At 41.3% G+C, this 144179-nt stretch overlaps 1 protein-coding gene across 1 annotated transcript; it reads right to left on the reverse strand.

Annotated features, from left to right (window-relative positions):
* Nucleotides 1–10772: 10772 nt before the first annotated feature.
* Nucleotides 10773–114334, reverse strand: CFAP95 (cilia and flagella associated protein 95). Its single transcript, XM_056118780.1, has 6 exons — nt 114198–114334; nt 81630–81735; nt 65157–65275; nt 63015–63083; nt 30240–30297; nt 10773–10955 (listed from the first exon to the last, which is right to left on the reverse strand). Exons 1-6 carry the CDS (start codon nt 114332–114334, stop codon nt 10773–10775), a joined length of 672 nt encoding a protein of 223 aa, XP_055974755.1.
* Between the last annotated feature and the right edge of the window lie 29845 nt (nt 114335–144179).

Raw genomic sequence — 144179 nt, forward strand, 5'->3', positions numbered from 1 at the left:
CCGTGCACGCTGCCAACATGGCCGACCCAAGTTCGATTCCTCCTCCCCTCTCGAAGAACCCAGCAAGCTACCGAGAGTATCTCGCCCGCACGGCAGAGCCTGGCAAGCTCCCCATGATGTATTCGATATGCCAAACACAGTAACAACAAAAGTCTCCAATGGAGATGTTACTGAGCCCGCTCGAGCAAATTGATGAACAACTGGAGGACAGTGACAGTGACAGAGTAGCTAAGAAAGCTATTCAGCTGACATTAATGCCAAATAGCCTGGTCAGATCCTGAATTGATCATGATAAGATGCTGGTGAGGATGCCAGTTGGCAGGAACTACAAGAATTAAAGAAAAGCAGTTCATGAGAGGTGTGAATTTATCAGTGGTTGAAGAATGGACTACACAATAACAAAAGACTAAATATCTAAAATTCTACCTGTTGCATAAAAGTCAAAGAAACTGCAAGCCAATTCGTCTTTTTTTTTTTTTTGCTTTTTTTTTGGGGGGGGGGTTCACATCCGGTGATGCTCAGGCGTTACTCCTGGTTCATGCACTCAGGAACTACTCCTGGCCGTGCTCAGGGGACCATATGGGATGCTGGGGATCGAACCAGGGTCGGGCTGCATGCAAGGCAAACACACTACCCACTGTGCTATCACTCCAGCCCCAAGCCAATTAGTCTTTTATCCATTGTGAGCAGCTTGGAAAACAGGATTCTAATTTAAGCTGGGCTAGATTTTTGGGCTGTATTGAAGAAGTGACATGAAACATTTGATTAAGGCTCATCTGAGTTTTAAAAGCTCAATGTCTGCAAAACCTCTAGTCATTTGCAATGGTCACATTTACATCTATGGTGATGAAAATAAGGTGTTGCCAAGCCTTAGACTGATTTTGCACTCTGGAAAGTATTTCATACTGTCTCAGTTCTTCAGAGGAGCTTACAGAAGCTCTTGTTTTTACTTGGTAAATATTAACATGGACGGGTTGAAGGCACTATTTCGTTTGCAGTCAGAAACTACCACCAAAGTTTTCACAGAAGTGCCTGTGCTTCCTAAAGATTTTTAGAAGCAAAGAATTAGCATATGTTCAAATACATATGTACTACTTGACTTTGTACTCCAGGGTTTTTCAAAAATCATTTTCATGATCTTTTATGTGTTCTAAGTTGGATATATGGAAAGAGCAAAGGATGAACATTTAGTTCATTGACTTAAAACTGTGATTTCTCACTCCGGTGTCTGTGTTAGTTGAAGAAGTTCACACTCTCCTTACATCTGCATGAACAGAGATGGTAATAAGTGGTATTCAGTGAAACATACTTTAGGTTCTTCCTTAGAATTTATAAATACAATGTTAATTATTCTTTTACAGATAAAGAAAGCAATAATAGTACAAGCAAACACAGCTCCATGCTAACTTTGTACCAGATCTGTTTTAATGGCTTCACGTGTTCATGCAATTCTCATTCCAATGTAAAGGTGAGGTGTGCAGATGTTAAGTAATTTGTCTAAGGTGACACAGCTGGCAAATGGCAGAGTCAGGGTTTGAAGATCTGGCAATCACTGTAATATACACCACCCCCCCATGAGTAATAATAGCATTCATGGAGGGTCTGAAGAATAAGTGGTCAGTGGAGTGGTCTAAACAGTAAGAATGTATTTGGGATTCCATGCTCTCTCTGTTTCTTTTAGTCAACTCTTTTTTTTAAATTTTATTTTCCCCTCATATCACATATAATAAGGTATGGTTTACACTGTGGCTTACAAAGTTGTCCATAACAATTTTTTATAGATGTTCAATATACCAACACAAATCTCATGACCATTGCACCTTTCCACAACTATTATCTTCAATTTTCCCAACCACCCCTTAGGCCTGCCCCTTAACTGGCCCTCAATAATTTATTTTATATTGCTGCTCATAATTTGCTAAAAGAATGATCAAAAGAGTTTTCCTCAGAAGAATGTTAGTGAAGATTGTGTATTTCACCATGGCGTTTATTAATCCCTTGAATAAGAGATTTCTAAAATGCTGTTACAGATTAAGACTTCTGTGTTGATATTTTGTTAATAGAGATTGGATGTCTTCTACATTACATCCCATCCAATCTGGTGTGCTATTCCTGGTTATCAGTGTTGTAGCACTGCAGCACTGTCCTCCCGTTATTCATCGATTTGTTCGAGCGGGCCCAGTAACGCCTCCATTGTGAGACTTGTTTCTGTGTTTGGATGTCAAATACATCACAGGTAGCTTGCCAGGCTTTGCTGTGTGGACGAGATACTCTCGGTAGCTTTCCAGGCTCTCCAAGAGTGGTGGAGGAATCAAACTTGGGTCAGTGGGCCGGACACGTGCAAGACAAACGCCCTACCACTGTGCTATCGGTCTACCTATCAGTGGTGTACGAAGTCCAATATTTTAACAAAATGATACAGTTGGAGTTTTAAATGGGTCACATTTGCGGGTATGTACAAGACTACCAGGATTTCTGGAAGTACAGGGAGGTGGGGAGAGGTAACCCATCCCCAGCGCTGTGAAAGCCTGGAGATTTTAGTCACAAAACTCACATACCTGAGATTTTCAATAGTTTAATTTCTAGATGATGCTCATCCTGAGTAGTGGAATCCGACTGGGAGCATGGTGGCAATTATGGAGTGTGGAGGTTTTGGGACAGGTGCTGGGGTCACCTGCTTCCTGTGTGCACTGAACAACTCCGCCTTGTGTGGGGTTTAAAGGAATCTCTGCATCTTGTTGCTCTCTCTGGAGATTTATTTATGAGTCTCTGGACCAGGGCTGGTAAAAGGGCTTACATAGTGCTGGAGGCCTCTTTTAGTCCACTTTTTTAGTGAGGATCAGTTTATGCCTGGAGGTTTGCAGAAAATTTGTTACTATAATCGATGGACAAGTTCCAGTGAGCAGATGAGAATAATATATTGGACCCATTATGAAAGACTTGCGTGGAGATCTTAGCTCCATGCTAAGATCAAAATAGCTTAAGAGTAAGAGCTGAACCAATAGAACTAGATATGTACACAGCTATGCACATAGAACCAAATACGTGTTCCGTGGAATCAGTACATTTATGGAGACTCTAGTATTTTCAGTCAAAAGCAACTTCTAGGTCAGTCAGTAGGATAATCTGGAGTTATTTTCTACATTAACAACATAATAAAAAAAAATTGTGAACCTACTCCATTGCAAGTATCATTCTTCCTATCAAAATCACTCATATCCAATTCAGAAAGCCAGGCAATCCCCAAATTAGCTGTGTAAGAGCTTGAACCTAATCAAAGAGATTAACATGCTACACAAGGAATTTATCAATCATCTGTGAAGAAGTGGTATTTCTTTCTTAAGAAAGACTAATTTGTGGGACTGGAGCGATAGCACAGTGGGTAGGGCGTTTGCCTTGCATGCGGCCGACCCGGGTTTGAATCCCAGCATCCCATATGGTCCACTGAGCACTGCCAGGAGTCATTGCTGAGTGTAGAGCCAGGAGTGATCCCTGAGCATCGTCAGGTGTGACCCAAGAAGAAAAAAGGAAGGAAGGAAGGAAGGAAGAAAGAAAGAAAGAAAGAAAGAAAGAAAGAAAGAAAGAAAGAAAGAAAGAAAGAAAGAAAGAAAGACTAATTTGTGACCATTTGGAGTACAGGCCTGGAGTCTATTTCTAACCTGGAATATTTTCCCATGCAATTTAGCTAACCATTAGTTTTCTGAAGAAAAAGAATTGTCATAATTCATGTCATTGTATACCTCATGTGTCTGGCACAAGCAAGCTACTAAGAAACATTTGCTAAAATGATTTAACTCACTAGTCATGGACAAACATTCATATAATTCACATTCATCTGATGTGATTGATATATATGTATGCTGAAATTCTCCTGGCTGCATGATTTGGGGAATTCATTTCCTCTTTAAGCATCCTACAATAAAAACAAAGAGTTAGATTATAGGGCCTCTTGTGTTCCAGCAGGCTCTGTTCCAACAAAAGGAAGAATGAGTATCAGGGTCATGCTCTTAATTGTGTTAAGGGTCAAGTTAAATGCTAGCTCACTTTGAAGTAGAAAATGGGGGTTATCTAACAGCTAATTGTGGCTATTTACAATGTTTTTTTTCCCATCAAAAATCAGAAGATGGTCAGTGTTTATATAAATGCCCCTTGGACATGGTGTTAAGGTTATGATGCTCTATCAGCATTTTAGTAATCTCTTATGCAAGCGCTTAATAACTCTGAGGTGAAATACACAATCTTCACTAACTTTCCTCTGAGGAAACATGGTTATAACAATGAGAGAGAGAGAATCATAAGGTCCAGGTGGGGGAGCTACATTTTAAATGTTATCCAGACTGTAATTTATTCCATGAAAATGTTTGCCTCCTCTAAAAAGATAATATTTTGAAACTAAACTCTTATATCTGTATATTGAATGATATAGTGAAAATGTATCAAAAAGATCAACAAGAATGCTCCAAAAGGCAAAGATTTTTCTAACAAATAAATAACTGCTGCTCTAATTTTTTAAAAATTTTCAATCAATTTCATTCAGGGTCACAGGAGTTTTGCAAACGTTTACTCAATTTCTAGCCATATGAGTTTAAGTTCAGAATTTAAAAAAAACCTATGAAGATTTTATTAAAATTTATTTTTATTTCTTCAAGTGTAGACTTTTTGTTTATAAGAGAAAAGTTTTATTTGTCATTAAAATATAATGAACACAAAAAGCATTAGTTTTAGGTCTAAAACATAATAGTTGGACAGAAGTACATGTTGCAAAATCATTGCCACAGTAATCACACATCCATCACATGGTTACAATTTTTATCTTGGTGTGGAAACTTTTAAGATCTTAACAACTTTCAAATATACAATGCAGTATTGTTAACAGTATTGTTACAATCATACTGTATATTATATCTTTAGACCTTATCTATAACTAGAAATGTGTACCTTTATTTTTTTATTTATTTGTTTATTTTTGCTTTTTGGGTCACACCTGGCGATTCACAGGAGTTACTCCTGGCTCATGCACTCAGGAATTACTCCTGGTGGAGCTCAGGGGACCATATGGGATGCTGGGCATAGAACCCGGTTCGGCCTCGTCCAAGGCAAACACCCTATCTGCTGTGCTATCACTCCAGCCCTAAGAAATGTGTACCTTTTGACTATGTTTGCTCATTTCTTGCAACCACCAAAGTATTTTATGTATTTCTGCAATTAAGATTTTTTAGATTTCACATATAATTCATAGTGTGTATCACAGTAAATCGATGGATAGACAGGTAATACACACGCAGCATTTTATGTTGTCCAAGATTTGGCTATTAAAAATAGTGCTGCATTAAGCGAAATGACTCAGAAAGAAAGGGATAGACATAGAAAGATTGCATTCATCTGGGGAACATAAAGTAACAAAATAGGAGACTAATACTCAAGAATGACCGAGATTAGTACCAGGAATTTTACTCCATGACTTGGAGGCCAACCACACATACTAGGGGAAAAGGGAGCTCAGATAGAGAAGGGAACACCAAATAAAAGTGCTGGGAGGATCCTCCCAGGATGGAAGAAGCATGCTGAAAGTAGACCAAACATGATTGCCACTCAGTGTTTCTTTTGCAAACCACAACACCCAAAAGGAGAGAGAGAACAGAGGGGAATGCCCTGCCACAGAGACAGGGTGGGATGGGGGGGATGAGGGGTGGGAGGGATACTGGGATCCATGGTGGTGGGAAATGGGCACTGGTGGAGGGATGGGTATTTATATATATATATAAATTTATATATTTATATATTATATATATTTATATATATTATTATATATATTATTATATATATATATAATTATACAATGGGATCTTTGTATAATTGAAACCCAAGCACAAAAATGTGTAAGTCTGCAACTGTACCTCATGATGTCTCACTATTAAAAAAATTTTTAATAAAAAAAAGAATAAAAAAATAAAATAAAATAAGGCTTCTCTCTCCCCTCCCCCCCAAAAATAGTGCTGCAATAGATACAGGAGCACAGAGAGCTTTTCAAGGTCACATTTCATTTGGACAAAAACACAGAAATGGAGATAACTGCATCACAAGGTCGATTTAGTAGAGTGTTTTTTTCTCTTTAAAGAAACTCCATCTATTTTCTATGACAGTGACATCAATTTATATTCCCCTACTCACATCTTCACCCACATTTGTTATCTGATGTCCATTTTATGCCAACCCTTCTAAAAGGTGTGGGTTTGGATGATTTGAAGATGATCCTTTGTCCTCTCTCCCGTATGTAGCAGGTACCATTTTGGGTACTCATTCAGATAATGTTTTCCTGCTGGGAACTATAAACTGCAAATACCATTAAACCTTAAAAATATTTAAGGCCAAATTTTTAATCGGGTGTGATAGTTCCTAAATTGCTCCTCCTAATCATTTTCTGTCTTTTTTGGCTCAGTTTGGTGAAATAAGAGCATAGCAGCTAATTATAAAACTTAGCACAGCGGTAGGGCGTTGGCCTTGCACACAGCCAACATGGTCGACCCGAGTTCGATTCCTCCGCCCCTCTCGGAGAGCCCGGCAAGCTACCGACAGTATTCGATATGCCAGACACAGTAACAACAAAGTCTCCAATGGAGATGTTACTGGGCCCCCTCGAGCAAATCGATGATCAATGGGAGGGCCTTTACTTTTTTTTTTTACTTAGAGTAACTTTTGAGTTGTCTCTATGGTTACTAAAGTGTTTCGATTGATATTTTTTAACTACTTTAACTTTTTTAAATAAAAATCTTTGGGACCACTATTATTACAGTAAGCTCTGGGTAAGGACTGAAAGTACATGGCAGGGTTATAGCAACCCTACTGGTTGTTAGTACACGTACGGGTGCATTCTTAAGACTTTATGGGGAAGAAATAATTTTTATAATGCTGTAGATTTAGTTGGATTTATTTGGCTCTGTTCTTGTCAGATACATAGAATAGATATTTCCACATGTGGGGTGGGGGAGGAATACTTTATATTTTATTTTTCTATGTTTAAAATTACCTCCTGTGGTTAAATGAAAAAATAAAAGGTGTGAGTTTTGACTTGCAATGTCCCTGATGATTAGCAGTATTGCCTTTTTTCATCTATCTATCAGTAAATTTATGTTCTTTGAAAGACTTATAAATGGCTCCTATGCCAATTTTGAAATCAGATATTTGGTGGGATGGCTGTTTGGTTTTTGATTTTTTTCCTGTTGAGTCATATAAGTTCTTGCTATGTTTTGGATATTAACTACCCTTTATCAGATATATGCTTTGGAAATATTTCATTTCATTCTGTAGAGTTCCCCTTTATTTTTCTGGTAGTTTCCTTCATGTAAGAGGATTTTTTTAGTTTGATACAATCCCACTCGCTTATGTTTGCTTTTGTTTTCTTTGTTTCTGCTGTCAAATAAAAAACAACCATGCCAAAATCAAAGTCAAAGAGTTTTCCCTTAGATTTTCTCCTAGGAGTTTTGTGGTTTCATGATTTTACAATTTGATCTTAATCAATTTTGTGTTGACTTTGATATACACAGCAAGATAGGAGTCCTGTTTTGTTATTTTAAAATGTGGTTTCCCAGATTTCTCAAAATTATTTGTTGGCGAGACTACCATTGTCCCATTGTGTGTTCTTGGGTTAAAAGTCTTAGTTAAGAATAGTATTTTAATTTGATCCTGACAAAGCAGCTGTGGACTACAGCCTTCATTTATCTGTATAAGGAAAAAGCACCCATTTTGAAAAAGCAAGGACTCCTTTCTTGAGAGGTGTGATGAGTTGAACTGTATCCCCCGCAAGCTTCTAGATTCATATATTACATTTCTAATTCCTACTATGTCAGACTAGGGTCACTCCAAATATACTTTGAGAAGATCATACAAACAGAGGAAATTGGGTCCTTAAGCCATGTATGTATGTATGTATGTATGCATGGATGTATGTATGTAGTATGACTAGTCCTTATTAAAGGGAAATTTGGACAGAGACATTCACACACTTTGTGAACATAAAGACAGAGACATCAGGGGAAAGCAGGAAATTTACCAGAGACTAAGAGAAGGGCATAAAGCACATCCTCCTCACAACTGTCAGAAGGGCCAGCCCTGCCAGCACCTTTATTTCAGCCTCTATCTTCCTGTAGGATGTGGCAATATATTTCTGTCATCTTAGTCCCCAGTTTTGGGGATTTTGTTGCAGCAACCTTAGAAAAACTAATATAGGAAGTTATCTCATCCTCTTAAGTTAAGATTAAATTAATTCTTTTGGAAAATCATCTATTGCTTCTTTTTAATTTTTAGAGAAAAGAGGGCCTGGAGAGATAGCACAGCGGGTAGGGCGTTTGCCTTGCACGCAGCCGACCTAGGTTCAATTCCCAGCAACCCATATGGTCCCCTGAGCACCGCCGGGGTAATTCCTGAGTGCAGAGCCAGGAGTAACCACCCCTGTGCATCACCAGGTGTCACCCAAAAAGCAAAATAAATAAATAAATAAATAAAAAGTTAAAAAATAAGAGAAAAGAAATAAATACCTATTTACCTTGTATGCAATAACCTGGGTTTGCCTGCCTGAAGTGAACCCTGAGCACAAAGCTAGGAGTAGGTCCCTGAGCACTGCTGAGTGTGTCCCCAGAACAAACAAAGATCTTGTTTGGGGATGCTCAGCATTTTTAGAACAGGAGCTGATTTTCTATAGTGTACAACACCCCCTACCATACTATGAAGTGCAATTTGCTTTACTCAAAGTCCACCAGTCTTAACAATTTTAATGTAAATCTCAATCAAAAACACCTCACAGTGGGGTTCGAGTGATAGTACAATGGGGAGGGCGTTTGCCTTGCACGCAGCCAATCCAGATTCTAGCTCTGGCATCCCATATGCCCCCCCCCCCAGCACCACCAGGAGTAATTCCCTCCTGAGCCTTTCCAAGTGTGGCCCTGTGCCACCAAAAAAAAAAAATCACCCTTTACAGAAACTCCAGAGTATTTTTTAACCTACCCAACTGACATAAAACAGTGTTTTTCACACCTATTGTTTTATTTTCTAATCATCTCTTTGGCGATTTTACTATATTTAAGCCAGTGTTTAGCGCATCTATTGTTTTATTTCCTAACCAACTCCTTGCCGATCTTACTATATTTCTGGGCAAATGGAAGATTTTCTCTCATGTAAGTCATGGTAAATGAAAAAATGTCTTCACAATTTTACATAAGGTGGTAAATCCAATGCAATTTAGAATACAAGGTAAAGGCAACCTTTGGTGAGCAACTGAACATTAGAGCAAAGGAAAGGAAAACAAGCCAGTGAGAAGGCAGTGTGAGAGGGAGAGAAATGCATCTGCGTTTACAGAGAGAAAGAATCTCAGGCCAACATTGCCAATGCTGTCAGAAATGGGCATCAGGGTCCAATTTTGAGACACGTTCATCTGGGTGGACACCCAGAATAGAAAGAGAGCAAGCTCCATGTGAGCTAATTGAGAAGCACTTAATAAAAACAACAGCTTCATTGAGATATGATTTATGTACTATACACAATCATAATATGATATCATAATCAATAATATGATATTGGAGTTACAAGCGTCAATGTGTACCTGGGTTCCATAAGGGCAAAGAGTGTGGATGTTTGAAAACTATTTTCCTTCCTAGGTTCAAAAACACTTGAGAAAGAGGAGAGTCCAAAAAACAAAGGTCAAAATGCACTGGAACTGGGGCTGGAGCGATGGCACAGTGGGTAGGGCGTCTGCCTTGCACGCAGCCAACATGGCCGACACAGGTTCGATTCCCAGCATCCCATATGGTCCCCTGAGCACCGCCAGGAGCAATTCCTGAGTGCATGAGCCAAGAGTAACTCCTGAGCATCGCCGGGTGTGACCCAAAAAGCCAAAAAAAAAAAATGCACTGGAACTAAGACCTATCAAGGAATACAACCAGCTTGTGGATCAATCCAACTCATACATGCACGTGGTAACAAAGCCAAAATAAATAACCCAGTATTCACCAACTCATGAGTGGATATACTGTACACAGAAAAGAACATTATTTATTCCCTTACAAAAAATAAACAAAATAAGCAAATCTACAGAGACAGAAAGTAGGCTCGTGGTTCCTTACGAATGAGAGCCTGGAATGTAATGGGGAATATTAGTTAATGAATTAGTTAATTAGTTATTTAGTTAATATTAGTTAATATTCTTATAGGAATCATAAAATGCTCCAAAAATTGTCGTGGTGCTAGCTTAACTTTGTAAATGTACTTAACATCATTGAATCGCTTTAAAATATGATTGTGTATAGTACATAAATCATATCTCAATAAAGCAGTTGTTTTTTTTCAGCTTATAATTTTAACATTTGGAACTGTAATTTATTGTGTGAAATCTTGTCGGGGTTTCCACTTTGATTTATAACGCCCCTGGTGCTTGCTCCAGCACAGTTATCTGTGGTGGTTTCTAGCTACTGGCAACATGCCTTGTTGCTGTCTCTGAAATCAACTTAGCTCTTGGACAGTGCAAAGTTGAAGAACTTTTTTGCTACATGATTCTTGACAAGACCTGGAAAAATAAGACTATTTTATATTTAAAAAAACAAACAACCACCCCCCCCCTCCAAAACAGGAGACAAACATTAGTCCACAATGCAAGATTTTTTTTGAAAGAAACCTGTTTTAGTAATATTTCTGTTTCTTTTATTAGAATAGAAAGTCATCAACCCATCACATTTGTTATATTTTTCTTTCATTAGTTACAGGATCTAACTCCATATATTATTTTACATGGGAACAATAGGATTCTGGGTTAATGAGTAGAGTTCTTCTTTCATATGTGAATTACCGTAAATCCCACTTTCATCCTGCCAAGTGTTGATGCCAAATCTTTTGGAACCATTTAGATCTGTGAACTGAGAACGGCATTTTCTGTGGACCATCGAATACTCACACGGAGGAGAATAATCCTACAAAAGGAAATGAGAAAAAAATATTAAATGACTGAAATAAGTAGAAAGCACACTCAGTAGTGCTCAGGGCTTACAACTGTCTCTGTGCTCAGGGATCACTCCAGGTGGTGCTCAGCGGAGAATATGTGGTGCCAAGTATTGAACCTGGTCAGCTGCATACAAGGCAAGGGCCCTCCCTATGTACTATCTCTCAGTCAGCTCTCCGCCCTTACAGTATCTGTAAGAAAATATCAGGAAGAGAGAATTTAAACATTGCCAAAATTAACTGACTCCTCCAGGCCTACAAACACACTGTTTATCCCATTTTCCTTCCAGGAATTTCATGAAAGTCTTTTAAAAATTTTGGGTGGGTTGTTTTTGTTTTAGGGCCATACCTGGCAATGCTCAGGGGTTACTCCTGACTCCTCACTTAAGAATTATTTCTAACGATATTTGGGGACCATATGGAAAGCTAGGGATTAAACCTGGGACAGTCACACACAAGGCAAATGCCCTACCTGCCATGTTGTCTCTCCAGCCTGTCACAAAACTCTTAATAAGAAACAATACAAAATCTGATAACAAAGTCACAAAGCCTTATAATATTTGTGTGACTTTATATAAAAGAGAGATGTCATTGGGGCCTTTTGGGGGTTTCTTTCTTCTTCTTCTTCTTCTTCTTCTTCTTCTTCTTCTTCTTCTTCTTCTTCTTCTTCTTCTTCTTCTTCTTCTTCTTCCTCTTCTTCTTCTTCTTCCTCTTCCTCCTCCTCCTCCTCTTCCTCCTCCTCTCTTCCTCTTCCTCTTCTTCTTCTTCTACTTCCTTCTCCTTCTCCTCCTCCTCCTCCCCCTCCTCCACCTCCTCCTCCTCCTCATCCTCCTCCTCCGCCTCTTCTTCTTCTTCTTCTTCTTCTTCTTCTTCTTCTTCTTCTTCTTCTTCTTCTTCTTCTTCTTCTTCTTCTTCCTCCTTCTCCTCCTCCTCTTCCTCCTCCTCCTCCTCCTCCTCTTCTTCTTCTTTTTTATCAGATTAGGATCTGTTTCAGAGATTTGAGCATCACCTACTCAGAGGGAGCAGGACCTGCTCGTTTCTACTCCAGCTGTGTCCCAGTGAGAGATCTGGAGAGCTTCAAACACCTGCTCCGTGAGTTCCTAGCATCTTTTATGCACAGAGAAGGATTTATGTAGATGAGCTCACTGACATAATTGACTGTGACCTTTCAGGAAAAGGATTCTGGGAGCAGAAAGTACTGAAGACCAGAGGTGGAAATAAATGAATTCCAGTACTGTGAGGAGAATGGGAATCTCAACAAATCATCCTCTGAAAGACAGATGAACAAAATGTAGCCTGTCCACACACTGAGACCTGACTTGGCAAAGAAATGTCAGATGCTATAATTTTGGAAACCTTTTAAAATTTTATTTGATGCACTGACTTACAATACCTTTAGCGATCGGATTTCATGCAGACAACGTTTTAACACCACAACTCCCTCCAGAGCATCACCTTCCTTCCACCCTGATTTTAGTGTCCCCTCCCCGGCCCCTCCCCCACTGGGTTGTGCTCAGTTCTGTAGACCAGTTCTCATTTTCTGTTACCTTTGGTCATTTGTTTCCTTGCTGTAATTCTAAATATCCCACATATGAAACCCTTTTACTTTCTCTTTTTGGGTCACACCTGTCAATGCACAGGGTGTACTCCTGGCTTTGCACTCAGGAATTACTCCTGGCGGTGCTCAGAGAATCCTATGGGATGCTGGGAATTGAACCTGGGCCGGCCACGTGCAAGGCAAATGCCCCTGCTGTGCTATTGCTTCAGCCCCCCACGTATAAAACCTTTATGCTAAGTGAAAGACCCTATACCAAAAAGCCACACTTAGAGTTCTGAAACGAAATGTCCAAATTAAGGAAGTGCACAGAGACAGAAGGTGATTTAGTCAGGAGACAGGTGGGGGGTGGGGGTGGGATGATGACTGTCAGTGGGTAGAATTGCTGATTTTAGGTGTAAATTGGTTGGATTGTGGGGAATACTGGCATTTGGCTAAGCGTTTCTAACTTGGTCTGTGAGGCTTTTCAAGATGAAATGAGCATTAAATTGGTGGGTTTAGTAAAGCAGTTTGCCCTCCCTAATGTGGTAGGCATTGTTTGAAACACTGAGAACCTGAGCAGAAGGAAATGATAGAGGATGTCAGAATTTGTCCCCTTTTGGCCTGACTATTGGGCTGAGACATTAATCTTTAGGGGACTGGAGGAGAAAGGGTCATACTCCGTGGGGCTCAGGATCCAGTTCTGTGTCCAGTTCTGGCTCTGTGCTCAGAAGGGAGCCCTGGTGGTGCTTGGGGGACCAGGGATTCAAATGAAGGGAGAGCGGGGGGTGTGGGATGCAGGATTATCTCTCTGGCCCTGAGATATTAATCTTTGTATTCCACTCGTCGGTACTCTTCATTCGGTACTCTTGTCTAAGTCTTCAAACTTAGACAAAATCATATCTCCAGCTTCCTGGGTTTCCAGCTTGCAGGCAGCAGATCATAAACTCGTCCTCCATAAGGTATGAGGCAATTCCTTAGAATTATAAGCCAACCCCTCACAATCAATTAAATATGTGTATAAGGATATAGACATGGGTTTCTTTGGGAATGATGAACTTCTGAAATTTATTGTGGTAATGATTTCTGACTCTGTGGATGTATAAAAAAATGGCAATTTGGATGCTTTAAAGGGATGGCTCTATGATACATGGATTATATCTCAGGAATGCTGTTGTATTTTTTTAAGTGGTAAGTAGCAGCGAGAGACATTCCTTGCTGGTACCCAACAGGGGTTCAATTTCCAGAATCACAGGGCCTCCAGTACATTGTAAAGTGTTCCATAAAGGTCCCTGAGCATTGCTAGAGTGATGCTAGTGGCCCCTGACATCCCAGGGCTGAACCAGCATCACATTCCCAGGCACCAGCACTGAACTGCAAGCTCAGTTGGCTAAGTATTGGCAAGAGTAGCCTCTGGGGCCCCTGGAAAATGCTTAGGAGAACCCTTTCATGCAAAAAAACCCCCCCAAAAAACAAAAAAAAAACCCAAAAAACCTAAAACACATATAGCATGAAGTTGAACAGAAAAAAATCAGGCCCAGCACCTTTAATTCTGACTGCTTAGACCGAAGGCCAAATTATGATGAGGGTATCCTAGAAAATCAATTACCACTGAATTGTCTAATTATATTTAGGGAGGTGCTCAGATGCTCCTTGCAATATTTGATTCTGCTTTGCTCTGTTGCCCATGCCTATTGGTGCTTGGAGACTACCAAGAATAAAGGCCCTCCCGTTGATCGTCGATTTGCTCGAGCGGGCCCAGTAACGTCTCCATTGGAGACTTTGTTGTTACTGTGTCTGGCATATCGAATACTCTCGGTAGCTTGCCGGGCTCAGGATGGCCGAGTGGTCTAAGGCGCCAGACCAAGAATACAACTTGTATTTTTTTTTTTTTTTGCTTTTTGGGTCACACCCATGTTGCACAGGGGTTACTCCTGGCTCCTGCACTCAGGAATTGCTCCTGGCAGTGCTCGAGGGACCATACAGGATGTTGGGAAATGAACCCAGGTCAACCACATAAGGCAAATGCCATACCCACTGTGCTATCACTCGCTCCAACCCCAACTGGTAGTATTTCAGGGACCATGTGATGCCAGGGGTCTAACTTGGAACTTCTGCATATAATGAATTCACTTCCTCCCCAAGCCCAAGCCATTACTTTTATGGATCGTCTAAACCAAGTATGCAGGAATCAGTCAATTCAGAATCACTAGTAGTTTGGCCTCTTTTGATGTATATAACTGTCTCTTAGTCCTAGGATACATTAAATCTTTTCCCAGAAAAAAAAGGCAAACTACGAGCAGAAAAATGTCAAACTAAGAGCAACCTAGAAGCTTCTCATGTGCAAAATGGGAGTTTTGCAACAAGATCATAATCTTGCCATGAAGCTCACGGTTATAAGGACTTTAGAATACCAATGATAAAACACAGGTCATTTGGATCACAGAGTTCTACATTAGATAATACTTTTTAAATGTTTGCCATGAAGAATGAATTAAATGCAATTTGAAGTGAAAGAAAAACGCAAAGAGAGTCTGGAGAACTGTAGGTAGGAAAGAAAAAACATGGAAAAGGAAAGCATGAGAGTGCAAAGAGCCAATGATTTCCCAATTTCTCTGCTGCTGGATTTGAATCTGTCAGAGTTCCTTTGACCTGAATAGGGAGAACTTTAGAGAAATGAGATCCATGGGAGAGGTTGTCAGTCCTGAGTCACTTTGGTTTCCTACATCCCAGAAAAGATTCTGAAATAGCTGCAAGTCTGCAAAAGAGATTCTGCTTTCAGCTACACTCCAAGCCTTGAGCTGAGACAAAACAGGAGTCTTCAAGTCTTTGGTGGGGTCAACAGTATCAACAGAGCAGAAATAAGCCTGAATCATCCCAAATGTGTCCCCTGGGCTCTAAATAAAATCATCATTCAAGTATGTAAGGGGTGGGATTCACAGCATGCTCCTCTGAGTAAGCACAGGCTGACTGTTAAATACAATGAGAATGTTCTTGGGATCAAAGGAAATGTTCTTGGAGCTTGCCTTGCACATAGATGACCTGGGTTCAATCCCCAGCACCCCATATGTTCTGCCAAGTCTGCCAGGAGTAATCAATGAGAACGGAGTCAGGGGTAAGCCCTGAGCACAGCTTGGAGTGGCCCCAAAACAAACCAAAAACACCTCAAATAAATAAATAGTTAAAATAAATAAAAACATTGAGAATGTTCTGTGTTTCTTGACTTTTCTTCTAGATACCATTCTTTTTCAGAGAAAACCATAGATAGAAAGTACAAAGAATAACTCAATCATGAACAACTTTGTGTACCTCACGATGATTCTATAAAAATAAAGAAAAGAAAAGAAAAAAAAGAAGGAAAGAAGGAAAGAAAAAGAAAGAAGGAAGGAAGGAAGGAAGGAAGGAAGGAAGGAAGGAAGAAAGAAAGAAAAAAGAAAGAAAGAAAGAAAGAAAGAAAGAAAGAAAGAAAGAAAGAAAGAAAGAGCTTTAATGTCCACAGGCTTTAGTTTTTGTTTTTGTTGAAAAGGTGGAAAGTCGGGCCATATTCAGCTATGCTCAGGTATTACTCCTGACTCTGTGCTCCGGGATCACTCCATATGCAGTGCTGACTGAAGTCACAAATTGAAGTCATCTTTGTGGAAGACAAGAACCTTAACTTCTGTACTATATGTGTCCACAAGCCTTGGTAACTAATGCCAAAATGGAAAAGCCTTATCAGGTGTACTAGGCACACCACACTAGAAACCAGAATGTGCAGAAAATACACACACACCTGTTCTTCCCTCTGGCGTGAGAATGCTAAGTCTGAACCTCCTCTCTCTCTCTCTCTCTATATATATATATATGTATATCACTGTCACTGTCCTCCCGTTTTTCATCGATTTGCTCAAGCAGGCCCAGTAACAACGTCTCCATTGTGAGACTTGTTACTGTGTTTGGCATATCGAATGTGTGTGTGTATATATATATATATATATATACATATATATGGCTCTGATTTATTACAACATATATATATGAAAGCAGTAGCACTTGCTACTGTTGGTTAAAACAGCCAGCCCTTGCAAAGCAGTGGAAAATCATTTTCATTGCTGGATTCTTTGGCTTCGGAATTGGTGGAAATAGCAAAGACAATATTTCCCTGCTCCATAATGTCTTAGTCTCAGCTGGGAAGACAAAAATCTGGGGATAATGGAAGTGTTGGGGCTGGTGACAGCTCTCATTCTAATTGGCAGTTAATGCTGGCTGGCTGTGGGGATCTCACCTGAGGCTGCTGCTGAGCCAGCCACACTGACAGGTCGTTCCATGTATCTGCATGGGTTTCTTCACAGCATGGCAGCAGGGTTCTGAGAATGAGGATGGATGGTGCAGGGACTACCAGGAGGAAGCTGCTCTGCTTTGCATTCCATAGTCTCAGAAACCACAGCTTGAGGCAAGGAGGAGGAGGAGGAGGAGGAGGAGGAGGAGGAGGAGGAGGAGGAGGAGGAGGAGGAGGAGGAGGAGGAGGAGGAGGAGGAGAATTCTGTGTAGAATTGGATGTGTGGCTCTGATTTATTACAACAGAAGGACGCCAAGCAAAATCAGCAAAGAGAAAGAGAAGGCTCATGAGCTCCATATAAAACCAGGTGCACATTGCTTACTGAGTGTCCTTTCCCAGTGAGTTGCACAGCGGACACTTCAATCCCCCTAGCAACAAGTTGGAAAATGCAACCTACTGGGAAAGCTCATTACTCAGTACACAAGGGCAGGTCACATCAGTGTGGTGTGCTCAGCTTATACCAAAATGCTAGAATCCCAGAATGAAAGCAGGTGTCCAACATAAACAAAAATCTTAGGTATAGCGAGCCACTCATTAGGAAAGAGCTATCTCCAAAAGTGAAGTTTTAGACACCAACATTGCAAGTGTGTTGTCTGCAATGGACAGAGAACAGTCTCAGTTCTGCTCTGTGAATTGGTCTGCAAACCGAGCATGGAGAGAGAGAATTTCTGAGAAACTAACATTTTTTTCCCAAGGGAAATTTCTTCCTATCGAAAATATTTAAATTTTAAAATCAGGTGAAACTTTAGCTAGATCGAAGAATTAAGTGTTTTTCACTGAGGGTGTGCTCAGAAAGAAGGCCAATGATGGGTTAGATACATTTTCTCTGCGTACACAACTCATAGAATTATGATTTCAATGTCCTAACATAATATTGAAATGCTCATTCAATATCTATTTAGTGGGAGTGGGGGAAAATTGTTTGGAAATTATGTATATAAACATATTTGTGAATGACCACACTGTGTTGCCAGCAGGTCTACTGTTCTAGTGCTACACAGACAGAAGTTCTAACAAACACTTATTCAGTGCAATGACTTCTGAGTCCTTTAGGTACAGGATACACAGCAAGAATTTGATATGTCAAATATGTGGGAATCAGTGACTTAAGCAGAGTCAGAGTGAAACTCACATTCCGTGGAAGAACTTTAGGAATGTGCCTGGCTAACAAGAAATAAATAACCAAAGATGATCCACAGTTTTAAAGCTGGATCACAGGGAATGTTATAACCAACATAAAGTCATGGAACAGACATGATTGTGGGAAGACATTCTTGAGGAGTTGGGATAATGAGTCACATTGTAGACATTTTTTATTGGAGATGACATCAGTGCAAAATGTTTATTTGGAAGGTGATGCTATAGGACAGATGGCCTGACAAGAGATCAGTGCCCTGTGCACAGCAGTCATCACAGGTTGGGGAAAAAATAGCTATTGGGACTGTGTATGGTATTTGAAAATGGGTGTGAGGAAGATGACATAATCTCACTATAAATTTTCCTCACGTTGAAAAATGTAAAAGATTAGACATCAACATTGCAAGTGTGTTAGAAAACACCCCTTGAACTATGTAGCAATAAAGAAGCATTATATCTCCAAGCTGTTCTCAAATGGTAAAAAATAAATTGATAACTCTAGGTTATAAAACCCAGCTTCCGGAAGAGAACAGCGCAGTCTCCTGTCCCTGCACCTGGCTGTCCTCGCCGGGGCCCCTTGGAGGGGAGCGGGTTGAGTTTTCCTCCCCGCTCTGACCAGGGCTCCGGCAGCCGAAGACCTCCAGAACCAGCCACCACCATGCTGAGACCACTCTCTCTGCACACATGAAGGTACCGGCAGAGAAACGAGGGCACGCGGATCCCGGGGCTGAGATCTCCAAGCCTACTCGGATAGGGGCTGAGCATCCTCCACCCAGATCCTCCAAATTCCAGTAGGCGGGGTCACACCCACCAACTGGCCTCCTGGTGCCGTGTAATCCCATCAACGGCCAAGACTCAGAGACTATAAAACCCAGCTCCCGGAAGTGTGCGGCCGCATTTGCGGTCCCGCGACATCTTATCATCTCATTCCTACTTTGGACAAACTGGAAGGCTACCGAATATAACCTGCCCACACGGCAAAGTCTGGCAAACTCCCCATGGCGTACCCAATATGCCAAATACCAGTAACAATGAAGGGTCTTGTTCTCCTAACTCTGAAAGAGCCTTGAATATGGCACTTTTAAAAAAAAAATCTCAGGGCTAGGACGAAGAGACGTTACTGGGGCCTGCTCGAGGCAATCGACTAATAACAGGATGGTCGTGATTGTGATTGTGAACTCTAGGTAAAGATTACTTGGGAAGGGATGGAGAGATAGTACAGCAGGTAAGGGACTTGCCTTGTGTGAGGCAAGCCTAGGTCCTATCCTTGGCATCCCATATGGACCCTAGAAACCACCAGGAGTAATTTAATTCCTGAGTACAGAGCAGAAGAATCCCTAAGCCTTGTCAGTTTTGCCCAAAAATGAGAGAGGGAAGGAGAGAAAGAGAGAGACGGAGAGACAGATTACTAGATTACTTGAGAGGTCCTTGTACTATTTTTGTAGATTTCTTTAAGTTTGAAATCATATAAAAATAAATTAAACCTCATGAATGATGGTTAGGAAGTCATGATAATAGATAAATTCTCTGAGATCATGTAAAATGAGAGGGATAAGTTTCTAGGACATAAATTTTATGATTTCTCATTGTCCATCAGGAAGCCATGAAGAACAGAAAGAGATACAGAGCACTGGTATGTCCTAGATTCTGTCTGAAAGGAAAGGAAAGTTGCACCATTGTTCAATTACAAAAAAGAACCATTAAGACCTAGACCTTGAAAAAGGCCCTAAGTTGAGCCAGAAATCACTGAAGATGCAAAATAATCACTATAGAGAAAAGTTTGCCTTGAAACTAAACTTTTCGGGGCCAGAGTGATAGCACAGTGGGGAGGGCATTTGCCTTGCATGCAGCTGACCAGTGTTCAATTCCAGCATCCCTATATGGTACTCCTGAGCACCACCAGGAGTAATTCCTGAGTGCAGAGCCAAGAGTAACCCCAGAGCATTACTGGGTGTGACATGTAGCACTGTAGCACTGTCCTCCCGTTGTTCAAAGATTTGCTCGAGCGGGCCCAGTCCATCATGAGACTTGGTGTTACTGTGTATGGCATATCGAATACGTCATGGATAGCTTGCCAGGCTTTGCCATGCGGGCGAGATACGCTCGGTAGCTTGTCAGGCTCCTCGAGAGGGGCAGAGGAATCGGGTTGGCTGCATCGGCTGTGTGCAAGGCAAACGCCCTACCTGCTGTGCTTCAGCCCACAGGGGGAAAAAAAAACCCACTAAGATTTCTATTGTTTCTTCTTATCTGTAACAGATGACAAAAAGACAGGTTAGACTGTTTCAGGAGTGCCCTTGTGGTGAGTTGCTTCCTCAATAAATCTGTACTCATGAAAGACTAAAAGTGATTGTCTGCCAAGATACTAACAGCATCAGTGTCCCCCTAAGCAACAGGAATCCGATATAAATCCCAGCCACTTCCGTTTCACCCTTCACCTCACTGTCCTTAGGTCCTCTGCTTCTACAATAGCTCAATCAGTACCACCACTTAATCCTTTTCACCTATTTTTTTTTTGATCTTCCAATCTACTTTTTTTTTAAAAAATTTTTTCAGTAGTGAGACATCATGAGGTACAGTTACAGACTTACACATTTTTGTGTTTGGGTTTCAATTATACAATGATCAAACACTCATCCCTCCACCAGTGCCCATTTCCCACCACCACGGATCCCAGTATCCCTCCCACCCCCCTATCCCCCCCATACCACCTTGTCTCTGTGGCAGGGCATTCCCCTCTGTTCTCTCCTTTTGGGTGTTGTGGTTTGCAAAAGAAACATCGAGTGGCAATCATGTTTGGTCTATAGTCTACTTTCAGCATGCTTCTCCCATCCTGGGAGGATCCTCCCAACACCTTTATTTGGTGTTCCCCTCTTTATCTGAGGGGAACCCATGATCCTCCGCCACCATCCCTGTGTTACATCTAGTCCACCTCTTTATTCCATTACTCCCCTCAAGTTTATTTTACTTTTTTAACAAAACAGTAGGTCATGACTATTATGTAACACTTGAAAAAGACATTACTGCTGTGACTTAAAAAAATTGTGTAGGAAATACCATTATCCATTATCTCCTAAAACTACTGTTCGGAGTAAAATATCATTTCTATGTCTTAGTCAACTGTATACCCATTCCCTACTTGATTTTTCCCAATCTTCCAAGTCAGTGGTCTTCAACCACCAGTCCTTGGCCCAGTACTGGTACACAAGTTTAGAAATGTTGAAAACTACTGGTCAACCTGGTCTACCACCTTGTTTATAACTGCTGATCCAGGCACATGGATACAGGCCAGTTGGCAGATGTAAAAAGGATGAAGATGGCTGTTCCAAGGGATTCTTGTGTGCTTATGTTTATTTGATTGAATTCTTTCTCTTTAGGATCTTTTTTATACTTTTACTTTTCAAGGTTATTTTCCATTTTAGGCCTGCCTTCTGGAACATGAGTTGACTCTACCTAATTTAATATTAAAATACAATTTAAAAGCATCATCACAATTCCTTCATCCAGATCTTCCATAAAAACGCATAATGTTTGCTGACCAGATCATTCATAGCAAACTAACCTTGTGTTCCATCATTACAGACAGTCATTAACCACCTGGTGTTCAACCAGCACTGATCATTCTTATCTCGTGGGCCTGTAAGCAAACTCATCTGGAGTATTCCATTTACTCTTTTAAAAAATGTTTCTGTACCCATCCCTCCACCAGCGCCCATCCTCCACCACCACGGGTCCTAGCATCCCTCCCACCCCCCATCCCCCCATCCCACCCTGCCTCTGTGGCAGGTCATTCCCTTTTGTTCTCTCCCTCTCGCCTTTGGGGTTCTGTGGTTTGCAAGAGAGGCACTGAGTGGCAATCATGTTTGATCTGTGCACAAAAATTTGTAAGTCTATAACTGTATCTCGTGGTGTTTCACTAATAAAAAATAAATAAATAAATAAGTAAATTTAAATTAAATTAAATTTAAAAAATAATGATCATTGTATAACTGAAACCCAAGCACAAAATTTGTAAACCTATAACTGTACCTCATGGTGTTTCACTAATAAAAAAAGAAAAAATTTAAAAAAAAATTTAAAAAAATAAATAAATAAATGAAAACATGTATAAACTTAAAAAAATGTTTCTGGCAGCAAGTTTGTTTAAGTGAATGGAATGTCACACTGGATGGAATAAAAGTAGATTACTGTGATACTTTATTATTTGCAGTATGCATCATGTACAGAAGTCCTTAGCACTTTATATACCTCACTGAAGTCCCACCTCCTTTTGCAAGGTTGTCTTTCAGGCACACACTCAAAATGTTATGGGGAAGAAAATAAAAAAATCCTCTGATAGGCAGGCCTTATGAATCAACCCTGTAGTCACAGGAGAGAAGAAGATTCCTCCACTTATTCATTTTATTACATATAAAATGATTTTACTTCTTCTATTGGAGATGGCCCATACCAGGTGACACTCAGGGCTACCTTGGCTCTTAGTTCAGGAGTGACCTCTGGCAATGGTTAGGGGACAATATGCAGTGCCAGGGATCTAGCCACATTAGCTGCATGCAAGGCAAGTGTCTTAACCCTGCACTGTCTCACTCATAAAATTATTTTATTTCCACTTAATTTTTTTCTCCCAATGTCTCCATTATGTAAGAGTAACGGGAAAGTGTATTATGAAATTATAAAAGTAACAATAAATGTTACTTAATTACTCTTCCTTTTCTTTAGTTATTCCTTCTTTTCCTTACTGGTTTGAGCTATTTGAACTACTTGAGCCATCGCAGCAACCCTGATGCCAGTGCTGAGGCCTTTCAATAAACAGAACCCAACTTGGATAATGCTTGTCTTTAAACTAACACACTTGTAAAGGTACATTGTTTTGCTTTTGTTTTTTTTTTGTTTTTGTTTCTTAAATGAAAGCGATCACTGAGGCATAAACATTTAGATTCAGGAAAGGTAATGCAAATCTGGATCTAGGGAGCGTAGGGGACACGCTAAGGATGGCTGGATCCTAGGGGGACTCAGGACACAGCTGATTTTCAATCAACACAGACAGAACAATACTTGAACAATGCTACATCCATACATACATGAGAGTCCTAGTGATAGGACAGGCCACTCTTGTTGGTAATAATTGCTAAATAGATCTCGTTGCTTTCCTACTATGAAATGCAACACAGGTTCCCTGTGACCAATTTGAAATGCCCTGTTAACTTTGAAACGTAGTTCTACACTGTTTCCTTGCAGGCATCCAACCCCAGTTCAATGCCAAGCACCACAACTGGTTCCTGGAGCAATTCCAGGAGTCATTCCTGAGGACAGAATCAGGAATAGTCCCTGAGCACCTCCAGGTTAGGCCCATACATCTTTCTTCTCTCTCCAAACTGAGTTTCCTTAGCTTTCTATTCCTAGATGAGAAAGCTAACACATTTTGGTTTAAAGATAGCTTCTGTATCTGGAAAGATCATCCCATACTAAGCTCTAGTGAGAAAAACAAAATGGTACTTCACACTTGCTATTCACCCACTAAGTTTTCCCATCTACTATTGCACGACTGGAAAGACCATTAATCCCCAGTGGGCTTATGTTACCGGGCCGGCTCGAGCAAATCAATGAACAACGGGAGGACAGTGACAGTGACAGTGCTTCCTGAACGATAGCACAGAGGGTAGGGCATTTGCCTGGCATGCAGCCAATATGGCCTACCCTAGTTCGATTCCTCTGCCCCTCTCGGAGAGGCCGGCAAGCTACCGAGAGCATCTCACCTGCACAGCAAAGCCTGGCAAGCTCCCCATGACATATTCGATATGCCAAACACAGTAACAAGTCTCACAATGTTACTGGACCCACTCGAGAAAATCGATGAACAACGGGAGAACAGTGACAGTGATAGTGCTTCCTGAAGTTATTGCTATCATACATACTGATTTCCAAAACCCAAATATAGAATCTGCCAACACCCTGGCTTACCACTTTTCCACCTTCTCAAGGCAATGGTTTTGAATCCACACTGGAAACTCATTCCATTTCCCTGGTTTCCCATAATTGTTCTCCCCCTGAAATGCCAATAACTTCTAATGCATCCCTTTTGTTGGTTACCTCCAATTTCCACTGTCTCACATCTTCACCGTGGCCTTACCTGTTGACATCTTCTACATCTTTATTTTTCCGATCTTCCAAACAGAGAATTTGCTCATTCCCTGCACAATATTTTTCTTAACTCACCCTGACTACATTCGGTAGACTCTTCAACATTGCGTCAGCTCATTTATGCTCAATTCTAAAGGTTTATGTCTCCTACAAATAGTCAGCTTTGGGACAATCTTCTACTATACCAACTCTGGATTCTCTTTTCCTTTCCTTTCCTTCCTCGGGAGAAGGGTTTGATGAAAACCTTCACTGAAATTGGGATGAACAGTTTAAGAGATGACATTAGAAAAAAAGTAGCTTCCAATTCCCTCTTTCTGTCCTCTGAAATTATTTCCTAATTTGCTTAGAGTTTTCCAAAGTGAGTGATACCTCTCCCCGCCCCTACTTTAGGGATTGCTGGAATAATTCAGGGTGGGCTAGTGGCCCCCAGTCCAATTGATGGGAACCCTTCATTTGCTGCTTAAACAAGGTAGATTTCCAGGCATGGAGGTAGGTTGAGTGGGAGTAAGGATGAGGTGCTGAGTGATATAAATTTGGGAGCCAATGAAATCTACAACTAAGAGGTGATCATCCCTTTTAGAATTCCTCTCAATGCTGCCCATTTAAGCAAATGTAAGGTAAATTAAAATTAATAGCATCGATTCCAGAGAAAAATTTCAAATATGAATCTAAATATTTTAAGGTATGTTCAAGGAAGGCTGGGAAAATAATATAGTCGAAAAATAATACTGGGAAAATAATATAGCAAGTAGGGTTCTTGCCTTGAACACAGCTGGCCTGTGTTCAATTCCTGGCATACCATATATTCCTCTCAGCCCCACTAGGAGTGATTCCTGAGCACAGAACAAGGAACAAGCCATGAGTACCACCGGTTTTTGTTTTCACTGTTCTATATTTATTTATTATTTATGTATTTTAATAAAAAATTTATTTTTGGACTGGAGCTATAGCACAGCAGGTAGGGCGTTGGCCTTACAAGTGGCCAACATGGCCAACCTGAGTTTGATTCCTCTGCCCCTCTCAGAGAGCCAGGCAAGCTACTGAGAGTCTCTCGCCCGCACGACAAAGCCTGGCAAGCTACCCGTGACGTATTTGATATGCCAAATACAGTAACAACAAGTCTCACAATGGAGACATTACTGTGCATATTTGATATGCCAAACAGTAAAAAGAAGTCTCACAATGGAGACATTTCTGGGCCTGCTCGAGCAAATCGATGAACAGTGGGAGGACAGTGACAGTGTCCTTTTATTTTTTATTATTTTTTATTTTTTTAATTTATTTTTATTTTTAAGCACTGAATCACCGTGATACAGTTACAAAGCTTTTATGATTGAATTTCAGTTATACAATGATCAAACATCCCTGCCTCCACCAGCGCACATTTCCCACCACCAATGTCCTCAGGATCCCTCCCCGCACCCACCCACCCCACTCCCTGCCTCTATGGCAGACAATTTCCTTCTTATTCTCTCTACTTTGGGGCATTATACCACTGGGTTTTGCTATAAACAAAAAACGAACAAAAAACAATAAACATGATCGTTTCGTGGGCTGCATAATTGCAAAGATAGAAGCCTAAGTGAGCGATACATTATGTTTATGCTACGTAGTGAAATCTCTCACAAATGAAAAATGCATTCTTTTGCCCAAATTTTATGAATCATACACTTGTTATGCAAATGATAACTAGTGTCAGATTAAGTCACTAGTCTACTATGATTTAACTATGCACAGTTACAATTCAAAACACTTCGAGGTCAGGAATGTGACTCAATAGTAATGCACTTTCTTTGCATATGTGAGGTCTAAGTTCAATTCCCAGCATCAAAAATATCATAATAAGCAATACGAATTATAATTCAAAACATTTTTTATCTTACACAAAGAAATGTAAGCTGTCATTAAATGGGGATGGTAAGAGCATACTAAGAACTTGCCTCAAATTCAATTACTTTAATACAGAACTTGGGAATAAATGAACAAAACTCTAAATAAACCAAATCACAGCCACAGCATACTATACTATTAATGTGAGACATAACGTAGTGCTAACACATTTGAAGTATAACTACACAACACAATAGCTAAAGATACATGTGCCCTGAGAATACATACCCACATTCTTTATATCTGTGCTACGGGAAAATTAGTACTTTGGAATCTGTGAATTTTTAGTTGCCAGTTTTATGCCTTTTTTAAATGTAAAGGTAAAGTCAAATCCTGTATATATGAAGAAATGGGCCTGAATTGCATCTTCAAATAATGTACTTCTGATTATATTTTTCTTGGTATTTTTTTAATTGCATCACCATGAGATAGAGTTACAAGGTTATTCATGATTGGGTTCTCTCTCTCTCTCTCTCTGTATATTTGTCTGTCTGTCTGTCTGTCTCTCTATCTCTATCTCTGTCTCTGCCTCTGTCTCTCTTTCTCTCTTTTGGGCATTATAGCTTGCAGTACAGATACTGAAGGGTTATAATGTATATTCCTTTACCTACTTCTAAGACCCAGGTTTTTTCCAGAGTGTTCATTTCTAACCACTATTGTCATACTAGTCTCTTCTCTATTCTAAATGCCTGTGACCCGCTCATACCACCCCCCACACATGTGGCAGCTTCTAACCATTGACCAGTCCTCCTGGCCCCTGTTTTCCTTGGCCTTGGATATTAGCGTCATACTATTTTTTTTTATCCCACAACTGAGTGCAGTCGTCTCGTGCTGGAAATTCTACAATACTGTAAATCTGAATTTCACTATTCAGTAGATAAGTTTCCTGGTATTTTAATAGTTTCTTCCATTTTTCTCTAGATTTTTATATAGATTACATAAAATAATTATGAAGTATCACTAACTTAATATTTTGTTACCATAAATATCAGGCCATTAAATACTACCTACAGGACACATAAAGACTTCACAATATCTTCTTATGATTATAACATATATAATTACATCTAATAGTAAAACATGCACCACCACCCACGGAATCGAGGCTGGAGCGATAGCACAGTGGTAAGGCATTTGCCTTGCATGCAGCCAACATGCCCGACCTGAGTTCGATTCCTCTGCTCCTCTCGGAGAGCCCAGCAAGCTACCAAGAGTATCTTGCCCGCACGGCAGAGCCTGGCAAGCTACCCGTGATGTATTCAATATGCCAAACACAGTAACAACAAAGTCTCCAATGGAGACGTTACTGGGCCCGCTCGAGTAAATTGATGAGCAACGGGAGGACAGTGACGGTGACAATAGTAAAACATTAGGTACTTTCTATGTTTGCCATTATCAATAATCCAGTAATTAATATTTTTGTATATAAATTTTGTCCCAGTTTGGGTTATCCTTCAGGAAATATTCTAGGAAAGAGAACTACAAATAAAATAGCATCTTAACATGTAAAGGTAAAGGCCCTCCCGTTGATCGTCGATTTGCTCGAGCGGGCCCAGTAACGTCTCCATTGGAGACTTTGTTGTTACTGTGTCTGGCATATCGAATACTCTCGGTAGCTTGCCGGGCTCTCCGAGAGGGGCGGAGGAATCGAACTCGGGTCGGCCATGTTGGCCGCTTATAAGGCGAACGCCCTACCCGCTGTGCTATCGCTCCAGCCCCATCTTAACATGTATTGCCAAATATCTTGAAAGAAAAGTTAAAACACCCAGTGATGCTCGGGGGTTAGTACTGGCTCTGCATTAAGGAATCATTCCTGGTGGTAATCAGAGAACCATATGAGATGCCAGCGATCAAACCAGGGTCAACCACACACAAGGCAAGTGCCTTACCCACTCTATAATCTCTTTGTCTCCTGATATTTTATTATTTTTAGTTGGGTATTTCCCGAGTTTATATTTAGCTAGTTCATTATATTTTCTACTTTGTAAAGTGCACATATGACCTTTGTTCACTGGTCTAGAGTCTTAACATTTTCCCTGCTAACATATATATAAGCTCTTTTTACATAAGCCATCTCATTTTTATTTAAAATTTTATTTATCATCTGTTTACAATATCTTATAACTTTTCAGAATATGGCTTCATGTCTGCATATGTTTGTTATAAGCTTCACCTTATCCACCACAAATATTAAAGATATGATTCCTTTATTTTTTTCTCCGACTTGAATGCTACTTTAATGAGAAAAAAAAAGAATATAACATATAGGAAAGGTATTGTCACAAACCTTTTACTTCTCCATACTGGTTTTGTCTCTGTTTCCAAACACTTTGATTTGGGGTTGTGTGTGTGTGTGTGTGTGTGTGTGTGTGTGTGTGTGTGTGTGTGTGTACACACGCGCGCATGTCTGGTGGGGCAGGGATGAGGAGTGGGCTACACCCAGCAGTGCTCAAGGAATAATTCTTGGCTCTGCACTCAGGAATCATTCCTGTCAGGGCTCAGGGGACCATATGGGATGCCAGGGATAGAACCCAGCTTGGCTGTGTGCAAGACAAGCACTTTACCCACTGTACTATCGTTCTGGCCCTGTTTCCAAAACTTTTGATGATGCTCATCTATTTATTCTTTCAAACAACTGAATGTTAATGTTCTCACTGAAAAAAAAAATTCACTGTGTTTTTTACTACAATTACATTTATAGATTTAATTTATAATTGATTTAGCTTTCCAGTCTGTTAAAAGGTCATTTCCTCTTTTTTTGAGATTTCTGACTCAGTTATCTTTAGGTTTACATTTCAACACATTGTAAATACAAAAAACAATTTATCTACTATTATCTTCTTGAATCCTCTCACTGGTACAATCAGATGGCCGGGGGACCTGAAGGTTAGATTTACTTGGACTGTACGTCCAGGCTAACTTTCCCAATCACAAACTACATTTTTCAAAGGTACATCCTCGTGGCTTCTTCCTCCAGCAGAGTGGGTTTCTTACATTTTGTTCAGGGCTTCAAGAATTGAAAGCACTCTTCTAAATGCCAGACCTAAAACTGACACGTGATCACTTTTCTCATGTTCTACTAATCAAATCAGTCAGCTGATAATCCAGGTTCTAAAGATAGAGGACTACTCACTTCTTACTGAGAAAATGGCCTGTGCAAACAGGGCAGTCAGTCATTTTCAGAAACTATGTACTAATACCTCAGTAGAACTTTCCATACTGAAATATAGGGGACAGAGCAATAGATCAGTGGGTAGTGTGCTTGCCTTGCATGCCTTCGACCCTGGTTCAATCCCTGGCACCTCATATTAGTTCCAAGAACACCAACCAGGAATGATCCCCGAGTGCAGAGTCAAGAGTAAGCCCTAACACTGCCAGGTGTAGCCCAACACACACACACACACACACACACACACACACACAAATTTAAATATATTTGTATACATATTTAACATATATGTTGCTATAGAAGTTTGTACGTTTTAATTTTTGTCTTAATTTCTTCTGTTTTATGTAGCTTAATAAACACTGTAGATATGAACTTAGATTTAGTCTTTGATAAATTTATTTTGTATTCAATTTTCTCACTTAATGGCTTTGTTCATTCCAATTGCTTCGTTTTTCCTGAAAGTTCTCCTAAATTAAATATTTAATTTTCCTAAAAAGAAAGATACTATTATAAAAATAAAAGATGATTCAATCCTCAGTACATATGGTCCCCTGAGCCCTGCCAGGAAGAGTATTTGAGAACAGAGCCAGGAGTCAGTCCTGAGTACTACTGGATGTGGACCCAAACTAATAAAAAAAAATTGTATGATAATAAAATATATACTGTCTTTATCAGATGGTTAATGTCTACAAATAAATATAAAATAGCAGCAATCTGAGCAATTTTTCCTTTCTTTCCACGGTCACGGTCACAGTCCTCCCATTATTCATCGATTTGCTCGAGCGGGCCCAATAACATCTCCATCGTGAGACTTGTTGTTACTGTGTTTGGCATATTGAGTACCTCACGGGTAGCTTGCCATGCGGGCAAGATACTCTCGGTAGCTTGCTGAGCTCTCCAAAAGGGGTGGAGGAATCGAACTTGGGTCGGCCATGTTGGTTGCGTGCAAGGCAAACGCCCTATCCACTGTGCTATCGCTCCAGCCAAGTTTGGCTATTTATACTAGATGTGAAAAAAACTCATTTGAAGCACATGAATAGACTCGGGAATCTCAACCCTCTCTTACTTACGTGTGGCTGGTAATTATATGGCGCAGCATATTCTTCAGCATATGTTGTCAAATTACACCTAAGAAGAAAATATCAACAACTGAGAAAAGAGCAACTCCAAAAAGAAAGATATTTCTTAAAACTTAGTGGTGTATTCCTAATATAAAATAAATAAAAAGAGGAATTTCTTAAAATTCAGTGGTATATTCCTAATATAAAATAAAAGCATTTCAGGACCTGAGCAATGGTACAATGGGTAAAGTATTTGTCCTGCATATTGTAGACCAAAGTTCAACCCTGGCACCCCATATGGTCCCCTGAACACAGCCAGAAATAGTCCCTGAGCACAGAGTCAGGAGTAAGATCTTAGCACAACCAAGTGTGGTCCAAAAATGAAAAAACAAAATAAAACATAGCACTGTAGCACTGTCCTCCAGTTGTTCATCAATTTGTTTGAGCAGGCCCAATAACGTCTCCTTCGACTTGTTGTTACTGTGTTTGGCATATCGAATGCATCAAGGGTAGCTTTGCTGTGTGGGCAAGATACTCTTGGTAGCTTGCCAGGCTCTCTGAGAGAGGTGGAGGAATTGAACTTGGGTCGGCCAGGTAGGCCGCAAGCAAGGCAAATGCCCTACCCACTGTGCTATCGCTCCAGCCCAAAATAAAACATAAAATATTTTAAAATAAAATAAGGTGTTTCAAGGAGAATTAGCTCTATTTTTAAAAATAAACAAGTAAATAAATAAACCCACTACTATGCCAGGTCTTTTATTTATACTAGAATGGCACACTATGGTACAACAGGTCATATGTGCTTCCCTCAGTTAGTGCCAATTCACAGTACCCACTGCTCGCCTGTACTAGAGATACGATATGATACCAAAGCCCCAAGTCTCTGAATTCAGGGGTAGGAGACCCTAAACATTTCTGATTTAGGGGATTCTCTTTCATGCCTCATTCTAGACTCTCAATTTTTATACCCCATGCCACATGTACTTTGCTGATCACAAATAAAAAGTAATAAAAGACAACCAGATGGACTGAGATTATTGGCTTCCCAACTGCCTTCCTATTAGATAACCCAGAAACTTTGGATGAGATGCGTATTTCTTCCCTAGACTATACATCTATCCAAGCACACCAGGAAAACTCCAGAAGATTAGAAATGAAAAATATTCTTTTGTCTGGGAGGCCATAAATGAAGTTCCTAAGGTTGAAGTTTGAACTGAACAAGGGTAAGAGACAAGTCTTGGGTTCACCTGAGGCAAAGAACTCAAATCCTATTTAAAGTCTGATTCTCTAACTCTTAGAATTAGAGAAATTCCAGCCATTAACCTAGAAAAACCTAAAAAAAAAAAAACCTTCTTTATGGAGTCAGGATGGGGGGGGGGAAGGGGAATTATTCTCCTATGAGAAATTAAATTGCACTTCTGTTCCTAGCAATGATAGGACTCAGATAATTAAAGAAAATTCCCTGAAAACAGCATAGCTAAACATTGGGTAAAAGTAAATTTAAATATTTAAAATATTTAAGGGCTGGAGCAATAGCACAGTGGTAGGGCGTTTGCCTTGCACACAGCCAACATGGCCGACCCGAGTTCGATTCCTCCACCCCTCTCGGAGAGCCCAGCAAGCTATCGAGAGTATCTCGCCCGCACGGCAGAGCCTGGCAAGCTCCCCGTGACGTATTCGATATGCCAGACACAGTAACAACAAAGTCTCCAATGGAGACGTTACTGGGCCCGCTCGAGCAAATCGATGAACAACGGGAGGGCCTTTACCTTTACCTTTACCTTAAAATATTTAAAGCATATCTAAACTTCTGGGAAAGTAAGAATTCAATAGTAACAGCAACAGCTAAATCTTCTAAGAAGAAGAAAGTCCAGCTCAGAATTTGGATACAAGTGCTATTTTGCTGATGGTAAACACCAGTTCCTGATGAACTGTTGAGTTGTGGTTTTCCTGAGTAGATGCATTAGTATCAGCTGGGAATTTGTTAAATGCAAATACTTGGTTCCTACGTAAGTATTGGTTTATATCTCTATTGGTCTCTAATTCTATTCAGCAGAAACTCTGGTGGGTGTGGTGGGAGGAGAAGGTGGCAGACACACTTGGAATCTGTGTTCAGTAGATTATGAAGTACATTAAAACTTGAACACTGGCAAATAAAAGAACAAAAATTAGATTTCTGGATTTTCAAACCAGAATCTACAATTTTTTTTTGAAGACCATTGCAGGTGTGACTTTAATGAATTTCTTATTGTGCATCAACCTCATGTTAAGTGAAATGAGTCAGAAAGAAAGGGATAGACATAGAAAGATTGCATTCATCTGGGGAACATAAAGTAACAAAATAGGAGACTAACACCCAAGAAGGGCCGAGATTAGTACCAGGAATTTCACTCCTTGGCTTGGAGGCCAACCACACATGCTAGGGGAAAAGGGAGCTCAGACAGAGAAGGGAGCACCAAATAAAGGGTGTTGGGAGGATCCTCCAAGGATGGGAGAAGCACGCTGAAAGTAGACTATAGACCAAACATGATTGTCATCCATTGCCTCTTTTGCAAACCACAACACCCAATAAGAATCTACAACTTTTAAAAAAGAAGACCATACATACATTTTCCAAAGTCATAGTTTAACAACAAAACAAATAAAGTCACACAATTTCCCATGCATTTAGTGCAAGAGAAGATCAAGAATATTGCAAACTTTGATTGGTTTGTGGGAAATCAAAGTGACAAGCAATCAGGAATCAGAAGAGCCAAACCCAGAGTCTACACTGAAAGAAAATCAAGTAGGGACTCAGACTTCTTAAGAGAGGAGAGGGTAGCAAGAAACCAGAGGACAGGGCCACCAGAGTCCTGCCTTGAAGGAAATACTGAGAACGGATTCAATACTAGAGCATTTGAACACTGGTTTCCCACAAAGACTCTTAGAAATCGGTATCCATGATACAAAACAATATGGGGATTGCTACCCCCACCCCAAATAGGACTTACGATCCAGTGATTCTACTCATTAGTATTATCAAAGGATTTTGCAGGTTTGCCCCCTTCCTCATCCACATCCTCCCCTCCCCCCCCCCCCCGCCTTATCCCCTGCTCCAGCCTCTGCAAAATAAAAAATCTAAAAATAAGATAAAAATAAAAAATCTATACTGTAAGGTATAGGAAAAGCAATAGACTGGCCTGAGGGTTATAGTTTGGAGGGTGTGAGCCTCTCTCTGGAGAAACTGCCTCTTGTCTCTTAATGGCTCTGATGGAACCCTGAAAAATGCATTTTCACTGAGAAGGAGCCCTGGCCCTGGCTGGACAGTGCCCACTAGTGGAGGCTGTGCAGTAGAGCCCATCTCAACCTCCATTTTCCTTAGTCTGAATTATCATACTAAAAAATTAACCTCAGGCTTGTCTTGGTACTCTTATATTAACCTACCAAGACACCTCCTAGGGGCAGTTGGTAGCTATTCATTTCGAGGTGTGTGTCTCAGTTGTACCTTTAACGCGAAACATATTTGTAAATTGTAAAGTCAAGACATTCAACTCACTCATGGACATCAACCCTGCATTTCTAAAGGAAGTCTTCTGATAACTTTAGTTTGTTAACTTGTTTAGTTCGCTCTATTTTAAGAATGCAATGCAGCTCCTCATGTTTGAATGCAATTTTATTTAGACTCTGCGTTGGTCACTCTGCAAACAGGCACAATCTTACACAACTTTGCACTGTCCTTTCCCTGACATAATCAAATATTTTCAACACTTCCTAGGCAACAATCCAAAATATTTTATCAATATTAAAATTTATTGTTTGGTTTGGGGAAGCCACACCTGGACGTACTTAGGACTTACTCCTGACTCTGTACTCCTAAAGGGCTGAGAGGACCGTATGTGGGACCTGGGATCAAACCTGGGTCAGCTTCATGCAAGACAAGTGCCCTATCCCCTGTAATATTTCTCTAGCCCTGAATATTACGAGTGCCAGCACCTTCTCTGTATAAGTAATTCATTCCAGCGCCAGCTCCTGTTGATTCTCTGTTGTACCAACTAAGGAGATGAGATGTCTAATAAATATTTGTTGGTTGAATATATATATATGCATACATACATACATATACACACATACCCCATGGTGTCCCTCCACCATTCTGTCCATACAATATTGTGTTCTTTGTATGTTCCTCAATTATGCATTCATTGCTCTCCCTTATGGACATATCTGAGCCTCCTGAAAAACTACTATATTATATCAGGTATTACATTGCTTTATTTGCTGGGCATAACACCAGACCTCCTTCTCCCCTCTCTTTGAAACTGGTCTCCAGTGAGTACTAGTGGTATCCTTCCCAGCTTAAGTGGTTGCTTTACCAGTAAAGCTCATGTGCTTTTTCAAAGACAGTATTATCCTAAAAACACAAAACCACTAATTCGGAAAGATGCATGTACACCTATGCTCATAACAGTATTATTTACAGTAGCAGCCAGGATCTGTAAACAATCCAAGTACCAGTAACAGATGATGGATCAAGAAATCGTAGAGTCCACAGTGGATTGCTACTCAGTTATAAGAGAATATAAAATTCTGCATTTGATGGGAGGAGCTGCTTTCGACCTCATCCCAGCAATATAAAGAAACAAAGGGAATAGACAATGGCTAACGAAAACAAATTATTTTAGATTCTGATAACATAACTGAGTTTAGAAAGGAGGGAGCTGATGTGAGATGAGGAGAGAGAGAGAGAGGCAGAGGGCGGGTAAGCTGGGCCTGCGGATAGAGGTGCAGGGATGTTGGCACTTCGATAACAGCTGCAGTGCATCAGCATTATGTCCAAAAGCATGAATGCTAATATTATTTTAAAAACCTGTTACCTTAATTAGAAAAAATAATAAAGTTTGCAAAACCAGAGGGGAGTCCTAGGAAGGCGCTACAGGTTGAGAAAAACAACAAATCAGAGTATCTCAAAAAGAAAGAAAGTCAAAAAAAGAAATCAAGCCCAGAAACTCAGGCTCCTAGAACTAAAACAGTCTCACCCACTTGAAATAATGTTTACTGTTCTAACAGAAGAGGGCACGCTTGAGCTAAAATATCTACGCAGTTGCCTCAAGAGAGAGATTCTCCCTCTCTCCGAAGAGCAACTGCTTGTCTGAGAAAATCTAACATATTTAAAATGAATGAAAAAGGGCAGCGTTACTCTAAGTAGAAAACAATGAGAGTCAAAACTAAATTGATGAAATTCTCCCCAGAATATTTCCAAATAGCAACAGCACTCCTCCACCAACAATTTCTAATCAATGATGTATTGGAGATTCTAGAAATGCAGAAAAAAGGAAACTAAAATAGAATTATAAATAATTGGAATGGAAAAACCAAAATTTCATCTTCCAGAGACAATAACATTGTCTACATTTAAAACTTCAAGAGGATCTACAAATACTAACAGGAAAGTAGAAAGGTTGTTGGATACAAGAGCAATATACAAAAATAGCACACATGCTCTAACAACAAAAAAATTAGAAACATAACTATAAAAGAAAACAATCTAATATAATTGCAGATAAACATCAAAGGCACCTAAAGGAATTTATCTAACAGAAAAATAATTTTAAGTCATTTGCGAAGAAAAATTATAAAATGTGTTGGAGGACATAAAATAGCTCCCATAGATGTTTACAGATAGATATTTAAATAGAAAATATTATTCCATCTAACATATTTAAAACATTGTCGATCCAAATGCCAACAAGATGTTTCAGGAAACTTGCCATTCACATCCTAATACCAAATGACTTCAAAAAGTGCCCAGGAGAATCAGGAAAACTTTGAAAGAGATACCCAAACTCATTCTACAGATGAAGACTTAACATACAGCTTTCGTGACTGACCAATGTAGTTTCTGGGCAGAGACATACAGATAAATGAGTGTAGTATATTGAAGTAGAGTTGCCTAAATGTGCAGCTTTAGAGTGTGATGAATACATCTTCATGAATCAGCAAGGAAATTTTATATTAAATGATACCTGGCTATTCATATTAAAATCTTCTATATATGTACACAAAGGCTATATAAATGCACGTGTACATATGTGATTTCTAAAGGCCTAGTAGTCTAATATTTCATAAGGAAGGTGCTGATTCAATTATAATTTAAATTTCTATTTCTCAAAAGATACCGTAAACAGAAGATAAATGGTAAATTAGAAGATGTGTTTATAAGTTAAACCAAAGCAAATTATGGGCCAGAGCGATCATATAGCAAGTAGGGTGCTTGCCTTTCAGCTGACCCATTTTTGATCCCTAACACATATATGGTCCCCCAAGCACCACCAGGTGTGACTTCTGGACACAGAGTCAGGAGTGAGACCTGAGCACAGCCAAATATGGGGCCAAAACAAAACAAAACAAAGAAAATTAGTGTCCAGAAAAAAATAAAAACTTTATACAAATCACTAAATGACATCTCGTATAGAGAAAACAAACAGATGATGTCTAAGTAGCCAATTCATAGCAGAAGAAATGAGAATGACTAATATTTTAAAACAAATAAGGCTTAAATTGAGCAATTAGTGAAACGAAAAGTGAAAATAGCAAAGTACCAATTTATATCTGTTAGAGTGACAAATGGGCTGGAGCGATAGCACAGCGGTAGGGCGTTTGCCTTGCACACAGCCAACATGGCCGACCCGAGTTCAATTCCTCTGCGCCTCTCGGAGAGCCCAGCAAGCTACCGAGAGGATCTCGCCCACACGGCAGAGCCTGGCAAGTCACCCGTGATGTATTCGGTATGCCAAACACAGTAACAACAAGTCTCACGATGGAGACATTATTGGGCCCGCTCAAGCAAATTGATGAACAATGGGAGGGCCTTTACCTTTACCTTTACCTAGAGTGACAAAAAATTTTAAATTCCTATGTTTATATTACTATGAGAATTAACTAGATTCTTACTGTTGGCAATATTTTGCAAGATTGAAGGTGCATGTATATTTGATAAATCACTCTCTAAAAGCATGGTAAAATATTGATTCATAACCATGAAAAAAGATTATTTTATATAATGAACACATTACATAACATTGAAATGTTAAGTTCTGATAGACGGCAACAGACTTGTTATCTCAAACTATTCTTGTACAAAGGTATCATTCAACTGCTGTAACAACCAACCAAATGGCAGAATGGTGCTTTCTGGGGCCAACCTAGCATGCAAGGCAGAACTAGGAGTGTCTGACCTCATTTAAAGGAGGCAAAACCCCCTTCTCCCTATACTCAGGACCTTTCTCTCTGTCTAGTCTCATCTCCCATCACAGTCTAACATGAGACAGACACTGAAAATTATTCATTGAGAAAAATTTTAATATTAGGAGATATGGACTTAGTGCAGAGAGAATTCAAAATAAATTGACTGGAAGATCAAAATATTATTACCTCTTTTAAAAGGCAATGGGGCTCAACAAAATGTTAAACTTATAGTACCAAATGATGACTTCCCTTGACTTATAAATTTTTTGTGAGCCTCACTTTAATTTAAAGAACTAGGCAATAATCTCTAAGGGATCAATTTGATCAAATTTCAGATAAAAAGGGTGTTCTGAGAATAAAAATACAGAAAATTAATATAGATGATAGTTGATGTAAGTTTAAAGTTGTAGCAGAATGAAAGACCGAGTAAATGAAAAGAGAAAAGGCCTTCAGGAAAAAAAAAATGGAAAGAAAAAGATGAGAAAGCATAAGAAGGTATTGCTTTTGCACATTGTCTTGTGAGAAGGTGTCCTGGCTCATGAAGAGGGGTCTTTGCTTCTGGGATCAGAGTTAGAGTGTATCAGTGTCAGGGATGCTCTACAGCTCACAGCAGCCAACAACACCTTTGATTCATTGTCTGGAACCACCAGCAGCAAGCCTGTGTTGTGCTTTCAGGTGGCCCTGTTTCCCACTGCATTCCAACCCAAAGTTGGTAGGTCAAGCTTTAAGGTGCCAGGCCACCACTGTCTGGTCAAGGCCCTCCTTTGGATTTAATTGAGATCCTGGTAAAGGGCCAGTTGTTGTCTTGTTCCAAGAAACATGGAGTGGGGGCTGGAGTAATAGCCCAGCAGGTAGGACATTTGCCTTGCACACAGCCAATCTGGGTTCAATTTCCAGCATCCCATGTGGTCCCCTGAGCACCTCTAGGAGTAATTCCTGAGTGCTGAGCCAGGATTAACCCCAGAGCATTGCCAGGTGTGACCCAAAGAAAAAAAATTAAAAATAAACATGGAGTGTAATGCCCTTCACTCTCAGGAGGATGTAATGAAGCAAAGAAAAAGGAATCCTAGTAGTGATTCCCCTAGTGTCTGAAGCTCAGCCTTCCATAGTCTTTCCAAAAGTTCAATGAAGTACTCCATTACTCTTATAATATACACCCCCTTTGGCCCAAGATCATTTTAATTGCACTTCTCCCCAACCAAAAGATTCCTGACCACTATAATCAGGCAAAGTATGAGGCCATGTATCATTGTAATCACATACCTAGGACTCTTTGCTCCAATTTCAAACACACTGTATGGTATTCTGATTACGTGTGGCTCCCCTGTGTTATTTTAAACTAAGAGGGAGAATAATTTTGCTAAACTGACATAATGGTATGCTTGAACATATTTTTTTTCATTGCAAACAAACTAATTAGATTCTGGTTTTTCTTGGATATCATTAGATTAATGAGTGCACATGAATCAGTAAACTCTGAAATATGGGTAGCATGTTTGTAGGTATTTTTCCATGGAAAATTGAAAAGCAGACATTAAGTTCACTAGGATAAGACTAGGCTATAAGGATGCTTGTGAGTTGATTACTAACTTTCAACCAGCATGACACAGAGCTTACCACAGATGCCTTTTCCAACCTTTGAGTTTTAACACAGAGAACAAGAAAAGCTGTTATGGAAGATGAGAAAGGAAAATATCCGACACTAAAGTTATTGTTAAGGTCATGGTATTAGTTAAAATTTATACAGCTGCACTAATACCAGTTGTGACAAGATGGTGTACCCAAACCCACAGAATTATGATTTCTTAAACCTGGAAGAACTTGAAAGGTCAACTGTTTTTTCTATTTTGTCTGCAGGAGGGAAACGCATTTTCTTACCCAGCTCCTGGTAGCCAGAAGAAGGGCATATGGCTTCTACTCAGCAAATCAGATGACCCCACCTAAGAGTCTGGATCTGAGAAGGGCTTGAAGAAGCAGGAAATTAATTTGGAGTTATTCCAAATGTTGGCAGCAAGAGCAGTGCATTCATTATTTAGGTAAGTGTGGCCGCAGAGGCCATGGAGTTTACTTGACTTTGTGTAGTAGGAGGTAAGGGAGAGCTTACAGCCACTTTGGGAAATTCTATCTCACTCTTAGAGAAACCATTAGTGTTTTTTTTTTCAAGATCTCATATTGAGCCAAAATGAATATCCATCTCATTTCTTTCTCTTTTTCCACTACCTCCATGAAACCACATATACACCAAATCTCTCAATTTCCCCACAACTGATAAATACCAGACCTATTTTTTGAGCAACTGACCTCCAAGAACCTAGTGGGGGAAAGGCGGAGAAAAAAGGTGAAGCACAAGACAATTTTAATCTGCTTTTACTCCTGCTCCACGTCATTTCTGACTAAGTTCCCTACATCTAAAGTTCTTGCTGATCATCAAGAACATTGAACTATGAACCAAGTGGATTTCAGTCTCTGGTTTACCACCATATAATCAAGTAAGTGATTTAAATCCTCCAAGGCTTAATTTCCCTCCACTACTATATTCCAGAATTACTTATGGAATGACATAGGAATTGATTAAATAATGAGTAATTTGCCTCAATTCTCTTTGGGCTTTGTTTTCTTCCTCTATACAATTAAGAAAATATCTACCTAATGACCTTCCATGATTGTTAGGACAAAAGGAATAGTGGATGATGTAAGTGAACATACTTTGAATAATGAAGCACGGTTATATAAATTTAAACATAAGATACAACAAGGAAGCAGACAGACCAGACATATATTAAAATCCAGATCTAGTGCTTATCAGATAAGGAACTTTTGGAAAGTTACTTAACCTCTCTAATCTCCCTTTTAGATGGAGATAGTTGCAGTATCTATCTAAGAGAATAAGAATTTAATGAAATAGGCGCATTAAGACCTGATTTTAGTGACAAGCTCATAGCAGGCACTCATTAACACTAGAAGAAGAAAAAAAAACAAAAAAAACAATACTGTAATTATATTAATTAAGCCGTGAAGGACATGATTCTCTTTGCATTTTAATTGGATTATTTAAGCTGCACAGTGGAAAACTGATTAAAATGGACATGACTAGAGGCAGAGAAATTCGTTAGGAAATGTCTGTCAGCACTTGTGCCTGACAAGTGACCTCACTGATGCCTCCATCTCCAATATCCATATGGCATCTGACATTTGCTCTTCTACCTTCTCGACCTCAAAGAATGACCTCTTAAACTCCCTCTTCCCAAAGTCAGAAATATGGGGATCGAATGAGAAACTTTTTTTCCCTTACAGCTACCAGCTTATCAAGTATATATCTATTCCTCTGTCTTCCTGTGACTAAAATCTGAACCCTTCTCTTCATCCATATCACCATCACGAAAGGCCAGCTTCCCTTGTTTAGTTCAATCGCTTAGACTTTTCGAAGTACAAATCATCAGGACTTAAACACCTTTCAGTGTTATAAATATGATGAAGTTTTAACTCTTTAGCAGATCCATAGATCCTGCTTGCTTTTTCCAACGTTTGCTGTCATCACTGCATGCCGATACTCTTGAATTATTAAGTCCCCATAGATATCATTTCTCTTTGATTTATATATGCTATATAGTTTGCCCAGGGAGCTTTTCTCTATTTTTTAATTAGTTACCTACAGATCATAGTTTTTGTTTTGTTTTTAATGACTCAAACAAGACTTTATTGAAATGAAAGGACACCAACAAATGAAGTAACAAAAAACACTGGTGGAAAACAGTTGGACAAGAATGCACTCAGAAGTTTCTGGTCTAGGAGGTCCACTCCATGGCTTGGAGGCCAGTCACACTTGCTAGGGGAAAAGGCAGCTCAGATAGAGAAGGGAGCACCAAGTAAAGGGTGTTGGGAGGATCCTCCTAGGATGGGAGATGCATGCTGAAAGTAGACTAAGACCGAACATGATTGCCACTCAATGCCTCTTTTGAAAACCACAGTACCCAAAAGAAGAGAGAGAACAAAAGGGAATGCCCTGCCACAGAGGCGGGGTGGGATGGGGGAAATGGGGGAGTGGGAGGGATACTGGGATCATTGGTGGTGGAGAATGGGCACAGGTGGAGAGATGGGTACTTGATCATTGTATAACTGAAACCCAAGCACAAAAACTTGTAAGTCTACAACTGTACCTCATAGTGTTTCACTAATAAATTTTTTTTAAAAAAAAGAAAAAAGAAGTTTCTGGTCACTACTGGTTGTTATTGTTCATTTTTAGCCATTATTATTGATGTACTGCAATTTACAATACTGTTAGTTATATTTCCAATGCATCTATCATTTCAACATCATACCTATCACCAGAGTATCTGCCTACTTCTCTCTACTAGTGTCCTAAAGGTGTCTACCAGCCATCCCTAGTTCTATGTAAGCTCAGTTCTATATACAAATCTCCAATTCTGACAACTTTAGTCATCTGTACACCTCATGTTTTTAAACTCAGCTTAGGAAATTCCCTGCCACAGAGGTGGGGCATTACATTACTTTTACCTGTAATTGTTCCTCACCCCTTCAAAATGAGCTATGTGAACCAAAGACAGTACAGAGGGTAGAGCATTTGCCTTGAATGTAACTGAGCAGGGTTCAATCTCTGACATACCATGTGGTTCCCTGAGCACTGCAAGAGTCATCCCTGAATGTAGGAATAAACAGGTAGAAGCCATCCACTACCGAAAATTGTATTCTACATTCTACATTCGTACTAGCATGTAGTAGTAAGTTGACACAATCAACGCCTGTTATAACCTCTCTTCTTCCTTATATGTTCTCTGCTCTGAAACTAAAAACACTCTGTGGTCAAAGTTGGTCATGTCACAGTCATTAAGTCTATAAAAAGATGTAGTATGAAAGGTCCAGAGTGGTAGTACCGTTGGTAAAATATTTGCCTTGCACATAGCTGACTCAGGTTCAATCCCCATCATCCCCTCTAGTCCCCTGAGGGCCACCAGGAGTAATTTCTGAGCATAGCCTGTTATGGCACCCCTAAAACAAAAAAAAAAAAACAAGAAGAAAAAATTGTAGAAAGAAGATCCTAGAAAGGAATTCCCTTATTGGTGTTTGGAAGCACAGCAGGACTTTAAAGACTATGTTAGTACTAGGAAAGACAGTGGTAAAGAAAGAAAAAGAAAGATGAAGCATCAGATAATTTGAATTTTCTTTTACTCCTGACTCCAAGCCATGCCCTGGCTAAGTTCCCTACAGTTCTTTTCCTCCCATTAACACGAAACTACTTCCACTACCCAGCCGTCGCCACACTCCAGGACGCTTTCCGGACCCGCGCGGCAGCTCCGGCCGAGACCCACGCACAACTGAAGACCCACAGAACAAGCCGTCGCCACACTCCAGGACGCTTTCTGGACCCGCGCGGCAGCTCCGGCCGAGACCCACGCACAACTGAAGACCCACAGAACAAGGTAAGCGGAACTCTCTGAGACCTTGGACTCCAGGCTCGGCGGACCCAGGGACAGAGCTTCTCTGCTTGCTCCCACCACCACAGGTGACAAAGGGATTCTAATCAGGAGCCCCACCCTACCCTGCCCTGTCTGCTTCCATCAACCACCCAGGGATCGAATTGTGCACAGGAGACCCACCCTACCCAGATAAATATCCCACTGGCAGACTTCCACTCTCGACACTACTTCCACTACCCAGCCGTGGCTACACTCCAGGACGCTTTCCGGACCCGCGCGGCCGCAAGCGGCCGCGCGACACATCATAAGACACTAAATACCCGTCTTCTGGAATTGTCGTACCATATTTGATAGGGTTCAAATATGGTAACACCTACAAGGGTGATTAGAGGTCACCCCAAAAGCCTCTATACCTCTCGGAAAGACTGGCAAGCTACCGAGAGTATTCCGCCCGCACGGAAGAGCCTGGCAAGCTATCCGCTGTGTATTCGATATGCCAAAACCAGTAACTACAACTGGTCTCATTCACCTGACCCTGAAGGCTTCACCAACATGGCAGCACTGAGAAGGATGAGAAAGGAGAGGCCGACAAAATCTCAAGGCCGACCTAGGCTGCCACAACGAAGGAAGACAAAAATGATCGTCTGTACTTTCAATGCACGTACGCTAGCATCAGATGCATCCATCGAGGACCTGATGGTACAAGCGCGAATGATCAAGTACGACATCATTGGTCTGACCGAGACAAGAAGACACGAATCTCACCATGCCGTTTTCGACACTGGAGAAGAATTGTTCCTCGGAACATGCGATAAAAGAGGTGTTGGAGGCGTCGGTGTCCTTGTCAACACAAACTTGGCCAAGAGCATTGATTCATTTGAATGCCTAACAACCCGAATCGGACGTTTACATTTGAATAGATGTGGCTCACTGCCTGCAGTTTCTATCTTCGTTGTCTACGCACCAACATCTCATTATGATGAAAGAGAAATCGAGAAGTTCTACATGGAGCTAGAGAAGTTCTATAAAGAAGACCACACCTTCTACAAGATCATTGTGGGTGATTTTAACGCCAAGATAGGACCGAGAAGATCAGCTGAAGAACTTCACATCGGAACCCATGGCCTAGAATGGAACGAACAGGGTGAGAGACTGTCTGAGTTCATCATGTCGACCAAGACCATTCATGGTAACTCACAGTTCCAGAAGGCAGAATCTAAACGATGGACATGGGAGTCTCCCGGTGGACGATTCCACAACGAAATAGACCACATCATATTCAATCGACGGTTTTGCCTGACTGATGTCGCTGTTGTCCCAAAATTTCGAACGGGATCGGACCACCGTCTCCTTCGTGCAAAATTCTACATCACAGAGCGGGGAGAAAGGGCTGCAAAGTTCAAAAAGAGAACTCCCAGAACGACCACCAACTGGGAACTCTTTGGTACTATCGCGGCAACATGGGAAGATGCCATTGTTGACAACATTGACGAGGAATACGATCGACTGGTTCAGCACCTCCATGAACGTGCGAGGAACGCCAAGAGAGAGATAGCCACAAAAAGTCGCCTATCTTCGAAAACTCTTGAGCTAATTCGCCAGCGTGGTTTGGCGCATGCCTCAGGCAACCGCAACCTAACGTCCGAGCTTGCAAAGCAGTGCAGAGATGCGATCAAGGAAGACCTCAAAGAGAGAAGAGCAGAAGTACTGGTAGATGCGGCAGAAGCCGGGAAAAGTATTCGTAACGCCCGCCTGTCCTTCGCCAACTATAAGACCAAGATGACTGCCCTCCGACGTCCTGATGGATCCATCACATCCTCCAGAACGGCAATGGAGAAGATTATCCATGACTTCTACTCAAATCTCTTCGATAGCCATGTCCACTTGCCGACATACCAAATTCCACAGGATGGGTATGTCGTTCCCAACGTTCTCCCTTCCGAAATCCGACACGCCATTTCGTCAGTAAAGAAGCAAACAGCACCCGGCCCAGACAAGGTCAGACCTGAACACCTGAAGAACCTGCCGTCAGTACTCATCAATACACTGGCTCGGCTCTTCACTCGCTACCTGTCTGAATGCAAGGTTCCATCTCAATGGAAAACCAGCAGGACCGTACTACTGTTCAAGAAGGGAGACATCCATGACATTGGCAACTATCGCCCGATCTGCCTATTGTCTGTCATCTACAAGTTGTTGACTCGAGTCATCCTGAATAGGATTGGCAGAACACTAGATGAAGGACAACCATGTGAGCAAGCAGGGTTCCGCAAAGGATTCAGCACCATCGACCATATCCACACGATAACCAAACTCATTGAGGTTTCTCGGGAGTTCAAGATGCCGCTCTGCTTAACGTTCATTGATTTAAAGAAGGCCTTTGATTCTGTTGAGACGGAAGCGGTCATTGAAGCCCTAGCCAATCAGGGCATTCAAGCCCAATACATCAGGATCCTCCGTGAGCTGTATTGCGGATTCACTACCAGGATCTCACCATTCTACAAAGAAGTGATCGTTGATGTCAAGAGAGGGGTGCGGCAGGGTGATACCATTTCACCAAAACTCTTCAGTGCCACCCTCGAGAACATCATGCGACGACTGGAATGGGAAGGAATGGGAGTGAAGATAGATGGTCGGCAACTACACCACCTCCGCTTTGCTGATGACATTGTTTTAATAACACCAAACATCAGCCAAGCGGCACAAATGCTGGCCGACTTTGACCGTGAGTGTGGAAAGGTAGGACTACAGCTGAATCTTACGAAGACAATGTTTATGAGAAACAGCCTTGTTCCTGACGCCCCATTCGCTCTCAATGGAACGACCATCTCCGAATGCAACAGCTATGTGTACCTAGGTCGAGAGGTCAACATGACAAATGACCTGGCACCCGAGCTGCGCAGGAGGAAGAGAGCGGCTTGGAACGCCTTCAAGAACGTCGAAGAAATAGCTAAGAGGACGAAGAACCTCTGGCTCCGGGCACATCTCCACTGTTCCACTGTTCTTCCTGCATTAACATATGCCTCAGAGACCTGGGCCCTACGCAAACAAGATGAGAACGCCATTCAGGTCTCCCAAAGAAGAATAGAAAGAGCTATGCTTGGAATATCATGTTTCACTCAAATGAGAGAACGAATCCGGAGTTCTGACATCCGTCGACGATCAAGGATCAGGGACGCTGTCTCATTTGCCAAGGTGTCGAAAATCAGATGGGCTGGTCACGTAATGAGATTTAAAGACGACCGTTGGACTAGAGCTGTTACTGATTGGATTCCACGGGATGTCAAGAGACCGCGTGGCCGCCCACCTACCAGATGGTCAGACTTCTTTGTCAAGGTCATGAACGATCGGTTTGAGGCCCTCCATGTTCCCGGAGCGAAGAGATGCCATTGGGCTACACTAGCACGCGACAGGGACAAATGGAGACGTTACTGGCGCCCGCTCGAGCAGGTCGACGACTAACGGGAAGTTAAGTGATTAAGTGATTAACACGAAACTATGAACCTAGGAGATGCTAGCCTTAGTTTTGCCACCAAATAGCCTTGGGTCTCCAGGCAGATCACTTAAACCCTCTCTCTCCATCTTAATTTTAGTTCAATCCACTGGTATCACAGGAGAATTTAATTATAAATACTGACATTTTCATGACAACCACACAAACTTTCAAAATTACAGAGAAATACCATTTATTCTGACTCATCATTAATGTACATGAGATAAAAATAATCATCTGGGTTAAGCAAAAATCTCCCAACTATGACATTCTGAAAATCTTTTCTGTTTTATCGGATCCCTCAGCATTGGGGTTTTTTCTTTATATGTTTTGGGAGTTTTGTTTGTTTGTTTTGGAGACACAATCAGAGGTGGGCTTACTCCTGATTCTATGCTCAAATCACTTCTGATGGGACTTGGGGGAGCATATGGGTTTCAGGGGATTGAACTTGGGTCAGCCACATGCAAAGTAATCACTCTATCATCTGCACTATTTCTTTGGCCCCAGATCATCACTTTTTTCAAATCTGAATTGTTTTCATCTTGATGGACAAGGAGTAACAATGAGATGATCTACATTTGCACATTGAATAATGGTAGAAATACCATATAATTAAGGCAGCTAGAATATGATCATTATTTCAACTACCTATCAAAGTTACTTTAAATTAATGACTTAAAATAACCCTTTCATTATCTCTGATAATTCTGGGCTCAATTGGGTGGTGTTTCTGTTTCATTTAAGGTCAGAGCTATAGTCACCCTGAGACTTCACTAGCCTAGAATACCCAAGTCAGCTGACATGACTTTCCATTCTTTTTATCTGTTATTTGAGAGCTCAGTTGAACTGGTTGGTTCTCCTACATGTGGCTTCTTTTATCTTGGGCTTCTCACAATATATCAGATAGAGGCCAAGAATCATAAAGCAGAAACTTCGAGTCCTCTTACAGGCTGTTTTCAGAAGCCCCGGAATATCAGTTCTGCCTCATTCTCTTCATCAAACTTAGTCACACAGTAAACCCAAATTCAGAGAACAGGAAAATGACTTCTGTTCCTTCATGAGACCCGAGGGATCCCTGCATGAAGTGGAAGGAATTGTTGGAGGCCACGTCTGGTATGAAGAACACAACTAGTAAATCAAATAAGCCTATATTCATAATTTAATTTTGAAAACCTCATTATCTAAACTTGAAAACACAAAGAGATCCGACCTTCAATTTGGTGGATATAATTTGAATGAGCACTTTAATGAAGTTATAGCCAAATTATAGTTACAGGCAGCTGAGTAAGGACAACCTATATTCATGAGGAATGCAAAGAATAATGGCAATGAAAATAACTCGAAATCATTAAGTGTGGCCAACTAGAAAAGTCATCATCATTCAGTACCAACTAAGCCTGGTTTCCCATTCCGAGAACTGAGGGTGGGATGAGTTCAGTCAGGTGAAAAACAGGAAGGAAGCTAAGATCAAGGCATATCTGAGGAACCAGTATCCTAGGTGGTTTAAAAAATGGAAAATTTGACTTCAGAAAACACAAAAGGGACAAAGTACCTTTCACCAGTATTTTATGAGCTTAGAGCTGAAGGCCTGGTCTGGGTAAATGTAAGACATATTATCTTCATGTTATACAGAGATAAATTATGTCCTAGTTAGCCTATGATTTAGAGAGGTAGCAGAAATGAGTGGGTAAGACCATGAACTATAGCTTTAGAATGTCTCAGTTTAAATTCTGGCTTATTATAGCTTATGATCTATGACAGTTTGGACATGTTACTTGAATTGTCTATTTTTGTTTTTCTCCTATAGAATGCAGATGATGATGGAACCAACTCACTGAGATTCTTTAGTGACTGAGTTAACATATGTAAATCTTCTAGAATGTAAATGACACCCTACAAGCACATATAAGTGTTTGCTATTAACAGTACTCTGTTAAAGCTGTAATATATAGAAACCCTATTAAATTGAATCTGCAGCAGTGACACACACAACTGAAATTACCAAGTGCTTGGTAATTATCAAAGGAGGGACAGAAAGATGGAAGGAAGGAAGGAAGGAAGGAAGGAAGGAAGGAAGGAAGGAAGGAAGGGAGGGAGGGAGGGAGGGTATTTATGCATAAACAGATAATTCACCAGCAGCAAAATGCCCTCTATAATTTACCCCTGGAAGATACAAACATTTTACTTCTCAAGACAATCACTGAATGAACTTTCTGCGTAATATGAGCTGGATTAAGTATCCAACATGTTGGCTTGTGGGAGATAGAAATGGGGAACAGAATCAGTCCATTCGTGATATGGCAAAATCAGATTTCATGGAATAGGAGAGAGGACATTGTACAAAGGAAGAAGGTGGGATACTCAAAAACAATTGATTGTACAAGAAGTAAGGGGATGAAGAATTGAATTAAGGTCTTTCTCATTCCCACTCCACCATCTTTTCATTAAACCACTCCTTTCTTCACATTTCCTTTATCATTACCTTTATCACCATAGAGAAATTTAAATATTTTCTTCCTCTGGAAGAAAACATAAAGTAAATGAATGGCATTTTATTAGAGACAAGCCAGTAGTTCTGAAACAGAAAAGAGTAAATGCTTTATACTGCATTCTGAAAAATAAATAAATAAATAAATAAATAAAACCCTCTTGCTATTCACGTACAATCCCTTTCCTATGATGAGTGCCAAAGGTTTTATAGATGCTAAGTTTCCCAGTGAGAGGAATATATTGAAGGTATTTCAACTGTGGCCCAAGTTTGCTAATTGTTACTAGGACGATATCACATCACATACACATATGGATAAGTGCTCTATGCCAACAATGGAGAGTTAACCGTCTGGACTACATTTTGGCCTCATTTAACTTATCATTTATGTGACTACAGATGCATTTCTCCTTAGAACCATAAAATTTTAGAGCAAGAAAGGACTTTACAGATCATTTGGTTCAATTCTCTCATTTTCCAGATGCAAGCAACTAGAGCCCAGAGAGGGTTATTATCTAGCACAAGGTCACATGGTAGTTGAAATGCAGGTTGATAAGTAGAACCCATGCCTCCTACTTTCCTTTACCAGCTCTTTCCCAAAATCCATACCTTATGTTCCAAAATCTATCCAATAACCCAACACACTACTTTTTTTCTTCTCTAGTCAAGAAAATCATGTACATTTTGGTATAAAATCTGGAAACAAGGTAAATTTATCATAAAATTTTAACAATATAATCTCTAGTACTGGAGACAATGAAATTTGGCTTTTAAAAAGTCACAAGGCATGGTGTTTAAGATTTGATATTGTTTGAGGACCTGAGTATTTTTCCATTTTCCATAGGTGGTCTGAACTCCCCTCAGATTGACCCAGGTTTCAACAGACCTACTTCTCACACAGAAAATACTCTGTCTGGGGCTGGAGCGATAGCACAGCAGGTAGGGCATTTGCCTTGCACGCGGCCAACCCAGGTTCGATTCCCAGCATCCTATATGGTCCCCCAAGCACTGCCAGGAGTAGTTCCTGAGTGCAGAACCAGGAGTAACCCCTGTGCATCACTGGGTGTGACCCAAAGAGAAAAAAATAAAAAATAAAATACTTTGTCAGAGACTGATATAATATGATACATTCTCCATTCTATATCTATATGAGACTAATATCCAAGGGCAGGGAAAACAGGAGACAGGACTGCTTAGAATCTACCACAAGTGAGTGTGTGTGTGAGGGGGTTGTTGGTGGGTGGAGGGTAAGTAAGATAGAGAAGGAACCAGTACAACGATGGAAATAATCATACTGGACAAGAACTCAATGTTAAAAGTGTGTAAAGGGATCACAACCATCCTGTTATTCGTCGATTGCCTCGAGCAGGCCCCAGTAACGTCTCCTTCATCCTAGCCCTGAGATTTTTAAGAAAAGTGTAAAGGGATATACATGATAATTTTTCAGTATCTGTATTGCAAACCACAATATCCAAAAGCAGGGGTGGGGGGATGCCTGCCATAGAGGCAGGCTGGAAAAATAAGTATAGGGGGAAATGTAGGGATGATGGAGGGATGGGTGTTGGAACACTGTATGACTGAAACTTAATCATGAACAGCTTTGTAAGGGTCTATCTCGCAGTGACTGGACAAGAAAATAATTTTTTATAGAAAAAAGGAAAAGAAAAAAGAAAATACTCTGTCAGACTGACTGTTAAAAACCTCCCTCACTTCCCCTGTGAACCATTATCTGGAACCACTCACAGTTATATATGCATATTTAAATAAGAATCCCTGCGAAATAAGGTTTTAAAACCATATTTTATTATACATTCCTTCTTAAATTGAATCCATTTTATACAGCTCTTTTTGTTATGTTGTTTTAATTTCTATCTTTGTTTAATGTTCTCAGATGTAAGCCAAATATCATAATTACTGGCAAGGTGGAAAACCTTACTACTTAGACTAAATCAGCCACAACTCTCTACTTCTATAAATAAACCATGAAGAGTCTTTATTAGGTAATCAGATATTAAGCGTCCTTCTGATTATAGTGAGTTGTTTAGTTTTCAGGTTCTCATAAAGAGTGCATCCAAATAAAGGATGTTTCCAGAAGGTTGTTGAGAACAAAGGCAGGAGGCAAAAAGAGATTGTTCACTTTCTTTTTTTTTTTTTGAGATTGTTTACTTTCTAATTATATTCTTGCTCCTAACCACTTCCTATGTGTCTGAAAGGAAACGTGTCTCTTGTTGCTTTTCTAAATCCTTTTCTGTCCATGTAGTAGAAATTAGAGTGTGTTAAGATCCCCTAAACATACAGCCATATTTTTCTGAGGTCATTCAAGTCTTTTTGAATCTGCTGTCTGAAAGGACTCGAAAACCCCATGACTCTCACTGCCTTTAACATTGGACAGTGTCAATTTCTTGGAGAGACTGAGTGGTGTAAACAAGAGACGTAAACAACTGTAAGGAGAAAGAATAGCTGTTGCTCTAAACAAGTCCAACCTAGTCCTGATATATTTAAACATCTTTTTTTTTTTCACATATGAGTCATTGACAGGACTTTACTATCAACCTGACGGCTTCCTAAACTATAATTTTTAAAAATGTCTATCAGCATGTGACACAGATGGCAGAAAGTTGTCCATACAGCCATTTCCTCTCTTTCAGGTTTGAGATTTAGAGACGACCGCTGGACTAGAGCTGTTACCGACTGGATTCCACGGGATGTCAAAAGACCGCGTGGCCGCCCACCTACCAGATGGTCAGACCTCTTCATCAAGATCATGAACAATCGGTTTGAGGCTCTTCATGTTCCCAGAGCAAACAGATGCCATTGGGCTACACTAGCACGCGACAGGGACAAATGGAGAAGTTACTGGTGCCCGCTCGAGCAAATCGACGACTAACGGGAACTTAAGTGATTAAGTGAAGGTCAGGCACGATCAGGGCAATAGTGTCAGACACTCTAGTTGCTCTGATTTTCATTATATTCTAGAGACATTTACTGCCAAGTTAAGAAAAAAAGGTGCTGTATTCTTCACATAAGTCCAGAAGATATAAGGTGAGTGGTCATTTGGAGTTGTGAGAAGAGAAACAATACTAAATACTATCACCATCCAATGAATGCTATGTAAAAATCATGATATTTAGTACATATAACTAATGTCTTTTTAATAAGAAAGCCAAACCTATGCTTGAATACTTTTCATCAAGAAGCAATCTAAAATTTAAATTTACATCATGGTGTCAGCTTCTCATTTATAAGACAAAGCACATTATTTTGGTCCACTGGGCAAACTCATTCTTATTCATTGCCTTTTAAAGTTGACATTTAACTTCCACAGCTATATATTTGGTAAGAAGCAAAAGAATGTTATATTAAATAGAGCAGATTCTAACCATACTGTGGTATCCTGTTGTATGAAATGTCTGATAATTAATATTTATTAGCTGAGTGAAAGATCCACATATAGAATTTGTAGAAAGCAGTTGAAGTTTCTCCTGTATTTATTTTCTAACACTCATCAATCAAATAAATAATTCTAACAATTTAAACCAATAAGATGATTTTCGTGAAAGAAATTGCTATCTAATATGATCATAGTGGTCACTAATAACAGTAATTTTCTAAGAGACCATATCTTTTAATACAACTACCAGAATAGAACTGAGAATTGTGGGTTTTACAGAACTTGAAATTATAAATCAGTAAGATAGAAATTAGCCATACTCTCTACCCACTATAATTTTCTCTTGAACATCAGAAATAATGAATGTATTTATTCCATAGATAATAGTTGTACATCTGGAGCTGGAGAGATAGCACAGCAGGTAGGGCATTTGCCTTGTATGCGGCCATCCCAGGTTCAATCCCCCAGCATCCCATACGGTCCCCCGAGCACTGCCAGAAGTAATTCCTGAGGGCAGAACCAGGAGTAACCCCTGTGTATTGCCGGGTGTGATTCACAAAACAAAAAGAAAAAAAATAGCTGTACACAACTGTTTTAAGTTAGACTCTCTGTTAAACACGAGATAAAGCTTCAGTGGTCTTGGTCTTCAAAACACTGAATTTCAAAAGAAGAATGCAAGCAACTTACCAGGACAATAGAATATCCTCAGTGCTTTGTAACTCAATACTTTGGACACACAGAGGGGACCTACCAAACTGTGGGAGCTGGAGTGGGCAAGAGGAAGGGAAAGCCCTGTGCAGGAGGTGATTTGATGACTTCGGAGTAAATGCACACGTTGCCTCTTGCTTCTTCAAAATGCTCCAATGCAACCACATTACAAAGACTTAAAAATCATAAAACTAGAAAATCCTAAAAACCGAGAGAAAAGAAAAATCTGAAAGTTTTCAGAAAGATAAACAGTCTCTGACTTGACAGAAAACTGAATAAATTCTAAAATCCATGAAGTGGAATTGAAGGAGAGATGTTTCCGAAGCAGTTAAAGCTCCAGGCTCCTTCACCTTTCCCTACTGCTAGGTAAACCCTCCCTTCTCTACTTTTCAGGAAATTAGAAATTTATTCCTTGAGGAAAAGCAAAAGCACAATCTATTTCATTGACCATAGACAAGACAGGAATAATGTTGATGACACAGTCAATTGCTCTGCTCCCTCTAAGACACAGGACTTCAGGGGAATTATGAACCTTCCTCTAGGGTTCTAAGTTTCTTAGTTCCTCTAAGTTTACCAGCTTATAAGGTAAACTAAAATACTGGCTCCAGGGCTTGGAGTGCAGGGTTGAGTGGAAATGAAGTACCTAAATCCATAAACAGATGCTCCAAATCTGCTAACTTTTCTCATAGACTGAACCTCATCTCTTAATTATGACCAGAAAACTAGACATCTGAGGGAAATCATCAGTATAAAAGAGATATATTATAGAGACTAAGAAGAACCAGACCAAAATACTAATACAAAAATCTTATAAGAAATTGAGATGACTATTATGTAAAGAAGAGAACATCATTGCTGTCCCCAGGCAGGTAAGACATTGGAGTCATAAAACTCAAATAAGAATTTTATAAAACAGGATTCAGAACACAAAAAGAAAGTTCAATAGTAAGTTTTGTTGAAAAAAGAGAAAACAAAGAAAGTAAAAAAGATAAAAATTATTTTAAAAGACAAGAAAAATTAGAGAACCAGTCCAAACAATTCAAACATCCAAATAAAGAATTTCCAGTGAGAAGTAGCAGAAATAAAAATGTATAAATTATCAATAAAATAAATCAATAACATTTCCCTAAAGTGATAGGTGTGAATTTCTAGACCAAAAGAGGTTGGCCAAGTATTAATCCAACTGACTGCATATATAATACTTACTGTACATGAATCAGAGATTGCTGTAATCATTTTATATACACAAACTTGCTTAATCGTACAACAACTCTATACCCTGAGGCCTTTTATAATATTAAGGAAAGCTTCTTAAACATGGCATTGGGAAAACTGATTGGTCAGCTGCAAAAAGAATAATAATAGTAATAATAATAATAATAATAATCCAGGCGCTTTTCTAATGCCATGCACAAAAGTCAAATAAAAATGAATTAAAGATCTAGATATCAGACCTAAATCCGTATTATACTGAGAAAAACATGAAACACCTCATGACACTGAATCTAGAAGTATCTTCAATGATTCAATGTCATTGACCAAACTAATAGAATCAAAGATTAACAAATGGGACTACACCAGTGAAGAAGCTTCTATACCACAAAAAAAATGAGGACTGGAATCAAAAGACACCCACAGGCTGAGAGAGAATATTTTCTCAGTACCCATTTGATAAAGGGTTAATATGCAGTGGTAGACCTTTACAAGAAAAAACCAACCAACTAAACCAAGAAATGGGAAGAAATAGATGAACAAATATTTCCTCAGATATACAGATGGTCAAAAGATATGATCATCATAAAAATGCAGATCAAAACCACAGTGAGATAACATCTTACACCAGTGAGACTGGTATACATCCCAGAGAGAAAAAAACAATCAATGCTGAATTGATGTGGAGTGGAAAGGGACTCTTACTTGTGGTGGGAATGTTGACTGGCCCGGGCTTTTTGGAAAAACAATATAGACACTTCTCAACAAACTAGAAATTGATCTACCATATGGCTCAGTAGTCCCACTTCTTGGCAGCTACCACAATTGCAAAAAAAAAAAAAAAATGCTACTCGGAAAAGACATTTCCAGGGGCCAAAGCAACAGTACAGCAAGTAGGGTGTTTACTTTGCATGCAGCAGACTGGGTTTGATCAGTGGCACCGAAGATGGTCCCCTGAGACCGCTAAGAGTGATCCCTGAGTGCAGAACCAAGATTAAGCTCTGAGCACCACTGGATGTAGCCAAAAGGAAAGAAAAGGAAAGGAAATAAAAAAAGCACTTTCATTTTTATTGCAGCACTACTCACACTAGCCAAAATCTGGAAATAACTTATGTCCAAGAACAGACGACTAGAAATAGAAAATATGGTAGTACGCACAATGGAATACTATTTGGCTATAATAAAAGATAAAACCATGCAATTTTCTGCCTTGTGGATAGATCTGGAAAGCAGCATTCCGAGTAGAGTCAGTCGGGAGAAGGATGGACAAAGAATGATCTCTCTCAAATGTGGGATATAAAGAAACAACGTAGAAGACTAACAAATGACAAGGAACAGAAACTAAGAACTCAACATCAGTAGGAAGCTGACTGCAGAGGGGAGATGAGGGAAGGGGAAAAGATGGAGGGGCACAAGGACAATATGGAGGGACGCAGCACCACATCATGGAAGATGCGATGCTGGAATTTTATGAATAAATCCCTACTATTAACAATTCTGTAAACCACGGTGCCTAAAATTTAAAACAATATATATTTTATTTATTTTTTTTCTTGACGTAACTTTTTATTCATCTGTGGGCCACCATACTTGCCATTACTTCAAGACTGGTTCAATTGTATAGATTTCTAAATAAACTTTACCACCAATATTTTTACTGTATGAACCCATTATTTCAAAATTGTCTGGATATCAAGCAAGAGATTAAAACAATATATATTTTAAATGGCTAAGCAAGCGACCCAAGATCACACAACTAGTAAGTGGCAGGACCAGGGTACATGTCAGGCAACATGGTCATCATTATTCATATGCAGGAGAAAGCACTGTTGTGAAATTTCAAAATACACTATAAACAGTTCTATCTGATGATTTTAAAGTCCGTGTAAGTACTATTCTCATAGAGAGCATGCAGAACACTATAGAAAGGATTGGCCAAGTTAACCAAGAACATGAGACCCTTGAGGTCTCACCTCCATGCACGACTTCCTTCTTGTCAATACCTTCTCCTACAATTACACTCACATCAGAAGCTCTGTTCCAACCCCTATATCTTCATGCCTCCCAGCTCAAGAAGAAAGCTATCCGCTCTGGACTCACCTCCCACACTGCAACTGGTAAATGTGTCCTAGGTGAGAAAAATAGCAAAGAAAATGATATTCCTCTCTCATTCAAGGACAGAGACACACTGGTTGTTGTTATCCTACACTGACAACATGATCTTTCTGTTTTGCCTTATACTATCATGCTGTTGCCTGAAATTCTACACTTATTCATGATAGGGATGGTAAGTCTGAAACCAGGCCTTGTATGATGGAAGAGATCTTTGTTTGATGTTTCTATTTAAATAATTCCAGGTTCAAATTTTCTTCCCTTCAACATTTAACTCAGATCCATTATTGAATCCATTGTTGCCTTTGGAAAGTTATTATTTTATTTTTTTTGCTTTTTGGGTCACACCCGGCGATGCTCAGGGGTTACTCCTGGCTCATGCGCTCAGGAATTTCTCCTGGCGGTGCTCAGGGGACCATATGGGATGCTGGGAATCAAACCTGTGTCGGCCATGTTGGCTGCATGCAAGGCAAACGCCCTACCCGCTGTGTTATTGCTCCAGTCCCCTGGAAAGTTAATTTTTTATGTTTGCTGTTGTTCCCTTTTTTTCTCCAAGTAAAAGATCTTTATATTTTTTTCCTGACTTTAAATCTTGTTCTGTTTGTTCCATGAGGTCTTTTTCCTCTTGCACAGGTTGCCTAGATTTTGTCATTCTGTTTTGGTTGTTTTTATTTTTGTTTTTGTTTTTTCAGCCACACCAGTCTATTAAAGGGCAACTTTATTGAGGCCACAGGACCTTGGGAAGGAGGTCACCATGGGCCTTCTTTGTCCTTCTTGGTGAGCAGGTTTTTGGTGTGCCAGACCTTCTCATGGCAGTTTATGGTGCGGGCAGGCAGGTGGGTGTGGCACTTCCGGCAGATCATCTCATAGTTGTACTTCTGGGCCAGCTGCTGTGAGGACAGTTTGATGATGCTCCAGTGGATGCAGCACAGATGCAGAGTAGACTCTTTCTGGAGGTTGTAATCCAAGAGTCTGGCCATCCTCCGGCTGTTTCCCCACAAAAATTGGATGCTGCTGCTCAGGCGGGATGCCCTCCTTGTCTTGGATTTTGGCTTTGACATTCTCAATGGTGTCTGTCACTGGGGTCATCCCAGAGGGTGATGGTGATGGTCTCCACAGAGACCTGCCTCTCCATGTCTCCACTTGGCCCTCTCGTTGACTTAGCTTTTTTCATCCTTTACAATGTTTTTAAGGCTGGAGCGATAGCACAGCGGTAGGGCATTCGCCTTACAAGCGGCCAACATGGCCGACCCGAGTTCGATTCCTCCGCCCCTCTCGGAGAGCCTGGCAAGCTCCCCGTGACGTATTCGATATGCCAGACACAGTAACAACAAAGTCTCCAATGGAGACGTTACTGGGCCCGCTCGAGCAAATCGACGATCAACGGGAGGGCCTTTACTTTACTTACTTTACTTTACTTACAATGTTTTTATTCTTTAGATGTCGTGTTTTTGAGACTGGACTTCTGTATTATTCCCGCGACTGCCTTGATCGTCGATTTGCCTCGGGGCTGGAGCGATAGCACAGCAGGTAGGGCGTTCGCCTTACAAGCGGCCAACATGGCCGACCCGAGTTCGATTCCTCCGCCCCTCTCGGAGAGCCCGGCAAGCTACCGAGAGTATTCGATATGCCAGACACAGTAACAACAAAGTCTCCAATGGAGACGTTACTGGGCCCGCTAGAGCAAATCGACGATCCCGCGACTGCCTTAGGCTTGGTTGACTTATAAGTGACACATTGAACTGTGAAATGCAGCTGGTATCCTCACTAAGAGTATGCAAGATCAAAGCTGAGAGACTCAGGGCCAAAGAGATAGTATAGGGGAATGTTTAGTGTTTACCTTGTATGTGGTCAACAGTGGGCTAGAGCGATAGCACAGTGGTAGGGCGTTTGCCTTGCACACAGCCAACATGGCCGACCCAAGTTCAATTCCTCCGCCCCTCTCGAAGAGCCTGGCAAGCTACTGAGAATATCTTGCCCGCATGGCAAAGCCTGGCAAGCTCCTCGTGCCGTATTCAATATGCCAAACACGGTAACAGTTGTCACAGTGGAGACGTTTCTGGGCCCGCTCGAGCAAATCAATGAACAACACGAGGACAGTGACAGTGACAGTGTGGTCAACACTGTTTTGATTCCCAGCACCACATGACATGGTCTCTTGAGCATTGCCAGGAAGTGACCCCTGAGTACAGAGTCAGGAGTAGGCTGAGAACAGTTGGGTGTGGTTAAGCCCCCTCCCAAAGAGGAGGAATGTAGATATTGTGTAAAGGGTCAGGCACTTACCTAGCATGTAAATATGACCACTCCCCTAATTTCCCCCAGCATATGTCCCCAGCATATGGGCTGGAGCGATACACAGCAGTTAGAGTGTTTGTCCTGCACGTGGCCAACCCAGATTCGATCCCTCCGCCTCTCTCAGAGAGCCCAGCAAGCTACCTACAGTATCACACCTGCACAGCAAAGCCTGGCAAGCTACTGTGATGTATTTGATATGCCAAAAAAAAGCAACAACAAGTCTCACAGTGGAGACGTTACTGGTGCCCACTCGAGCAAATTGATAAAAAACGGGAGGACAGGGCTGGAGAGACAGCACAGCGGGTAGGGCATTTGCCTTGCACGCGGCCGACCCGGGTTCAATTCCCAGCATCCCATATGGTCTCCTGAGCATCGCCAGGAGTAACTCCTGAGTGCAGAGCCAGGAGTAAGCCCTGTGCATCGCCGGGTGTAACCCAAAAAGCAAAATAAATAAATAAATAACAGGAGGACAGTGCTACAGTGTACAGTCCCCAGAGCATCATCAGGTGTGGTCCCTGAGCACTTCTAAGTGTGGCATCAAAACATAACAGCAATTGAAGTTCGCTGGACTTAAATGCACTTGCTTCTCTGGAGTTTATTTCTCCTGACCATTTTTCACATTCAAAACTACTGTCTTCATTTGAGATTGGAGAAAAAACTCAGGGGCCTAGTGGCTATCTATGGCTGGTATTAAAGATCTCAATGTTGAGATCAGAGCTTCAGGGAGAAAGGTTGTGGACATCAAATCCTTTCTTATATAGAGTCCTGAGTGTTTTATTTTAGTCTTGAACTAAAAGCAGCAGCAGTTAAAGTCAGTGTTAAAAATACAACTTTGAGCATATAATCCAGTTTGCAAGCACAATAGACAAAATTGCCCAGCTACGGCCCATATCTGGCATGAGATCACAACTGAGATCAAAATTCCTACCCTCATCTGGCTTGACTTCAACATGAGATGTCAATCATTATCGTCAAAATGGCAACACTCCCCAAAGCATTATATAGATTCACTGTAGTCCTTATAAGGATACCCATGACATTCTTCAAAGAAATAGAAAAGAAAGTGTGGGATGGAAAAATCTCAAATATGGTGGTTGGAAGGTGTGACGGTGGTGGAATTGGTGTTTAAATAGTAAATGTAATCAAATATTGTGAACTACCTTATAAAATAAAAAAAAAAGTTTAAAAAAGAAATAGACAAAACACTACTGAAATTCATATGGAACAATAAATACCCATGAATACCTAAAGCAATCCCTGGGGAAAAGAAGATGGGTGGCATCACCTTTCAGCTTCAAACTGTACTACAAAATAGTAGTAATTAAAACAGCATGATATCAGAATAGAAACAGACCCATAGATCAGTGGAACAGAGTTGAATATTCTGTCACAGACTCTCAAATATATGATCACTTAATCTTTCATCGCTCCAGCGGTAGGGCGTTTGCCTTGCACGCAGCCAACATGGCCGACCCGAGTTCGATTCCTCCACCCCTCTCGGAGAGCCCGGCAAGCTACCGAGAGTATTCGATATGCCAGACACAGTAACAACAAAGTCTCCAATAGAGACGTTACTGGGCCCGCTCGAGCAAATCGATGATCAACGGGAGGGCCTTTACTTTACTTTACTTTACTTTACTTAATCTTTCATAAAGGAGCAAGAAATGGGATGTGGAGCAAGAAAACCCTCTTCAACAAATGGTGCTGGGAAAACTGGACAGTTACTTGCAAAAAAATGAATTCAGACCTCTGTCTAATGCCAGGCACAAAAGTCAGATCAAAGCGGATTAAAGAGACTTTAATATCAGACCTGAATCAATAAGGTACATGGAGGAAAATGTAGGTAGAACCCTCCATGACATTGATGCCAAAGACATCTTTAAGGATGAAACACCACTGACCAAACCAATGGAAACAAACATAAACAAATGGGACTACATTAAACCAAAAAACTTTTATATCTCAAAAGAAACAGTGACCAAAATACTGAGACATCCACGGAATTGGAAAAATTATAACCCAAATACCCATCAGATAAGGGGTTAATATCAAAGATATACAAGTCATTAGTATAACTGTACAAGAAAAAAGCCTCCAACCCCATCAAAAAATGGGGTGAAGAACAGAAACTTCCTCAAAAAGAAATACAAATGGCGAAAAGGCACATGAAAAAGTGCTCTACATCACTAATCATCAGGTAGATGCAAATCAAAACAACAATGAGATATCATCTTACACCACAGAGACTGGCACACATCAAAAAGAATAATAATAACCAGTGCTGGCATGGATTTCGAGGATAAAGGGACTCTTTTTCATTGTGGGTAGGAATGCCAACTGGTCCAGTCCTTGTGGAAAATATATGGGCATTGCTCAAAAAACTAGAAATTGAGCTTCCATATGACCCAGCAATACCACTTCTGAGAATATATCCTGGAGGTGCAATTAAGCACAGTAAAAATGACATCTGCATCTGTATGTTCATTGCAGCATTGTTCACAATACCCAGAATCTGGAAACAACCCGAGTGCCCGAGAACAGATGACTGGTTAAAGAAACTTTGGTACATCTACCCAGTGGAATACAATGCAGCAGTAAGGAAAGGCAAAGTCATAAAATTTGCTTGTAAGTGGATGGGCACGGAGAGTATCATGCTAAGTGAAGTGAGTCAGAAAGAGAGAGACACACATAGAATGACTGCACTCATTTGTCGAATATAAAATAACATAATATGAAACTAACACCCAAGGATAGTAGAGACAAGGGCCAGGATGATTGCTCTACGGTTGGAAGCCTGCCTCATGAATTGTGGGAGAAAGCAGCTGGGATAGAGATGGGATCACTAAATCAATGGTGGTTGGACAGATCGCTCAGGATGGGAGATGTGTGCTGAAAGTAGATGAAGAACCAAACATTATGGCCTCCCAATATCTGTACTGAAAAACATAATGCCCAAAAGTAGAGAGAGAGTAAGAAGGAAATTGTCTACTATAGATGCAGGGGGTGGGGTGAGGTGGGGGTAGTGGGAGGGATACCGGGGACATTGGTGGTGGAAAATGTACACTGGTGGAGGGATGAGTTTCATTGTATGACTGAAACTCAATCATGAAAGCTTTGTAACTGTATTCAATTTTAAAAAAAAAAGAGGTCAACCATTGCTTTCTCTCTTGTGCCATCCATCTTCCCTTTCTGCAGATCTGCCCTGCCATAGTCCCTAATTTTCTTGAGAGCTTTTCAGAGTTTCAGTACCAAACTCAACTTCCAGTTGACCAAAGTCTGACTCCCAATGTCTTTGGTGATTCTTACAATGTTATTACAGGGAAAGAACTCAGCAGAAACATATTTTAGCACATCACCTTGATTTAAGTTAGAAACTCACTCTCCTCAAGAACAACCCTCAGCATAGACCCCTCTGGGTATTTTCATGGCCATATAGAGATGCATTAGCAATCATTTAGGGATGCGGATCAGGAAAGCCTGGATAAAGTCTATGTGACACTTCACAGACTTGTTTCCTTTTAACAAGGTATTTCCATCTAAAAGCAGTCATTAGTAAAAAATATAATAATAACGATATTGATGTCAATCCTCATTTTCTGAAAATTCTAGAACTGTGAAAATTTTTTGCTTTGTACTTTGTTTTTGTGCCACACTTGACAGTGCTCAAGTGCTACACTTAGCTCTGTACTCAGGAATCACTCCTGGCAGTGCTCAGATATGGAATGCTGAAGACTGAACCTGTGTTTGCTGCATGCAAGGTCCCAATCTACTATCCCTTAGATTTGTGAATTCTGTTTTCTAAATTGTACTTGTAATTTCAAAATTTCTACGTGGAAAGAGGACACAAGTTGCCACATTAAGGGCGTTTAATCTAGTTTGTAATACTAGGGGAGGGAGGAGCTCAGATAGAGAAGGGAGCACCAATTAAAGGTGTTGGGAGGATCCTCCCAGGGTGGGAGAAGCATGCTGAAAGTAGACTAGAGACCAAACATGACTGCCACTCAATGCCTCTCTTGCAAAGCACAGCACCCAAAAGGAGAGAGAGAGAACAAAAGGGAATGCCCTGCCACAGAGGCAGGGTGGGATGGGGGGATGGGGGGTGGGAGGGATGCTGGGACCCGTGGTGGTAGAGGATGGGCGCTGGTGGAGGGATGGGTACTTGATCATTGTATAACTGAAACCCAAGCACAAAATTTGTAAGCCTATAACTGTACCTCATGGTTTTTCACTAATAAAAAAAGAAAAAAAAAAGAAAGTAAAAAAAAATGTGTAAGTCTGCAACTGTACCTCATGATGTCTCACTATTAAAAATTTTTTAATAAAAAAAACTACTTTGTATACTTCTCATCCCCTTTACCCATTAAAACAAACCTGAATCATTAAAAAACATTTTGTGCATGCAATCTGAAGAATATTAAGAACTAACATTTTGCGATGGTCTGGTGGTGGTCTAGAAAAGAGAGATCCAAAGCCTGTGGCAGGCAATCCAGTGTCCCTGGAAATAAGAAAACAATTTAGAGGAAAAAGCCAGATTTACTTTCATAAATTTATAAACTCATACAAAAATTCATTTGAACTACACTATTGATTTTTAATGTTTGCAGCAACTATGCGCTTTGAAAAATGTAATGACTCAATAAGTAAGTAGAAATTTCATCTTTTTGTTACTTAATCTGCATTTTTCCAATAATTGCATTTTGAGAAAAAGTCTACACCAGTCACTTTATGGAAAGTCTTTGTCAGTTCAGCTATTACTAAGAAATATTTCCTAACTTCAAGGAAATTATCTTAGGGAGAAACACAAATACAAATGAAACTAGAATGAAGGGGGTCAGAAAAATAGCTCAATGGACTGAACACATATTTTGCATACAGGAAGACCCAGTTCAATCCCAGCACCTCCTGAGCAACACTGGGAGTTGCTCCTGACCACCACTGGGTGTGGCCCACACACACAGTTAAACAATAAAGAAACAAAACAAATTAAAACCTAGACTCTAAGTTCTGCTTTTATGTAGAATAGAAAAAAGAAAACACTCCTAGTAGAAGAATTCAAGAATAATCTGTTCCATTGAACAACAATTTATCTAACACTAACTGCATGAGAACAGTGCAGTCTCCTGCCCCCGCGCCTGGCTGCCCTCGCTGCCGGGGCCCCTTGGAGGGGAGCGGGTTGAGCTTTCCTCCCCGCCCCGACCAGGGCTACGGCAGCTGAAGACCTCCAGGACCAGCCACCACCATGCTGAGACCACTCTCCGCACACATGAAGGTACCGGCAGAGGGTTCCGGGGCCGAGATCTCCAAGCCTACTCTGATTGGGGCCGAGCATCCTCCACCCAGATCCTCCAAATTCCAGTAGGCGGGGGTCACACTCACCAACTGGCCCCCTGGAGCCGTGTAATCCCATCAACGGCCAAGACTCAGAGACTATAAAAACCAGCTCCCAGAAGTGCGCGGCTGCATTTGCAGCTGCGCAACATCTTATTATGACATCTTATTATCTCATTCCTACTTTGGACAAACTGGCAGGCTACCGAATGTAGCCTGCCCACATGGCAGAGTCTGGCAAACTCCCTGTGGCACACCCAATATGCCAAACACCAGTAACAATGATGGGTCTCATTCTCCTAAAGAGCCTTGAATATAATCTCAGGGCTAGGATGAAGGAGACGTTACTGGGGCCTGCTCGAGGCAATCGACGAATAACAGGATGGTCAGTGATTCAGTGAACTACATGTCAGGCAGTATTTCTGATATTATTTCACCAAAATTTCCAAACCACTCTTTGAAATACACACATCTATAATTCCCATTTTATTGATGAAGAAACAGGATAACAGATAATCAACAACTTTCACAAGTTAATTATGAAGCTGAGGTTCAAGGTTCAAGTAATCAGAATTTTTTTTTCTTTTTGGGTCACACCCAGCAATGCTCAGGACTTATTCCTGGTTCTGCATTCAAGAATTACTCCTGGCGGTACTCAGGGGACCATATGGGATGCTGGGATTCAAACCCATCTTGGCCACATGCAAGGCAAGTGCCTCACCCGCTGTGCTATCACTCCAGCCCCGGTCAGAAATTTTCTAAGAAAAAAATGTGTGAAGAGAAAATGACAGGGCAGTAACAATAGTACAACAGGTAGGGCATTTGCCTTGCATGCACCCGACCTGAATTCAATCCCGGGCATCCCATATGGTCCCCAAGCACCACCAGAAGTCATTCCTGAGTGCAGAGCCAGGAGTAACTCTTGAGTATCACTGGGTGTGACCCAAAAAGCAAAATGAGAGAGAAAGAGAGACAGAAAGAGAGAGAGAGAGAAAGAGAGAGAGACAGAGAGACAGAGAGACAGAGAATTTTACCTGGACCACAGAGGAAACAATTCAGTGAAAGAAAGGGAATCTCAAACAAAATGCCTAAGCCGAAAACAGTGCATGAGATTTGTCCTCATGCTTGAAATGTTCCTATAACGTATAACCGAGGTGACGATTCCCTTTCCTTATTAGACAATTTCTTTCTTGTATATGCACGATACTTAATCTGTGAGCAATGGAAGTATAAAGAATACCTTTTGATCATCCCAGAGCTCATTGTTTCATCATTCAATAAAGCCTTGCTCTTTATTTCAACAAAATCTTTGTTCATAAATTTTTTTGACATTTGTTCTTGAGTTTCTGATATCCAAATCTGAAAAAATAGAAGCTATATATTAGAAAAATACATACATTTCTCAAAATGGTCAAGTACAAGAAGCACAATGCCACTGAAGTACAGTCACTGTCACAGTCCTCCCGTTGTTCATCAATTTGCTCGAGCGGGCCCAGTAACGTCTCCTTTGGAGACTTTTGTTGTTACTGTGTTTCTCGTGATGTATTCGATATGCCAAACTGAAGAACAGTCTGATTTTATTGGTTAACTTTATTGACATTAAAAGATGATAATGCTATCGCTGCGGCGATAGCACAGTGGGTAGGGCGTTTGCCTCGCGTGTGGCCAACCCGGGTTCGATTCCCAGCATCCCATTTGGTCCTCTGAGCACTGCCAGCAGTAATTCCTGAGTGCATGAGCCAGGAGTAATCCCTGATCATCACTGGGTGTGAAGCAAAAATAAATAAATAAATAAATAAAAGACAAGTAATATCTCATAGTAGTTTAAGGCAACATCATAAATATGTAAAAGTTATCATTTCTTACTACATAGTATTGGAAAATAAAATTGGTTGTTTTGGTAATGTAAAAAACTCTTTTTCAAATAAAGATTAGCACAGCTTTCTTCCAAAAGATTGTCATATTTTTAATTTACCTAAGTTTAAAAAATTATAGCAATCTACTTTGTCAATCACATAGAGTTGAAGACATTATCATCACCATTGTTATTCATTCTCTGCCACAGAGTACCACTGAATACATGAAAAATGCAATAATCAGAGGCCAGAGATTAGTACAGGAAAGTGTTTTCCTTTCATGCAACTGACCCCAGTTCAATTCCTCAACACCACATAAAGTCCTCTCACCACAGAGTCAATACCAACCACAGAGCTAGGAATATCCCCTGAGCACCCCTGGATATGACCCGAAAATGGGGGGAGCAGGAACTGTACACCAGTAAAGGTGCTTGTGCACAAGCTGCCAATCCTAGTTTGAATCCCCAGCGCCACATATGGTGCTGATATCAGGAGAAATCCCTGAGCAGAGCCAGGAGTATGCCAAGAGCACATCAGGGTGGGATCCAACTCCCCATCCACCCAAAAAGCAATAATTACCATAAGGAACCCCTTCAAATTGTGATGTGTACTCAAAGCTACTGCAGAAACATCATGGATACCTACTAGAGGATTTTAGGAACAGATGCTAAGGATTTGGGATTTCTCTGTACAAAACTCTAGACTATTACAACTGTGTACATTCATAGCAGAGAAACAGAATTTATGACAGGAAGAAAACTCATTGTTTCCCCAAATCTGAAAACTAGCCTCCTCAACATACATAATAACCTCCCTTATTATATTAATGCTTCTAGATTTTTCTTTTTAAAAATAGAGCAAGGACCTGAGTGATAATACAGCAGATAGGATACTTGTATTGCTTGCAGTCAATAAGACTTGATCCCCAGCACCCCACATGGTCCGCTGAGTCACCAGGAGTGATTCCTGAGTGCAGTGCCAGGAGTACGCCCTGAGAATTGTCAGGTGTGGCTAAATATACGTATATGTACATACATTTGAAAGAGAGAACACTCTCAAGTCTTCAGGAGAGTATAGCTCTAGTCATACACCTTTGGTCCACTTCCATTCAGTACACTAAATCTCTGGTATAAGTAGAAATTTACCAAAAACAGAGCAATTTAAATGTCAGTTTCTGGTCGTGGTGCCCTGTTCAACTCCATGACTTTAGGAATGGTTCTTAAAGTGGGGTAATACCACCCTCCCTCAGGGAGGCACTAGGATGATCCGAGGGATGGTAGTAGCTTTGGGGGTGTTTGTTCACTGAAAGAAGGTAGATTTCCAGTGTGAGAGAATGATGCTGAGTATTTGTATGAAGGGCTGGAGTGATAGCACAGCGGGTAGTGCGTTTGCCTTGCATGCAGCTGACCTGGGCCATCCGGGTTCTATTCCTCCGCCCCTCTTGTAGAGCCCGGCAAGCTACCAAGAGTATCTCACCTACATGGCAAAGCCTGGCAAGCTACCAGTGATGTATTCAATATGCCAAACACAGTAACAAGTGTCACAATGGAGACATTACTGGGCCCGCTCGAGCAAATTGATGAACAATGGGAGGACAGTGACAGTGATTTTTATGAAAAGGGGGTGGTAGGCCAACATAAGTTTGAGAATCTCTACATTTGGCTTCTGAGCACTGGTTTAAAAAAAAAACCAAAAAATTAGCCTACTGAATCACCATCCACCCAGCACAATTTTGCTGCCCTGACTCATAAACCATCAACTCAACTTATTCCTTTCAGATTTCCAAGCTCACATGTCAATGGTACAGGACACTATATTAAGCTTTATACTATAATCTTAAACTAAAAAAAGTACATTCATTTGGAGAAAAATTTCTAGGCACCATTTTTTTTATGTAGGAGTACTGCTATTTATTCAGTCACTGATTAGCTTATTGAATTGGGCATGAACTCCACCTTACTTTTTTTTCATAATTTTATTTATTGATTTATTATTCTTATATTTATTTATTGAATCACTGTGGGGAAAAAGCACCATTTTGTTTTAAGGTATAAACTGACTCCCTGAAATATTCTGATGACAGGTCAGTGAGATAGTATTCTTGCCTTGCACAAGCTTGACCTGGGTTAGATCCTCAACACTAAATATTGTCCCCTAAACCCAGCCAAGAGTAATCCCTGAACACAGAGCCATTGAACACATTTGAGTGTGACCCCCCCCAGATCAAAACCAAACCAAAACAAACTTTTAATACTCTCGCCATTTTCAATAGTGTAATATTTTTTTAAATTATCAACACCTTTGAAGTTTTTATGAAAAAGCAAGACATTGGCAAACATGAAAATGAGTAGCGGAAAGAAACAGAGATAATAGCATTAGTGGAGCTTAAGCTCATTCTGTTCCACATACCACATTAAGCATTCACACGCATTATTTCACTAACTACTCAAAGCAGCCCTGCAAGCTTGTATATTAGTTATGATTGCAGAGAAATGAAAAGTCAGATGAAGAACTATTGAAATATCTATGAAGGAGGGTTTACTGAAGTATCTATTTTTAAAAAAGTGTAGCCAGCATTTAGAAAATCAACATCAAAGCACCCTGAAGATAATGAGTTGGAAGCCACAGGCAATTACTGGAACCCTCGTTTGAACTCTAGTGAGGACATGCTGGTGGTGGCAGCTTGCAGGACACATACACATTATCTTAACATGTTCGGGCTCTGTTACACATACCATAGAAAGATGACATTTAAGCAAAAAAAAAAAAAAAACTTCTTGTCCTCAAAGCTGAAAGTCCAAGATCAGCAGTAGGTATTCACATATTATTCTTTCCGTCACAAGCCTGAATTATATACTGTCATTTGGGATTATTATGCGAGTCCTGCAGATTATTGGAGACCCTCGACTCCCACCCAGCCTTCTTCACTACTATCCTAGGGGTAGGGCTCAGTGTGACTCTGGAAGCCTTTCATTATGTGCACATTCTTGACACTAGAAAGAGAAAAACGGAAGAACGTTCATCTCTGAAAATTGTACAAGTGACTTGCACTAATGCCCCATTATCAGAAGTAATTACTGGTTCTAGGCTGAAATGTATGGTTGAGGACTATATTACAGATTAAAATGAAAAGATCTAATCTCAGGGTGTAACATTATGTGCCTCTGAAAAAAAGCATGTAGGGGTCAAAGTGGGTTCTGTAGACAGACAGGTTTTCTGATTATCAACACTTTTGAAAATTTTATGAAAAACTAGATGTTGCCAAACAAGAAAATGAGTAGCGAAAGGAAACAGACATAGCAGTATTAGTGGAGCGTAAGTTTATTTTGTTCCAGATACTATATTAAGCACTCATATACATTATTTCACTAAATACTCAAAGCAACCCTGCAAGCTTATATATTAATTATGATCGCAGAAAAGGAAAATCTACTGTTTAGTAGATTATAATGGAGCCTGGATCTTTCTTTATCTGTTTTGGGAGGGTAAAAGGTAAAGGTAAAGGCCCTCCTGTTGTTCATCGATTTGCTCGAGCGGGCCCAGTGACGTCTCCATTGGAGACTTTGTTGTTACTGTGTTTGGCAATACGTCATGGGTAGCTTGCCAGGCTCTGCCGTGCGAGCGAGATACTCTCGGTAGCTTGCCGGGCTCTCCGAGAGGGGCGGAGGAATCGAACCCGGGTCGGCCATGTTGGCTGCGTGCAAGGCAAACGCCCTACCACTGTGCTATCCTCCAGCCCAGGAAGGCCCTCCCGTTGTTCATCGATTTGCTCGAGCGGGCCCAGTAACGTCTCCATTGGAGACTTCGTTGTTACTGTGTTTGGCATATCGAATACGTCACGGGGAGCTTGCCAGGCTCTGCCGTGTGGGCGAGATACTCTCGGTAGCTTGCCGGGCTCTCCGAGAGGGGCAGAGGAACCGAACTCGGGTCGGCCATGTTGGCTGCGTGCAAGGCAAACGCCCTACCACTGTGCTATAAAATGGAAACTGCAGCATTTTCATGAGCATTTACTGTAAGGACATTCAGTGTGATGTCTTTCCATGTGCTCCTGTTACTACTGCAATCTAAATGATTTGCCATAAGTGACTGTGCTACAGCCGGGCTGGCCTCTGCAGTTTGTTTACTACTACAACCCTAGAAGAGAGGAGGGTGCCTGACACCTCAGAAATGCAAAAGAGCATAAGAATAAATGCCAGTTCACATTAATTTTGCTTTATTTAAACATTTTTTATTGACTGAGGTTCTGTGATTTACAATTCTGATAATGACGCTCTTCCATGCATATGATTCCAGCATACACTCACCAGTATACCCACCTCTCTCCCTCAAGGACCCCAAGGTCCCTCTCTTTCAAGTTCCTTGCTGCCTCCCCCCCCCCACACACACACAAACTGAGCCGTGTGGATCAGCTGTGTTAAGTTTTCATAAATTTTGAATAGTAGAAATTCCGCATTCTCATTGATTTATCTGAACATTTGGGTCTTTTTAGCCTTAATTTTTCCTTCCTTAAAAAATAGAGGTAAATCTTTTGGATGTGTGCCGGTCTTTGTGGTGTGAGATGATGTCTCAATATTGTTTTGATCTGCATGCCCCTGATGATTAGTAATGAAGAGCATTTTTTAATGTGCCTTTTGACCACTGGATTTCTTTGAGAAAATTTCTGTTCATTTTATCGCCTCATTTTCTGATGAGGTTGGATGATTTTTCTTGTAGAGTTCAACCAGTGCCTTGTATATCTTTGATATCAACCCTATCAGAAGGGTATTAGGTGAATAACTTTTTGCATTCTGTAGGCTGTCTTTGTATCTTGGTAACTGTTTCTTTGAGGAAACTACTTCGCTTAAAGTAGTCCCATTTGTTTATCTCCACTTCCACTTGCTTGGTCAAAAGAGTTTCATCTTTGAAGATACCTTTAGCTTGCAGAAGATTTTGACTATCTTTTCTTCCATGTACCTTATAGATTCTGGTCTGATATTTCAGTTTTTAATCCATTTTCATCTGACTTTTGTGTATAGTGTTAGACAGAGCAACCAGTGATGGCACGGATGCGGGGAGAAAGGGACTCTCTTTCATTGTTGGTGGGAATGCTGACTGGTCCAGACTTTTTGGAAAACAATATGGACATTCCTAAAAAAAACTAGAAATTGAGCTCCCATTTGACACAGCAATACCACTTCTGGGAATATACCCTGATGGCCCAAAAAAAAAACACAGCAGAAACACCATCTGCACTCTTTTGTTCATTGCAGCACTATTCGCAATAGCCAGAATCTGGAAACAACCTGAGTGCCTGAGAACAGATGAATGATAAATAAACTATGGCACATCTACACAATGAAATACTATGCAGCTGTTAGAAAAAAGTGAAGTCATGAAATGTGCCAATAAATGAATGAACATGTAGCGTATCATACTGAGTAAAATGAGTCAGAAGGAGAGGAACAAATTTAGAATGACTGCATTCATTTGTGGTATATAATATATATTAAACTAATATTATACTATATTATCACACCAAGCTTCCGGAAGAGAACAAAGCTGAGTCTCCTAACCCGTGCCTTACTGTCCTCACCAGGACCCAACAGCTGAAGACCTCCGGGACCCAGCCAAAGTCATGCTGAGACCACTCTCCACATGCTTGGATGAGCCTCACGCATAAAGGAACCAGCAGAGGAACCCAGGTGTGCGGGACACAGGGCTGAGATCTCTAAGCCTGCACGATTTGGGACTGGACCTTCCAGGAGCTAGACAGTTACACCCACCAACTGCTGTGTAACCCCAACAATGGCCAGGATCCAGAGATTATCACACCAAGTTCCCAGAAGAGAACAAAGCAGAGTCTCCTACCATGTGCCTGATTGTCCTCACCAGGGCCTGGCAGCCAAAGACCTCCAGAACTAGCCACAACCATGCTGAGACCACTCTCCACACGCATGAAGGCACTGGCAGAGGAACAAAGGCATGCAGGTCCCGGGGCTGAGATCTTCAAGCCTGCTCGGATTGGGGCTGAGTATCCTCCACCCAGATCCTCCATCTTCCAGTAGGCGGGGTTCACACCCACCAACTGCCCCCCAATGCCATGTAATCCCATCAACGGCCAAGACCCAGAGACTGTAAAACCCAGCTCCTGGAAGCGCGCGGCCGTGAATGCCTTATTATCTCATTCTTGCTTTTGACAACCTGGCAGGCAACCGAATGTAACCTGCCCACACAGCAGAGTCTGGCAAACTCCCTGTGGCATACCCAATATTCCAAATACCAGTAACAATGATGGGTCTCATTCTCCTAACCCTGAAAGAGCCTTGAATGTGGCACTTTTTAGAGTCTCAGGGCTAGGACAAAGGAGACATTACCGGTGCCTGCTCGAGGCAATTGATGAACAACAGGATGATCGTGATCGTGATACTATATAATATATATTATATACCACTATACTATATATGTATATATGTATATACATATATATATATATATATACATATGGCTAATATCCATGGCCAGGGAAAACAGGAGTGAAGAGGACTGGTCAATGGTTGAAATCAATCAAAAGGTTTTGTGGGGTGAAGTATAGGTAAGATACAGAAGAGAACAATAAAGAGAACAATATGACAATAATAGCTGGAAATTATCATGCCGGAGAAGAACTGAGTGTTAAAAGTAGATAAAGGGGGCCATCTTTACAGCACACAGACACAGAGAAGAAAGGCCACGCGGGGGCCTCCACAGCTACCGAGAATGCTCCTGGTCCCGAAGAGAGCCGAAATCACCGGGAAGTCCCAGATGGGGTAGGTGCCACATCCTGCCTCCTCCAGAGGGAACCCCGGTGACCATGAGCATCTACAAGCATAGCTCACTTAAGCAGGAACCAGGACTCTCACTGCAAACTGCGCAGCCACTTAAGCGGCCATGCAACATCTTCTTATACATAAAGTAGTTAATGGAAAGTAAATTCTCCAACGTTTTTCCCTGAAAATCAGGCTTAACTCTTTCACAAACCACACCGAATAGGAAAGAGAGAACAAAAGGGAATGCCCTGCCACAGAGGCAGGGTGGGATGGGGATGCAATGGGGGATGGGAGAGTTACTGGGATTCGTGGTGGTGGGAAATGGTTACTGGTGGAGGGATGGGTCACTGTCACTGTCACTGTCCTCCCATTGTTCATCAATTTGCTCGAGCGGGCCCAGTAACGTCTCCATTGGAGACTTTGTTGTTACTGTGTTTGGCATATCGAATACATCACGGGTAGCTTGCCAGGCTCTGCCATATGGGCAAGATACTCTCGGTAGCTTGCAGGGGCTCTCCGAGAGGGGCAGAGGAATAGAACTCAGGTCGGCTATGTTGGCTGCGTGCAAGGCAAACGCCCTACCGCTGTGCTATCACTCCAGCCCTCAAAGGAAAGGGCTGGCTCCACCCCCATCTCGTGATGTCTGCATGTCTCATCACTGAGGGCCCAAAACTCACTGTCCAATGGCCTCTGGAAGATGGCGGCCACTGGGATGGGGACACTTTTATTTATTTCTCTCCTTCTCAGCATAATGTAATCTCTCCCTTAGTTAGAATTTTGATCATAGTCCCAGTCATCATAGTTCCCTCATCCTAGTCTCATATTCTTCCCAGTCTTCTGGTCTCTTCTTTCCCCTCACAGCAGTTATATAGAAATCATGAAGGGTGGGAGTACTCATAGGTGGGGTTGAACATTGGCAGAACAACAAAAAGATGTAAAGCTACTTCCTTCAGGGGAAGTTCTAGGAGATTAACTCAAGGACAAAATCTCCTCTGAGGGTTCAGCAATCTAGTTTACTAGATCCACTCAAGGGCGCGATTTCATCCAGGGTGTATTGCTTTCTCCTTTCCTCAGCTAGTAATTCACTTAAACAATCATAGTAAATTTACTTCTTATAATATTTCTAGTCATTTTGTGTAAACATAGTAAGAGTTATATTAAGCTTAAAGGTTAGCTCTTCCTGGGAACATCTCACTATGTGTCCCAGATTATAGTCCTCAGGCCAGGTTAGTCATTTCTAACCCCAATAGGGTCCTTATTCAATTACTTCTTTTTGGGTCATGACAGAGTTTGTCCATGACCAGTGCTCTTATTATACTTATGGTGCTTAGCTTGTCTCGATGCCAGAGTAGCTTACAGCTTGCCCTGGGTCCCTCCTGTCCCTTAATCTGGACCTCCTTTTGGGGGATGTTAGGAAGTAAGGGAAATTGAGGCTTAATTCAAGTAAATATGACGGATGTCCAGGAGTAAATACTATTTGGGGTCAATTAACTTCCATGTTACAAAAGCATAACATCAACTGTCTTCCTGTGTTTATACAAAATGGACATTGCTAAACAATGCAAATAACATAAAGGAAAGAGAAAAGCAATATAGGATTATTAGTGCCTGATGGAACGGGATGTTCCTCAGGGGCACTGTTGTGGGAGTAACTCATTAAACCTAAGCTTCCTTCAGGAGGAGCAAAAACAACCCAATGCTATCCAACAGTACACCAAGACCTAAATGGCAACATCATTGTACACACATGAGCTTAGTGATAATAATTTTTTTTAAAAAAACTTCAAGGGAAGCATTGTCATATAAGGAAAACTATTTAACTATCTTAACATATGTGTGAACATTAATGTGTATATTATAAAATCATGTAAAACCTCTTAAGAGGTTTAAGACTCTTATTTACATATTCTGAACAGTTCTGGGTATCATTTTGAAATGTTTTGTGTCATCTAGCTGAACAACCTCTTGTGAAATTCTCTACTTGAAAATTGATCGACTGTTGGAGATAAGCATATTTCAATGACTTTTAAAAGAGTTGTTTGTTTTCTTTTCAGATTTCTGATTTTTTTCTTGTGAGTTGTGATATACAACAACTTGCTAGATTGCATCTATTTGTAAGTAAAAATGAAACATTTACTTTTCTTTCTCCCAGACTCTTATCATAATGTGAAAACTTTTAATAAATATTCTAAGTTTCTGTGGCAATGTAGTGTTTACCTAAAACAAAGAACTATCATCATTTTCTGCACAGGGTGAAAACAAAGGAATAATTTTATTCTTTTTCCTCTACTACTTATTCAGATGAGCTTTTATGAGGTGATTCTCCCTCTAAAAGAAATAAATCTTGGACACTTTCTTTTTTTTCTGGTCAAAGAAAACTATTTTATGCCACAAAACAGTCCCAGTTAAGTAATTAATATTATTAGAATAGAATGCATTTTTCAGTTATCAAAAAGAGGAAAATAGCAAGTAAGGAAATAATCAACTAAACCTTTTAGTTAATGAGATGTGACCAAAAGACTTTTTATTTTATAAATGTAATTATAAAAATGATGAATGGGGGGCTGGAGCGATAGTACACTGAGTCAGGCATTTGCCTTACATGTGGACAACTTCACATCAATCCCTGTGATCCTATATTGTCCCCTGAACACTGCTAGGAGTGATCCCTGAGCACAGAGCCAGGAGTAAGCCCTGAGCATTACCAGGGGTGGTCCCAAAACAAACAAACAAACAAAAAAAACAAGGGGAATATTGAAATAGCTCAAAGGGTGACTCACATACCTTGCATGAGTGAAGCTGGGACTTTGATCTCTGCTATAACCCAGCCACCTGAGGTGTAGCTCTGGTGATTCTCAGTATCACTAGGTCTGACCAGCTCAGAATTGCCAAGCCAATAGTAAGGCCCATACCTCTTGGTCAAGTACAACTTGGCGTAACTGCCAGGACCCCAGAGTACCACCAGTAAGTGTCCTATCAAAAAGAAAATGCTTGAAACATTACAAGATTTTATCCAAGGAGATAGAAAGAAATACACAAAATAAATAGTAGAAACAAAGAATATAGATTTATACAAAGTATATGATCTGTGTACATTTTCTGTTCCAGTTCTCAACACAATGTGCTCAACACAAACCTACGAAAAAGTAAAATTTAAGTTCTTTAAAAGTTTATTTATGGGGAATGTTAAATTATGGGCCTGGAGAGATAGGACAGAGTTTAAGGCACTTGTTTCACATATGTTCATCCCCAGTCAGATCCTTGGAATTGAATATGGCCCCCCAATCACAACCAGAAGTGATCTCTGAGCACAGTTCCAGGATTAAGCCTGAGCATTACCAACCCACCCAACACCCCCCCCCCAAATAAAATCGTAATGTGATTATGATATAGTTAATGCAAAAAGTGATGGTATAAAAATGGTGGGTGCCCAAAAGGAGTCTATGGTCACGGTCCTCCCATTGTTCATCGATTTGCTCAAGCGGGTCCAGTAATGTCTCCTTCGTGAGACTTGTTGTTACTGTGTTTGGCATATTGAACACGTCACGGGGAGCTTGCCAGGCTCTGCCGTGCGGGCGAGATACTCTCGGTAGCTTGCCAGACTCTCCGAGAGGGGCGGAGGAATCGAACTCGGGTTGGCCATGTTGGCTGCGTGCAAGGCAAATGCCCTACCCACTGTGCTATCTCTACAGCCTGCCAAAAGGAGAAAGAGAACAAAAGGGAATGCCCTGCTGCAGAAGCAAAGTAGAGTGGAGGGGACAGGTTGGGGGGTGGTAGGAGGGATTCTGGGACCATTGGTGGTGGAAAATCGGCACTGGTGGAGGGATGGGTACTCAAACATTGTATGACTGAAACACAATCACAAACCAATTAAGTGAATAATAACTGAACCTATCACATCTCTCATATCCGGTATAATTACATCCCTCCACGTGCCATCTAGTATCATTAATTTTAAAATATCATGTTTTCACTCACCAAAATCCCTTTGGCTCTTTTTGGGCCTATTGAACTACTTTGCCTAGTCATTAATGAATGTTAGCATACTTTTGTACTCTTTACTTATTCACCATCTTCCTATCTAAAAATGTCTGTGATGATGATATTAGACTAATTTGCTCATTGTCATGCTAGTTTCTAAAATGCCTTGGCATTGCTCAATTAGCTGTATTTTTAAACTCTGTGTAATGAAACTACTCCTGATTTTCTTTTTTCCTTTATGTCTGAAAATTTCTCATCTCTTATAATATGATATCAAACACGAATGTTTGAGATTCTTCAAGCACCACTTCCTCAAAAGGGGTCTTACAGAGGCGACCGTAACAAACTTCAAAGTGGTGGTATTGTGAGAAACCTTGGGCAAAGAACTTTACAGATGAAGAAACAATAATCAAAATGTACTTCTGATCATTTCAGTTTATATAGAACTTACTCTAGTATAGTTGAGTAGCACCAGAAAAAAAATCCAAATGAAATTCTAAAGCAAAGTACCGCTGCTCAGGGACCAGAAAGATAGTACAGCAAGAAAGACCTTGCACGTGGCAAACCAGGGTTCAGTCCTCAGCACCCCATGGAGTCCCCTGAACCCTACCAGGAGTGATCTCTGAGAGCAAAATCAGGAGTAATCTCTGAGCATCACCGAGTGTGGACCCCTTCCTTCTTCCCCTACCCCCCACTCGATAAGACAGAAACAAAGAAAATACAAAAATCTTCTGACTGCTTCTTACTTAGAATCCTACTCAGGATTTTCCGAAGGTACTGATTCAAACGTCATTTACAACAAAAAGTTTCTAGAGTGCTTCCACCCTAGGTCTGTGTTGTCCAACCCTACTTCTGTGGGAAAATGGAATACAAAGGACTGCTTCTCAACTGTCTCTTTGGATTTCTCCTCTACTCCCCAAATCCATCAGACTCTTTTTAAGGTTATGAGAAAGGCAAACACAGGAAAGATGAAGGTTAATCCTATTTGGGTTTCCTCTGCCTTTGACCCTCCTAGGTACCAGTGGACATCCAAAGCTGACTTCCTTGGAGTGTCTAGCGGATGTTGAAATCCTTATTGTGTCATTCAGTGGTCTGCTCCACGATGCCACTGAGTGGACATAAATAAACACCCTTGGCTCCCCCACTGGGAATTCAGACCATCCTTCTTCCAGTCTTACATGGGGTCCCCATCCCATTCCCCAAATGCCACACGTGGTCCAGAACACTCACATATTCTTGCTCTACTATTGTTCATGTGGTCAGTTTCCCTTTTCCTGTCCACTGCTTCAGAGAGATCACTAGAATCTTATATCTGTGATTTTCCCAGGCACCCAAGTGGGTTTGCAGATGAGACTAAGAGATTACATTTCTAAACCCCTATCTTTATTTGCAGACTTCTGCCTACTTGGATTTTACTCCTCTTCTATATTTTATGAATATGGTGCTCTAATCTTTAAGGATGTCACCTTTGGCACAAGGGACATGCACATAAGTGTCCTAATGGCACCAAAGTGTTCTAACATTTCTCTCTGGCACATGGAACTGTGGTTTTTGCTCTCAGACTTTTGGGGTGTCAGCCAAAATGTGAACGAAGTAAGTTGCATTTTAAATCCTGTTACAAATAAATGACGCTCACATTAACCCCAGTGGCAGCACTGAAGGGCAAGGAGAGCTTCAATCAGCTAAACAAATTTTGGCGAACAAAAGAAACAACCACTCAGCAGCAATCAGGCTAACATTAAAACAAAAAAAACTCTAAGACAGCATTCAGAAAGGAAAGCAGATGGGAACAGGCCAGCCTGCACATGTGTGAAATACTTTGGGAAGCAGGCCAGAGGTTATTCTAGGGCAGAAGAAAAAACATGGGCCTGACTTACATGTAAACAGTACCCAAAACTATAGGAACGAAACAATCAGACTCATTTTCTGTAAGAAAGATGAATTGGTATTAAAAGGCCATGAATTGGAAGTGGAATAGCTTGTTAAGAGACAAAATTAAAACTTTAGGATTGGGGACCGGAAAAGAAAAATAGACTTTTCTAGTATTACTTTTGTAGTACTTTTCTGTTTGCCTTGGAATAAGTGATTAGCTTTCAGTTCAGTTTCCTCAGCTACCCGATGTGTCATGTGTGGTACCGGATGGAAAATCTATCCTCAGGATGAAATGAGCAGCCACCCATGTATACCACTTACTGAACTGATCTCACTGCATCCGTAGAAAGCAATCATGAAGCAGATTAATTTCAGGGTCCAGCTTCCCCTTCTAGCCACACGGATGCCTAGTTCTTCTGTTTAATGGAAATTTTTGACAAGTAGCTGAGCTTTTCTAGACCTCTCAATTTATGGATCGATCTCATTATAGTTGTAAATTTTTTCAGTCTGATGAGATACTCAAATTTTAGAGCTGTGTTATATTTAAATGTCTCACTTTCCTAGCTCAGGATTGCTTTAGGTGTGGGAACCTGCAGGGTCCCAAAGTCCCCTCTGTTTTTTTTGTTTTGTTTTGTTTTGTTTTTGCTCTTTGAGTCACACCCGGCAATGCTCAGGGGTTACTCCTGGCTTTGCACTCAGGAATCACTCCTGGCGGTGCTCGGGGGACCCTATGGGATGCTGGGAATCGAACCCGGGTCGGCCGCATGCAAGGCAAACGCCCTACCCGCTGTGCTATTGTTCCAGTCCCAAGTCTCCTCTGGTTTACCCCTCTCTCTTTACCCAGGGAAACTTGGTTCTGTAGACCAGCTCTTCAGTTCTGTTACTACTTTCAGCAATCTGTTGCTCCCTTTCTATGTATCTGTATCTCTCACAAGCGAGATCATTCTGTCTGTCCCTTTCCTTCTGCCTGACTTCATCCAGCATAACTTCTAGTTCCATCCATATAACAGCAAACTGCATGACCGCATCTTGTCCTTACCTCTGCACGGTATTCTATTATGTATACATACCAAAACATCTTGACTCATTTACTGATAGCTAGACACTTTTTTAAATTTTCTTTTATTTTATAAAGTAGTTCACAATATTTGATTACATTTAATATTCAAACACCAATCCCACCACCATTACACCTTCCCACCACTATCACGATCACAATCATCCTGTTGTTCATCGATTTCCTTGAGCAGGCACCGGTAACGTCTCCTTCTTCCTAGCCCTGAGATTTTAAAAGAGCCATTTCAATGCTCTTTCAGGATTAGGAGAATGAGACCCATCATTGTTACTGGTATTTGGCATATTGAGTACGACACGGGAAGTTTGCCAGACTCTGCCGTGCGGGCAGGATACCCTTGGTAGCCTGCCAGGTTCTCCAAAGAAAAAATAAGATAATAAGATGTTGCGAGGCTGCGAATGCGGCCACACACTTCCAGAAGCTGGGTTTTATACCCACCACCATATTGTGGATGTTTTCATCCTGAACCCCAACCCCTGCCCCAAAGCAGAACCGAAATAATATATTTTTGTATTGTGTGTTATGAAAAAAATGCTGAAAATGCTACAAAAATTTTCCTTCGAGAAAAGAGTATGAAGATTGTTGTATTTGACCTAGGGGTGATATATATATATACACACACACACACACACACACACACACACACACACACATTGGAGACTTTGTTGTTACTGTGTTTGGCATATCAAATACATCATGGGTAGCTTGCCAGGCTCTGCCGTGCGGGCGAGATACTCTCAATAGCTTGCCGGGCTCTCCGAGAGGGGCGGAGGAATCGAACTCGGGTTGGCCATGTTGGCTGCATGCAAGACAAACGCCCTACTGCTGTGCTATCGCTCCAGCCCATATATATGTATATATGTATATATATTTATAAAAAAAATTTCCCTCTAAGATTGGTTGCCTCCTATTTTAAACCCCATTAAAAGTGATACGGTACTTTTGGGAGTATAGGTGGTGTGTGGTATGAAGTGTCACATGGCTGTATTTGTGGCCGTGTGGTCCAGGAATAGGTTCACTCGTGGGTGAGGCTCAGCCCAAGCCTGTGGAGAGCGGCTGTGAGCATGGTGGCAGTTGAGTTCTGGAGGTTTTCAGCTGCCAGGGCTGGGTCCCTTGGCAGGGGGTCTCACCCACTCCCTCTGGGGCACCCGGAATCAAACAGCCTGGCATGGGGCCCGGCAGCATGGTTATGGCATGTGTCATGTTATGCTTCCTTCCGGCAGAGAAGGGATAGCTAGACATTTTAATTGTTGCCATAGCTTGACTATTGTACTAGATGCTGCGATGAACATAGTTGTACATAAATTCTATTAATTAATGTATTAATGTATTTGTGTTTTAGGGGGAGATGCCAAGAAGTGGTATCTCTGGGTTGAAAGGGAGTTTTATTCATACATTTTTTGAGAAATCTCCATATTGCTTTCCATTGTGGTTGGGTCAGATGACATTCTCGCCATCAGTGAATGAGAACCAAATCAATCTTAAGAAAACAATGATTTCTTGTATATAAATTTCATGACTTCATTTTTCTAACAGCTACATAGTACTCCACAAATAAAGGGTGTTGGGAGGATCCTCCCAGGATGGGAGATGCGTGCTGAGAGTAGACTTTAGACCGAACATGATTACCACTCAGTGCCTCCTTTGAAAACCACAGCACCCAAAAGGAGAGAGAGAACAAAGGGGAATGCCCTGTCACAGAGGCATGGTGGGATGGGGGGGATGGAGGGTGAGAGGGATACTGGTGGATCAGTGGTGGTGGGAAATGGGCACTGGTGGAGGGATGGGTATTCGATCATTGTATAACTGAAACCCAAGCACAAAACTTTGTAAATCTACAACTGTACCTCATGGTGTTTCACTAATAAAACTCTGGGGAAAAAAAAGAAAACAATGATTTCTTGTGTATTTATCAATTGCCAAGCAGAGTTTAGGGCATTTGATTTGCCTTTTTCATTTTATTTTCCCCAATAATTTTGCAAAGTGTGCACATTTAGTAGTAAGGTTGCTGAATTATATAGTAATCAAGTTCAATTGTAAAAGAAGAGCTGAGAAGGTGAAACTGACAGGATGTTATTGTTTTCTATTTTTTATGTTTTAAAGGGTAGATTGAAAATTTAGAAAAATTAGCAGCAACTACTCACCTGGGGTTCATCAGTTCCAAATCTCTGATATGTTGACTTGCTTAGTTTTTTTTGTGCGTCATTCTCTATATCATAATCTTTGGGAAAACCTTCTCTGACTTCATCCCTTATTAAAAAAGATAGAATCTATTAAGGATACAGTTATGAATTATACTTAATTTTTATTGTCCACTTAAAACTGGCTATTATTAACAATAGTTATGATATTTTTAATAATTACTAGATTTGGGACATATAAAGTGTTTTCCACTTCTTTCCAAGTAATGTTGAGACCTCAAGTTAGCACATGTCACAAAACTATATCACAAAACCAATACTTATCCAAACATTGCTATCAATAGTTACAAAGGAGATTATCTTATTTAATGATTCAGATTAGTTACTCAAGGTAAACTCTAATGTCTAACATAGTGATATCTTATAAAAAGGAAATATTTTCTCTACCATGAATTTTAATCATGATTATTTTTCAAAATGAGAGAGAGCAAAGCATTTTTCTGTATAACTTGTAATAAGCTTTGTACTTCTAAAGATAATCTAATCGAAGGTGAAAAACACATACTAGAAAGAAAAATTTTCGGAGAATTCTCCGAGCTCCAAACCGAGCTGATATCACCAGGGTGTCCCAGATGGAGCACGTGCAGTCTCCCCACCTTCTCCAGATGGAATCTTGGAGACCATGAGCTTCCACAAGCATGGCTCCGGCATGTGGGGACCAGGACTATTTCTCCGAACTTTTCCTGATATACATTGTGAGCAATGGAAAATAGATGATCTAGCATCTGCCCCTAGAAGGCAGAATTGAATGGTGGTGGGAATATCCAAGCAAAGTATAATGCCCAAAACTATAGGTAGAGTATCTGAACAATTATCTGATGAAGAGGCAGGGTAAGGACTGAGATGGAAATGGAGGGGATAATGGGGATATTGACGGTGGGAAGCTTGTATCGGTGGAAGGGATGCGTGATTGATCATTGTATAGCTGAATATCACAAACAAAAGCTTTGTAACTGTATTTCACAGTGGTTCATGCTTCTGGACTATGAATTAAGCTATGGCCCCATGCCACCCAGGGGCGGGGGGGAGGACGGGAGGACGTTGTCCCTTCTGCCCACTTCCCCTCGGCAGCATGGTGACCGCCATCTTTCAGAACCTATTGGACTGAGAGATATGCACCTGCAGTGACAAGACACGTGGGGCCTCACAGGATGGGGGCTGGAACCGACCCTTCTCCCTGCCCCAAAGACACCCTGAGTTGCCACCCATGAATGGCTCCTCAGGTTCCTGAATGGCCATGATCCCAGAGGCACACAAACCAATCTCGAAACCCAGCAGCTTCTGGCAGAAATCCCTCTGGATTTAATTACTAAAATATCAGAAATCCAAAATTGCGCGGCTGCTGTTGTGTCCACGTGACATCATATGCTCTTCGTTATCAGCAATAGAAAACAAATTATCTAATGATGCAATCTCGGCAGGTCTGAATGTTGGGAGAAAATTCCAAATAATAATGGTAGGTCTTCTGTCGAAAAATTGAATGTAATCAAAGTAGAGAGAGAGTAAAGTGGAAATCATCTGCCACACTGGCAGGGGGAGGGATGGGATGGGGGGATATACTGGGGTTCTTGGTGGTGGAAAATGTACACTGGTGAAGGGATGGGTGTCTTTCCCACTATACTGTATTTCCAGCCCTGAGAAGAAAGCATTCGAACCATCCTGACTGAGGAAGCAGAGTGATAAGACGGCAGGTTTGCTTTCCATGCAGTCATCCGGGTTTGATCTCTGACACCCCCAAACACTGCCAGGAATGATCCCTGACCACAGAACCAGGAGTAAATCCTGAGGACGACCAGGTGTGGCCCTAAATCGAAATCAAAACAAAATAAAAACCAAAAAAAAGACCATCTTGATTGAGCATTTGTAAATAATAATGGTGGGGTGGGGGATTGGAGTGTTAAAATGGAAAGAGGAGATAAATAATTCTAAGAAAGCTTTCTTGGATGAGAAAAAGGAAGCTGCACCCAAGCACCCCTCAGAAGAAACACTGAATGGCAAGAAACCGGAGAATTAAACTATGATCTATCCATCCATTTGTCTGTTTATCCATGTGTAAATCCTTTCACTCAGAAAATACTTTTAAGCATCTACTGCATATTAGGCATCTTTCTAGATGTAGGTGGCACAATGGTGTAAAAGCCTGATGCAGTCCTGCCTTCTCAAAAAAAAAAAATCCATCAAACAAGATAAATCTAGCACAGAATGAGTGGAGCCTTAGAGCTGTGGAAGCAAACCCACATTTATGAACCTGGATGTGGCCCCCAGCAAGTTCATGGGAACCTGCTCCCTCATCCTTACCTGTCCACACCTGTAAGATAACACTGTCCTGTCCTTCTTGCATAACCTCAGGAATAGTTGATAGTTTATTGGACTGAGGAAAAGAGAAAAACACCTTAAGAGGTATTTTGCCCTTGGGCAGTCAGGAGGGGCTTTCTTACATTGATCTGGCTACCTGACTGGGTGGAGTGTCAGTCAGACTAAAAGGGAGCAGGAGAATGAGAGAAGCAGGGCTGAAAGATGGACCACGGAGAGACTAGCAAGGGGAACGTGTGCTTGATAGAACCTAGGCCCTCCATAACATAAAGTTCTTCTATGGAATAAACTTCCTTGTAATAAACTGCTACTAAGATCAACCGGCCTGGCCCTCATCTCTTCCTTCGTCTGCCCTTGGCCAACAGCAGTCCCGATCCAGGCCACACACAGTGGCTCAAGGGCACCGAAGGTGGGTGGCAAGATAGAGCCTTCCGGAGAGCCCGTGAACACACAACCTCCTGCGTGCATAGTTTTTTACACACACCTCCACGCTATACTAAGGTTCAGCCCTCAGCACTGCTTTCAGATTACATCCTTGCTTCCCACTTATGAAGAGGGAGCAGAACTCTGTACAACATCAGGAAGTTAGTCCAGTGCGGGGCAATAATGCATGAACAATTTGCCCATCGGGGATGAGCCTAAAATTTCAAAACATCAGCACTGCGCTGGTGCATGGTTTGAATGCGAGAGGCCCTGGTTTGATCCTCTTGCAGGATATCCTGAGCACTGCCAGAAGAAACCCCCAAACATCTAAGCGGGAAAGAGTTCCTGATACCAAAGACAGTACCAAATACAGAAACCCACTTTTTTTATGCTAAGTACTCACAATGCCCAATGCTCACCGTATATTTAGGGACTCACCAGAGTGTTTTAATTATTTTTCAACCAGAACTCTTAAATCAAGTTTTGTTTATATCCACTTACATAACAAAGTTCATGCTTCCATCATTTTGAACACTGGAGGAGAAAGGGACCCATGAAATAAGAATAATTAGTATCTGAAGAGTCAGAAAGTCATATTGATGATCTCACCATAAATTTTTTTCTTTCTTTTAAATGTAGGAATACTGCTATTTATTCAGTCATTGATTAAGCTGATGCAGTCTTGCCTTATCAAAGAAAAATCAATCAAACAAGACAGGCAACATCAGGCTGCTGACGCACTAGCCCCACAGTGTTGGGTAACATTGGGTTGTCCTTGCTCCTCCGGCAGGGAGCTTAAGGTTTATTGAACTATTCCCAAATCTAGCATGGAATGAGTAGAGCCATAGAGCTGCCATTGAAGCAGGGATGAACTCCACATTACTCTTTTTAATTTTTTAATTTTTCCCTCACTGCCCCGACCAGGGCTCCAGCAGCTGAAGACCTCCAGAACCAGCCATAACCATACTGAGACCACTCTCCACACGCATGAAGGTACCAGAAGAGGAACAAAGGCATGCAGGTCCTGGGGCTGAGATCTCCAAGCCTGCTCGGATCGGGGCTGAGCATCCTCCACCCAGATCCTCCATCTTCCAGTAGGCGGGGGTCACACCCACCAACTGGCCCCCTGGCGCCATGTAATCCCATTAACGGCCAACACCCAGAGACTATAAAACTCAGCTCTGGAAAGACATCTTATTATCTGGTTCCTACTTTGGACAAACTGGCAGGCTACCGAATGTAACCTGCCCACACGGCAGAGTCTGGCAAAATCCCCGTGGCGTACCCAATATGCCAAATACCAGTAACAATTATGGGTCTCATTCTCCTAACCCTGAAAGAGCCTTGAATATGGCACTTTTTAAAAAACCTCAGGGCTAGGACAAAGGAGACTGGGGCCTGCTTGAGGCAATCGACGAACAACAGGATGGTCATGATTATGAAAAATTCACGATCATGACCATCCTGTTGTTCGTCGATTTGGGACTTGGAGGTCTTGGAGGTGTGGGAGGACTAGAGGGTCTGCAAGGACTTAGGAGGACTAGATGATGACAATGACTTGAAGTAGAAGACTTTGAGGTCTATGAGAAGACTAGTCTTCTGCCCCCGCGACTGGGTGTTCCTTCCCGGAGCCTCTTGGAGGGGAGCGGGTTGAGCTTTCCTCCCCGCCCCGACCAAGGCTCCGGCAGCCGAAGACCTCCAGGACCAGCCACCACCATGCTGAGACCACTCTCCGCACACATGAAGGTACTGGCAGAGGGACAAAGCCACGCGGGTTCCGGGGCCGAGACCTCCAAGCCTACTCGAATTGGAGTCGAGCATCTTCCACCCAGATCCTCCAAACTCCAGTAGGACATCTTATTAGAACTTTTTAATGACATCTTATTGTCTCATTACTACTTTGGACAAACTTGCAGGCTATCGAATGTAGCCTGCCCACAGGGCAGAGTCTGGCAAACTCCCCGTGGCGTACCAAATATGCCAGATACCAGTAACAATGATGGGTCTCATTCTCCTAAATAGCCTTGAATATAATCTCAGGGCTAGGATGAAAGAGACGTTACTGGGGCCTGCTCGAGGCAATCGACGAATAACAGGATGATGAAATGAAAAAATGAAATGAGGAGACTAGGATGCTGGAACTATGATGACTGAGACTACAACCAAAACTATGAGTACAATTGCGCAGCAAGGGGAGAGATGGGACTATGTTGGGGAGGAGAGAGAAACAAACACTCTACTGACCAGCCCGGGTCCCTGTTTCTCCATTCTTCGCTCCTTCTTCTGTTCGTTGCTGCCGTGAACTGGCCCAGGGAGGCAGCTCTCCGCCACAGAATGTTCGAGTCCCACCCACATCCTCATGCTGCTTCTTTTGAAACTCACACCACGGGTACAGGTTGGCCTGCTGGGCAGCACCGTACACCTGTCACCAATTTTAGTTGTTCTGTAACTATATCACTTTAAAAGATGCAGCTCTATTCCTTTTCTTACAGCAAAATGGTACAAGTCAAAAGTCCAGCGTTAAAAAATGAGTCCATGATAAAGGTGTTTCTAGAAGACTAAGCTAATGTAAACTCATTTCCAAATGCCTTTAGTCTAGAAATGGTGTGTCTACCTCCACCCAAGCATAGCTCAAGACCTTCCCCTAGGCCAGCATTAAAATTTAAATGTCAATTAATTAGTATAAAATTATATGCTATACTTATATATCATATATAAGCATATATTAATAAGTATAGTAGAAATGACATCTGCACTTGTATGTTCATTGCTGCACTCTTCACAATAGCCAAAATCTGGAAAAAACCCGAGTGCCCAAGAACAGATGACTGGTTAAAGAAACTTTGGTACATCTGCACAATGGAACACTATGCAGCTGTTAGAAATGATGAAGTCATGAAATTCACAAACAAGTGGTTCTACATGGAAAGTATGATGCTAAGTGAAATGAGTCAGAAAGAGAGACACAGACATAAAAAACTGCAGTCATCTGGGGAATATAAAGTAACAGAAGGGGAGACGAACACCCTAGAATAGTTGAGATAAGTACCAGGAGGTCTGCTCCATGGCTTGGAAGCCGGCAGCACATGCTGGTGGAAAAGGCAGCTCAGATAGAGAAGGGAACACCAAGTAAAGGGTGTTTGGAGGACTTGCCCGGGATGCGAGATGCATGCTGAAAGTAGACTATAGACAGAACAGATGGCCACTCAATTACCTCTATTGCAAACCACAACACCCTTAAGGAAAGAGAGACCAATAGGGAATTCCCTGCCACAGAGGTGGGGCAGGGTGGGGGTGGGAGGGATATTGGGTTCATTGGTGGTGGAGAATGGGCACTGGTGGAGGCATGGGTCATTGTATAACTGAAACCCAAGCATGAAAGTTTGTAAGTCTACAACTGTACCTCATGGTGTTTCACTAATAAAAAAATAAATAAGTAGTGCAACAGATTTTACATGTTGAATTCTGTATATTTCAACTTTACTAGATTTTACATATTATGTGAACTTTTAGATGCACTTTTGTGGGTGTACTATGCCAACTTCAAACAAATATGATTTATTCTATATTTGGATGTCATTTTTTCTTTTCATATATTAGTTGCTCCCTAATTTAGAGAAAAGCTTTCAATATTTCACTAATAAATATGATGGTGGTGTGATTGTTATACATAATATTTTTATATTGAGAAACATTCCTTCTATAGAAAGAATATTGTTAAAAAGAAAACCATTTTGTAATAATCAATTTGTATTGATCACCATAAAAACATGAAAATCCTAAAAAAATTTAAATGTAAATTAATTATCATAATTGATCAATTGAATTTTAAAATTTAAATGCCTAAAATATAAAATATGGTTAAACATAATGTATTACAGAATATTAAAATGTTATGTTTATGTGAAACACAATAAAGTCATTTGGGTAGTATAAATGATGTAGATTTAATTAATTCCCTGACTCTGTTAAATCAGGGGATCAGTGGTTTGTGCCTCAGTTCCCAAAGATCAACTGAGAATCAAGTGCTGATAATTAAATAAATCAATAAATTCACTCTCAAAAAGTAAAAATATTATACATAACAATGCTGTGTCTTTCTATAATATACTTAGATCTATATTTTAAATACTTTTAAATATCAAACTTTGTAACTTTTTTGTGAGAGATATATACATAAAATTAGTCAAGGTTACAATACTACATATATATACTTTATATAGCCTTTTTCTCCTTGCTACCTGCATTTTATTCAGACATCATAAAACTTGCCATAAACTTGTCACTGCAGTAAAAATTGTTGATGAGAAAAAATGAATATAATAAAACTTAGGTTTCTAGAACAATAATTTGCAAAATTTTTGACCAGATCCCTAAGTAGGAAAAATGTTACTCCTTAAGCCAGAATATATGTGAGTTTCCATGCATAAAATTGAAACCAAACTTTTATAAAACAATATTTACCCTTGGATACTTTTCACCTTTTATAAATTTTTAAATGCTATTATTAATCCATTAAATTGAATTCACAACACATAACAGGTCACAGTTTTTAAAATATAACTCTAGGGCAAGAGAGATAGTACAGGGGTTAAGGCACTTGTCTTGCATATGGCCAACTTGGGTTAGATTCTTGGCACCACATATGATCCCCTGAGTCCTGTTCAGGAATAATTCCTGGGTACTGCCAGGTGTAGAATGAAGGAAAGAAGGAAGGAAGGAAGGAAGGAAGGAAGGAAGGAAGGAAGGAAGGAAGGAAATAAGGAAGGAAGGAAGGAAATAAGGAAGGAAATAAGGAAGGAAGGAAGGAAGGAAGGAAGGAAGGAAGGAAATAAGGAAGGAAATAAGGAAGGAAATAAGGAAGGAAGGAAGGAAGGAAGGAAGGAAGGAAGGAAATAAGGAAGGAAATAAGGAAGGAAATAAGGAAGGAAGGAAGGAAGGAAGGAAGGAAGGAAGGAAGGAAGGAAGGAAATAAGGAAGGAAGGAAGGAAATAAGGAAGGAAGGAAGGAAATAAGGAAGGAAATAAGGAAGGAAATAAGGAAGGAAGGAAGGAAGGAAGGAAGGAAGGAAGGAAGGAAATAAGGAAGGAAATAAAGAAGGAAATAAGGAAGGAAGGAAGGAAATAAGGAAGGAAGGAAGGAAGGAAGGAAGGAAGGAAGGAAGGAAGGAAGGAAGGAAGGAAATAAGGAAGGAAGGAAGGAAGGAAGGAAGGAAGGAAGGAAGGAAGGAAGGTATTATTCTAGGAGCTGGAGAGATAGTACAGCAAGTGAGGGACTCTATATGGTCCCCTAAGCCATGCCAGGAGTGATCTCTGAGTGCAGAGCAAGTAGTAAAATCTGGGCACCACCAGGTGTGGCACGAAAGCAAAACAGAAGAAAATGTTATTTTAGCCCAGTATCTATCCAGTTGGGAGGGGAAAATTACCCACCCAAACATAGTAATCCAGCCCACCACATCCACTTTTGTTCAAATCTGAAAATACTTTTTCGGTTAACTTGTTGCATTTGGTGAAAGTGAGTTCTAATTTTTGGTCTCCAGCTAGAGTCTGGTCCTGCTGCCAAACACAATACACTGTGCCAGGTGGTCCCACCACCACACCTGAACAGAGATGCTTCTGACATCGGACGTATCAAGTCTAGAGATGGTGCACCCTAGAGATGGGTTGCATAGACAAGTGTCCTAGTGTTTTCCAGTCACGAGGGTTCTGCCCACAGAAAAATCAGTCCCACCCTCAAATAACATAAAATTGCCACTCTTTAATTTTAACATGAACTATAAAGATTAAAAATGCTATCTACTACCCTAATGAGACATCTAACACTAAAGACTAGCAAAAAAGGAATCTCAAGGCCTTTAAACTGAATAAACCTCACCTTGCGGAAAAAAACTTGTTACATCGTCTTTATAGTGAGTACATCACCTTGGATTAGGAAAAAGGACATTACTGACCAGCAACTGATCTGGCCTGCAGACCAGCTTCCACAGATATTTTCTCAGACATGTATTTGACACCAGCTGGTCGGCAGTCAGCTCAAGGCCCAAGTAACTTGAACACTGGCATTCCGTGCTGCTGACTTCAGCAAATGCTGTACCTACATGCTTGCCAAGCACCAAGTGTAGGTACAGCTGACATTCTTACTGGAAAGAGGGCCTCCGGGGCTGCCTACCAACAGATTCAGAATCGTATTTAAGGGGCTGGAAAGATAGTATAGCAAGTAAGGTGCTTGCCTTGCACTCAGCTGACCCGGGTTTAATCCCTGACATCACATATGTCCCTGAAGTTCACCAGGAATGATCCCTGAATGCAGAGCCAAAAAAAACCCCCGAGCAAAGACAGGTGTGAACCAAAATAAAAGAGAATCTTACTTGATTCAGTCCTTAATTATAAAAGAAGAAACATGTTGTCTTTACACTCCTGTAGAAGTTGTATGACTATGAATAGAGTTAGAAATTGGGAGAACAAAACAGGCTCAGAGCAGTCAACTGTATAAACAGGAAATGGGAATCGTGATGCTGTTGTCAAAAGTGCCACTCGAACTTATTTTAAAAGAATTGTTTAGTTGAATCTCATAGGACAAAGACCAGAATGAGCAGAACATGCATCAAGTCAGTCCACAACTTCTTTTGGGGTCACAATCTTAACAATCCTCGAAACTCCTCAGACTGTGTTCCTATCTCTGCCAGCTTAAGCCATATCTTGTCACTGTACCTTTATAATTGATTTCTGGAGCCCTTGAGGAGTTTGGGCTTTCTACTGCAAGTCTTGGGGGAATCCATGTGAAATAGTATCTGTGAGTCCCCTCATGGAATCATAAACAAATTGCCAGCTAAGTGCAAGTCTCAACAAACTTGTACAGAGCTACACAGGCAGGGATCAGCACCTTCCCTCAGGACTTGCCAATCAGGATCCCAGCTCCAAGGGGAAGAAAGAGAGACATTAGGACCTAAGATTTTTCTAGCAGGAAAGACTTCAAGTTATATTCCAAGCTACCAAATCTATGTGGGGAAAGTAAAATGGGGGATTACAAAGCAACGGATATCTTTTTTTTTTTTTTTTTTTTTTTTTTTTTTTTTTTTTAGTGAAGCACCATGGGGTACAGTTGTAGATTTACAAATCTTTGTGCTTGGGTTTCGGTTATACCATGATCAAATACCCATCCCTCCACCAGTGCCCATTTTCCACCACCATGGATAATATCCCCCCCATCCCCCTCCTCCCGCCCTGCCTCTGTGGCAGGGCATTCCGTTTTGTTCTTTCTCTCCTTTTGGTTGTTGTGATCTGCAAAAGAGGCATTGAGTGGCAAACATGTTCATTCCATAGTCTACTTTCAACATGCATCTCCCCTCCTGGGAGGATCCTCCAAACACCCTTTATTTGGTGCTCCCTTCTCTATCTGAGCTTCCCTTTCCCCTAGAATACCCGGCTGGCCTCTAAACTATGGAGTAATCCTCCGGGTGTTGATCTCAGCTATTCTTGGGTATTAATCTCATATTTTGTTACTTTATATCCCCCAGATGAATGCAATCTTTCTATGTCTATCCCTCTCTTTCTGACTCATTTCGCTTAGCATGATACTTTCCATATTGTACCACTTGTATGTAAATTTCATGACGCAACGGATATCTTTTGTATTATATAATGTGAAAGATACTATAATTATTCATTAATGAGCTGGGGGGACAAACCCTTTTGGATTTGGGGCCAGACCCAGTGGTGCTCTAGGCTTTCTCCTGGCTCTGCACCCAGAGATTATTCCTGGCGAAAGTACATGGGGTGTTAGAATTCAATCCACATGAAGGCAATTGATCTGCCCACTATACTATCTCTTGAGCCCCTGAATTTGCTTTCTAGTTAGATACGAGGATAACTATTTTGGTTTGGGGATCATACCCCAGGTGCTAGGGATGGGTTACTTCTGGGTTGGTGCTTAGGGGTCATTCCCAGAAGTGCTCAGGGAACCATTCAGTGTTCAAAATCAAACCCAAGCCTCCTGTATGTGAAGCATACACTCTAGCCCTTTGGAGCTCACTCTCCAGTCCCAGGAATTTATTTTATCCATCTCAGTGCCTTGATTAGTCTAAGGCATTGTAAATGTTCATCAAATCTTAAATAATTGATTGAATGACTGTTATATTTTGTTACTGTCACCTTAATATAAACGCTGAAAGCAAATGCTGTCAAAGTGTCTATAAAAAGAGTATCCCTGCTCACGTTTCAAAAGCATGCATAGACAGTGATTATGCACAGAGAGAAATGCTAATTCTTTGCAAGAAAAATTATAAATTTACTTGCTGAATTGAAAACCTCTCGACATCCATATGCATAAAACTGATTGCAAAGGGGGATTGATTCTGAGCAATCTCTGACATAAGAACAATGAAAATCCAACCTGAATTTCAGCTTCTGGTTCCTTTACAAGAGACATATTTCCTTTGCAGATTTCAAAGATGTTAAAGTTGTTAAGACTCCAGATGGCAGAATATATTAATTTTAAATTTTAGAATTATTAATGGAGTCTTAACTATTCTGTCAGCCACTATGTTTTTTTTTTTTTATTTAAGACAGATAAGAAGAAAAGCATATCTTTCCTGCTGGCTTTTATAATGACCTGTTATTTAGGACTTTAAAAGAAAATTATCCTCAAGAGGTGACGATATTTCTTGACACACTCAAAGCATAAAATTAATACAATCAAAGACTGAAAAGAAACATCTAACAACCTGCTCTAAAGATTTCATGGGCAAGTGATGCAAATTCCCAGGTAATGTTATTTGGTGTCACACTTGTCAAACTGACTTTCAAATGTATTTGGACTCATAAATAAAATCTTATGTCCTTGGGAGAAATGGTGACATTTCAGACCTATGTAGAGGAACTTGGTTTTCCAATGTGTCTCCTACTATGTGGGATTTTTGCATCTGTGAAGCCACAGAATTCAAAGCCTAAATGGCACTAAAAAGAAAATCATTTTCTCAAGACAGAAGTGACTAAATTTTCTTCTCAGCATATAGTGAGTGCCATGTAAACAAGATACATCATTATTATGAATATTCTTTATAGAATGTCCTTTAAACAGGTGGGTTTATAGAGAATACTGGGAGGAAAGACAACGCATACAACAGCAGGAGTCTTTGTCTTTCCTAACACTTTAAATGTTAAATATATATTGTAAGTCTGATTGACAACCAACAACCAAACATCTGAAGAGAATGTATTAAGCAGAAATGTATTAAAATGTATTTATAATTGATTAACCCACGTGGGGTGCTATTAGGGTGAAACTGGCACACACAGGAGTTATGAAAGCCAAAACTGTTTTCTACAGACCAAGTTCAGGTGCTATTACCCTATGAGTCAACAGCTGCATCTTAAATAAGTTACAGTCCTACTATACTTTTCAGAGTTTCTTTGATTCTATCCTCCAGGAAGAGCTTATGTTGATTGTTCAAAGAAACTCTGGGTGGTGAAACAGGAGTCCTATAAAGAAGCAGCTCTGAGCCTGGAAAGACCTTATGTGCTTTACATGTGAATGTTTTATCCTGATGCCCAGAATTGCGTGATTTCCCCAAGCACCACTAGAAATGGCCTTTTGGGGAAAATGAAAAATAAATAAATAACAAAAAAAATTAAAAGATCAAAATGAATATATCACATAATAGTAATGTATAATACAAAGGACACCTTGATGATATATGTGACATTAGAGTCATGAAAACTAATTGGGTCCTTGCAAAACAAAAAGCAAATATTGCTAGTGGGTGGAGCAATAGTACAGTGCAGAGGGCATTGTTTGCCTTGCACATGACTGACCCAGGTTCAATCCCCAGCATCCCATTTGGTCCCCCAAGCACTGCCAGCAGTAATTCCTCAATGCAGAGCAAGGGGTAACCCCTGAGCATCCCCAGATGTGACCCAAACAGCCAAAAACCAACAAAAAATGTAAATACCTAATTTACATTTATAAAGCTATAAGCTCCAATACAAACTCCAATACCTAAGATGACTTAAGTATTAGACCTCAATAATTTAAAATAATTACATGAGATATGCACCTAAAGATTGTATATCCACTTCAATGCATGCTTTTGTGAATATGAGTGAGCGATACATATTGAGTAGTGTAAACACAAAAAGACAGCAGGGGTCTATCTCTCCCGCCACCCACGTTCGGTAGTGGTAGTCTCCCCCACTCCAGGTAGTGGTAGTTTCCCCCACTCCAGGGAGGTCAATGGCAATGGACAGGCGAAGGAAAGAAACGAGGGCCAGGTGGTTGGTTTATTCCAATCCTCTCTCCATTCGCTCCTGTCTCTCCTCTGCCTGTCCCAGCCCACCTTTACAGTCTCATTATATCCCACAAAAGAAATACATGTCATGGAGGGCCCAGGTTCTCTCAGACCTATCAGCCGGTAGGGAGCCTCCAAATCTTCTTTAATTGATCATGGTACCTCTAAAGGGCTCAATGCAGTAATGTCATCAAAAGGAGCTACAGAAAGAACATTGAGGCAGCAAAACACACATTGTTTCTTCGCATCTGCAGGCCAGTAATTTTGGCCTCCAGAAAGAAGATACAAAACCAAAACTAAAACCTTTCTTGGGCTATAAGCACTTGGATTTGCATCCCAAAGACTAGTCTGGCTGGAGCCTGGAATCTGCATCCCAAAGATCAGGCCTGCAGGAGATCTGCATGTCAAAGACCAGCCTGGTTTCTGTGAGAAAAGGAAAACTGCCTCTTACAATATACTGAAATTATTTACTGAAGGCAGTTTGAAGTGGAAAAATGTTCAGCCTCATCCAAGCCAGTCAGGACACAGGAGAAATCTCGCCCATTATCATGGGTCCCTATGTTCCTGCCCATTGTGCGGTGCAGTCCACACGGGCTCACCCTGACAGCTCAATCCAGCCCCAAAAGACTGGGGTAACAATTACACATAGATGTGGTCACAATCAATAGGGGTAGAGTTCTTCCCCTCTGGACAGATTCTCATTTAGCAGATCAACCAACCCTAGAACGGAATCCCCTGAGTGTGTTTCTCCTCTCCTTGTCCAACAAACATATAAGCATACATAATACAAATATATAGTTCCTTTAGATTGCCCATCACTAGACTGGACCTCTTTGAGAGCAAGGACTCTTTTCACCTTTGTGTTCATAGAATCTAGAGTGTGTGGTAGACACGCAGTAAATATTTGAATTGTAATATTTAGTAAGAATCATGAGCTGGAGCGATAGCACCTTGGGTAGGGCATTTGCCTTGCATGCGGCCTACACGGCCGAACCGAGTTCGATTCCTCCGCCCCTCTCGGAGAGCCCGGCAAGCTACTGAGAGTATTTTGCCTGCATAGCAAAGCCTGGCAAGCTCCCCATGACGTATTCGATATGCCAAACATAGTAACAAGTCTCACAATGTTATTGGGCCCGCTCGAGCAAATCGATGAACAAGAGGACAGTGACAGTGACAGTGAATTTAAATCATTTTGTATGGACACAGTAAAACATACTTTTGATGTCGGTGGACCCCACGGGTGACTTATGTGAAGTGGGGAGGAGAAAGACAATCACTTTCTCCCCACCTGCCTCTGCCACCCGGGACCCTGGGTGGGCTAGGACTGGTAAAGTCTGCAGTGAGCACCTGCTCGGCACGGGCCTGAGCCCCGCCAGCCCCACGAGGTGGCCATCAAGCCACACCTGAAGTCCGCTTGATCTTCTCGGCACGGGAGTTAATCCCCGCCACCCGATTGCTCGGGGAGCCACAGACTCAAGCTGGGGCGAGAATTTGCTCTTTGCAGGAAAGGAGAGACCAGTCCCAAGCCTTACCCGAGGTTTCTGGGGTTCTTGTCTCGCTCGCAGAAAAGAATTTCAGGAGTAGACGAGCAGTGAAGAAACAGGTTTTATTTGGAGGCTTTTGGAGAGGGAGAGAAAGGGATAAGCAGATAAGCGGGGGAATGGAGAGTAAGAGAGAGAGAGTAACGCGTCCAGAGGGAACGCGGGCTTCTCCGAGGGTGGAGAGAGCGCCAAGTGGGCTCTCGAGCTGGTTCTTATAGATCCTTCTGACTCAGAATGTTCTGGAATCTCCTTGGGGCCGGGTCGCTGGAGTCAACCGGGTTGAAAGGGGGTTCGAGAATCATCTGACTTGGAATGTCCTGGAATCTCCTTGGGGCTGGGTCGCTGGAGTCAACCGGATTGAAAAGGGGTTCGAGAATCATCTGACTTGGAATGTCCTGGAATCTCCTTGGGGCTGGGTCGCTGGAGTCAACCGGATTGAAAGGGGGGTTCTCGGAAAGGAGGAATTTCGTGGGGAGGAGGCCCATATCTTCAGGGTCTGGGGATGGTCTTATCAAGTCCTTATTCTCTGTCTCCACAGGGTGGGTTGGTCCTAGAATTCTTCTATGAGACTTTGTTTCATTGCAGAGAGCCTTTCCCTATCTACCTGCCTACATCACTTTAAGCTTATAGAATTGATCTCCTAGGGCCATCTCCATCTCAGACTACAGTGCTCAGGCCAGATAGTCTTTCCTATCCCTAGCAGGATCCTAGTCTCATCATTACTTTTGGATCATGCATGACAGCATTTCTCTATGATAAAACTCTTAACTTATAGTTAAGAATCGTGGCACTTTGGCCTTGCTCATCTTGATGTCAGGGTAGCACATAGCTTACCGCTTGCCCTAGTTTCATCCAGTCCCTCGTTGGGTCCCTGCTTTGGGGGGCACTAGGAAGTGAGGGCCACTGAGGCTGAAGTTGATAAAGCAGATGCCTGGGAGTGAAGAATATTCAAAGCCAATTACATCCTAAGTTACAAAGCATAGTATTAACTGTCTTCCTGTATCTATACAAAAAGGACATTGCATTAAAGTAAACTATTCAAAAGACATAAGGAGAGGAGAAAGGCAATATTAAGAGGAGAAAGGACAATACAAGTTCAGTGTCCTAGAAGGATCTTACCTTACAAATTAACAGATTCTGATTAGGGGAAAAGCTGATTAACTGGTTGGGGTGGAGAGCACAGAAAGGGTTACAGATAAACAAAGGAATGGAAGTGACTCAAGAACACTGTGATGGGTGTATAAACCTAAGCTCCTTGTGGCAAGGGAGAAAGGACAAATCAATTGTTATCCTACATTGAGTAGATAATATGAAGTTCTTTGGTTTGAAAGGAATTAATTTTATTCACATTAGAAACAAATGAACCAGCCTTTCTTCTGGAATAGAATCCAAAGATAAATTGGCTTTTCATTATGAGGAGATATACACGAATGAGCATCTGTGTTTTCTCTTCCAGGAACTGATCAAAAAGCAATAAAATAAAAAACTTTAAAAATAAATATTTAGGGGCTGGAGCGATAGGACAGCAGGTAGGGCGTTTGCCTTGCACGCAGCCAACATGGCCGACACAGGTTCGATTCCCAGCATCTCATATGGTCTCCCGAGCACAGCCAGGAGGAATTCCTGAGGGCATGAGCCAGGAGTAAGCCCTGAGCATCGCCGGGTGTGATACCCAAAAAGCAAATAAATAAATAAATAATAAAAATAAATATTTGGCGAAATCAGAAGTGTCACTCCCTCAATTACATCATATGCAAAGGTGACCAAAAGCTGCCAAGGTCCAGCAGAAGTCATGTGAAAGAAGTGTGTCGATAAGAAACTAGACGTCAAGAAATCTCACCAAGATCACCTAGACTGGAAGTGAGAATTCTAAAGTGCCAAGCAAATTACATTTCCATAGTTACATAAATTTAGTTACATACTTTTACTTTTAGGTTACAAAACATAGTTACATACATTTCTCTCACTGAAAAAGAATGACAATGCTAGATTAAATCCATAAATTCAAATTCCAACAGATAAAAATACTTAGGATAATGTTTCACTAAGAAATATTTAAAGAAATTATATTGGTAAAGCCGTCACAAAGCTCAACAGCAAAGAAAAGTAAGAGAATCCCATGGCATAACGGGGAGAGGAAATGAACAGACACTTCCCCAAAGAAGACATATTAATGGCAAGTTGGCAAATAAAAATGCGTTCAGAACTGGAGAGATAGTACAACAGGTAAGGTGTCTGCCTTGCACGCAGCTGACCTGGGTTTGATCCCTGCCATCCCATATGGTCCTCCAAGTTGACCAGGAGTGATCCCTGGGTGCAGAACCAGAAGTAAACCCTGAGCAATGTAGTGTGTGACCCCATAACAAACAAACAAAAAGTGTTCACTGTCACTTAATATCAGGGAAATGGAAATCAAAACAACATTGAGATATCATTGCAACACTACCTAAGAGTGATTACCTTCAGGAAAGGAGAAGCTCCACCTGTCCCAAAAGAACCCGGCTGCTGCAAACCTCCAGAACCCAATCACCACTATGTTCACAGCCAACCTTCTCAAGCTCGCCCCAACCTTTTCAATCACACATGAGACTGAATCCGTTGATAAACGCAGGTATGTGGGACATGTGACAGAAATCTCCAGGCTTTCAAGTTGGGAATAGTTCCCACCTCCCATCTCCCTGTGCTACTGCTTTCTTAACAGTCACGCCCACAAACTACTTCTGGGCACCATTTAAGTGCATTAATGGCCATCATCCAGACATACAAATGAATCTCAGAAGAGAGCAACAATTTTACTTCAAATATATAATTTAATATATATATATTTTTTGCTTGTGGGGGTCACACCCAGCAATGCTCAGGGGTTACTCCTGGCTTGGCACTCAGGAATTATTCCTGGCGGTGCTTGGGGGACCATATGGGATGCTGGGGATTGAACCCGGGTTGGCCACATGCAAGGCAAACGCCCTACCCGCTGTGCTATCGCTCCAGCCCCTATAATTTAATCTTAAAAATAAGCAGAATTGGGACTGGAGCGATAGCACAGCGGGTAGGGGGTTTGCCTTGCACACAGCCAACATGGCCAACACAGGTTCGATTCCCAGCATCCCATATGGTCCCCCGAGCACCGCCAGGAGTGATTCCTGAGTGCATATGCCAGGAATAACCCCTAAGTATCGCCGGGTGTGACCCAAAAAGGAAAAAAAAATAAGCAGAAGAGAGAGACCAGATCAATAGTACATCATACGGGGCATTTGCCTTGCACACAGCTGCCCGGGGTTCAATCCCAAGCATCCCATATGGTCCCCCAATGCTGCCAAAAGTGATCCCTGAGCACTGCCAGGTGTTGCCTCAAACCAAAAACAAAATAAGAAGCAGAAATAATATATTATTTCTGCATTAAGACAGTGAAAGCTCTTGTACATTTATCATCTCTTTCTTTTTTGTCTCATTTGAGCAACTAATGATTTTGTAGAGCAGTGGCTTCAGCTGCTGGTCCAAGAACCATCATTGATGCATATCAAGTTCCCACCGACACCCTAAAAGTTATTGCTGCTTAATGGTCCTCCTGGATCATTTCTGATCATGAATATTATATAAATATTCTTACTTTAATTTTTTTTCTATTTCTGCCTTTGTGGACTGTGAAATATTTCTTCCATTTTCACCAGTTGGTAAGTATAAAAAGGGAGAAAAATCACATGGAGATTCCATCAGACTAAGACATCCATGTATCTGTGTGAAGAAGTGCCTATCAGCCACAATAACCTACAACTTCGTGTAAGCAGGAAATAAGCCTAACATTTTTGGGGACTAATTTAACTTAGAAATACTAGAGGGGTCAGAGCAACACTACAGCAGGTAGGGTGTTTGTCTTGCACAAAACCAACCTGGGTTGGATCACCGGCATCCTATTTGGTCCCCAAAGCATCAACAGGAGTGATTCCTGAGTGCAGAGTCCAGAGTAAGCCCTAAGCACCACCAGGTGTGATGCAAAAACAAACAAATAAACAAAAATACATATGCAAACACAAGAAATCAGTACTGGAAGTGGGAATGTACTTTTCTAACATAAATCTAAAATGCAGGCATTGGTTAAAGCCAGATAGGAGGGGCTGGAGTGATAGCACAGCAGGTTGGGAGCTTTCCTTGCACTCAACCAACCCAGGTTCAATTCCCAGCATCCCAGAAGGTCCCCCGAGCACCACCAGGAGTAATTCCTGAGTGCAGAGCCAGGGGTAACCCCTGTGCATCACCGGGTGTGACCCAGAAAGAAAACAAAAAGCCAGGTAGGAAAGAACAGGAAATTTATATCAAAGCTTAGAAAGGACAAACATTTGATAAGCATATAGTTAATTCATGTACCTAGAGAGAATGGCAAAAGAATAGAAAAAATGTTAAAATTGTATTAAAATTGTTATTGGTTGTTTTTGTCAAGAAGTATGTGTGAGGGGGAGTGGATTTTATACATGTTTAATACAAATTAACATTTTACTTAAATGTTCTGATAAGTTCTTTTTTCATACTTATATATTTTTATAGGCCTATTCAGACTTTACCCAGGTTTACTAAAATTTACTAAATTTTTTAAAATTTAGTAAGTTTCGTAAATTCTCCTCACTTTTACTAAAACTTACATTTGTAGGATCTTTCTAATTCATGTAAAGTTTTAGTGTATTCAGCACAAAATTATCCATATTAATTTTAACTTTATGCCGGTAGAAAAAAGATACATACTTTTGAAAAAATTATCAACTTGTCATTGGTTTACAATTTTGTAGAATTTCTGGAGTTCATTTAGTTCTACTCATCTATGTGTGTATAAGTGTGGTCACCTCCATATTTAAAAAGTGGAAACAATCAATCTATCTATGATGAATTGTAGCATTATTTAAATAAGAAAGAGTTCTGGTAGGTGGTTCCTGTAATTCAATGAGAGAAGGTCCCACGAGTCAGGAGTTAGAACAAGAAGAGGTATTTATTCATAGTGGTGATCAGGCACCACACAGGAAATTTCTGTCCTATAATACCAGTTAACAAAGATTTTGCAAATGAAACCATTTTATGTTTGGCCAATGCATCTAGGTTGACTGAAATTTAAATTAGGTTTTCAAGTCAAGGCACCACAGTTCTATAACCACTGGTCTTCAGGAAAAGAATTTTATTAGGATTTCATAGGAGGTAGCTTTGAAAGAAAAAAAAATGTACTTAGGGGAAAAGGTGGCAAAGTCTTCTGGATTTCATCTTGAAACAGAGAAAATGGGGTGCTTCCCCGAAAAACTACCATATTCAAACACATCCGTGGGTCTGTGTTTATGTATACAGGGAACAAGAATGTAAGACTAGATTAAAAATAACTGTGGCGTAGGATCTACTATTATAGAACACAGACAAGAATGAAAGGGTGGTTAAACCAAATGAATGTGAACAGCATCATCCTTTTTATCCAACATAAACTAGCAATTAAAAAGATATTTTAAAAAGACTTATAATAAACCATTTCCAGTGACTCAGACTGAAAGAGATGAAGTGTAGTGTTTAAACTCTGATCATTTAGAGAATATTTGCTTCGGGGGAAAAGTTATAGAAAATGATGTGGAAATTTTTTAAAGAAATTTTCTTTTATTATTATTTAAAAACGGGTGTTTATTATGGAAATTGTTAAGTAGCAAAGAGAACACATAACAGAGCAAACAATCTAAAACTCCAGTTTTCAGGACAAGTTTGTGTATATTATTACTATAATTCTTCTTGTCTCTGTTAGTATGGAGTTGGTGGGAGAGAGGGGGTGGCCATCCCCAGCTGTGCTCAAGGCTTACTCCTGACTGTGCTCAGGAATCACTCTTGGTGGCGCTTAGGGCACCATTTGTACTGCTGGGGACTGAATCTGGTTCAGCTGAATGCAAGGCAAGTGCCTTATCTGCTGTACTATCTTTCCAACCCATTCTCTATTTTTAAAAACAAAGGTGAGAATCAGGGGCTGGAGTCATAGTACAATGGGTAGGGCATTAGCCCTGCACACAGCTGACCCAGGTTCAATCCCCCCGCATGCAATATGGTCCCCCAAACACCACCAAGAATAATTACTGAGTACAGAGGCAGGAGTAACCGCTGAGCACTGCTAAGTGTGGCCCCAAAATGAAATAAATAAATAATAAAATAATTAAATAAATAAATAAATAAATAAAACAAAGGTGAAAATCTACTAAACTCTGCTTTTGTTTATACATGCTGGCAATGACACACTTCAGATGTAAATCACTTTTCTTCACAGAATTCCCTTTAAAGTAACCTTGCTCTAATATAACACAGGCATCCATGTTTGCCTTTGGATGAATTAGGTCTGTTTTGACAGGAATATTAAAAAATAAAGAAACCTTTAACTTCTTACTTGTGGGCAAATGGAATTTTTGAGTTCTGAGTGAGATTGTTTTTTTTTCTTGGAACCCAAGCACTGGTGGGAAACACAGAGTTGTCTAAATTTTTTAAGCTTCTATACACTACATGGTCCAGCGGTTCTCAGATGCGGCAGAGGTGAAGCGATCAATCTTTTCCTTTGTCTTTTAAAGCATGATACTTTAGAAAGTGAGAGAGGAATGAATGACAAGTTTCAGGCCAATGAGAGCCATAATTTGAAGAAAGCCCTGCATATGCTTGTCTACACAGTCAGATTGCTGAGGGCAGTGGGTCAATTGTGGTGCTGTCACGTTGAGGGAGGAGGTTCTTGTCTCCCTTGGTCTTCCGTATCTTGGGGGAAGACCAAGATATCAAGGGTATCTGCAATGCCAGCAAGAGACAGACGAAGCCAAACGGACAGTAGAGACATCAGTTCCTCAACAAGCCAATGGGATCCATGACAGATTTACTGACACAGCAACCAAACAAAGGGTGATGAGAGAACAAAACCCCGTGCAGCCCAGAGCTCATCACTTCCTTACATCCCAAATATCTCACACCCTCTGTTTCTCATATACACTCATGTGACTGGAGGAAGATTAAGATGGAGGAAGTGCTCATAAAGAGTGGGTGTTCTCTCCCGGAAGGGAGCATAACGTGATGATCACCATAACCATGCTGCCGGACTCTGCGCCAGGCTGTTTCACTTGGAGAGCCCCAGAGGGGAGCAGGTGAGAACGCTCTCTGCCCCAAGGGACCCAGCCGTGGCAGCCGAAAACCTCCAGAACTCAACCGCTACCATGCTGATGGCCACTTTCCACATGCTCAGGGCAAGTCTGCCCACTAGTGAACCTATTCCTGGACACTTCATAGAACACACCCTGCTCATACTCCAAGATTACTGCACCACAGTACGATTATTTTTATATTATATTTTATATGAATCATCATGAGATAGTTACAGACTTACAAACTTTTGTGATTACGTTTCAGTCATACAATGATCTAATATCCATCCCTCCACCATTGCCACCACCACTGATCCCAGTATCCCTCCTGCAAGGGCAAGCTGTTAAAACACAGAGACAGAGAGACCCTTTCATGGGCATATTTAAAGTTTGTTTTCTGAAGTTTTAACCCATTGCTAAAAAAAGCTGTGAGTGTCAGTTTTCAAAAATGAAATTTATATAAACATGTAGATTGTATCCCAATTCTATTGCTTATAGCACAGCAGAAGGGCATTTGCCTTGTGCGTAGCCAGCCTGGCCGAGCCAAGTTCGATTCCCCCCCCCCACTCTTGGAGAGCCTGGCAAGCTACGGAGAAAATTCAATATGCCGAACACAGTAACAAAAAGTCTCACAAAGGAGATGTTACTGGGCCCGCTTGAGCAAATCGATGAACAATGGGAGGACTCTATGGGGAATATATTTCCATGAATTTGGCCAACTGATGTATCATGTTATGTGGTCACACAATAAATTTAGAAACCTGGACTATTTTGAAACTAAGAAATGTGGGAGGCGGGGTCTAAAGGTACGGTACTTGCTTTCCATGTGTTTGACCCAGATTCTATCTCTGACACCCCATATGACCCCCTGAGCCTGCCAGTAGTGATCCTGGAGCACAGAGCCAGGATGCCTACCTGTGTATGGCCCTGAGCACCACCAGTGTGCCTACCCCACAAACAATAAACAAAACACAAATAAAACTTTAAGAAGGTATAAATATCATCATCTCCCGTCAAGCCCACAATTTGTCTCCAGGTGCCATCTTAGCGCACCAACAGCCCTTAGGCCCAGTGACTCCCAATTGAATCCCAAAATGGATTAGTGCCATCCAGAGATGTCTCTGAAATCCAACCATTTACAACTTAGAAATTTACATTTACAATCATGACCAGGCGAGCTCTCATGATATTCAAAAATAAAAACTTTTATGGATTTAAAAAAAAATTAGGTAAGGGTGACTGTGGTCCAATTCTGTAGATACAGTGAAAATTAAACTTTAAATATATGAACAACAGGTAAATGAATTATTTGTAATCAATATATTTCACTGGTAAGTAGTTTACAAACAAAATCTGAAATAGCAATAAAGGTTAAATGTAAATTGCTAGTACCCAGAGGGTAAACTGAAGAAATGATTTCTACAGAACAAGTGGAATGACTGGACAAACAGATAAATTTGAAAAAATAAAAATATGAAGCTACTAAAAAAAAAATGAGCAGTGGAAATTAAATTATCTAGCGTCTGGCCCTGGCAGGTAGGCTTGAATGGTAGTGGGAAATTTCAAGCAAAATATAATACTCAAAATTAGAGAGAAAGTATTGGGGAAATTATCTGCCATTGATGCAGGGTAAGGACTGGAATGTGTATGGTGGGGGTGGGAGGTATGCAAGGGGGGAGACTGGGGACATTGGTGGTGGAAAATGTGAAATGGTGGAGGGATGCGTATTCCATCATTATATGGCTGAATCTCAAATATGAAAGTTCTGTAACTCTATTTCATGGTGATTCAATTCAAAAAAAGTAATGTGGAGTTCATGCCTAATTCAATCAGCTTAATCAATGGCTAAACAAATAGCAGTACTCCTACATTATTTAAAATATATATATCATCAACTCCCTTATAAAGTTAAAATATTTTTATAACCTGCCAGTCCCTGATGGGGCTGGAGCAATAGCACAGCAGTAGGGCGTTTGCTTTGTGCGCAGCCAGCCCGGCCGAGCCAGGTTCGATTCCTCTGCCCCTTTCGGAGAGCCTGGCAAGCTACCAAGAGTATCTCACCCGCACGGCAAAGCCTGGCAAGCTACTCGCGACGTATGCAATACGCTAAACACAGTAACAACAAGTCTCAAAATGGAGACGTTACTGGGCCAACTCGAGCAAATCAATGAACAACGGGAGGACAGTGTTTCTTTTTGTCCCTGATAAATCTAATTCTTCACTTTGTAAGAGCAGTTCAGCTCCCATTTTAAAATTCTTTGGTATTCCTATTAGAATGAATGCTGATGGATTATGCCCTTATACAGGCCTGACCAGACAAGCTTCAATGTCATCCTAATGTATTAGGATGATGATGGCTATCAAAAGTATTCTGGCGTTATTATGGATTTGTGTTTCTTGTTGTCTTTTTAATCTCAAGATCTTTTATTTCTCTTTAACTTTTATTTGTTTGTCTTTCATCTGGGGGCCTAACCCAGCAGTGTTCGGAGGCTGCTCTGAGCTCAATTCTGAGTCACACCTGGTGATGCTTCACGAACCAGGAATCAAACCCTGGGTCTCGCACACACACAATTGCTCTAAAACTAAGTTGCATACAAGGCCCTTTTTCAATATCTTTATCAAGTATAACATATAAGTTCCAGGCTATATATTCCTATTGCATTTATGGATTTTTTCCCCTACTTATTCATTTGATCATTTCTTTCAGAAGCATTGAGCACCTATTATGTTCTTACTCCTCCTGACTCTCATTAGACCAAAAAAACTCTTCTACTTTTTCAGATTCTGTGCTGAATGTGTGGGAACTACATGACCAAACTTACATAAATTTAGCACAAAAATAAGAGTTGAAGTTTTCAATTGAGGACCTGTATAGTCAAAGGTCAAGGGATGTAGGTTAATAAAAGGAACTCAAAGGATAGAAGTTAAAGGATGGAGATTAATAAAAGGAGAAACTGTTGCTGAATTTCAGCAAAGAGGCAGACAGCAACATGTAGCTACTTAAAGACAGGCTTTTCATCTTGGTTTGTGAGCGTGTGTGTTGTAAATGTGACATGGAGTACCTGAAATGCACATAGACTCCCTAAAGAGTATTAGAGAAAGCTCTTTCTTTCCATTCACCCAAAACAACTTGTGTAAAAATCTTTAAAACTATAACATTCCCAGACTCACAAATAAACCTTGGAAGAGGAAGAGATGCCATAGTGATGCCATAGAGATGCCCCTGGACTGTGCGCCAGGCTGTCTTATCTGGAACAACCCAGAGGGGTACGAGTGAGTCCTACCACCAGCCCCAACAGAGCCCCAGCAGCCAAAAACAACCAGAGCTCAATCACCACCATGCTCACGGTCAAACTCCACAGGCTCGGACTAGCCTCTTCCATGAGTGACTCTGCTGAAAAACCCAGGTATGAAGAATTTATGACTGAAATCTTCAGGCTCTCACGGAGTCGGGAATGGGAAACCTTCCCTCATCTTCCTATTCTTCTGGGAGCCTGGCAGTCATACCCATGAAACTGCCTCTGGTGCCATATAAGCTCATTAACGACCATGATCCAGAGACTCGGAAATAAACCTTAGAAGAGAGCAACACACTTCAGAGATGCCTCCAGACCCCAAAGCCACCATGCAGTAAAAAATTTAATTCTAACTGTATCACCCCATTTGGTAGAAGCAGACAAAGGATCTCTGTTTCTGGCCCCATTGAGCCTGGAGTCCAAGGTCACAAAGTTCCGCTTTACCTGGTTCTGTGGGGCTTCACTCATGCATGAGACTCGGCCCAAGCATCCGAAAAGCAGCCTGAGTGTGGCGGCGGCTGGGTAGTGGAGGCTTTGATGATGACATCATTCTAATAACACCAAGGTAAAGGCCCTCCCGTTGATCGTCGATTTGCTCGAGCGGGCCCAGTAACGTCTCCATTGGAGACTTTGTTGTTACTGTGTCTGGCATATCGAATACTCTCGGTAGCTTGCCGGGCTCTCCGAGAGGGGCAGAGGAATCGAACTCGGGTCGGCCATGTTGGCCGCTTGTAAGGCGAACGCCCTACCCGCTGTGCTATCGCTCCAAACATCAGCCAAATGGCACAGATGCTGGCCGACTTCGACAGTGAGTGTGGAAAGGTCGAACTGCAGCTGAATCTCAACAAGACAATGTTCATGAAAAATGAACTAGTCCCTGATGGTCCATTTGCTCTCAAAGGAATGAACATCTCTGAATGCAGCAGCTATGTGTACCTGGGTCAAGAACTCAACATGAGGAACGACTTGGCGCCAGAACTGCACAGGAGGAAGACAGTGGCGTGGAATGCCTTCAAGAGCATCAAAGAAGTGGTTAAGAGGATGAAGAACCTCCGGCTCTAGGCACATCCTTTTGACTCCACCGTTCTTCCTGCACTAACATATGCCTCAGAGTCCTGGGCCCTACGAAAACAGTACTAGACCACTATTTGGATCACCCAAAGAGGAACCGAAAGAGCTATGCTTCGATTATCATGCTTCACTCAAGTGAGAGAAGGAATCCGGAGTTCTGACCTGACCTCTGTCAATGATCAAGAATCAGGGACACTGTCTCGTTTGCCAAGGTGTCAAAAATCAGATGGGCCGGACATGTAATGTGATTTAGAGATTACTGCTGGAGTAGGACTGTTACTGACTGAATCCCACAGGACATCAAAAGGATGCATGGCCGCCCACCTACAAGATGGTCAGACTTCTTCGTCAAAACCCTGAACAAATGGCTTGAGGCTCTTTGTGTTCCTGGAGCGAGCAGATGCCATTGGGCTACACCAGCACACTACAGGGACAAATGGAGATGTAACTGGCGCCCACTCGAGCAAACTGAAGATCAATGGGATGACAAGTGATACAAGTGATCACCCTATTTAAAATCTTAAAATTCCTGGAGAGACAACTCATACTCTATGCTACTGACATAACCAAGAATAACACACCACATTTGATGGATTGTAAAGTAGAAGGCAACCAATCTTGGTTAAAATATCACTGTCACTGTCACTGTCCTCTGGTTGTTCATCGACTTGCTCAAGCGGGCCCAGTAACGTCTCCATCGTGAGACTTGTTGTTACTGTTTTTGGCATATTGAATATGCCACAGGTAGCTTGCCAGGCTTTGCCCTGCGGGCGAGATACTCTCGGTAGCTTACCGGACTCTCTGAGAGGGGCGGAGGAATCGAACTCGGGTCGGCCATGTTGGCCACTTGCAAGGCAAACACCCTACCCGCTGTGCTATCGCTCCAGCCCAGTTAAAATATATATGTATGCGTATATTTATAATATCTTATGATATGTCATATCATATCATATTATATCATAATATACAATATACATACATATCATCGATTTGCTCGAGCAGGCCCAGTAACGCCTCCATTGGAGACTTTGTTGTTACTGTGTCTGGCATATCGAATACATATCATAATATACAAAATAAAAATATTTATCTTAGCACACATGGCTCAACCTTTAACAACATGTTAGTAATCTCTTATACAAGGACTTAATGGCTCCAGGGTGAGATACAACAATCATCACACACTTTCTTCTAAGGAAACTTTTTTGGATCATTTTTAGTGGATTAATCACAAAAAGCAATGCAAAATAAATTATTTTATTTACCTGCTTTGGGGTCAGGTTTTGCGTGTCAGGGAGAAAAATTCGCAATGTGGTGGGAAGATGTAAAGGTGGTGAATTTGGTCTTGGAATATTGAATGTAGTAAATTATTGTGAAAATGAAAAAAATTATTACATTCCCTATCCCACGATTATCACATAATCATTGTCTTCCTTTTGTGTGTTGGGGAGACAGAGGAGATAAATTTCCCAGGGTCTTTTACTTTGGCTTAAGCAAGAGAGAGAAGTAATTAAAGTTACAAGTATATATAATTAACCTGAACCTTAAAACTCTTTATCGCCATGGAAACTAGAGCATGAGTGTCACCATGGAAACTGGAATTTTTTTACTTTAAATTATCATCACTTATTACTATATGTCTCTTTGGTTACAGAGGAGGTAACTAAAGATAAATAAATAAAACTTGAGGGTCAAAGAGATGAGACAACAAGCTGAGGGCATTCAATGCATGCATGCACATAGGTATGGGTTTAATCCCCAGCGTCACATGGCACTCTGAACAACACTGGAAGTAGCTACCAAGCACTGCAAGATGTGACTCCAGAACAAAAATAAAATAACTTTTCTTATACAAGAAAATATATCAAGGGAAAGTTTGGTTGTTTGGGACTTTAGTATTCCATTATTTTAGTAAGGGACAATATATTCCAAGGGAATATTTTGTCTCAACTGAGAATTTCTGATATAATCACCTTCTGCTATGACTTCATAAGTGCTACAGGAAGGTACAGGAAAGGTAAACTTTTACCCAAAGCATCTCTCATCCAGAAATATCAAGGTCTGGGGAAAGTTCTGTGGCTCCCTATCCACCGTGCCAGTTTCATGGAAGATAAGACTCCTTAGCAATATTTTATTCCATAAAAAACTAGGGATAGCCCTAAAACTATTCTGGACAAATCACTTTATTGTGTCTGTTACTTGAAACTGCTTTTAATATGTGGTAAAATTAGACATAATTATATGACCATGTGAAAGAAACAGAGAAATCATCCAAATGTTTAAGCTATTAAATCCAGAGTGAATTAGATTTTCTTTTAGTTACAAACTTAATTTTGCTAAGCCATAGTTTTAGTATCTTAATTGAAAATGCACCCAAATGGTGTTCTATTGTAGGGGCTTATTGATAGAATTTTTAAGTGACTGGCAATAAAAGATTAAAATTCAATTAAATTTTAAATAAGTCAATAGAGATATATATTATATATCATCCATATACATACATATTAACCAAACCATATAAAACAAAATGATTAATTAATTTTCAAGTTTACATTTTTGAACTTATTCAATTTTTGAAAGGATGGGCCCCAGTGACTGGGTGGATATAAAACAAAACTTAGGATTCCTCTTTCATAAGCAGCTCAGAGCAATGCATGTGTTTCACATCTTACAACTGCATCACATTGACCATGTAGGCATGTTTTATAGTGTCACAATGAACAAGTACTAGCCTAATACTCTTAGAGGAAACACAGGATTAGGTTCCTGAGTCTCTGCTCACAAAAAAATTTGTTTTATTCTTGTAAAATTTGTATTGACCAATCAATAAATTGTTTTTTTTAAAAAACCTGGTTTTTAAGTAGTTATATGTAATAACTACATATCCTTACTTAGGATCTCCTTGTTTCATTAGCATTAAACTCACAGCAGCAACTAGAGTTCATACGTCAGTGGAGCCATGTAACCCATGTTTTCTTTCTAAAGGGCACATCACAATCTTCTTGAACTTCAAAACTCTAGAAAGCACTTCAGCATTATGAACTCTAGAAAACACATCAGCACTTTGCTTGGAGACCATCTTAACAATGAAATAACCAACAACAACAAAAGTCCCAAAATGTAAATTTTGTGGCAATGAATACAGGTATACATTTATGTCAATTCATATGAATAGACATTCTTAAAAACGGGTTAGTAGGTGGTTTCAAGGCTGTGTGAAATCAAAAAGTGTTATTTCTCAGTGGGTGCTTCTCTGGCATAGCAATTCAGGAGGGCATCTTGGAAAAGGAGCTTGGTGATCCATGACTTCTTATTGCAATTTTATACTTTAGAAGGGTGTACTGCCAGGACTCTGGGCAATAAAAATTTGGGGACCTCTGGAGATGTTGCCTGTCATTCTCATGCACCACATCACTGAAAACTGTGACAAGAACATGAGAGTTGAAACATAATAACAGACTATTGCTTTCTTTATATTCTACTGTGAATGTGGTCCCAGGTGGTCCCATCAATGGCCAAGACCCAGAGACTATAAAACCCAGCTCCCAGAAGAGAACAGTGCAGAGTCTCCTGCCCCTGCGCCTGGCTGTCCTCACCGGGGCCCCTTGGAGGGGGGCAGGTTGAGTTTCCCTCCCCACCCCGAGCAGAGCCCCGGCAGCCGAAGACCTCCAGAACCAGCCACAGCCATGCTGAGACCACTCTCCACACATCCGGACAAGCCTTATGCATGAAGGAACCGGTAGAGGAACCCAGGCATGCGGGTCCCAGAGCTGAGATCTCCAAGCCTGCTCAGATCGGGACTGGGCCTTCTCCACCCAGATCCCCCATCTTCCAGTAGGTAGGCATTACACCCACCAGGTGCCGCTGGCGCCAGGTGGTCCCATCAATGGCCAAGACCCAGAGACTATAAAACCTAGCTCCTGGAAGCACATGGCCGCATTTGCGACATCTTATTATCTCGTTTTTACTTTGGAGGACCCAGCAGGCTACCGAAAGTATCCTGCCCACACGGCAGAGTCTGGCAAACTTCCCATGTCATACTCAATATGCCAAATACCAGTAACAATGATAGGTCTCATTCTCCTAGCCCTGAAAGAGCATTGAATATGGCTCTTCTAAAATCTCAGGGCTAGGAAGAAGGAGACGTTACTGGTGCCTGCTCGAGGCAATCGACGAACAACAGGATGATCGTGATTGTGATCGTGATCGTGAATGTGCAGCTGGGAGGGTGGGTTGGGTGAGAGAGAAGGAGTAACTCAAAACTCACCCTCCTCTGCATATGTCTGTAAGTAATCACAAGAGCACTACAACTACTGATTGGAGTTACACATAAATTTTAGCAGATGCAAGTTCACAAATACAGAATCCATGAATGGTAATGATCAATTACATTTGCCCATTCTTTCTGACAACCCTCAAAAAGAAATGGGTAGAAGAGAAGACACTTACCTTGCACACATCTGAGTTCAATCCCTGGCACCCAAAATAGTCCCCAAGCCCTTCAGGAGTGATCCCTGAGTATCAGCAGGTGGTGTTCAAAAATTAAAACCACCACCACAACAAAGATGCCATGTATTTTTCTGAAGCGTTATTGCTACTATTCCACTGCACTTATCTGTTCTCTTTGGTGCACCTGTGAGGGTACCTAATCTTCTTTTGAAACTCTGCTCAGAAACACACACCACACACACACACACACACACACATACACACACACACCCCACGTTCTCTGGTCACCTTTGCTCTCTTATACTCATCTCTATTTTTCACAAATTATATTTATAGTGAATTTATTGACATTTTTTTATTGGCATAAGGAATTCCTTGAGATCAATGGTTATGTCCTAATCTCTACTATGCTTGCTTTGTGACAGTCTATATGTTAAAATATATTTCACCAGTTCTCAAGTTTTCCAGTATCTTGGCAGTCACACCCACAACCTGTCCTGGTGCCATATAATTTCATTAACAGCCAAGATTCAGAGACTCTGAAATAAAGCACCCAAAAGAAAGCGACATAGGCCTTACCCCTGAGTGAATCTGCTCTATAATCACATTCTAAATTTCAGAATTCCTGGAGCAACCTCTCAGACTCTACCCCACTGATGTACCAAGAGAAGTACACATTTGTTTGGGTTTAACATACATGCCTGTAATCTCTTATACAAAAGTTTAAATGGCTCCAGGATGAAATAAAATAATCTTCACACACTTTCATGGTGCCGGGAAGGTGCATGGTAGTGGGGTTGGCGTTTTGATATTAAATGTAATGAATTACTGTGAACAACGTTATAAAAATAAAATTAATTTAAAAAAAGAAAAGAGAGGAGCTGGAGAGATAGCCCAGCTGGTAGGGCATTTGCCTTGCACACGGCCGACCCAGGTTCAATTCCCAGCATCCCTTGTGGTTCCCTGAGCACTGCCAGGAGTAACTCCTGAGTGCAGAGCCAGGAGTAACCCCTGTGCATCACCGGGTATGACCCAAAAAGAAAATTAAAAAAACAAAAGAGAGAAACAGATCAGAAATGACACAGATGTTAAAATTGCAGCCAAGAACAATAAGCAATTTCTGATCATTGTTTTCCAAAAACAAAAACAAAAAGTATTTCACAGGCAGTAACTTGTTTAATTTTGCCATAATTCTACACTTACAGGAAACTGGAGCCTACAGTTTTCATCATTAAGTAATTCTAAATAAATAGTTTGGCCATCACATATTAACTACTTGCTATTTTCCCAGGCATTGTGTAAATAGACCCTGCTTTTAGACAAGCAAATACTTGTCTCAAAATGTGGTTCCAGGGGCTGGAGTGATAGCACAGAGGGTAGGGCATTTGCCTTGCACGCAGCCCAATCCGGTTTCGATTCCCAGCATCCCATATGGTCCCCCGGGTACCGCCAGGAGTAATTCCTGAGTGCATGAACCAGGCGTAACCCCTGTGCATCACTGGGTGTGACCCAAAAAGCAAAAACAAAACAAAAAAAAATGTGGTTCCAATTTGGGGCAAATATCCTCTACTCTCTACCTGACTTGTTGGGATCTCTGCTGGCCAGGGTGCTAGTTACCATAGACCTAGGTGAGTACTTGGGGCAGCTGGAGACTGCGCAGACTCCCAACCCTCATCCCACCCATCACATCTCTCCTTTGAAGATGTTTCTCTTTCCTTCCCTTTCTCCTTCCCACTTCGCTCTATTCGTTTCCTTTCTTGACTCTTTTTACTTCTTTCTGTCCTTTCTACGTCTTCCTCTCTCCTTCCTCTTCCTCCCCTCTTTTTCCTCTGTTTAATCTGTCTACCTCTCTTCTTCTGCATATATTCTTTTCCTCTACTGTCCCATTGCTCTCTCTCTCTCTCTCTCTCTCTCTCTCTCTCTCTCTCTCTCTCTCTCTCTCTCTCTCTCTCTCTCTCTCTCTCTCTCTCCCCTAGGGCCCAGGAACACAGAAAAGTTTGCTTGCTCACCAGGAGTCCACCAACACGCACTTGGAGTATTTCTTGTCGCGGGAGCGGAGGGTGAGGGAGCCCTTGCGTTCCAGCAGGTCTGTAGGTCCTGCTTCAAACCAGTATTGCCTAGCACAAGAAGTGTCACAGCTATCCATGTGGCAGCGCTCCAGGCACAGACCTCGAAGAAGTTCCCTTCGCCTTTCTGTGCTCCCTGACCTGCAACCAACCAAGAGTCTGCGTCTCTCGTCGCCTAGGCAACCGGGGGGCGGAGCCAATGGCGAGGAGGAGGCGCAGGAGGGGCGGTGCCCTCCATCGCCGCACCCCTTGCCTTGCAGGACCCTTTGGTGATGAATGACTACACTTCCCAGAATGCAACACAGAGAGAGAAGCTGGACCCCCTCGACTAGGGAGAGAGAACTGCATCCTGGGACCTGCATCTGATCCTGCAAGTGAAGGTAAGAAATGAAGAGGTTTCTGGTCAGCTTAGGGCATAGAAGGGCCACCGTGATCAGTCCAAGTTGTCCCTAAGGAAGTTCTTTGCATATCCAGCATTTCCTGCTGCTACACGTTCTTAGGGGTTATTTGAGTTTCCTTATAAGGGAGCAAGAGTAGTCATCAAACTTGTGTTTCCATGCCTCTTTTGCAAACCACGGCACCCAAAAGGAGAGAGAACAAAAGAGAATGCCCTGCCATAGAGACAGGGTGGGATGGGGGGTGGGGGGTGGGATTATACTGGGATCAGTGGTGGTGGAGAACGGGCACTGGTGAAGGGATGGGTATTCGATCATTGCATAACTAAAACCCAAACACAAAAATTTCTAAGTCTACAACTGTACCTCATGGTGTTTCACTAATAAAAATTATAAGAAAGAAAGAAAGAAAGAAAGAAAGAAAGAAAGAAAGAAAGAAAGAAAGATATGTCATGTCTATGCTCTTTTGAATGAAATTATTCGGCTAAAAAATGTCAGAAGATGTTGAGGCCTGCAGGCCCAAGTTCACTCAGATTCCTTAAATCTCATTTAAAGAGCATTCAACTGCAGTTATTACATGGCATTTTTGTCTTTATGGATTTGGAGGGCTTTATTTTGTTTATTGTTTTGGGGTCACACACAGTGGCCCTGAGGGTTTGCTCCTGGCTCTGCGCTCAGGAGGCCACAGGGAATGTCTGGAGGAACTCAGGGGACCACAGCCAAGGATCAACCTCAGCTTGGCTGAGTGCAAGTCAAATATCCTACCCACTGTACTATTTCTCTGGCACCCTAACCTTGTCTTTATTATCCATTTAAAGTACCATAACATGACTATTGTCTGTCTACAGATTCCTCACTGCTTTCAAGATTTTTTTGTTCAAAGCTCTTTGTGATGAATATATTTTAACATATTTTAATATGAAATACAGACTTCTAAATCAGAAAAAAAGGTGGCAATTAACTGGATGTGTTACCAGTGATAATGATAGTTTTGTAACTATATAGAGTCTTTTCAAGGTCATTAATAAAGCTTTGTGTTATGTGCCTATGAGATCATTGATCCCCAGCACACGAGCTATTGGTGTGTTTTTCAAATTTCATAAACCAAGGAAATATAGGGCTGAAAGCAGTGTCTTTTATTTAGATCAATCTTTTCCATATCCTGTCATTGGGATTAGAAAATCAGAGCTTACATGGCTGGAACAGATTTTTCTAAGTGCAGGCTGACAAGTTCAGGTAGTGGTAATCTTGTCACTGAGCCTATTGTATAACTTTGTTCTTTATTTGCATTAATAAATCATTAAAGAAGACTCACGCAAGACAGCAAACCAGAAGCAGATGTTATACAGTAATATATAAATAGCCATAGAGACAAACTTCTTTACTATTTCCTTTCATATTTTCACAGACTTCTCATTTCCCAGAAGGTTCCCAGCTCAGGGTCTTTCCAAGTTTTCCTCGGCATATTCTCCCTCCAGACTGAACATTTCGGGCCGGAGCAATAGCACAGCGGGTAGGGCGTTTGCCTTGCACGCGGCCAACCTGGGTTCGATTCCCAGCATCCCATATGGTCCCCCGAGCACCGCCAGGAGTAATTCCTGAGTGCAGAGCCAGGAATAACCCCTGAGCATCGCTGGGTGTGACCCAAAATGCAAAAACAAAAACAAAACAGACTGAACATTTCTTCTCCCTATCAATTCAATTAAGCTGAAACACAATTTTTAATTATGCAAGAAATTTAACTGGTATTATTATCTATATTGAATCTAATTGAAATCTCTTTTAGATGTCTACATAAATTGTCTAACACTCAGAAGTTTAAAAACAGAATATTTGCTCATCAATGATTGCATGGTATTTTTTTTAATTCTCTAGGCATGGGGACTTCCTGTTATACACCAAATATGTAACTAGGGGCTCACCTTTAAATTTTTATGTATTCACTGGGTAGGGTACTTCCCTTGCACGTGACTGACTGGTTCAATTCTTGTTATCTCAGGTGTCTTATGAGTATCATCAGAAGTGATTCCTGAGTGTAGAGCAAGGAGTAATCCCTGAGATCACCGGGTGTGCCCCCCACAAGGTAAATTTTTATATTTGAAGTCAGGATCCACCTACTACGTCAAAGTAAATGAGAGGTGCCTGGTTATCCCCTCTCCTTCATACCTAACTGCTCTTTACTCCCCTATTTTGTCTCTCTTTTCTCCCTTATATCCCTGTATTTTCTCTTCTTTTCCTTCTCTGTTTTTTGACATCTGTCGGCGATCAAGAATCAGGGATGTTGTCTCGTTTGCCAAGGTGTCAAAAATCAGAATGGGCTGGTCACGTAATGAGATTTAAAGACGACCGCTGGACTAGAGCTGTTACCGACTGGATTCCACGGGATGTCAAAAGACCGTGTGGCCGCCCACCTACCAGATGTTCAGACTTCTTCATCAAGATCATGAACGATCGGTTTGAGGCTCTTCATGTTCCCGGAGCGAACAGATGCCATTGGGCTACACTAGCACGTGACGGCCAAATGGAGACGTTACTGGCGCCCGCTCGAGCAAATCGAGGACTAATGGGAAGTTAAGTGATTAAGTGATTAAGTTTTTTGAGAAGTAGATTTTTAAGACACAATTGATTGCTGAGTATCCAGAACAATATGTTATAATTGAAGGTTACATGAAATATAAGAAATATAAATAAGATGTAGAAACCAAGACTCAAATTTATAGGAATCAGCTCATTTTTAATGGCCCAGGAGCTCATCTCAAAAGATTCATCTGTAACAAAACCTTCTCTCCTTTCCTTTAACTACTCACAACTAACAGACATTTCAAGAATAGATTTTAACCTTGAGCTTGATTCCTCTATGCTTCTAATTTGAATTGTAAATCTACTGGTATGAGCTTCCTCATATCATTATTATTAACTAGTATTGATTAAGTGCTGTCATGCAATAGGTATTATTTCCGGAATGTCTGCTACTAGCATGGGGGATTAATTTATTAAATATTCAATGTATAGTATTCTATAATTCAGTACTTCTTTATTTTGGTATCTAATCTAGTCAATAAGTGAAATTCATTGGCACAATTGTCCATAACTATTATGATGAAAGTTTAATATCCTGGATTCGTAATGACATGCTGTAACATAAATGATACATTAGGGATTTCTTTAATATCCTACAAATTGGACATCTTTAATTATTAAAGGACCGAATATCCATTTTCACAAATGATCTAAGCACTTGCTTGCCTCCTTTTTCCTAGGTGCTGCTTTCATTTTTGACCTCTTTACTGTTTCTTAGCACTAAGGGTGAGATAATTTAGCACCCATTAGCAATTCTTAAAAAAGGAGCTTGTACTTGAAATTAAGTTCAATTTTTGTATGTGACTTTCTTTGCTGCCTAACTTTTCATTGTGATAAAGAAACATCCTCTCCCAAGAAAGGAGCTCAGGGAAAGAAAGTGGATGTTGGGTTCCTTTTAGCTCCTGGGAAAAGTGGACAATTTCCCAAATCTCAGGCTATTTATGAGGGGGAACAATTTAAAGCCTAGAGGAAACAAAAATAAAATCAAATAAAATTAAATAAATAATGATGATAATAATAATAATAACAGAGTTGGGGCTGTGGAGATAGTAAAGGTGTTAGTGCACATACCTTTCATAATCCTGACTCAGATTCAATCCCAGGTTCAATCCCTGGCACTATGTGATGATTTGGCATCATATAACTTCCTGAACAGTCCTGGAAGCCCTGAAATACCACTGGCAGGTCAAGACCATAAGGTCCAAACAGCACCACTTTCTTGAATCCCAGTCTCAAGAAAAAGAAAAATAGAAAGAACCAGAAGGGATGAGAAAAATAAAGACAGAGGGAAAGAAAGAGAAAGAATAAGAAAAAAAGAAATGACTGTAGTGCTTGGAATAGATTTAACTTAATGTAGAAGGAAAAAAAAAACAAATAGTCATACAGAATTCCAAAGACATCCTCAACCCCTGAGATTCAGATATGTTGGAAACCCCTAGAATTCCACTGGGAATTCTAGGGGTTTCCAACATATCTGAGACTCATGTAATTGGGAATTCTAGGGGTTTTGTCTCAGGACAAAAAAATTCCTCTTTTTTGCCCTGACTAGTTCGAGTTGGCTAGTAAGTGTCACCAACTGTAGCACTGTAGCACCATCCTCCCATTGTTCCTCGATTTGTTCAAGTGGGTACCAGCAACGTGTCTGGCCCATCTGATTTTCAATGACTTGGCAAATGAGACAGCATCCCTGATTCTCGATCATTGATGGAAGTCAGAACTCTGGATTCCTTCTCTCAAGGAGTATGAAGCGTAATACTCCAAATACCAGTCATTGAAGCCTTAGCCAATCATGGCATTCAAGCCCAATACATCAAGATTCTCCATGAGCTGTATTGCGGATTCACTATCAGGATCTCACCATTCTACAAAGAAGTGATCGTTGATGTCAAGAGAGGGGTGCGGCAGGGTGATACCATTTCACCGAAACTCTTCAGTGCCACCCTCGAGAACATCATGCGACGACTGGAATGGGAAGCAATGGGAGTGAAGATAGATGGTCGGCAACTACATCACTTCCGCTTTGCTGATGACATTGTTTTAATAACACCAAACATCAGCCAAGCGGCACAAATGCTGGCCGACTTTGACCGTGAGTGTGGAAAGGTAGGACCACAGCTGAATCTTACGAAGACAATGTTTATGAGAAACAGCCTTGTTCCTGATGCCCCATTCGCTCTCAACGGAACAACCATCTCCGAATGCAACAGCTATGTGTATCTAGGTCGAGAAGTCAACATGACAAATGACCTGGCACCCGAGCTGCGCAGGAGGAAGAGAGCGGCTTGGAATGCCTTCAAGAACTTTGAAGAAATAGCTAAGAGGACAAAGAACCTCCGGCTCCGGGCACATCTCTTTGATTCCACTGTTCTTCCTGCATTAACATATGCCTCAGAGACCTGGGCCCTACGCAAACAAGATGAAAACACTATTCAGGTCTCCCAAAGAAGAATAGAAAGAGCTATGCCTGGAATATCACGTTTCACTCAAATGAGAGAAAGAATCCGGAGTTCCGACATCCTTCGACGATCAAGAATCAGGGACGCTGTCTCATTTGCCAAGGCATCAAAAATCAGATGGGCTGGTCACGTATGAGATTTAAAGACGACCGCTGGACTAGAGCTGTTACCGACTGGATTCCACGGGATGTCAAAAGACTGCATGGCCGCCCACCTACCAGATGGTCAGACTTCTTCGTCAAGATCATGAACGATCGGTTTGAGGCTCTTCATGTTCCCAGAGCGAACAGATGCCATTGGGCTACACTAGCACGTGACAGGGACAAATGGAGACGTTACTGGTGCCCGCTCGAGCAAATCGAGGACTAATGGGAAGTTAAGTGATTAAGTGATTAAGTGAATTCCTCTTTGGGAGACCTGAATAGCGTTCTCATCCTGTTTGCATAGGGCCCAGGTCTCTGAGGTGTATGTTAATGCAGGAAGAACAGAGGAATCGAAGAGATGTGCCTGGAGCCGGAGGTTCTTCGTCCTCTTAACTATTTCTTCTATGCTCTTGAGTGCTTTCTACGCTGCTTTCTTCCTCTTGTGCAACTCGGGTGCCAGGTCATTCGTCATGTTGAATTCTTGACCTAGGTACACATAACTGCTGCATTCAGAGATGTTCATTCCATTGAGAACAAATGGAATGTCAGGAACGAGTTGGTTTCTCATAAACATTGTCTTCATGAAATTCAACTGCAGTCTGACCTTTCCATACTCATGGTCGAAGTCGGCCAGTATTTATGCCGCTTGGCTAATGTTTGGTGTCATTAGAACAATGTCATCAATGAAGCAGAGGTAGTGTAGTTGCCAACCATCTATCTTCACTCCCATTCCTTCTCATGCCAGTCATTGCATGACGTTCTCAAGGGTGGCACTGAAGAGTTTCGGTGAAACGGTATCACCCTGCTGAACCCCTGTCTTTACATAGATGATCACTTCCTTGTAGAATGGTGAGATCCTGGTAGTGAATCCGTAATACAGCTCACAGAGGATCCTGATGTACTGAGTCTGAATGCCCTAGGGCTTCAATGACTGTTTCAGTCTCAACAGAATCAAAGGCCTTCTTTAAATCTATGAATGTTAGACAGTGCAGCATCTTGAACTCCCGAGAAACCTCAATGAGCTTGGTTACCGTGTGGATATGGTTGATAGTGCTTAATCCTGTTCAGAACCCAGTTTGCTCACATGGTTGTCCTTCATTTAGTGTTCTGCCAATCCTATTCAGGATGACTCGAGTGAACAGCTTGTAGATGACAGACAACAGGCAGATCAGGTGATCAGAAGAAGACCCACCCTGCTGGAGCCAGATAAATACCTCATCAGCCGACCTCCACTACCTCCACTACTCAGCCGCTGCCATGCTCCAGGCCACTTTTCAACCGCTCAGGGCGAGCCTCAAGCATGAGTGAAGCCCCACAGAACCAGGTAAATTGGAACTATGTGACCCTGGACTCCAAGCTCAACGGGACCCAGACAGAGATCCTCTGCCTGCTTCTACCAATCTCTGGCGACCCAAGAATCACACCCAGAAGACCCACCCTGTAGGAGCCAGACAAATACCTCATTTCCGACCTCCACTACCTCCACTACCCAGGCGCCACCACACTCCAGGCCACTTTCCAGTCCACGCCCGCACCACACATCATAAGACACTTAATACATATTTTTCATTATTACCACACCATATTTGATGGGGTTCAAATATGGTTTGAACCATGGAAACACCTGCAAGGGCGATTAGAGGCCGCCCTAAAAGTCTCTATCCCTCTCGGAGAGCCTAGCAAGCTATCCGTGGCATATTTGATATGCCAAAACCAGTAAATACAATGAGTCTCATTCCCCTGACCCTGAAAGAGCCTCCAATATGGCAGCGTTAAGAAGGATGAGCAAGGAGAGGCTGATAAAAATCTCAGGACCAAACTAGGCTGCTAAAACGGAGAAGGACTAAAATGACTGTCTGTACTTTCAATGCATGTACACTGGCTTTGGAAACATCCATTAAGGACCTGATGGTGCAAGCATGGAAGATCAAGTATTACATCATTGGTCTGACTGAAACGAGAAGGCATCGATCACATCATACCATTTTCAACATTGGAGAAGAACTGTTCCTCGGAACTTATTAAAATTAAAAAAATAAGATAAAAAAATTTAAAAAAGGAAGCAGTCAGTGTTACTTGGAAATCTCTGAAGTTAATTTATACAAAACGTTAAATGAATTTGTTTATTTAACTCAACCCTAAAAATGAAGATTCTTTGACTTCATTTTGTACTTTCTCGGCCCCTCACTTTCTGTTTTTCAGAACTGGCATGATAGACCTATCTTAGGGGAAAAGAAAATATTTCTTTGGTCAAATTCAACTGCCTGTCTTCCTTCCTTCATTCCTTCATTCCATTATTTCTTCCTTTGTTCCTTCCCTCATTCTCACCTTCCCTCCTTCCTTCCTTCCTTCCTTCCTTCCTTCCTTCCTTCCTTCCTTCATTTCCTCCCCTTCCCTTTCCTTCCCTCCCTTTCCTTCCCATCCCTTCCCTTCTTTCCTTGTATCTTCTTTTGTTCTTTCTTTTTCTCATTCTTTCTCTCTCATTCTCATCATTTAATAATAAATATCATAATTTCTATCTTCTGGTGAGTCAAAGTGAAACTTCTTGCTAGATTCATCTATTTATTGGTTCTGCTCTGAAAGGAAAAAAAATCTTTTGTTTCATTCTCTGATGAGATTTTTTTCCCAGATGTGTGAAAAGAATTAAATGCTTTCCTTTTCCCACGTCAATGAAGTTTAAAGGGGAAAAAAATTAAAAAGTCCTTCCTGTACTTCATCTTTGTACTATCTCTCCCACCTCTGTATATCCCATGCATTATCTATGGTCCCTTTAAACATGATTCTGACAAAAGAGTTCTAGGTGCTTCACTCAGACCAGCGTAGCATACAGGGGCCTACTGGCTCACGAACATTTGATGATAGGCTTTTGGAAGAAGGGTTTGGACCACTTGTGTTTAGGACTTAGTCTATATTCTGTGCTCAGGGTTCATTCCTCGCAATGCTCAGGGGACCATGTGTGAAGCTGGCTATCATAAGGCAAATTACTTACCCCTTGTACTATTTCTTCAGATATTATATGCTTTTATTACTTGACTTAAACTGAGGAGTAAGTGAGAAATGATAAGAGAAAAGAAGGGAGAGAATTAAAGGGGGGGTCGGAGGTGTGGTGCCACCAGCAGGCCAACCTATACCTGTGAGGCAAGTGAATCAGCAGCTTGATGGTGCCTTCAGACTTCCAGATACCCCAAAATTGCTGCTGTGCTTTTGGCCAGATCCCAACAACTTGGGGCCAAATTTACCAAAAAATTAAACGCCAAAAGTTAGTTATGTGGGAGACATACCCACAAACCACCTCCAGCTCAGCTATATAAGCTCATGTATTGGCCTTATTTCAGGGACCCATAAATCTCAAAAGAGATCAAAAGACGCAGTTAGGGCCAGTAACACAGAGGTAGGTGGGAACGCATGACTGAGCGCTCCAGGCCCACTTGGATTGGGACTGGGTCTCATCCCTCCAGATCCTCAGTTTTCCAGTAGCTTGACAATCACACCCACAAACTGCCCCCAGCACCATGTAATCTCATCAATGGCCAGGACTCAGGAACTATAAACTAAAACTCCCGAAAGAGAGCATCACAGAATTTCCTGACCCCACAACAGGCTGTCTTCACTGGGGCGCCCCAGAGGGGGACAGGTGAGAGCCCTCCCCTTTCCAAGGAACCCAGCTTCGGCAGCCAAAAACCTCCAAAACCCAACCAGCACCACGCTCAAGGCTGCTCCCCACACGCTGGGGCCAAGCCTCACATACGAGTAAACATATTTGAGGACTGCACGGCCGCTTTTGCGGCTGCGCAACACATCATAAAACACTCCCTACTTATTCTCCATAATCACCACACCACATTTGATGGGGTTCAGATAGTAGGCAACAAATCATAGAGAGAAATATATATGTGCATATATACATATTTTCAGACATATATACCAAAGCTCACATCACTCAAACCTTAACATGTTAGTGATAGTCTATAGAATGTCTTAATGCTCCTGCCAAAATAGAACAATCTTCACACTGTTTCTTACATGAACACTTTTTGTTAACATTTTCAGTAGTTCTTCATAACAGACAATACGAAATATATAATTTCGGTTGTGTTTTGGGACAGGGATTGGGGTTTGGGATGGAAACATCCCAAATTTGCTTATTGGAAGGTGTAATGGTGGTGGGATTGGTGTTTGAATATTGAATATAATCAAACATTGAATATAATCAAACTAATTTATAAAATTCACTGTTGCTGTCCTCCCGTTGTTCATCGATTTGCTCGAGCAGGCCCAGTAGCATTGTGAGATGTGTTGTTACTGTGTTTGGCATATCAAATGCCACGGGGAGCTTGCCATGCAGGCAAGATACTCTCGGTAGCTTTCCAGGCTCTCTGAGAGGGGCAGAGGAATCGAGCTCAGGTTGACCAGGTTGGCCGCATGCAAGGCAAACACCCTACCTGCTGTGCTATTGCTCGATAAAATTTAAAAAATTTTAAAAAGTAATGTGGAGTTCATGCCTAATTCAATCAGCTTAATCAATGGATGAATAATTAGCTGTCACTGTCACTGTCCTCCCGTTGTTCATCGATTTGCTTGAGCAGGCCCAAATAGCAGTGCCTACATTATTAAAAAAAAAAAAAAAGTTCTTTAAGCTAGGACTATTAGCATGAAATCTAAACAGCACCAACTTCTTATACATCTTATTGTGTTAATTATGTTTCAGATAAATATATTTTACAGATTTGAAGTATTATTCTTTATATAACCTGAGAATCCATATTCTACCTTCTACTAACCATAGATAACACACAAGGGAAAGCCTATAGCCATTGAAGACAACAGATGACATTCCTTGGAAGTTGTGACTCAAGTCTCCCCAGGCAGCTGCTGAGTGGAAACCTGTAGAAATCGAAGCTCCATCTCTATTTTTTCCTTCTTCCCTGTGAGTTCTCTTTCCCTAACCATCTTTTTAAAAAAAATTTTTTATTAGTGAAACACCATGTTCACTTGGTGTTCATTGAAGCACTGTTTACAATAGCTAGAATCTGGAAAAAACCTGAGTGCCCAAGAACAGATGAATGGTTAAGGAAACTTTGGTACATCTACACAGTGGACTACTATGTAGCTGTTAGAAAAGATGAAGTCACGAAATTTATATACAAGTGGTACTAAATGGAAAGTATCATGCTAAGCAAAATGAGTCAGAACGAGAGGGACAGACATAGAAAGATCCCCTAACCATCTTATGGATAGTAGACCTATACTGCTATCTCTGGGAGATGTGTTACTGAGAAAAAACTTTCCTGTCATCCACCAAAATAAAGGGTGTATTGTAAATATGCCTCAGAGACCTGGGCCCTACGCAAACAGGATGAGAACGCTATTCAGGTCTCCCAAAGAAGAATAGAAAGAGCTATGCTTGGAATATCACGTTTCACTCAAATGAGAGAAAGAATCCGGAGTTCTGACATCCGTCGACGATCAAGAATCAGGGACGCTGTCTCATTTGCCAAGGTGTCGAAAATCAGATGGGCTGGTCACGTAATGAGATTTAAAGACGACCGCTGGACTAGAGCTGTTACCGACTGGATTCCATGGGATGTCAAAAGACCGCGTGGCCGCCCACCTACCAGATGGTCAGACTTCTTCGTCAAGATCATGAACGATCGGTTTGAGGCCCTTCATGTTCCCGGAGCGAACAGTTGCCGTTGGGCTACACTAGCACGCGACAGGGACAAATGGAGACGTTACTGGCGCCCGCTCGAGCAAATCGACGACTAACAGGAAGTTAAATGATTAAGTGAAGTGATTGTAAAAAAAAGAAGAAGAAGAAGTAAAGAGGGAAGATGGAAAGGAAAAGGAAAGATAAATAAACTGAAACAAATCAGAGAGAAATAAGTTTAAATTATTTGTATCTCCTGAGACTAAAACTACAACCTCTAAAACTTAGCAACTTTTAAAAACTAGTTTTGTACCTCGAGAAAGGTTGGAGAACTTAGTTGATGCTTCCTGCTTTAAATAGGGAGCCATTGAAACTATCATTGAGTGAGCTTATGAAAATACAAATCTTCTCTAAAATAAAATATCTCGATTTAAACTCTCAGGTATAGCCCATATTAAGTTTTTAAAATAGAGCTCACGCTGGGGAGATAGTACAAAGAGGTAAATGCAGCCAAACCTGATTCAATTTCTGACATCACATTACTTACAATCACACCCCAAACACCATCAGGAGTGTGCCCTGAACACAGAACTAGTAATAAAACCTGAACGCCACAAAGTGTTACCCAACCCTATCCTTCAATATCAGAAAAGAAACGTCTCCCTTTAGCATTATGTTCGACGAGAGTGCTAAGAACAAGGTATGCTACAAAGAAATGCTTATTTGATTAGACTGAGTTGAAAGTACTTTGTTCTTCCATCTCATTTGACTTGATTTGAGCTATGGAGTTTACAAACATCCAGAAGTCCAGAGTTGGAGGGAATTTTTAGTAGTATGGTCCCTAGAAATGCAAATAGAAACACATATAACAACTCAGAAAGCTGGAGTTGAGGAAAGTTTCACTGATAATGCAAACAGAAATTTTTTGAAATGAATAGTAAGGAAGTGGTGCTAAAATTTCACAGGCTACCACTATTTGTTGGGAGTGATTGAAGTGCCACAGTTTAAAATGTGGCATGCAGAAAAATTAGTTCAGTAATTGACAACTTCTCTTTTCCTCATCAAAATGATTGGTTCAGGACCTACACAACTCCTAGAGTTTCTGAGTGTCTGCATGTAATATTCTGCCCAGGGACCATTGGACTGTTGGGATATCATTACAACTCCACAAATAACTTTACCTGGATGACACAGCCCTAAATCATTTAAATGTAAGATCGAGTCATAGAAAGCCATTCCAAGGACTTGCACAATGATTGCATTAAGGATTATAAATAAAGCATGATAAAGCTATGAAAAACAATTTTTTTCCTGAGAAAACCAGTCATCATTTCTCTTTGTCTGTTCATATTACTTTTCAAATGAGTAATATGCTTTATAGTTGAACAAAGAGTTTGTTAGCACAAGTCTTAGAGGATTCTGGGAAAGTGACCCCTATTCTCGCTATGCAGTGCTAAATTTTAAAATGCACTTGACTCAGGATGTAGTGGTCTAAAGAGATCATGAGTAATAAGTGGAGAGCATGAGTAATAAATGTGGACTATTCATGGTTAGTCCTGGATGGTTTTGTACAGTCTTCTGTTACCACATTTTGTGTTAAGAGACTGAATATACAAATAAAGTGCTCAACTCTAACCCAAAACCTATAATAATCTGCCTAAGAAATCAACTAGTCCAGGTAACCAACCTGCAGAAAGTCAGCCTGGTATCTCTGGTGACAGTCCAGGAAGCCACGTGGTAACTCCTACCATCATCTCTTCTGAATGTACAGAATTTGATCAGTAAAGAACAATCTCCCCCCACCCCATGTTTTTGGGGGTTTTTTTTCTCATGCTGCCTTAGATTCCCAAAGTCAACAGTTTCCAATAAGAGCATATCTAAACTGTTTTCTTCTTTCCCATTCCTCTACCTGTCTTTTTTTTTTTAACTGTCTTTTACTTTCTTTTTTTTTTTTTTAATTTATTTATTTATTGAATCACCATGGGAAAGGTTACAAAGCTTTCAGGTTTAGGTCTCAGTCATGCAAATATCAAGCACATTTCCCTTTACCAAAACTTATTTTTTACCATGAAGAACCCCAATAAGACCCCACCCCCCACCCCTCCCAGTCCCTGTGGGGCAGATGAATTCTAGTTAACACTCTATCTGCTTTGATTAGATTCATTGTTTCAATAAAAGATTCACCACTATTATTTAGAGTTTACCCCCCCCCCCCCAATCAGACATGCTGACAAAGCATTGTGAAGTGATTTGCTTTCTACAGCTGGGTTCAAGAATTATATGTTGGTTTTGGATTTCTGCTATTTTACTTATTGACCCTGGAAGTATTTCTACTGAAAGTCGGATAGTTAAGAAATTGGTTTCTGTGCTCTGGAGTCGTGGCCGTGCTGGAGAGCCGCTAGTGGGGGGCAACTGGTGGCCTCGGTAGGGCGTGAAGGGCGGACCGAAACGCCCCCTTCCCATGAGGTTTTAGTCGCCCCCACTCCCCCGGCTCATACCTGCTGTCCACAAGGCTCCCATGTGGCCGCCATCTTTCTTTCCAGAGAGGAGAAGGCGACTGGGGCAACACCCTTTCCCCTCCGGACAGACCTGATGGCCTGGATTAACGCATAGTCCGTTCACTTTTCTGCTCCAAGTTGTCGGGTTCTGCATTAAGTCCTTGTGCTTCTGGGGCCGTGGCCGTGCTGGAGAGCCGCTAGTGGGGGGCAACTGGTGACCTCGGTAGGGCGTGAAGGACGGACCGGAACGCCCCCCTTCCCATGAGGTTTTAGTCGCCCCCACACCCCCGGCTCATACCTGCTGTCCACAAGGCTCCCATGTGGCCGCCATCTTTCTTTCCAGAGAGGAGAGGGCGAATGGGGCAACACCCTTTCCCCTCCGGACAGTCATGATGGCCTGGATTAACGCATAGTCCGTTCACTTTTCTGCTCCAAGCTGCTGGGTTATGCATTAAGTCCTTGTGTTTCTGGGGCTGTGGCCGTGCTCCAAACTTAACTATGATTTTCAGAGAGAAACGTTGGGTCATTTACTTCTCATGGATCACTTTGTATATAGAGAGATGTCGCGCGGCCGCGTGAGCGGCTGCGCGGTTTTGAGGAAAAGTCCTAGTTCCCGCATACTCGAGCTGTGGTTGTAGAGGCTTCTGGTCACCGGGGTTCCATCTGGGGAAGGCGGGATGCGGTACCTACCCCATCTGGGGCTTCCCGATGATCTCGGCTCTTTTTGGAACCTGTTTTTTTTTTTTTCCTTCGGGATCTGTGGATCCCGCCCTCCATGTTGTTCGTCTCTTCCTCTACCTGTCTTTAAGTCTCTGCCTAAATACTAGTGATAATGTTCTGGCCTCCTTACTAGAGCAAATTCTGAATAGCATTTGCTGGTTTTCATTAGATTTATTTATTTATTTTTATTTGTTTTGATTTATTTTTGTTTCATTAGATATATTTTGGCTGGAGTTATAGCACAGTGGTGGGGCATTTGCCTTGCACAGTCAGCCTGGCCAAGCCGGGTTTGATTCCTCCGTTCCTCTCAGAGAGCCCGGCAAGCTACGGGGAGTATCTCACCCGCACGGCAAAACCTGGCAAGTTCCCCATGACGTATTCAATGTGCCAAACACAGTGACAAGAAGTCTCAAAATGGAGACGTTACTGGGCCCTCTCGAGCAAATCGATGAACAATGGGAGGACAGTGTTTGTTTGTTTGTTTGTTTGTTTGTTTTTTATTTCCACAGCATAAAACTAAGTTCAAAGAGATGCTCCTTGCTCTAAAGGAGTGAGCCAGTACATTTCAGACCAGCCTACTTAGAGAACTGATCTAATTTTGTGTATTTAGGTTAAGATGTAAAGATAAAGGCCAATAAGTCACCTCAAGGACTGACAGGACTCTCACTCTGATGTAGCCATCTGTACTATGCAATCTATGGTACTGATTTCAAATTGTATGGTGGTGAGCTAGACCCTACAAGTATTCTGAAAAACACTAATAACCTCTGATGTGAATTACGACAGTGCAGATTTCTATTATGTCTGTCAACTTGACAGGCACATTACAAAGTTCCCGTGGTTGCAACTTAGATCTCATGTTTTCACTGTGTTGCTATGTCTTTTGGATACATGGCTAGACAACTCATCCATATTACTAGTATTACTAGTATTATTACTAAAGCCCTGATGCCTGTTTATAGGATAACATTGGTTTGTCCTTTCTCCCTTGCCACAGGGAGCTTAGGTTTATCGGGTTACTCCCATCACAGTGCTCCCGAATCACTCCCATTCCTTTGTGCTTATCTGTAACTTCTCTGTGCTCTCTTCCCCAACCAGTTTATCACCTCTTTCCCCTAATCAGAATCTGTTAACTTGTAAGGTCAGATCCTTCTAAGGAGACTGAACTTGTAAGTAAAATGTTGCCTTTCTCCTCTCCTTATGTTGTTTGCATAGTTTACTTTAAAGCAATGTCCGTTTTCCCTGACAAGAAAGACAGTTAATATTATACTTTTGTAATTTGGGAGTTAATTTACTCCAAATAATATTTACTCACGGGCATCTGCTTTCTTGACTTAAGCCTCAGTTGCCCTTAGTTCCTAGCACCCCCAAAACAGGGTTCAGACGAAGGACTGAATGGACCCAGGGCAAGCTCTGAGCTACCCTGGCATTGAAATGGGCCAGCCCAAAGTGTCACAATACTTAACTATAAGTTAAGAGCATAGTCATGGACAAATTCTGTCATGATTCAAAAAGTAACGACGAGATTTGGACCCTGCTAGGGTTAGGAAAGACTAATCTGGCCTGAGCACTGTAGTCTGAGATCTATAGCGAGATGACCTCAGAAGAGCAATCCTATAAACTTAATGTATCTTTTACTGTGTCCGTGCAAAATTATTAATATTATGAGTGTTTATATGTTTATTAGACAAGGAGAGGAGAAACACACCCATGGGTTCCACTCTTGGGTGGGTTGTCCTGCTGAATGAGAATCTGTCCTAGAAGAAGCTTCCCCTGAGGGAAGGACTTTACCTCTGTTGATTGCATAACCCCACCTATGTGTAAGCCCCAATCCCTGATGCTTTGGAATTAACTAAGGCTGTAGGGGTGGGCTGGGGATCCACAAGGAGACTGAAGTAGAAGGGGAGGCAGAAACAGGAAGGAGAAGTATGAAAGAGCAGGACCCAAGAGGAGGATAAGGGGGATCGGGGGAGGCAGAAGCAGAGGGAGATTCAGCGGAGAATGGAGATGGGAATAGAATAAATTGCAACTGACACCAACCAGACTGGCCCTTGTTCCCTCCTTTGTCTGCCCATTGCCATCAGCCACCCCAGGGTGGGGGAAGCAATGGAGGCCACCAAACACAGGTAGTAAGAGAGCTGCTGCCAAGGCCGCTTTGTATTTTATTTTTTGAATACACACCTGTTCACCCACTACTTCCTGTTCTTTTCTTCCTTCCTTGACTTCTTTCCTCCTCTGTCCTTCTCCTCTCTAAACACTGCGGGGGGGGGGGGCAGTTTTTAATGTCTGACTCATACTCTTGCTCTAAGAGGACAAGCAACATCTGAGATTCACAGAGCTCAGAAGTCATCCTCCTCTGGAGGTCATTCTTCCTCAATCTTTTCTCAAGGACCACAGTCATATTGGACTCTAGCAGGACTTTGACACAACCCAAAGGACTGTTTTCTATCATTTGAGCCTTAAATATGTCAACAATTTTTTCCAATCAAAAAATTACATTGAAGCATTGTGGATTACAATAGGATGAATATTCATGATCTAAGCTTTCAACACTACTGTTTTCCACTCCTACCAAAATACCTGTATCCTCCATCCTGGTCCCCAAGCTTCCCCCTTATCCCCAAGACACAAACAACCTTCCCACTTTGGTTTGTTCAATTCTATTGGAAGTATCTTAGGATTTCTTTCTTTTTATTGTCTTTTGTCTATTTCTTAGTCTTATACTTCACATATATGAGGGAAATCATCTGATATTTGGTTTTCACCTTCTTTTCATATGTGTGTGCGTGTGTGTGCCAGGGCAGGAAGTGGTTTGTATTTGGGTTATTAGGCCACATTCAAGAGTTCTCAGGGCACTGTGTCATGCCAGAGAATCAAGTCCAGGCACCTTCTAAATGCACATCCTTAGCCCATTGAGCTATTAATGGACCTTGTCTTTCTCTTTTGAGTCACTTCACCTAGCATGATGCCCTCAATTTTTGTCCAAATCATAGAAAAATGCAAGATTCCATCTTTTCCGAGTATAAAAGTATAGTGAGTATAATACTGTTGTGTAAATATGCCACAATTTCTTTATCCTGTCCTCTGTTGTGGTACACTTTTATTGTTTCAAGAGCTCAGTTCTTACACATGTACCTTTATGAATTAATGTTTATGTGTTCCTGAAATAGTGTAGTCCCATTTGTTTATCTTTGCTTCCACTTGCTTTGTCAGTGGAGTTTCATCTTTGAAGATGTCGTTGGCTTCAATGTCATGAAGGGTTTCCCTACATTTTCCTCTAAGTACTTTATGGATTCTGTTCTGATGTTGAGGACCTTAATCCATTTTAATCTGACTTTGTTGGATGGTGTTAGAGTTATTAATTCATTTTTTCTTTTACAATTAGATTGCCTTGAGCAGGCACCAGTAACGTCTCCTTTGTCCTAGCCCTGAGATTATAAAAAGTGCCACATTCAAGGCTCTTTCAGGGTTAGGAAAATGAGACCCATCATTGTTACTGGTATTTGGCATATTGGGTACTCCACGGGGAATTTGCCAGACTCTGCCACGTGGGCAGGCTACTCTTGGCAGCCTGCCAGGTTGTCAAAGCAAGAATGATATAATAAGATGTCACGCGGCTGCAAATGCGGCTGCGTGCTTCCGGGAGCTGGGTTTTATAGTCTCTGGGTCTTGGCCGTTGATGGGATTACACGGTGCTGAGGGGCAGTTGGTGGGTGTGACCCCCGCCTACTGGAAGATGGAGGATCTGGATGGAGGATGCTCAGCTTGAAGTAGGCTTGAAGTAGGCTTGAAGATCTCAGCCCCAGGACCCGCATGCCTTTGTTCCTCTGCTGGTACCTTCATGTGTGTGGAGACTGGTCTCAGCACGGTTGTGGCTGGTTCTGGAGGTCTTCAGGGCTCTGCCAGGGCTCTGCTTGGGGCGCAGAGGGAAACTCAACCCGCCCCCCTCCAAGGGGCAATTGTAATTTTACAATTTGCTGCCCAATTTTCCCAACACCTCTTGTTGAAGATGCTTTCCTTGTCCTACTTCATATTTCTTGCTCCTTTATCAAAGATTAAATGATCATATATTTGAGGGTAAGGTGTAAGGATAGTCAACTCTATTCCATTGATCTGTGTGTCTGTCTTTATTCCAGTACCATTCTGTTTTAATTCTTACCATTTTGTAGTACAGTCTGAAGCTTGGGGAAGGTGATTCCTCCCATCTTCTTTTACCCAAGTACTGCTAGCTATTCATGGAGGTTTGTTGTTCTATATGAACTCCAAGAGTGTTTAGTGTATTTCTTTGAAATATGCCGTGTGTATCCTTATAGGGATTACACTGCATCTGTATAGTGCTTTAGGATGTATTGGCATTTTGTAATGTTAATTCTTCCGATTCATGAGCAGGAGGTGTGTTTCCATTTCTTCATTTCCTCTTTTATTTCTTGACATAGTGTTTTGTAGTTTGGTTTGTAGAGGTCCATCACCTCTTTAGTTAAGCTGACTCTGAGATACTTGATTTTCCAAGACACAATTGATAATGGGATTGTTTCTATAATTTCATTATAAATTTTTATAATTTCTTTTATTATTTGTATATAGGAAAGCCATGGAATTTTGAGCTTTGATTTTGTAACCTGTTATTTTATAAATCTATTGTTTCCAGGAGCTTTTTTGTAAAGTCTTTAAGATTTTCTATGTATAGTACCATGTCATCTGCAAATAATGAAAGCTTGACTTCTTTCTTTCCTATCCTTATACCCTTGATATCTTTTACTTGCCTAACTGCTATGGCAGGTACATCCAGTACTATTGAAAGAATCCATATTAGGGCATCAAATTTTTGCGTGCTTCAGCTAACTTGCAACATTGCTTTCTGTAAAACTGCTTGGCTGCTTTGCACCTGGGGGAGAGGGGACTTGGAAAGTGAACAGGACATAACTTCCTTCTAAACCAAGTGTGACAGGATTCAGGTGTATTTACTGTTCCTGAAATGTATTGTTTCAGTAAAGCACCCTGCAGACTTGGGTAAAGGATAACTCAGGATGTGGTGGTTGGGAGAAATTGCCCTTTCCTGGAGTGTATTGTCTCAGTAAAGCACCCTGCTGACTTGGGTAAAGGATAACTCAAAATGTGGATGGTCAAGGGAGATTACCTAAGGCTTAATGATTCCGGCTGTAACCTTGCTTGTGCTGACAATCGATGTACGGAAATGCTTATCTTTGAATCTATAGGCTAAGGAGTGAGGTACTTTTAAATGGATTGGTTAAGAAAGTATATGTTGTTACAAATCTATTGGCTATGAAACGTGCGGGCCTTGCTGTAACGGCCAGTGAAGGCCTATATAAGATCCCCTTTGAAGAAGCTCGGGGCTCTCAGCCACTGCCCACTCTGGGGTATGCTGTGGAGCCCCAGCATGCTGGTCTAAATAAACCCCATTTGTACTCCTGCAGGAATTGTGCCTCTCTGGTCTCTCCGCGCCTCCCAGGGCCAGGGGACTCCGGATCCCAACAGTAGATGACTTTGACTCAATTGAGGAATGTTCATTCAATTTCCATTTTGTTGAGAATTTTTACCTTAAGTGGATGCTGTATCTTGTTAATTGATTTCTCTGCATATATGGATGTGATCATGTGATTTTTATTTTTTCTTTTATTGATTTTTCTTTTATTGATTCTTTTATTGACATGTGTAAAAAACTAAATATGCTGAAGGTTGTGTGTTCGCAGGCTCTCTGGACTGCTCTATCTTACCGCCTGTGTTCGATGCCCTAGAGCCGCTGTGTGTGGCCTGGATCTGGATGGCTGTTGGCCAAGGGCAGATGAAGGAAGAAGTGAGAGCCAGCTGGTTGGTCTTAGTTGCAGTTTATTCCAATCCTCTCTTCATTCACTCCTGTCTCTCCCCCCACCCCACCCCCATCTGTCCAGGCTCACACCATAAGAAAGCCCTTCTTCCTGAGGGCCCACCAAGTTCAAAGGGAATATCATCTAAAAGGCATTCCAAAGCCATTTCTAACTGCCCAAGGGCAAAATACCTTCTAAGGTTTTTTTCTCTTTTCCTCAGTCCAATAACTATCAATATATCAATGCTGGCTATTTTTGTATGGATACAGTAAGAGATGACTTATGTGTCCATGGGGACTATCCTGGGGACAACTTGCCACAGACTCAGACTGCAGCTCTCAGTCCAGATTAATCATTCCTAACCCTAGCAGGGTCTAGTTATTACTTTTTGGATCATGACAGCATTTGTCCATGCCCAAGCTCTTAACTTATAGTTAAGCATTGTGGCACTTTGGCCAGACCCATCTCGATGCCAGAGTAGCACATAGCTTACCTCTTGCCCTGGGTCCATCCTGTCCCTCATCGGGACCCTGCTTTGGGGGGCCCTAGGAAGTAAGGGAGGCTGAGGCTTAGGTAGAGAGAACAGATGCTTAAGAGGAAAATATCACAGAGAATCATGTTACAAAAGCATAGCATATACTGTCTTCTTAGACCTTGCTCTGAATAAACTATGCAAAGGACTTAGGGAGAAGAGAAAAACAATGTTTACAAGTCAACAGAGCACAAAGAAAGAAGTTACAAATAAACACAGAGGAATGTGAACACTGTGATGGGAGCAACCCAATAAACCTAAACTACCTGAGGCTATGCAGAACATTGTTATTCTACAGACATGGTGTATTATGTTGATTGAGTTATGAATGTCAAATTATCCTTGTATACCTGGGATGAGTTCTACTTGGTCATGGTATATGATCTTTATGATGAATTGTTGGATTCTGTTTGCTAGAATTTTGTTGAATATCAACAAAATTTGAGTATTTTTGCATCAGGGCTGGAGCGATAGCACAGCGGGTAGGGCGTTCGCCTTACAAGCGGCCAACATGGCCGACCCGAGTTCGATTCCTCCGCCCCTCTCGGAGAGCCCGGCAAGCTACCGAGAGTATTTGATATGCCAGACACAGTAACAATAAAGTCTCCAATGGAGACGTTACTGGGCCCGCTCGAGCAAATCGACGATCAACGGGAGGGCCTTTACCTTTACCTTGCATCTGTGTTCATTAGGATATTGGCCTGTAATTCTCTCTCTCTCTCTCTCTTTCTCTCTCTCTTTCTTTCTCTCTCTCTCTCTCTGTATCGCTGTCTGCTTTTGGTATCAGGGTGATATTTATTTCTCAGAAACTGTTTGGGAGTGTTTCTGTTTCTTCAAATTTCCTGGTAAACCTTGAAAAGGATTGGCAGTAGGTACCCATTAAAGATTTGAAAGAATTCACTAGTGTATATATCTGGGCCTCAGCATTTGTTTTAGGGAAGAATTTTGTTTACCGCTTCAATTTCCTCAGTAGTGAAAGGTATGTTTAGGTATTCCAAATTTTCTTGGTTCAGACTTGGAAGGCTATATAAATCCAGAAATTTAACCATTTCTTTTAAATTCACCTGCTTCATGGCATAAATATTTTCAAAGTGATCTCAGATGATCCTTTGAATTTCTGTGATTTCTGTTGTGATGTCCCCGCTTTTATTTCTAATTAGGTCTATTAGGGATCTATATCTCTCTCTTTTCCCCCTTTGGGAATCTTGTCAGTGGTTTATCGATCTTATTTGTTTTTTCAAAGAACAAGCTCTTTGTTTTATTGAAAATTTGGATTAGTTTTTATTGGGGGTTTTCAACACATTAATTTCTGCTCTAAGTTTTATTATTCTCTTCCTCCTACCTGGTTTAGACTCCTTTTGTTGGTCATTTTCTAAGATCTAAACTGTAAAGTCAAGTTATTTATGTGAGACCTTACTTCTTTCCTGATGTATGCCTGAAAAATTACAAACTTTCCTTTTAACTATGCTTTTGCTGTATCCTACAAGTTCTAGTAGCTCATGTGCTCTTGTTTGTTTCCAGAAATCATCTTATTTCCTCTTTGATTTCCTCTCTGACCCTCCGGTTGTTCAGTAGCAAGCTGTTCAATTTCCAGGTAATTTGATTTGATTCTCCGTTTCTGTGTGTGATTAACTTCCATTTTCAGTTTCTCATGGTCTGAAAAGATAGTTGATACAGTTTCTATCCTCTTAATTTTTTTGGACATATGTTTTGTGACTTAGCCTGTGGTCTATCTTGGAGAATGTTCTATGTGTACTGGAAAAGAATGTATATTTGGCTTTTGGGGGAATGAAAAGCCCTGTGTATATCTACTGGCCCCCTCTTCCATTTCATTCTTCAAAGCCAGTATTTCCTTGCTGAGTTTTAATCTCATTGGTTTATCAAGGGGTGACAAGGCAGTGTTGAAGTCTCCCACTACTATTGTTTTAGCTACAAATATCCTTCTTGAAGTCTGTTATCAGTTGTTTTAAGTATTTTGCTGATCCCTCACTGGGTGCATATACATTTAGGAGTGTCATTTCTTCCTGATGTACATATCTCTTGATTATTAGAAATTATCTTCAGTCTCTTGTAACCTTTTTCAGCCTAAAATCTATATCATGTAGTATGGTCACCCCAGCTTCTATGAAAGATTGAGGAATTTTTTTTCCAGCCTTTCACTTTGAGTCCGTGCTTGCTCCAACTATTCAAATGTGTTTTTTGTAGTCAGCAGAATGTTAGATTCCATTTTTAAACCCATTTTGCCATCCATTTTGTCTTTTAATTGGTGCATGTAGAGCATTGACATTGAAAGATATTATTGTCATGGGGTTATGTGCCAACTTTCTTCAGAGGCCTGTTGTGTTTGTGGGGTTTGTCTTACCTTACAGTAGCCCATTGAGTTTTTCTTTCAAGATTGGTTTTGAGTCATGAAGCTCCTTGGCTGTTGTTTAACCAAAATTTGTGTATCATTCCTTCAAATCTGAATGAGAGTTTAGCTGGGTAAAGTATTCTTGGTGAAGCCTCCATTTTGTTAAGTTTTTTTTTTAAACTATGTCCCACCATTGTCCTTGAGCCTGGAGGGTTTCATTTGATAGATCTGCTATAAATCTAAGGAGTGCTACTTTTTAATATTCTTCATTGATCTTGCTGCTTTCAGTATTGTATCCCTATCTGTGGTATTTGTCATTTTGATTAGGATATGCCTTAGAGTCTTTTTATTAGCGTCTCTTTTCGCCAGTACCCTTCCAGATTCTTGGATTAAAATGTCTGCATCCTCCAGTTGGGAATTTTTTGCAATGATGTCTTTGACTGTTACTATCTCATTGGGGTTGCCTCCCTGTCCCTGTGGGACTCCAATGATTCTTATGTTGTTGTTCTTGAATTGATAACATAGTTCTCTGTTCTGCCCTTGAGTTATTTTGAGGGCATCTTCCATACTTTGCTCTTCCCTGGACGTTTCTGCATCTGATCCTCAAGCTCACTGATTCTGTCTTCAGTTGTTGTTACTCCACTGGGAAGGGCACCCACTCAGCTGTTCATTTCATCTACTGAATGTTTAATTAATGCCATTTCTGTTTGGAGTGTTTTTATTTCTGCTCTCATTTCCGCCTATATTTTATTAGATGTCTGTTCCACTGTTTCTTTGAGCTCATTATCCATCCTCACTATTCGTCTCTGAATTCTTTATCAGAGAGATTATGTATGTAGGCATTTCTTATTGAGGCTTTAGGACTCCTGTCTTCATCTATTCCTCATGATGGGTTCTGCACTGTTTTCCCGTTGTGTCTATGGCATTCTGGAGGTAGTTCTTTCTAATATACCATCAGCGTCTCCCCATCATTTCTTGGGAGGGATATGGGGGACCTTGGTGGGTTGTGGTCTCTTCTTACCCAAATAGAATATGGTGGGGGAAATTAACTGGTGGCTGCATGAGTGGTTGCCCACTCCAAAAAAAAAAAAAGATGCCTAACTGTATGAGTAGTACAGCTATCATTACTGTAGATTCTGTGTCCCAGACTGGCTCCATCTTGACAGCTCCCAGAAAATATTTTCTTGCCATGCCACGGGTTGCGTCTTTCACATATCACATGTGCTCATTGCTGCTCTGAAAAACCACACACACCTGTGGGAGTAGCCAGGTAATAGAACCAAGCAGCCACTGTTACTGTAGACAGGGCAGGCAACGATTCCACCAACAGAGAGTGGGCGTTCCTATTTCACCAGATCTTCACCAATACTTGATGCTTCTGTCCTTTTTATATATGCCATTCTCACTGATATGTGGAGATTTTGTTGTTTTTAAATGTAGGAGTGATACTTGAGCAGGTAGGATGGTTTGCCTTGCATATGGCCAACCCTTTTTGATCTCCCGTATCCCATATGGTCTCCTGAGCAATGCCAGGAGTAATTCCTGAGTGCAGAGCCAGGAGTAACCACTGAGCATTGCTAGGTGTGGTCCAAAAAAACAAAAACAAATCATTGTTGTTTTGATTTGCACTTACCTTACACATTGTGCTGATAAACACTTTTTTTTTCCATATGCCTGTTCACCATCTAGTTGTCTTCTTTGAGGAAGTATCTCCATCTCTTTTTCAAATTGTTTGATGTGGTAAGTTTTAGGGTTTTTTTTTTTAATTTGTAAGCATTGTGAGTGCTCTTTTTTTATGTCTTGGATATTAGCTTTTGTCAGATAAATAATGGGTGAATATTTTCCCCTGTTCAGTAGAGTGTCTCTTGATTTGAGTCAATTTTTTTTTACAGTGCAAAAACATTGTTTAATATAGTCCCACTGGTTTATTTTCACTGTCATTTTCTTTGACAGTAGGATCAAATCTTTGAGCATTCTTCTGAGCTCACTATAATGGAAAGTTCTGTTTATGTTACTCACTACTTATTTTATGGATCTGGTTTTCTGGATTTTTTTGGGTTTTGTTTTGTTTCGGGGCCACACCTGGTGATACTCAGGGTTTACTCCTGGCTCTGCACTCAGTGCACTCAGAAATCACTCTTGGTGTGTTCAGGGGAACATATTTGGTGCCAGTGATTGAACTTAGGTTGGCCATGTGCAAGGCAAGTGCTTTACTGCTATACTATCTCTTTAGCCCTGGATCAGGTCTAATTTTAAGGTGTTTAATCCGCTTTGAATTAGCCTTGTGTGTGGTGTAAGATAGGCGTTGAATTTCCTTCCTTCTTTCTTTCTTTCTTTCTTTCTTTCTTTCTTTCTTTCCTTCCTTTCTTTTTTTCTTTCCTCCCTCCCTTCCTTCCTTCCTTCCTTCCTTCCTTCCCTTCTTTATTTTTTGCATATTACTAACCAATTTTCCTAACAGTTCTTGTTGAAGTGGCTTTATTTGCTTCACTTAATGCATTTTTGTTGTAAATTAGCTGTACATAACCTGTCCATAACTTCATGAACCTCAACTTTATTCCACTGGTATCAGAATCTATATATTCCAGTAACATATCATTTTGATTAAAATTTCCTTATAGTATAGTTTAGAGTTTTGAATAAGATGATTCCCATCTTCTATTTTTATTCAGGATTCCTTTAACTATTACGAGTTAGTACTATAGCACTGCCCTCCCATTGTTCATTGATTTGCTCGAGCAGGCACCAGTAATGTCTCCATTGTGAGACTTGTTACTGTTTTTGGCATATTGAATATGCCACGGGGAGCTTGCCAGGCTTTGCCATGTGGGCGGGATACTCTCAGTAGCTTGCCATGTTCTCCAAGAAGGGCAGAGGAATTGTACCTGGGTCGGCAGCGAGCCAGGCAAACTCCCTACCCACTGTGCTATTGCTCCAGCCCATTTTGAGTTAATGTTATGGAAATATTGATGAGGTTGCACTGAATCTATATGGTATTTTTATAGACTAGTCATTATAACATATTAATTCTTCCAATCAATGAACAAGGAATATATTTCCATTTCCTTGTGTCTTTTTTATAGTAATAATTTAAAGTTTTCAAAAAATAAGTATTAGGGCCAGAGTGATAGTAAAGCGGATAAAATGCTTGCCTTGAACTCATCTTAACCTGTGTTTGATTCCCCTGTAACCCAGATGGGCCCCCAAGACCACCGGGAGTGATCCCTGGGTTCAGAACCAGAAGTAAGGCCTGAAAACTGCTGAACACACCCCAAAAATAAAATAAATAAATAAATGTGAAAAAAAATAAAGTCTTTCACCTCCTTTGTGTGATTTTCTCTTTTCCTTTTTAACAAACAACAGAGACCGGAGCAATAGTACAGTGGGTAGAGTGTTCGCCTTGCACGATGCCACCCTGGGTTCGAGCCCTGGCATCCCATATGGTTCCTCAAGCACAAACAGGAGTAATTCCTGAGTGCAGAGTCAGGAGTAACCCCTGAGCATTGCCAGGTGTGACCCAAAATAAAAAAACAATATCTGAGGCCTCATTTATTGTAAATACAATACTGTTCATGATAGGATTTCATGCATACAACATTCCAACACCATACCCATCACAAGAATCACAAGAATGCCTGCTTCCTTTGCCATTGTCTCAGTGTCCCAATACTGCCTTTGCCATGGTTGACTTCTTTTGTTAAGTTATTTCAAAGTGATTGATTCTTTTTACACAATTATAAATGGAAGTTTTAAAAATTTCTTACCCTTCTGCATTATTGACTGTATATAAACAACAGATTCCCATCCATTAATTTTGCAGCATGTTACTTTACAATAAAGGTTTATTGTTTCTGGAAGATTTTTTTGTGAATTCTTTAGGATTATTTACATATAATATTATTCCTTCTCTAATAATCACGATTTTTCTTTGTGAATTTGAGTCCCTTTAATTTCCCTTTCTTGTCTAATAGCTTGTAATTGTCGTACCATATTTGATAGGGTTCAAATATGGTAACACCTACAAGGGTGATTAGAGGTCACCCCAAAAGCCTCTATACCTCTCGGAAAGACTGGCAAGCTACCGAGAGTATTCCACCCGCACGGAAGAGCCTGGCAAGCTATCCGCTGTGTATTCGATATGCCAAAACCAGTAACTACAGCTGGTCTCATTCACCTGACCCTGAAGGCTTCACCGACATGGCAGCACTGAGAAGGATGAGAAAGGAGAGGCCGACAAAATCTCAAGGCCGACCTAGGCTGCCACAACGAAGGAAGACAAAAATGATCGTCTGTACTTTCAATGCACGTACGCTAGCATCAGATGCATCCATCGAGGACCTGATGGTACAAGCGCGAATGATCAAGTACGACATCATTGGTCTGACCGAGACAAGAAGACACGAATCTCACCATGCCGTTTTCGACACTGGAGAAGAATTGTTCCTCGGAACATGTGATAAAAGAGGTGTTGGAGGCGTCGGCATCCTTGTCAACACAAACTTGGCCAAGAGCATTGATTCATTCGAATGCCTAACAACCCGAATCGGACGTTTACATTTGAATAGATGTGGCTCACTGCCTGCAGTTTCTATCTTCGTTGTCTACGCACCAACATCTCATTATGATGAAAGAGAAATCGAGAAGTTCTACATGGAGCTAGAGAAGTTCTATAAAGAAGACCACACCTTCTACAAGATCATTGTGGGTGATTTTAATGCCAAGATAGGACCGAGAAGATCAGCTGAAGAACTTCACATCGGAACCCATGGCCTAGAATGGAACGAACAGGGTGAGAGACTGTCTGAGTTCATCATGTCGACCAAGACCATTCATGGTAACTCACAGTTCCAGAAGGCAGAATCTAAACGATGGACATGGGAGTCTCCCGGTGGACAATTCCACAACGAAATAGACCACATCATATTCAATCGACGGTTTTGCCTGACTGATGTCGCTGTTGTCCCAAAATTTCGAACGGGATCGGACCACCGTCTCCTTCGTGCAAAATTCTACTTCACAGAGCGGGGAGAAAGGGCTGCAAAGTTCAAAAAGAGAACTCCCAGAACGACCACCAACTGGGAACTCTTTGGTACTATTGCGGCAACATGGGAAGATGCCGTTGTTGACAACATTGACGAGGAATACGATCGACTGGTTCAGCACCTCCATGAATGTGCGAGGAACGCCAAGAGAGAGATAGCCACAAAAAGTCGCCTATCTTCGAAAACTCTTGAGCTAATTCGCCAGCGTGGTTTGGCGCATGCCTCAGGCAACCGCAAGCTAACGTCCGAGCTTGCAAAGCAGTGCAGACATGCGATCAAGGAAGACCTCAAAGAGAGAAGAGCAGAAGTACTGGTAGATGCGGCAGAAGCCGGGAAAAGTATTCGTAACGCCCGCCTGTCCTTCGCCAACTATAAGACCAAGATGACTGCCCTCCGACATCCTGATGGATCCATCACATCCTCCAGAACGGCAATGGAGAAGATTATCCATGACTTCTACTCAAATCTCTTCGATAGCCATGTCCACTTGCCGACATACCAAATTCCACAGGATGGGTATGTCGTTCCCAACGTTCTCCCTTCCGAAATCCGACACACCATTTCGTCAGTAAAGAAGCAAACAGCACCCGGCCCAGACAAGGTCAGACCTGAACACCTGAAAAACCTGCCGTCAGTACTCATCAATACACTGGCTCGGCTCTTCACTCGCTACCTGTCTGAATGCAAGGTTCCATCTCAATGGAAAACCAGCAGGACCGTACTACTGTTCAAGAAGGGAGACATCCATGACATTGGCAACTATCGCCCGATCTGCCTATTGTCTGTCATCTACAAGTTGTTCACTCGAGTCATCCTGAATAGGATTGGCAGAACACTAGATGAAGGACAACCATGTGAGCAAGCAGGGTTCCGCAAAGGATTCAGCACCATCGACCATATCCACACGATAACCAAACTCATTGAGGTTTCTCGGGAGTTCAAGATGCCGCTCTGCTTAACGTTCATTGATTTAAAGAAGGCCTTTGATTCTGTTGAGACGGAAGCGGTCATTGAAGCCCTAGCCAATCAGGGCATTCAAGCCCAATACATCAGGATCCTCCGTGAGCTGTATTGCGGATTCACTACCAGGATCTCACCATTCTACAAAGAAGTGATCGTTGATGTCAAGAGAGGGGTGCGGCAGGGTGATACCATTTCACCAAAACTCTTCAGTGCCACCCTCGAGAACATCATGCGATGACTGGAATGGGAAGGAATGGGAGTGAAGATAGATGGTCGGCAACTACACCACCTCCGCTTTGCTGATGACATTGTTTTAATAACACCAAACATCAGCCAAGCGGCACAAATGCTGGCCGACTTTGACCGTGAGTGTGGAAAGGTAGGACTACAGCTGAATCTTACGAAGACAATGTTTATGAGAAACAGCCTTGTTCCTGACGCCCCATTCGCTCTCAATGGAACGACCATCTCCGAATGCAACAGCTATGTGTACCTAGGTCGAGAGGTCAACATGACAAATGACCTGGCACCCGAGCTGCGCAGGAGGAAGAGAGCGGCTTGGAACGCCTTCAAGAACGTCGAAGAAATAGCTAAGAGGACGAAGAACCTCCGGCTCCGGGCACATCTCTTTGATTCCACTGTTCTTCCTGCATTAACATATGCCTCAGAGACCTGGGCCCTACGCAAACAAGATGAGAACGCCATTCAGGTCTCCCAAAGAAGAATAGAAAGAGCTATGCTTGGAATATCACGTTTCACTCAAATGAGAGAACGAAT

This window comes from Sorex fumeus, unplaced genomic scaffold (assembly GCF_029834395.1).
Source record: "Sorex fumeus unplaced genomic scaffold, SorFum_2.1 ptg000038l, whole genome shotgun sequence".
NCBI classification, from domain to species: Eukaryota; Metazoa; Chordata; class Mammalia; order Eulipotyphla; family Soricidae; genus Sorex; species Sorex fumeus.

Bases quoted from the DNA above. Each gene is read 5' to 3' on its own strand.
- CFAP95 (XM_056118780.1), bottom strand. From the start codon at position 114,334: ATGGATAGCTGTGACACTTCTTGTGCTAGGCAATACTGGTTTGAAGCA. The intron at 65,276-81,629 runs GTGAGTAGTTGC...CTATTTTTTCAG, and splicing joins TTGGAACTGATGAACCCCAG to ATTTGGATATCAGAAACTCA. The intron at 30,298-63,014 runs GTTAGTTCTTAA...TTTTCTTCTTAG, and splicing joins CCACCAGACCATCGCAAAAT to GTGTAATTTGACAACATATG.